Source organism: Pieris rapae, chromosome 11 (genome assembly GCF_905147795.1).
Source record: "Pieris rapae chromosome 11, ilPieRapa1.1, whole genome shotgun sequence".
Taxonomy (NCBI): Eukaryota; Metazoa; Arthropoda; class Insecta; order Lepidoptera; family Pieridae; genus Pieris; species Pieris rapae.
In genome coordinates, this window is record NC_059519.1 from 1,550,642 (window position 1) to 1,669,330 (window position 118,689).

The 118,689-nt window shown below is 33.4% G+C and overlaps 3 protein-coding genes across 4 annotated transcripts; 1 reads left to right on the top strand and 2 right to left on the bottom strand.

Moving 5' to 3' along the window:
* Positions 1-2,277: 2,277 nt before the first annotated feature.
* LOC110996898 lies at positions 2,278-5,868 on the bottom strand. The gene is made up of 3 exons (XM_022264793.2): positions 5,771-5,868; positions 5,015-5,234; positions 2,278-4,434 (listed from the first exon to the last, which is right to left on the bottom strand). The coding sequence occupies exons 1-3, from the start codon at positions 5,809-5,811 to the stop codon at positions 2,638-2,640; spliced, it is 2,058 nt and encodes a 685-aa protein (XP_022120485.2). The 5' UTR covers positions 5,812-5,868; the 3' UTR covers positions 2,278-2,637.
* Positions 5,869-9,735: 3,867 nt separating this feature from the next.
* Positions 9,736-98,783, bottom strand: LOC110996904 (slit homolog 1 protein). 2 transcript variants are annotated; one of them, XM_022264801.2, is made up of 11 exons: positions 98,632-98,783; positions 27,833-27,928; positions 24,245-24,425; positions 23,344-23,512; positions 22,651-22,760; positions 21,198-21,310; positions 19,995-20,131; positions 18,628-18,780; positions 17,527-17,707; positions 13,288-13,427; positions 9,736-11,945 (listed from the first exon to the last, which is right to left on the bottom strand). In XM_022264801.2, exons 3-11 carry the CDS (start codon positions 24,416-24,418, stop codon positions 11,686-11,688), a joined length of 1,437 nt encoding a protein of 478 aa, XP_022120493.2. In that variant the 5' UTR covers positions 24,419-24,425; positions 27,833-27,928; positions 98,632-98,783; the 3' UTR covers positions 9,736-11,685. The 2 variants fall into 2 exon arrangements, with proteins under 2 accessions (XP_022120493.2, XP_022120492.2); XM_022264800.2 differs by lacking the exon at positions 98,632-98,783 and adding an exon at positions 29,718-29,836.
* Positions 67,644-73,855, top strand: LOC123689546. Its single transcript, XM_045630003.1, has 2 exons — positions 67,644-68,746; positions 72,907-73,855. The coding sequence occupies exons 1-2, from the start codon at positions 67,975-67,977 to the stop codon at positions 73,692-73,694; spliced, it is 1,560 nt and encodes a 519-aa protein (XP_045485959.1). The 5' UTR covers positions 67,644-67,974; the 3' UTR covers positions 73,695-73,855.
* Positions 98,784-118,689: the final 19,906 nt, after the last annotated feature.

Consider the following 118,689-nt stretch of genomic DNA (forward strand, 5'->3'; position numbering starts at 1 on the left):
TAAAACCCCTGGATGGGGCACAGTGAGTCTTTGGGTCTTGAGGAGTACTTCATCTCGCACCAATTATTTCTACGCTTCCGCTTTCTTAGCCTTCTTTAATCACCTGCGTCGCTAGATCTGATGGCTTATCGGAATTTATCGGCAGCTCTCCGAAAGTGAGTAAATTATGACTAAAATGGTAAATATAAATCAGTCAAAAGTAAGTATTGTTTGACTGTTTCGGTAGTCATCAATCACCACGACTCCAATCAATCGATCTCAAATCATGAAAAAAATTGTCAACTAGGAACGAAATAGATATTTTGTACACTTTAATTAATATTGGGACTGATGAAGTTGAAATTGGCAGGGTTTCATTGATTTATCTTTTTTTGATTAATTTAGTATTGATTAAATTTGCGCCTACCCTGCAATCCATTTGCAGCTATACATTTATGGACTGACCGACTTTTAAATACGTTGTGTTCATTCCCTGAGGATTAATACTTAATTTCTTAGAACGTATATCAAAATTTTAAAATAGCCATGGTAGTGGTGATGTCTATGTTAGGTCTCTGACAGGTAACATACAATATTGTTTAATCTTATATAAAGCTAAACTATTGGGACTAGCCAATTATATAGACTCATGTGTCCGAAACTTTGATGAGTGGTCTACTTAAGTACATGAAATATCAAGGTCCTGCCCTTGGCCTTGTATGCTAATTATTGCACATGTATCGTCTATTATGTCATTAATTGCGTCTACCTTTTGGCACGCGGCTTCGTATCGTAGACAACCGAATGACCGACCTTTTATCTAATTGATTGTACAGGTGTTACATAATTAATTACGTACATAGTATATTTAAAACATGCGACAGCTAATTCGTTTTTTTTCTTTGTTCGAAATTTGAATTTATATAAATATATGTTATAGATGTTCTGTAGGGACAGTAATATGAATTATGCTCTTTCGTTACGTTCACTAACAGCATTAGGTGTTGCCAGTGCCGGTGCAGAGATCAAGCTAAAACACAACTATAATTGCTATAACAGTAATTTAAAATGGAAAATAAAGCGGCATTGGAAATATTCACGTCTGTAGCTGAGCATGATGTACAGCCTTGACTCGTACAACTATCAGACATAATTTTCAATTTTTAAAATGCTGGATCTTATTTCCAATTGTTGAAAGGTCGGCAACGCACTTACGAACCTTCTGGCAGTGTGAGCGTTCATTATCACTTATTAGCCATTGAATTTGATTAAAATTGTTAAACCTGTGCAAGAATACTAGTATTTTTCCCGATTATAATGATTTATGATTTTACTTAATTCTGAGATGACTACTTAGGTAATTAATATTCCTTTCTCCTTAATGTGATTTTACTTGCCGACCTATTTAGTACATATACCAACATGGAATTTTGCAATGCTACCCTGGAGTAGCATAGCAAAAATTTTCTGAAGTCTCTGGAGACTGTTCGGTTTCCCGGAATGAAAACTTTGAGGTTTTAGTGTTATTTTTCTCTTTATATAAACCTTTGACCTCAAGTAATAAGTTACTAAACTTCATGAAAAATTTAATAAAAAATAGGCCTTAATCGTAGAGGTCGTATAAATCGTAGAAAATTAAGGGTTGTTTTTAATTTTGTATGCTTTATCATAACAAAAATTAAACCAAACAAAAAACCATCTCTGAAAATTGGGAACACGGGACACGTCTTAACATAGGACAGGATAATTTTATATATTATATGATAGTTAAGATCAATTACCAGGAGAGCTGCCATTCAAAGTTGACCATTTATATACCATATATACCATAAGAGTTGAGAGTTATAATTAATGTATATGTGCGTAAAATTTGCGATGTCACATTTTCTTTTTTAGTTTTAAAACAAACAATATGCATTTGTATTTAGACCTTATAAATAAATTCGTACTACGCCCTTGATTCAGTAACTGTTAGTAAATTTAAATTTAGAAGCATTGCATTTGCGTCAATAATCAGTTAAAATTGTTCAATATGTTGATAACGAAATGAATAAATTATATTTTGATTCGAGATACGAACATCCAAATATAGAATATGAAATAGGATTCACTATGTGTGTGGTAGGCTTCCTACTACTTCATTGTCCCGTATAACTCGTAAGCTCTAAAACACAACTGTAAGCTACTAAATAAGTATTAATTAGCACTATTTAAAATTAGTACAACTTTATAAATAAATATAAAATACATTTATAAGAAAATATTTTTAAATTTTAATCAACAATAAAAAAACTATATTTTTAAAAATAATTTAATAAAACAATACAATTCTTAATTTGTAATTCCAATATACACGAAATAGAAACGTCAATGTGCCAAGAGATCTAATAGACCGATACTCAAACGCTTCAGAGCTACAGTTGCTTTTGATACAGCCATTAAAATAGATACATTTCTCAGACAATACTGTGTGTCAGAAACAACTGTACGAATCGATTCACTATGAGCACCGTAGTAGCCAAACGTCTTTAATGAGACCCGGGTAAACTATTTCTCGTATCTCTTAATACCATGATTTATGATAGCTCTGAACGGTGATCTGTAGACAAGTGATTTATGAATACATTTAGCTCAAAACAATTATTGTTTCCGTGCCATTTAATTTCTAACCGCGTCGTATGGCGTGTCGTAGATTTTTTCGTTTAGCGAGTAATATGGCAGCGAGTCATTAGTGAAAATGTTAGAGAAATGGTAGTCTGTAGGAGATTTATACGTTGATTTTAAAGATTGTTTCTTTCGCCATTGCGTTAATTGCTCATGGGTTGGTTGTAGTGCTGATATATAGCTCACTTCATTGCTACTGGAGCTGAAAGACTCGGATCTATCCAAATTCGATACACTTTGTGGATGCGATGTAACAAAAAAGATTTTCTTCCCTAAATTATCATCATTTGAGTGATCAAAGCTTCGTAAGGGTACTTTGGGAGGTAGAATTAATGCATTGATTTCTTTATGTTTGACAAACACAATTCGTTTGTTTCCTTTCAATAGATTTGGGTTGCGATGAATCAACGCATAAACGCAGATAGCGCCACAGATCAGGCATATAATCGACAGAATTGTAAAGCCAATAATCATGAATTTACTCTCTGAATATCCGTTCATATCACTTGATATAGGGAACTTATAGGAAACACACTGACTAGACTTAATAATGGAAGAACGCAGGTCAAAGAGGCAGAAAGTGTATTGCACACCATAACGCTCATCGAATATTTTTAAAACATCTGGAATGGAATTAATACAATACACGTCTTCTGGACAACTCGATTCAAACCAAAGTAGTCCTTGTTCTGGAGACAGATTCTTCGGTGACAACTCTACAATGGATAGTTGATTGCTGCGCACAGAAAATGTCAAACTTAACCAATCACTGTCTGGAGCCTCAGGCCATAAATTTGAACTTCTAGCTGTTGTCAGTTCTTCTATTTCTAATCTATTTAAACGACAACCATTATTATGTACATGAGAATCAACTCTAAATACTTGACATGTTGAGTTGTAGCACACGCCATTTATATGAAATGTACGTGTTTTGTTTTTTGATTCATGCTCGTCATCTTCATTGCCATCGCCCAGTTCTAAATCGGGCTGGGGCTTCGCATTTCTTTTACAATAATCGTTAAAATCTGAAAATGTATGACCTCTCAAAATTTCAGGATGACGACATATTGGATCCACAATTATAAGACCACTTGACGACAACTCTCTTATATCAGAGAAAGAACAATTGCAATACCACAAATTATCGTGTAAAGCTATTCTTGGTGTACGCGGGATCACTTTTCTAAACAATCCATCAGAAATGACGACCAAATAGTTGTCATTTAAATATATCTTCTGTATATGATCCAAAGGATCAAAAGTTCCCAATCCAAGATAGCTTATACGACAAGAATTTAAATGAAGTATCTTGCACATTCGTATCTGTGAAAAGCTGAACTTGTCCAGAATGCTGTAAAATGGATTCTGTGAAAAATCAACAACGCTAATCGCTCTAAGGTCCGCCGATCCAGTAAGATTTCTTGGATTCCACTCAAAGCCCGCTTTTATATCCAAGAATTCTAAAGTATCGTCAACAGCTTGCAATGCGTTCCTGGTTACATTTTTGAAAACGCAATCTTTGATGTATAGTTGTTTGAGGCCTGTCAATCCCATTAAAGTTTCGGGTTCCCAGCTCGATAACCCGACCTTTTCCAATATTAATGTATCCAATTTACTAGAGAAGTGCGTATTGAAAGCGCGGTGTGGGATGTGCTTCAGATTGCCGTCAATAATCGCTAGTTCATTAACATGTGAGCGTATTTTAGACAACCAATTCTGGGGTAGTGTGTTATTTGGAAAGTGTGGGCGTTGTAAGGTTAGTACTATTGTTGGGCAGATAGCGTTAGTTTGCTGGAACAAAGAATGATATTAATTACTTATTATATTAGATGTTTCTACTATGTATTTGTGTGTTGTTCCTACGAGAATGTAAGTGCGTGCTCCTATTTCACCATGCCTCCTGCTGATAGAGGACAAATCCTTGTTTTTAATTTATTTTATTATTTTTAATACTCAAGATGTCATATAGAACATGGTGTAATGGTTGCAGCACTTTACAAATGCCTATGTTCATCAATGCAGGATCGGATAACGCTGAATCTTAATTATATAATCATTCTTAAATTCGCGTCAGTAGTTCCTTTCCAATATTTTTTTTTGTAACAGGAGGGTTACTTGCAGGAGGCTCATCTGATGATAAATAATACTGCCGCCGATGGATACACTATGTCATAGAACTCGTAAGTGCGTCGCCGGCCTTTTAAGAATTGATACGCTTGAACGGCCCTAAGTCAAATCAGTTCGGATACTTCAGTGGCCAACTGGTTCCTCATAGCGGTGATGTATGTGTAGATAATACCATAAACACGGACGATAATATTAACAGTACTGTCTCGGTTACCATAGTAACCGTTATATAACGTTTACTCACCCACGCCGCCTCGATAATATCGTTCTCATATTTCTCATAATATGGTGTTTCAAAACAAACCACTCTACAGTTATGAATCCTGCATCTTGAAAGTTGTTCATACTTCGAAGGTCGTGCCTTTAAAGACATGAGCAGAATAAGTGTAAAACTCGATACAATGATAATTCCGAAAAATAATTGTACAATCCATCGAAGCCATCCTTTGCTACATGATGGATTTCTGGGGAGATGAAATAAATTTTAGATCGCTATTACTGGCAGGCGTATTTTTTTACTGGTGTGAATTAACATACAACTTATATATGAAAGCAAATATATGATATTAAGGGCCTGTTTAACATTGTATAGATAAAGTAACAATTAATAGCCATGCAACACATAAATTATTCGAAGGATCCGAAAAAGTTCCGAATAAGATACTTCGCGTTTCATGAGGAATAGCGCTATCTGACAGTCGTGAAACGCAATAATAGTGTTTATCCTACCAATAAGTAATAAATACCTTATTTGGAGCTTATCCGGACATTGTGAAACAGACCCTTAACATATTATAGTAATATTAATCTTATTAATATTTTTTCAACACTTTAGTTGTAAATATCGCGGATTGGATTGTAAGGATCCAATTTTTGTTAAGCTCATATATGGAGCAAACACACGGGGCCTCTTTCAGTTTTGATTTTTGTAAAGTTCATAGCCTCTTTCCAAAATAATCATTTCACCTACAATCGAACCATTATAAAAAATTGATCTCACCTCAAAGCCGTGAAAATAGTTTCCTTATATTTCTCGGTCATATCAAAACTTTGCACTGCCAACCACTAACTCGTAATAACGACAAATGTCAATATTACGAATAATCCATGTTTGATAAGCCCGATAATAGCCATCTATCAAGCTTAATGTTGTTTCAAGAGGAACAAATATGTTGATATGTCGGAATTTCATGGGCAAGTGTGAATGATTGCCTTTTATTAAATACAAAGGCTTATTTCATGTAGTAATAATAATCTTTGTTTATTTTTTCACAAAAACTTCATACATGATAAGTTACAACTAATTATTAATGTATGTAAATAATTGTTATTTTTCTTTTATAGAAACATTAATGTATTTTGTGTCTAATAAAGTTCTTTCTTTCTTTCTTTCTTTCTTTTGAGGGATAATTATTGTTTATGTGAGAAGCCTGCTAAAGGATACAGTACCTGTGTTACAGGTCATCAGGCCTCCATCACTTCGGATCGACAATAGATAATAAATAATAGAGAATAGACAATTATGGTTATAGTAGGTTGTAACGTTAACAAAATAAGAAAATATATACATTTTTCTACAATAGTATATTCATAAGGGGTATGTGTGTGTCTGTGTATGTGTGTGTACTGAATTATTGACGTAATAATCTTACACAATTATACTCTAAATAATTATTAACTAATATTTACATAAAATTTTGTGTCAACTTTATACTCAACTTTACAATAATTAGGAACAATACGTGCTTTGGAAGATCTCATTAAAAATCAGCAAAAGTAAAAGCTTCATTTAGCACTTCTTCTGGTTAAGAATCAAATTTCAGGTACATGGATATCCTCTTCCAAGTTGGGACACCCATCAGCGCTAAATTTTTAACTTTTGGATAAGCAAATAATGGAAACTTAATTTTCATTCAGCTCCTCGGACAGACTAATTATACTTATACCTTTTTTGTTAGGGTTTTTCTCTTTTGAACGGACGCGTAATAATTAATTATAAGCTTGTTAAATACATACAATTTTTATTGTTCATTTTTGCAGGTTCTGAATTTACATTTACCCGAGTAAAGAGGAAAATGGCAGAGAATTCCTCGTATTTATGTATTGTATTGTAAAGGATTGTTTGAACGGTCGTTGAGTTTGCAAATGTACGGTGAAGGAATGTGTAAGTTTGAAACAGAAAATCTGTCAAAAATTTATACTTTTTATCAAAGTATAATAATACATAACAACAAGTAGACCGTAAAACCATACCTGCATCAAAATTGTAGGTAAATAGACGAGCCATATTTACATTTAAGGGAACTTTACATTTGAATTTCAACGAAAGCTCTTGTAATATCAAAATGCATTTGCTTCATGTAAATGTGCGAACGTATGTTATTTATGTAAACACAGTGGTCCTAGATTTGGGTTTATATTAATGCTATTAGAAATATATTTTCAAAATATTGTAGTAACGTGAATACGTAAAATGCCTTTAACATAAATGCTAATAACATTTATTAACATAACTTTTACAAATTTAAAGAAAACACTTTTACAGAGATATAGGACTCTGTGAGTCAAAAACCTTTTATCGTTTAGTCGATATCAACTCCGGGGAAATAAATACAGATAATATAACTTTTTTACAGCTTTGATACTTTTTGACATTCAACACCTTTTTGTCTTCAGTCACCGTGACCACGCACGCTGTAAAGCACGCGAAATGGCTGAAAAAAAATTCAAATTATGTGAAATAATTATAAGTTTATATTTATACATAGCTTCAATCCGTTAAAAATTGTTTTCTTTAAATACTAATAACATAACCTTTTTTCGAGAATTTGTCAGATATAGTTAGCGATAGATTTTTTACTGTCTGTTACGACTGGATGGCACTCATAGTCATAAGTGATAAAGACTGCACGTGAAGGGGGGTTTTTCCGAGTCTCTTTTTCTTTTAAGGCATTTTTAAATTAGTTTGTGTATGTAATTTTGTTTCATACGTTGATGTAAACCTCATTTCAAGTAGATAAAGGAAGGGAAAAATATTCTTAATTGAAATTCTGTGTATTATATTCACTGATTTAGTTGTAAACATTTTAAAGTATCGCATGTCTAGCGGTTCATGTTTCATTTTATTGCCCGCCGCTGAGGGAACACGTAACCTCAAGATAGAGCAAAGATAAAGGCGTTTAAAACAGGTCAAGAATGAGTCAAAGAAAATCTTTTTAACATTTTTAGGCACTAATTGTTAAATCAATATCTGGACAATATTATCTTTATTTGTCAATCACTAAGTTAAAGGGATATTTTTGATCCTTCGTCTACTTTTTTATATTTATTGTATTGCAACAGTATTCAAATTTGTGTATTGAATATTAAAACACAACGCCACTCTTTTTAATCGCCAAGTTTTTCTTTTACATAACGTTTATGTACGTTATCATGTGTCATTTAAAAATACTTATTTATAAACAGAATTGTTGAGTTATTTTAAATAACAAACCATCCCTTTGTTACACTATTTATTTGTTGTTTGTGCAGATGCTATAAATATTTTTACAGACATCCTACAATTCCAGTAATTTTTCAAAGCGTACAGTTTTATTGCGCGTCTTGAGAAAATATATAATGTTACCATTGTCTGGAGAAATCTCGACGATAAAGCTAATACGATGTCTCTTGATCCCGTGGAAGCAATAAATCAAGTGTCGAATTCAACAACATTTTCAATTTATAGACCGAATTTCGAATAGGTCAAGGTTTTTTCTTTATATCCCATATTAGGACATGTTTTCTTTAGTATATGAGTAAAAATTTTCCTTCTGAATTCAAAATTTTTATTAATTTCATGGACATAGATCAGAGTAATACCTCATAAGAAATAAATTTACTTGGTAAAGGAATGGGGCAAACCCATAAATTTTCTCATATAAGTAGGTTACTAATACGCCAATGTTTTTTTATGATTTTACATAGACTGTGCTAACATTTACGTTAAGTCTGTACGAAAGAGGGTTGGTAAAAGTAAAAAAAAATATATCAGTGGCGCTACAACCTCTTTAGGTACTGGCTTCAGATTTCTGAATCTGTTTCATGATCATTTTTAAATCTAATAGGCAAGTAGGCGATCAGTCTCCAGTGCCTGACACACGGCGACTTTTTGGGTCTAAGACATATCGGTTTCCTCACGATGTTTTCCTTCACCGTTCGAGCAAATGTTAAATGAGCACATAGAAAGAAAGTCCATTGGTGCACGACCTCATACCTGAGGACGTAGGTTCGATACCTACGTCCTCAGGTATGAGGTCGTCAGTCGCACGCTGAAGCCACGAGTCTAATGCTTGATTCGTAAAGGTTAAATAGAAATTAAAATTTTCAAAGCACATTAAACATATACCCGATTCCATTCCGAGAAAATTATGTTCCAACGAGAAAAGCGGAAAATGATCCCGTAACGGAAACAATAAATCAAACGACGCGGTATTGCTGCGCTCCTATTAGTTTCTACATTTACCTTGTACCTGTAACATATTACTGTAATTGAAAGCTACTATTTCTGCTGTATATTTTGTTTTTTAAATGACAAATGGTCAAAACTATATAACCTGTAGACACTTAAAGACATAGTAACACGAATATAAATAGATATAAAAATAAATAAAAATATCTTTAACTTATTTGTTAAAAAATATTTTGATATATTAATTATTAGTAGTAGAATTTAGTATAGTAGTAATTTCACGTTCTTCTATTTCACCTTTGGCCTTAATGTTTTATATAGGAACTTTAAATTTCATAAAAAATTGCGTCTTGATATATACAAATATTTTCACTCCCAGGGATCCCAACTTCATATGTAGGAAAACAAAATAAAACACCATTTACCATATTTAAATTTTTATTGAAATCAAAGTTTATATTTTTACAGCGAAATATAAGAATTAGATTTATAACATAATAAATGTGACCATAAACCCTTCACAAAATATATATTTGAATACTGGGTTTTGTATTCGGTTCTTAAAATTTATTGCTCAAGGAACACACACATATAACACACATTTATATATTTAAGCGCTCACAACAATGATTAACAGTGAATATACGATAGACGACTAAATATATATAAATCTTACATCTAATTGATATGCAATTTAAGGTCCATTAGGAATTTGATGACTTACTTTAGCGCAATTTCAAATTTTGCTTTAAAACTAAATTACTCTAATTACACTGTTTTAAATAGTAAAACAATGTGATAGACTGATTTAATTTCTGAATAAGAGTGATTTCAGAGTACAATGCACCGGTGCATCGATTGAGAACGACGTCAAATTGTGCGCCTACGAACTTTTTAAGATTTGCAATCATTACAAATTGCTCTTACTAATTCATACGTACATGGGATGTGAAATAATATTTGAGTATTTTAACTTGCGTCAGATTAGGAGATTAATTTAACTTGACATATAGTCGACATCTCCTTATACAGATAAACACGACATTTAGATATCGAAAAACTGGAATTACGAATAAACATGCAAAATCGATTTACGAATTGATTACACTAATCAGGTTACTTTGACTCCGCTCTTGGTGCTACTGATTTAAAAGTGCGATATAATAAAATTCAATATATCTTAATGACTATATGTATAAACGCCTGTCAAAAGAATACAAATTCGGTATTCAATCTCGCGTCTGTCAGGCGTCATACACTTTTGTATAATTTCATTTGGAAATATTCGCTCGAGCTTTTGTGTTATATACTGAAAACGCTATATGATTTTTTCTACTCGAATCAACACTTGTATATCGAAATATTCATATAAATTTTTATCAGACTAGGGGATATGTTACGATTATCACGTGAAATTTTATTTAAATTTTGATTTTGACAAACGTCCGCAAACATCAGTGTCTTACTAAACTTTCATCGTTTGCAGTCACATTTATTACTATTCTATCATCTAGTTAATTATGCTTAGTGAAATAATACAAAAATAACTATGCAACTAATAAATTCAGGAACTGAAAACCTCAGCGATTGAGTGTCTTAAAGCTTAAACATAATAAGAAAATTAAATCACGCTGTAAATTTTCCGAAACTTTGGCGCAAGATTAGCGTGGTAACGAATAACTTTTATAAGCTACATAATTTTAACCTATCAACAGCAATAATTATAATTTACTCAGAATTATCTAACACTTACCTACAAATTTAATTCTAAGCTACATCAAGAACATGGGGCTCTTAAACATAATGAATAAACAAGAGGTAGCGCAATTTGAAGGTAAATATTTTAAATGTCTACCCACTTATTTATAAAAACTAAATTAGTAAAATTACAAAACAAATTAATGTTCTTGTCCTTGTCTTTCAAATTGTATTCACTCTGTGTCAATAGAAGACGCATTCAGTTGTAATCATCCGAGTTTAGTTTTTATAATTAAGAGGGTATGTCAAGATTCTTGAGCCCCTAGGGTACTTAGATATAATACGATATCGTAATAGTCAACATGGTAAATGCACAAAAGCTTACGATAAATTTATAAAGGAGTAAATGATAAAAAATACAAGAAGATTTATATTTGGAATTAATGTGACGAAAAACGCGACAGTTTAGCTCATGGCATCACAAATCTCCACATAACACCGATTTAGACAACCTCCTTAGTTGTTCACTACATAAGGCGTACAACACGCAGTAAAAATGTATCACTCGCAAAAACTTGCCATCATATCACAAGTTGCCATTCCAAAAGACTACAATATTCAGCCCAAAAATTGATATGTATATGTTTATTGCACACATTGATCACCTTTTGCGAAGTGCGCGTATCGGTCTATCCGGCCACAGCTAGGCCGATTTGGCACTTCGCGGGACCTAAATGAAAGGATTAGATTAGGGATAAATTGACTTACTAGAGACCTCTTGCAGCGAGAACGATGAAGTTGATTACAAAGATGGGACAAGTGTTCGAAGCGCTCGATGGCCCGTAACCTGGTTTTCGTTTGCAGTTCATTTTCTCGAGTGGCATTTTAGCGACGCTGTACTCTCGGTGCTCGTTAGCCATGGTGCAGACAGTTCGTTTTTTTTGCATCATTTCGTCGTCCCTGTCTCTGAGACCGGACAGCCAGGCCTCGTACCATGCAAGATCGCAGTCGCAAATTAGAGGGTTATCTGTAATCAATAAATTTATTAGGTTATTTGTCCATTGAAATGTTATAATTTGATCGCCAAACTGAATTTTTTTTAGAGCACTCAATTGTATGTATGAGACATGTAAGGGGATTCAATACAAGCTTAAATCCAAGTTTGTGGCAATGGCGACCTTGTCCCCCAGCCGCCATCTTGAAAAAAGGGGTGAATACACGATTTTGGCTATATATATCTCCTAAACTATGCATCGTACAAAAAAAACATGCAATTCACACATGGCAGAAGTGAAACCTTTAAAACAAAGTTTTATAATTAATAATATGTAAATTAGAATTTTTTCACTATCTAAATGTAGGATTAATATTTTCTTTAATTTTTTTCTTTAATTTGATAAAAACTAAAATAATGAAAATTTGAAATTCGATGAAATGAAAAAGCGACAGTTTAAAAAGACAGACACGTAAATTCATAACATTTAACGTGGGAGCAAATGAGAAGCATTATACAGTGTAAAGTTTATTTGTACTGTACTGTATGTACGTACAGGTAGTGGTACGCTTTAAAACATGTCTTGTATTGTATATATATGTACGAGTATTGTCTACTAAATCGATATATGTATAAAGAAATTGGGTGTCAACACAAAAAAACAAATTACAGCTGAAATCGTTCGCAATGAGAATAGAACAAATGCTTTTCGAAAATATTCGACGCTCTCGTATCGACACTCACTTTCCACTCGTGCATTTTCCATTTTTAAAATGCTGCTGAATAATTTAATCAAAGAAACTTTTCTTTGAATTTCGAACATTCTATTTCGTTTTGTCAACTCATTGCGGAAACGAATTGCGCTGAAACTTTCCATTTACTTATCGAAATTAAGTTTTGAATAAAGAATTAAAGCGTACAAAAAAGCAACTGTATAAATGAAAAAAAGGAGATTTATGGAGCTTATTTAGGATGATATTACTTATTTATTTATTCCAGTACATTATTATACCTCAACAATTACTACTAATTCGATAGAACGGCAAAATAATTACCACACCAATTATTCTACATAAAAAACCATTAAAAAACATAATATGGATATTCATATTAATTTTATAGTTTATTTATGGTAATGGTTTTATTTTAGCAATCTGTATAAGAATAATATATAAAGTAACTACGAAATAATAGATGTTTATATTTTTGGATCATCCACTACAAAACTTAAACAAAATATTACATTTCTTCAAGAGGAAGTTTGGTATCAATTTACCTTAAACCTTCACAACCAGAAAAATTAAATTAATTAAAATCACATTTACTTTAATTTGATTTATTCTATAATGTTAGGATAAATTAAATTATTACTAACCCATAATATCAACGACTCGCAGCGTATCCAGTATCGGCTCCATGATCTCTTCGGGGATGTGTTGCAGCTTATTATTTTGCAGATTCAGCGTCTCTAATGAATTGAGATTGTCGAAACCCATTGTTGGCAGTTGATGAACCCTGGTTCAATTTATATTTTATATTGAGTTAAATATGCCATAACGTATGAAATACTACATTAAATTCTGAAAATTCCAGTTGTTGAGTGATAAAATGATATTCCTTGTTATATAAAACTATTCAATATATTCTAAAGCCGACAACTAGGTTCTCAAAACCTAATCGAACCTATTTATCTTAAATGCAAATAAAGTCTTAAAGAACTATTCTAGCACCTATTATTCTATTCAGTAACTTGATACTAATACAATAGAAACATATTAATACAAAATTTAAACTAAGAACAAAACATTACAAATAAACAAAACAAGATCGTAATTTTTGCCGCGCACCACGAAGGTCCATAGGTATCATTTAATATCAGATGAGCCTCCTGTATGATGTTTTTAAAATAATAAATTCGGAGCTCTCCATACGAAAACGAGAACCAAAGACAAGAGAGAGAGTTACAGATCTTAGAGCTATATAATATACGTCGTGGTCAATTACTTCAGCACAAAGCATCGCCCATCGATTTGTGAGTGAACCATCCATTGTTGACAGGTATTTCAACGCCATCAAATCAAAAATAAGGAACATCGAGAGGATTAAATCATTTAGAGTTGAATCTGTATACGAAGCGAATTTGATTAACTGAACACTGCATTTGCGATTGCTTTATTTCCTGTCATGGTTGCCAAAAATATTTGATGGCATAAAATAGAAACTTCCTCGGTAACAATTGATGTTTAATATTATTATATAATAAACTATATAGCCAATGAATTAAAAACATAGTGTTTAAAAGATTAACTGTATGATTTTATGAAAGTGATATAAAACCAAGAAAATCAGTCCAGCCGTTCTGTAGTTATTCGAACAAAGCCGACTTTGTTTTCTACAAGTATTTTAAGATGAATTTACATGAGAAATTTGAATTGGACCCTCGATGCGAAAGCTGAGACAGATTTTTAAAAAAATTGACAAAGGCAAATGACACATTGACATCTGACAGACACAAACAATTGAAATTGGTGTTTAATTGCTCCAAAATTAAAATGCTCAAACTTTACGTTAATAAACAAGAATAACCCACTATAGAATAAAGAAAATTAATCCGCTAACCACTTTTCTGTTTACGTAATTAATAATTATGAAAAATGTTGGGAGCAATTAATATTCTGAACATGTTAGCAATTGCGCTTTTTAACGAAGAAAATCCAAATATTTACAAACAACAAAGCTGCTATAAACATGTATTAAAAAATTAAAAAATCATTAAGCAGCTTAATTTTATGCAAAGATTTATATGAATTTTATTAAAGCAATAAAAGCATAATGCAGATTAGCTACCCGTGCTTTATAATACACTTTCATCATGATTTCCTCTCCAGATTAAATTTGGTTTAATCTTAACGTTATCGACTGTTGTATAATACGTCTCAATTAACGAAGCTACCGTAGCCCCAACAGACAAAAGCCTTCCTCGGTGAATCACCACAAATTAATCTAACCCTGACGTTATCCTGGTTTCAATTAATACTTGCTTGAGATATTAATCATAGATAAAATTTAATTTGCTTTCAGCTTCACTACACACCACCACCGTTAGTAATAGTTTTATTTCGTTAGTAGTTAATATTTAGCTATGGTTTTTTTATTAGTCTTTCGCAAGCACCAGTTTTCAGAATTCTACCTATAATTTTAGAATATTGGGTACCTACTTATTAACGCCACCGCAGCAAAATATAACTATATATAATACAAATATATATTTTATGGTTAGCGTGGACAACCTAAACCTAAGTTATTGATGAATAAATATAAAATGAAATACTTTTTATAAAATCAAAACACTTTAGAAACCAAAAAAGTTTAGGTTAAGTTTAGGTTGTCCACACTTGCTAATTTATTTATTTATTTAGTAATCCTACAGCTAACATAAATTATATATAATTACAACCTGATACATTTTACTAGAAAAAAATTTAGAAAAGGGAACAAACAAACAAAAAAGTATAATATATAAATAGTATAATGAGTCAATTTTACCCGCGGTGGCTAAATATGTTAGGTGGTTAATACCTAAATACCGAATATTGATATTATAAATAAAATTAATTTATTTATTATCTTAACTTTTATTAAATTAGCGTAATAATATCAGTACCTAAATAACGTGAGTTTTGAAGCAAAACAAAACTGTGTGAACCACGAAAACAATTCATCTTCCAGACAGGAACTGGGTTAAAAGTATCATTAAGTAACATGGCGGAAGCGATGTTTGATCTTTAAGACAAAGTTACGTTAACTTTATAATCCACCTATATATATAGGTAATACATAAATTACATTTATTGTAGGTTACGTAATAATCAAAAAATATTTTGGATGCGTTTCTTCACTTATTTTTGATATTTATTGGTCTCTATCATAGGGTTGACACTAAACAAAAATCACTATAAGGCACAAAAATTGAGTTTAAAATTGACCTACTTGACAAGCTGACAAAATTTGCAAGTCGCCTTTATGACGCCGGTTACTTTGACTGTTGAAATCTTACACAAATAATATTGACTTTTATTTTAAAACAACAGTGTGGGGTCTACTGCTGGCAAGTTCACACAAGTTTATTGGGCTGTGCTCTGCTCCCATGGGTTTTATATACCCTTACAACAACAACGACCATGACCGATACTATAAATAATTCTAACATAATAACTAAACTTACAATATTATAACTAAAATATATTATTAAATATTGCCCTTAGGCAAGGTTCCGAAGATACTGGCAGCGTTCCCCCTTTGAATAGCTAGACAATTCTTTGTCCGAGGTAGCTGCCAGCTCTTCGGTCTCCAGTGATATCGATTAACCTTTTTGATATTTCCCTAAAAAGCCTTATAGCGCTAGGCCACAGACAGACAGGTCTCGACATTGAATGGGACAAAATCATGTTCGGAGAATAGACCCCTGTATTTGCAGGCTTTAGCTTTTTCAGCTGTATCACAAGCCAGCTCTGTTGTTGGTTCCATGAAGATGAGAAGGGGCCAGTGTGTCTGAACATGGAATCAAACTAATGCCGTCCGGTCTCTTGCCATCGTCTCTTGCATTTCCAGTCGGCTCAAGTAGACTTGGCACATTGACGGTGGCAAGGGACCGACGTTAAATATCATTGAGTGCGGCATGTCTCGAGAAGCGGCCACTTTTTTGGCATGACAGTCCGTGATGTTCTAGTTTCTCGACATCACTGCCACAAGGACATTTATGAGCAGAGGAGACAGGAACACTTAAGATACTTAAATTTAATTTACTTTTAACACAAATATGTTGCCAGCAGCGGTTTATTAAAGAGTAATGAATGTATAACATAATGAATGAATGAAATATTTTGTTAAAATTTAACGAAACTTGCACATTATATTTTTCTAATAATATTATGATGAATATAAATTATTTTACCATTAAAATCATATGTATAAAAAGCAAGCTTATTAATATTAATGACGCTCGACCCAAATTATTGTGAATGCTTCATTCGTTTTGAATAAATAATTAGAGTTAGCTTTACTCCATTATAAATATTGAAGTTTCGTATATTAAAAATGAAAATGATTCAGTCTATCTCACATATAAAAATGAGAATAATAAATACTGAATATTGCTAGAAAAATTCTAGTGTGAGATTTTTTTAAATATATATTTATGAATTATTTTAATTAAATAAAGAGCTACATGTTTGCTACGAAGTCAAAATATCGTAGCAAGTAATGCATAAATTCCTCTACGGACGCGTAGACTGTAGACGTCAATAACTACGAGTAAATTCTGTTCTAGATGTCAGCTATGATTATTAACACGGTACAGTACATGACTCAGGGTAAAATTAAAGTCATCGTCTACGTTTTTGTATTTAAATAATATGTCTATAAATAAGAACCTTAGGCTTAAAGTTCATTTACAAAATATATTAAAAAAACAAAAAAAAAACAAAAATATTTTTACTGTAGACAATTTTTGGGATTTTCCAACAAATTTATGTTTAACTTGCTTTCGTGTTAAATTTGTTTTTCTTATAAGTAATCAATATTATAATTAATAATTATGAATAAGGTTACTTACATATTCTTTTGCAAGTTAAGGAATGTGATCGAGTCGCCGTAGCCTGTAAATGCATCTTCACTGATGTAAGTGATGTTATTGGAGCGAAGATCCAAGTGGCGAAGACGGTGCAATGGCCGAAGTGCTTCCGACGGAATCTCATGGAGCCGATTGTCACCGAGACGTAGATATTGTAAGTTTTCTAGACAAAAATATATATATTTATTTCCAACAATTATTACTATTTTTTATCGTTGAGAGAAGGTAGAATCGATTCTTGGCTGTGCACCAATTGACTTCCTTTCCATGTGCGCATTAAAATTCGTTCGAACGGTGAGGAAATCGGTTTGCCTTAGACCCAAATTCCGACGGCGTGGGTCAGTGATTACCTGCTTGACAATTAGATCGAAAAATTATCGTAAAACAGATTTAAAAATCTGAGGCCCACACCTAAAAAGCTTGTAGCACCACTTTTCTCTTTATCAATATCGAGATGCTGTTGAACTATAATGACGTTAGTATATTGTCAATATTATATATTGGACCAAAATTTGGTTCGTAAAATTAGAAAAGCAAATGACTTATTCTTACTACACATTGTTTGCAGTGAAAAATTCTATCAACTCGGATTTAAAAGATTTTAACTGTAATGTTATATTTCTACTGTAAAATATTATTACTTAACTCAATACTTTTATAATAATTGGCAACTTCCTTATAAGAAATACTGATCACATCTAACAATACACCCCAATTACGATCGAGTTTTTTGAAAATTTGTAGCTTGAAGGGCGCTAGAGGGGTGTCATGGGGTTACTGCCACCCCATGGATTCTGGACGGAGACTCACTTATTTACAACTTATTTATTAATAAAGTATCACAGCTTTTCTGTATAAAAGCCACCTGAAGCGGTCATCAAAGATTGTGTCGCTTCCCAGATTTGTTTGAGAACTGTTACAGTTAGTTTGAGTTTTTTTTCAAGTTAACAGCACAATCTTGTGTTGTTAACATTTGGGTTTTTTAAACAATGTTTCTAACTATATATAGAGAAAAAAAACATAAATTTAAACTTTATCTTCTTGGCATCGGTTTTGGATTAGAATCTTTGGTACTTCTCTCACCTTCGAGTCCGACAAAGGCCTTTTCATCAATACGTTGAATCAAATTTCCTTCAAGTTCCAAAGAGTTCAGGAAGTTGAGATGTGAGAACACTTGGGCTGGTACCTCTCGTAACTGATTGTGGGCTAATCCTAGAGAATCTAGACTCCTCAGACCTGAATAAAAAATATACATTACCAGTTTTTTTTTAAATATATTTTTATTATATTATTTACTCATTATCAATTAGTATTATACCTTTACGCTTTAAGAGCAAAGCTTCATCAAGAAATTTAATATTCACTCGCTTATTATGTAAAGTTCGTATTTTATAGAAATTACTATATCCATTACAATAAATTATATATAATGTTCCGTAAATACGCCTTAAATATTATCAAACATTATTCACCTTTCATAATTACTCGTCATATAATTACGAAACGGTTTATAAATTTTATTACACTTACCAAGAGCTTAATTACCATAGTAACTAACATAGTAGCTAATTATGTTTTGAGTTAACAATTAACTTTGATTGTAAATGAGATAACCACGGCACAAAACATGCTATCAAAATAATTGGCACACAGCAACATTGCCAATTTTAGCACGCAATGTTTAAATTATGCCTCAAATATATCGTTTGTTACTTTAGGATATATATAGGGCCATGACTATACAATAAAAAAAATATACCTTTGATTTATAACCTCCTCTATTGGGTTTTTAGTGTTGGTTGAAAATAATTAAATCGTCGAGCTAATTAAATGTTATTCACAGTAAAAAACAACACTAATTTAAATATTACTTTTAGTACCTATAAATACCTAAACTTATATTTTGCATTATGAATTAAATAATGCTATGATTCCTACTGTTTCACTGATTTCATATGTACCAACCGGAACCAATTACAAGAAATAATTTAATTGCAAGTACGATTAAATTTGTTATTAATGACTGAAAAAGTAACACTCTTACAAATAAACCCTTTTTCATCGCATAGTAAACAAAATTTGATTGAAATATAAATAACAGTATTTTTATAAAGAGTAAAAGTATTGTGTAACTACATATTAATAATTAACAAATCAACAATTAATTCAAATAAAATGAGTTTTTTCTGTACATTTATATTTTTTTATTGAAAACTAAAACTACGTAAAGTAGACTTATGAAAATATTATACTAATATAGATTACAGCACCTTATGTCAGATTATAATTGAAGATTTCTTAGATTTTTTATCCATAAAAATTACTTTAAAATATTCTTTTTGTTTGAAATGTTCGGGAGTATTCTTTACGGCAACAACCGACCAACTCATAAATATGTTCTTTATAAATCGAACCATATATATCACGGTAACACAAAGAATGTACATTACCAGCGAAATCACCCTCCGAAATAGATGTAATCCGATTCTCTTGCATCTCGAGTTTCTTCAAATTTTCCAGTAATGCGAGAGCTTTCTGCGGAACCGCCGTAAGTTCATTCCCGCCCAAGTTCAGACGCTTTAGTTTCCTGGGAATCGTTTATCATATACGGTTTGTTTTAATTGTCTACAAACTAAACTCGTTATTTGTTCAGAGTTTAAGATGTTTTATGACTAAACAGTACAGTTTGTGGGGAAAGAGTACCGAAGTAGCGATAGCGCGAAGTAATTTAATTCTTATTTACTACATGTTATTTATTTACAACAATTGTATACTATTTATTTTATCATTGAGAGAAGTGTAAGCCCAGAGGCTTCAGCGTGCGAATCCCATCCCTGTGGTCGTAGATTCGATTCCCGACTCTGCACCAATGGACTTTCTTTCCATATGCGCATTTGAAATTCGTTCGGACGGTGAAGGAAAACATTGCGAGAAAATCGTTTGACTTAGACCCAAAATTCGACAGTGTGAGTGAGGCTACCTACTTGCCTATTAGATCGAAAGATGATCATGAAACAGATTCGAAAATCTGAGGCCCACACCTAACAAGGGTGTAGCGCCACATTTATTTTATTTTCTCTTTATCAGTATCGATATACTGTTGAACTATAATGACGTTAGTATGATGTCAACATAAAAAAGTTAAATAAGACTATTTTGATAACTTTAATGTTTATATAACTTGACAAAGCCTAATTTAAAACTAGGTATTTGTGTCACCAGCCTCAAAATAAAAGCCCCTCTATTAGGGCACACGGAAGGCAGGGCATAGGGCATTTAAAAACAAGTGTATTTGACTTTTCGTGTCAGGCAAAAATGTTTTCAAATTGTCGTTTCTGAGTTTCTAAACTCAACGACCACTACGTTGGATCTTGCGGATAGGATAGTCTGCTACAATTTTACTTACAAAAACATTTATACATTATCACACTATTGACAGTTAAGAGATAATCGTCTAAAGAGTCTATATCGTCGATACATAATTTTTCATATTATTACCCAAAGGAATCTTTTATTAGGATTCGATCGAAAAACATGAACCTTGAAGAGTACTGATCACTTTCTTGCGTGTCTAAACCGGCATAATTATGACAAAACCTGAAATTACATTGTAACTAATCAATTTCGATACTTATGAATAAATAATTACTTACTTTTCTAATCCTTTAAAAGCTTCGCCGTCAACAACAGAAATCTTGTTTTCGTAGAGGGTTAAAATTTCCAATGTATCCAGACCCAGGAAAGCTTTATTATGAACGGCGGTCACCTGCAAATGCGCTCATTGAAAATTGCTTTTGCTATTATTGAACGAACAACAATGAATACTGTTTTAAAAATGCCTAACGGGCAATTATTTAGGGGGGGGGGGGTATAAAGGGTTCTACTTTGCATGTATTTCGCATTTTCAAAGAGAATTTAATCAGATTTTTAGATTTAATTTTATATTGGATGAAGATAATATCGGATTTAATACTTATAATTATTTAAAAAGTTTAATACTAACACGAGTTTACAGTAGTTTATTTTTTAATATTTGAATATAGTTGTATATTTACTTTCATCTGCAATAGTAGGCAAAGTGTGATCTACATATAGCCTCTATAAATAGATTATCTATTTATCAATAAATTATACATCTCACCCATTTTTCTGTCTGAGATATAAAAAATATAATTATATTATATAATATCAACAATCTTTAGTAAGATATATACAATTTTGATGTCTCTTTAATTCTATATTATATTTGCATTTCGATTCAATTTATGGTGTTGCAAAAACAAAAAAACTAATCCAATAAAATAATTTTATAAAATATATATGTTTTAAGTTTTCAGTTATTGGGATGGTCAGCGAGAAGGAATCAGGATGAGTTAAAACATCAAAATTTAAAAAAATTCCGTTTATTCCTTCCAATTCCTCATCTTGAAAAATTGTTTGATTTATTTATTGTTTGATTGATAAATCCTGGCAACTTTTTCGTGTCACCAAATCAATCATTTGTCTATGAAGAAATATTCAAACGGAATTTACTTAAAACAAGATTAACTCGGAAAATAGAACTCCTTAGTGGCTTCACTCAATCTTAGAAGCCTGGCAGAAATGTTTTGTTGTAGTAAGGAATTGAGGAAACTGTTTGAGACACCTCATTCGCGGTACCACCTATTTCGTGTTGATATATTAAACTTTAAATTCTCTTCTGTAATTCAATATTTTTGTGTTTTTTTTTAAATATATATCTTCGTTATGTATATACTATTATAGATAAATGTATATTATTTCTGATTTTGTTAACGTTACAACCTACTGTAAACCGTAATTGTCTATTCTCTATTATTTATTATCTTTTGTCGATCCGAAGTGGTGGAGGCCTGATGACCTGTAACACAGGTGCTGTGCATTGGTGCGGTGCATTAATATGTATGTAAATAATTGTAAAATAAATAAAGATTATTATTATTATTATTAATATGATAAAAAAGAGGAAAGACGTAAATTTATATTTCTATATACGCACATTAAAAAGAGTATGTATTTTTTTATAATGCACAGTAGTTGTATAGTAGTTTATTATTCTCTTAGTAAATTCTATGTTACGTTAAATACCTTATTGTGATTCATATTCAGAATTAATAGATGGTTCAAATGAGTGAAGGACGAGGTCGGTATGGTCGCCAATCTATTCTGAGAAACATCCAGCTGTGTTAACTTGTTTCCTGAAATAATTAATATTCACTGAATGCAAATACTTTTAAAATATTTGTAACTAATTATTTAGGAATAAAATTCCTTAAATAGCTAAGGCTAAACAAAAACTTTTTTTATATAATTTTATGGCCTAGTAACGCGACCCTTGGAGAGCCAAGACCTATTTTCTACCACTATTCACGTGTCATTCTAACGTTCCACTTGTTATCTTAATCTTCCCCACGGTGTTTTTAATGTGTTTATATTATAATGTACTATATATAACACTTTGTTTTTGAGCAAATCATACAACTGGCGACGGGAGGGATCACTAACTTTTACAACACTTGCCAATAGTACGTAGTATATTAAAAATCAATATTTGGTTTTGGCATTTTAAAAATACATGGTTCATATCTGCTAAAATAAATTATTACAATATGACTTTAAACAATAGACTAATCTGTTCCTTTCCAATTAGCAAGAAGGCTGTTCTAAATTTAAAAATTTGTTTATTATCTTTTACTGGACCCGGATACAAGTTAGCCAAATCGTTTATTCCAAATTTAAACTCAACAACCATAGATATTTCTGAAAACAGAACAGGCTTACCAATAGAGCTCAGAGATGAATCTTCAATAACGGCCAGGGTACTGTTGTGAACAGTCAAATGTCGTATATCCAATCCGAGGAATATGTATGAGGGAAGTTTTGCCAAATTGTTATGACGAAGTTTCAGGTAAAATATTATCATTGGCTTCGAGCGCAGCGTATTCATCGCCTGAAACAGTGTTTTCATTTAGCCATTACGGTAATTATGATCATGTGCTGTTGTGCTGAATGTTTGTAATTAATAATTAAATGTCTCATATTGTCGGGTATGTACTCATGTTTATGTAACGTAACATAATATGTTACCCCTTAATGGGGCATGTGACAAACATATTAACATTAATCCAAAACATTTAAAGCCTTTCCTGACTTTTACCTTAAACAGATCCAGAAGAATAGTTTCTGTAATATATAATCTTAGTTTATTTATTGCACGTTTTTATTTTTAATTTCTGTTTATACAGCAGGGGGCAATCGAGCCCTGAACTTCACCTGATGTTAAGTGATATAGGACCCATGAATAGTCACATCAAAAGCCTCGCGTGTTGCTGGCCTTCATACAAAGAAATAAGAAATGCTATAGTCATAGTCATAATATCTTTATTCATTTAGGTAAACATGTACACTTATGAACGTCAAATTAAATTAATCGTAAATTTACATTTACCACCAGTTCGCAAGTCAAGGGCGTAGAGCGGGTAAGAAGAACTGGCAAGAAACTTTCCGCCACTCTTTTCAATCGCAATAACTATACTACATAGCAAGACTTTTAATTTTTACGCCAGGAACTATCCGAAATACCTACATCACGTATTACGGATGGTTTCTCAGATGTAGTTAAGGTGTAGGTAGTATGTAAGTATAGTTAGTTTCTGAGGTGCTTAAAGACGAATGGTCAAACCTTCTGGATGTGCTGCTGTTCAGTGAACTCGCAGAGGATATCCAGGCCATTCTTCTTGACCGAGCAGGTGCAAGGCGCGATCGCATTAGGCGCAGGACACTGTTGTGCGCCTTGTGGGTGCGCCGGTCGCGCTAGCAGTACCACGCAGCACCACACAACCCAGCGAGGCAGCATTCTGATCCTATAAAACACATTATTTAATATTCTAATCGGATTTTATATTATTTACGTAAATTATTTAATAACTCATAAATTTCATCTAATCTCATCTCATCTGCAAACACCCTTGTCAAAGTAAATATGTCACTAACTTTAAGCATCTAATGTCGCCTAATACAAAATCCTAGACTTGCTATAAAAATATTTTGCCCTATTTATTACGAAAATATTAGAATATCATTTGTTATAACGATAGACGTTGGTACCGCAAGAAATTCATTTTACTTGGCCATTTGTATTGTTAGTAGTTTTGATTTATTGCAAGGCAACACGGATGATTTTAATGACACAGGCGAAATAGGTGGATTTTCCAACCAAAACTCCACGAAAAATGTTTTACTAGTTCTCCGAACTAGTCGGTGGGCGTTCGTTAGTTCTATGATTTCACGTTGAAGTAGACTTGTGATACTAATATTGCGAATTTAACTGGGTACAAAATTATTTTTTTACACTTAAATAAAACATGTACCTACACAATTAAAAAGTATTATATTTGTTATTTAAACGTCGATAAACTAAACACGACTACTGATGGTCATATAGCCACAGATTACATAATTAAATTGTTAACGACATCAATTACATTTTGATACACAAAATAATCAAAGTGTTATACATATCTAATCAAAAGTCCCCGCCATCTCTTCTGTCAATAGATTCCGATGTTGTTTAAATTTTAAGATTTATTAAATCCCCTCTCAACGCTGAGATTGGTTTATCAGCAAATGCGCCGTCGACATAACAATAAGATAAAATTAAAATGTCGAACTTTTCAATCCTCTTTCAAACATTTATTAATACTGTTTTTAAAGAACACGGAGAAAACAGGCTGACCTGAGGTTAAGTGATAAGCCCATGGACACTCTGAATGCCCCAGGGCTCGACAGTGCGTTACCGGCCTTTTAAAAATTGGTACGCTTTCCTGAAGGACCCTAAGTCAACTTACTTTGGAAATACTTCAGCTGGCAGATGATTCCACGCACATGGTGCGTGGCAAAGACTTTGAAATCGTTCAGTTGTGGAAATCGTGTTTAAACTATTGATAGGCGTTTATTGGTAAGAGCACATGTATGTGTACATGATCTCGTATCATGTCACGAGCCAATACGCCATGGACTAGAGATTCTGTTATATATCATATATATTTTCCAAGAACTTAGCAAAGCCAGACTGACTTTAAAAAAAGATTACTATCGACTTTGAAAAAAGATTAGAAGCAAATTAAGAGTACTTTGTTCACTTAATTATGTTTCTAAGTAAGTGAAATTGTGAAACAAAAGACGTAAGACAAAATGTTGCAGTCAACTGTGATAGCTAGTCATAGTCAAGCCGAGAATGACGTACCTATCATGTCGCGTGTCCAATGCGTTTTGGACTAGTGAGGTTGTGATGTACCTATTTCTACGAAAAGAACAATAGTTTATACATTTTCACCACATTAAAGATTTTGTTACAATGAAGTAATTTAAGATTGCTTAAATGAACTTTAATATCATTGATAAGTAATGTAATATAAGCATAAATCTAATTGAAATTTGTCCAAAATATTGAATGAAAAAAACGTACGCATAAATTTATTTTAACGGAAATTGAATTGCGTTGAGAGACACGCGGAAACGTGCTCTAAATTTCAATATTTTTTATTACATTATCATATTGAGAGCGCCGATTTCTATGAAATAAATTTTACATTCTACTAACAAATTAAATTCTTAAAATTTTTCCATTTGTAGAATAATCTTTTTTGGCTGATTTAAGTATTTTATCTGCATACTTAAGTTGCAAACATTTTGAAAAATCAACGTCCCATAGCAACTTCTTCAACTTAGTTTTGATTATAAAACTTTATATATAAGATCCTCGACTCTGTTACTTCCAAAAGCATTGGTAATCATCACTGTTTGGTGTGGTTACTACGCAATCCCTTTGACATGTATAATAATATAGACTTGCGAGATTTATACTTTGATTATGTTCTGTTCCATATTCAAAAGCAAACAGGCAGTATGTTTTATTATTATAACAATACAACATCAAAACAAGTGAACAAACTAATTAGACCCAATAGTTCACCCTTGAATAATATAAGGATATGAATAGCTAACTGTTACCCGCATTCAAAATAGGATCTAAACATTCTCATAGGAATACAAAGCCATACGACATAAGTTTCGTTAAATGTATTCAAACGTAACTTTGACCCTAAATTTGCATAATACTAGTTTTAGACCCTGCAAAAAGCATCGATGTATTTACGCCAGAACGTTTTTATTAGCGAAATAGAGCGTGTATTGTTATCATAAGCACAATAATGAATAAATTTCTATAAAAACGTCTTTTGTATACATCAATGTGAATTTATTATTTAGTGAGGTTTCAAGAAGTCAAGTAATACAGTCGCGAGCTTTCTGATTGAGTGCGTGTCCATGGGTCCTTAATATCAGATGAGCTTTTGTGTGCTTTTAACCACCGCATATATTCTAAAAATGGATTAATAAAAGATTTTTATATCAATACCCAGTCATTTGGTAATGAAATAAGTGTTTAATGTATCATTAATGTCTTAAATTGGGGGGCAAATATTTAAATAATTATAAAAATTAAGTATCTAGTAAGTGTAGTTAGCAATGAAGTCATGTATGTATGTATGAAAATATGTTTTTTTTATAGAATAGGTGGCAAACGGGCAGGAGGCTCACCTGATGTTAAGTGATACCTCCGCTCATGGACACTCTCGATGCCAGAGGGCTCGCGAGTGCGTTTGTGCGAATTTGTACGCTCTTTTCTTGAAGATCCCTAAGTCGAATTGGTTCGGAAATACTTCAGTGGGCAGCTGGTTTTACAAAAATGCCTTGAAAAACGCGCAGTTGTAAAAATGAATGATGGAAATATGAATTGCATACAATTTACTTTCTGGTTAAAATTCCAAGGGAAACAATTATAAGTTGTCCGAATCGTCGACTTCGTTCCTTATTCGAAGTTCAAAACAGTATTACTTAGGCATTTAAGGATTGTTCTTATAATACAAATGAACCACGCCCCAGTTCTTTTAAATATAAAGTGCTTTAAATCCAATTTAGCCTCGCATTCCATAACTATATCTAAAAGTAACGTAACGATACCTTTAAATTATACTACGAAAGTAAAGGTTCTTTAGGGCTGCCAACACAAAAAAAATATATTTTTTATTATTATACTTTGAGATTTCAATATACTGATAGTTTGTTAACTTATCGTTACAACCAATTAAAAGTACCGACCGATTTTTCATTTATCCCAAATTACTTAAATTGGTCTCAAAATTATAATAACCTTGATACGATACAACTACAACCCTACTTAGAACACTAGCGCGATTTGCGTACGTACGTCGTTGTGTGCGTGTCAGGTCGGCGAGCGCGTTCGTAAGGGGTGCGCCACAGTCATGGGGCACTAGGTCATGTTAGACGAGATTCACCTTCCGCCCTGAAACAAATAATTAATATTGTGAAACATATTGACGGCTTTTCTTAGCTCTCTGCTATAGAGACACGAGAAAACACGAAAGCATTATGCTGAGGAGCAGAATGTTCCACATCGCTCATTCTACCAGAGACCACAGCAGCTAGTTTGCGCCTCAGTCGGGCAAATATTCGCAATCAATAAACGAAGAAGAGACAAATAAAATACGCATGATGTTAAATAAATTACAAAATATAAATAAACGAGATTTTTTTGTATAATGCTGAATGTTAGAAAAATGCTAATTGCTGACACGACACACCCGCCTTTTTTAACATCAGACGTATGTCTTGTCATTATTGACATGGCGGTAAACATGATTCAATATGGCGTCGAAGAGGTCGATTAATTATTTAAATTAGAGTTTTCGTTTCAGGTAATTTTCAATAATAAATAAATTGGGATCAAATATCCCGAGTCTGGCTTCGCCAACGACTCAATTATAATATGGCTTTATTGCCAAAATATGATATCTTGTATAAATAGGTTTTTCAATTAATTACCAAATTGTTATTACGTTTTTGTAGTAGTAAGTTATAATATGTATAGAGATAAGTATTATTGTCTAGATTTTAACTTTGTGGAAATGACATGCAATTGACAAAATCAGGAGTTTTAAAAATTCCTCAAATGAAATAAATTTATGTAGGAAAACTGTAAACATGCAAGTTCACTAGGGATGATTAGTCATTGCAGGCATTGCTTACTAGGAATTGATAAAAAATAATATTGTACCAATTTTAATCAAGCACAACGTATATAGCTGAGCCTCGAATCGGCTCTCAATATACGCTCGCCATTTTAGTATAATATGATTTTCTCGGTAAATGATTTTACGATAGCAATGAAAGGCATATAGGAATTCAGATAGGTTAATTTCCCATTTGGGGAAAATTCAACTGACATCTTCGGAGAAACTGAGAGTTGAAAGGCTTTTATTATGCTTCAGATCAACGACTCTGTATTAAATAAGCCAATATTTTAGCAATTTTCTCTTAAGGTTAAATATAAGAGGTTTGAAAGCGATAGATTTATGTTTTCTTACATTAAGATTTTTAGTTTGTGAAACCTGTGATGTGAAATTGTATCAAGTAAGGAGACTGACTTGTCTTAAAGTAGCAATTAAACATATGTGCCACTCTGTGCAAAAATGTGTTTAATCTGTGCTCTATTTGAGATAATCAAACTTTTTTTATAGTATTATGACAGGCAAGCCTTCAAGCTGAGAAAGGTACCGCATTTTTCGGACACCAACGATAACCAAACTGCTCTCACGTCAGCAGGAAAACACGACACTGTCTTGAACCAGAAGTGTAGGCGCGGCGCGTGTTACCTAACTATTACGCATTTACACACATTATTTTTAATTGCGAACCCTATTATATATTACTACCAAATATACATATGTTACACTGGGGACCAAAACTCCTACAAAGAAACACAGCCGGTCTGTCTATCAAAAAATGTTTGTGCATGGCTGTGGTACTCTAAGATAACTTTGCGTTCCATTAAAAGGAGAAGTAAGATCTGCTTTCAACATTGATAGTTTCAAACTAATATTTATGCTATCTTATGAATTGGATATCGCCTTGATGTCTAATCCATACCATTTACACATTTAATTACTTATTCGAAGGCTATTTTATTAATCCACTATTAATTTTTGGCCTTCAAACTAACTGTACACGTGACAGAATGGGCGAGGACTCACAAAGGATTTCTTATTTAAATTTTACAAAAAATATAGACTTACTTAAGTAGAATACAATCCAATTATCCCTTAGGCACTGAACTTGGCCATCACATTTAAAATGCGATCAGAACGTAATATGTACACTCCTACGCAGATGACGAGCTACTGCGGCCCCTTCATAATCAATTGATAGTTCATCTCCGTTTGGTTTGTATTGTGCGAACGTGTGATCATATAATGTACTCATATCACAGAGTCGCTGAACTCACTGTATCATATATATGCCGCTATAATTTAAGAGATTTTTTTTAACACGGGATATATTATGATACATGAATGGGTGCCCTCCGGTACTATGAGAGAAGAGGATTATTAAGAGAATATTTATTTATTTTCATATTATCGTCAGTAATTACTTATGTGATAGAAGTTAACCGATATGGATATATCTCACTTCTGACGTTATTTTAGTCTTCTACTGCTCAAAATTCGTAAGGTATCAAAGTTCTTTCCTTTAAGATAACTCCATAAAAAGGGAGAACTGGGTGACCACAATACGTCTCCAAAGCGGCTTATGATTTTTTTAAACAACGCGTTTAGTGTGTCCATCGAGACCCTAGCTGTGTGGCCTCTGACTCCATCTTGCTTATATTACACAAATATTCGATTTGCAAATACCGTTATTATAATATAAAAACAAAAAACCGTGTAAAAACAAAGGCACTATATAAATAAAAAGCTTTAAGAACAAGTTTCCTCATACAAATGTACAAACAACAATTCTATTTGATTCCCTGTCGAGATAAACATTGCATATAAAATTCATACCCATCCCAGCTGAACCTCAATGCTCATACAAAAACTATTTAAACGATTTTGTGTGAAGTGAAAATGATTTTCTTGTTTACTTTTAAATTTAGAACGTTTAAAAAGGATGGACTCAATTGTTTTAATTCAAACGTAGAACGAAGGCATTTATGGCATTTTTATAACTAGAGAATCGAGATGTACGTTATTATTATTATTATTATTATTGTTATATTATTGGATTAGGCTAAATTATTATACTAACGAAATACAGTAGTTTTAATAGGAATAATACAAAAATGTGATTTTCGTACGGCCAGTCACTTTCCGTGCAGCATCATCCATTGGCGTTGCGTAGAGATGTGTGGTCTCTCTGCATCTTCTACCGCATTAACCATGGAGAGTGTTCAGAGGAGTTGTTCAGACTAATACCTGCAGCTGAGTTTAATTATCGGACGTCAAGGCAGAATATAAAATACCATCCGTATCACCTTCACGTCCATCGTTCCACAACTGAGCGCTTTTAAAGCAATTTTTCCGCTCAACTACTATGTGGATATAGCAGCCCACTGAAGTATTTCCGAACCAATTCATCTTAGGGTTTTTCTAGAAAAGAGTGTCCAATTCTTGAAAGACAACGCACTAACTTCAGACGTGCTTCTTGCCCGTTTGCCACCTTAATATTAAAAAAACTGGCAACACATTTCTGCGTCTATCTTATTAATATATTTCTCTATTGTGTCGCATAGATTCGAAATAGACTATGCGTATTCAATACGAGGGGTTATATTGGGGTGTTAATGTGCGAGATATATATTATATAATACCGAAAAAGGGAAATGAACTAATATATTACCTATGAAAACAACTTTATTGTATAATAATGTCTGTTGAATGCTAAATCAAGTAGCTTAGCAAAGCTGCAAAGTTGTATTGGATAATTTTAGCGGTGAGGGTGTATCGATCGATCTACGTGAGACGCGGTCACATTCCCTAAAACAACCCAAGCTCTACCTGCCCTCATGCCCAATTGAAGGTAGAATTAACACTAATATTATTTTTTTAAATACATAAATAAATCGTTTATTACACTTGTACATTTAGATCGATTAATGCGTACAATCAGTCATATAAAAGTAGACATGAGAATGATATATTCATTGTCATAATCTATTTATTTCCTTTATTTACGGTAACTTAATACGAATACAATAAAATACTTATTGGTTGAAGAAGTGAATAAATGAATGAATCACCACAGATTTGTTTATATTTTATATTTTCCTTCTTTATCTGTCATATGCATATGTATATACATAGTGTGAAACTAGGGCAGTGATTTAGTTATAACAGTAAAATTATGATATTACAATAAACTATACTGTTAGTATGAGTATACCTACAGACGACTCATAATTTAAAAATTTCCTAAAGTCTCTTACAATGTTCAGTACATTGACGAACTATTAAACCAAATATACTTTAATGATTGTATGTACTACAACTTTTATTCAACTTAGCAAGATTAATAAGAAAATATAATTTCAAGATACCATTTTCTTGGGACGCTGTCACAAACGTTTTAAAGATAATCTCATAACATATTACCTTTTACTTGTGTAAAGGCAAAATGTAATAACATCACGACGTCTCGAGAATCTCGGTTGACTCGAAGTTACATTTGATACGTCTTTTAAAGAATTGCTGTAATGGTGACAGCCGCTCAGACATTTAAGTTTAAAAACTTTCAATAAATTCTAGAATAAAGGTTAAATATCAGTGACCATATTTATTTAATTTCAAGTTCTTGAGACGATGATGACAATAAGACGATTAAAGAATATTATTTTTACTTATATATTTATATCAGGACTTTTTGCCCCCTGTTCTATAAAAAAAAGGTATAGAGAAGACGGATCTCCACTTGCTACGGTCAACTTTATAGACAATTACGAGTACCAAGCATATTCGTCTGTTATGGTCTTCTTACTGACAAGTAAGAATACCCATAACAGTATCCAGTATCATTTCCAGTATCTCCTAGATTTGGTTCCGATACGTATAACAAGGCCTACCCAACCCGACTTCATCATCCATGGTTGCCTTGTATATCCTACTTTTTACACTGTTCTGTCATCCTTCCTCTTTGTATCTATGTCGCTTACGTCTTCTTTTAACTCACACTTATTTCTGTATGGAGAATATACCAGCAGTCTACTGTACCACTTAGATGGTATAAAAAGACAAGAACCGAGAGTATATGTTTAAACTTATTTTTGATAGTTATTTATTATTTAACTTTCACATCACATGTTTAATAAATGTCTGGAATGAATAACTATTATACTGTAATAAAATATAATTACATTTCAAACATGAATGCCTGATTCGCAAACGAAAATGTATTTTTCAATTTGCAACGTGATTTATGGATTTATCGGTCATAAAGTTTTCAGTATTTTTAATGTTGATTAAAATTATGTTAATATGAGTTAGTAACAGTTATTAAGAACTAATTAGTATTTTTATATTTATTTATTATGGGAATCTCAGTCTTCTTTAATTACCCTTTTAAAGGTTCTCGTTAGAATGTTACTGTTGCAATTTCTAAATCGCTGTAGCACGGACGCAGCCTTTTTCCGCCTGATCGCCTGGTAATCAAGCTAGAATGTTCGCGCAAGCATTCCTGATATGCTCGTACTACAGCGCCATTGGAAGTCCATTATTATAAATGCATTGTTATACGAAAACGTATATGGCATAAGATAGAGGATCTTGTGTATTAATTATTTTATTGCCACAGTTTACTGTTGTCCGTACTAACATAGTCTTAGTGTATAAGCAGTATGCTAAGTAAGCATTCTTAGTCCGCATACGTTGAAGCAACAATTTCACTAATGGCTGCAAAGCTTGTGTTACATATTAGTGAATTTAATGGCTGTTACATAATTTTACACATTCACACACATGCATACATTCAAGGTATTTCATTTATATTACATTAGTTACTGAAGAGCTGGTTGTTCGTAAGTAATTTATATTTACTTAAAAGAGGCCCACACATTTTTATTTGTGGCAAGCGAGCCAAAGGCTCATCTGATCTTAAGTGGCACAGACACTCACATTACCAGAGGGCTCGCAAGTGCGTTGCCGGTCTTTTTTAAATTGGTACACTTTTTTCTTGAACGTCGAATTGGTTCGCAAATAACCCCTGACCCTATGCCGTAATCCTAACTCTAAATATATATTCAAATAGCTGCCCCAACGAACTTTGTTTCTCGTTAATGCCTAGCCTACCTTTTTAGTACATACCAAGAACGTTTTGCTATGCTACCCCAGAGACTGTTCGGTTTTCCGGAATGAAAACGTTTTAGCGTTTTCTGTGATTTTTCAATTAACAAATAAAAAAAAGTTTGATCGTATAGGGTAGATGAGAATTAAGGGTTGTATATATTTTTGTATGTTGTACCATAATAAAATAAAAACTCAAATTTTGTATGAAAAAATAAAAATAGATACGATACAATAGATAGTAGCTGACCCTCAGATTTACGGAATATGCATAAACAAAATCATAAAAATCGGTCCAGCCGTTTCGGAGGAGTATAGAAACAAACATTGTGACACGAGAATTTTATACGTAATATTCTATTTTTCTTAAATATGGTATGGTACTCAAAATCATAAAGACGATTATAATATTTTGACATTAGTGTCATATTTCTAATACGACTGCTGTAAAAAGGTAGCGTATTTTTAGTCGAAAATTCAAAGCTTTCGCTATTATAAGCCGCCATTTCGCCTATAATTATCTTATTTACAAGTCTACGTAAAATTTCCCTTTAGTAAACCAAATTTTTGTACGCTTAATCTTTCCCTTTAGCGAAAGAGGTTTCACTTAGTCGGCTGTTCCTAAAACGTGTTATGAATCGTCAATTACAAAAAAACTAACTTCAGAAAATATGTATATTGTATGAAATTCTTTTTTTGTATCTTACACAGTTTTTTTCTGTTTAAAATAAAACTACATTTGTATAAAAAAATACACACCTTAATAAAATAACATAAAATAAAAATTCAAAATATGTTTATTATGGAAGATAATATACAGTTATCACTTATTCCATGTCATAAAATTTAAATCCCTACTCGTCGGCAAAGAAGAGAGAATGTGTAGGCCGAGAGAAAAAGCCGTAAAAAAAACTCTCGGTACTCTTTTAAAAAAGCAAATCATCAAACAGCAAAAAATATCGCAAATTAATTAGAAGTAGCTTGTCTAGCACAAGTCCCAGACTATCAACTAGATTATCGTAAACTTTATAGTAAGCCTTTTTACACAGCTTTTCTTTAATACATTTCTTAAATTTATTTAAAGGCAGAGATAAAAAAGCCTCTTGGATTTTATTAAAGAAGAGTATCCCTTGTCCCAAAAAAGAATTACTAACTTTAGATAGTCTAGTACGAGAAAATTACAGCCTGCGTTTGTTCCCAGTATTAACATTGTGTGTATGTTCTATTCTAGTAAACTTATAACTATTTTTGTATATATACATAATATTTTCATGAATACATTGCGGGGGAAAGGAAAGTATATTAATTCATGAGAATTTATCTGTCAGAGACCCCCTGCATTTTAAATTATAGATTGCACGAATAGCCCTCTTCTCTAATCAGTAATGTTCAGAGCATACAGAGATAGAATGGCCCATCAAGTTCTCAAATAACAATATTAAATTAGTGATTAAATATTGAGGTCATCTAGTTTCGAGAGTTGATATTTACAGAATAGGTTTACAAAAATTAACACACGATTTTTACGTTGATATAAATTTAACCGTTAGTCTGAAATTTTATATAACAGTGTAGTACTTTCCGAATCAATTCGGCTTAGAGTCCTTCAAGAAAAGAGCCAACCAATTCTTAAAAGGCCGGCAACGCACTCGCGAGCCCTCTGGCATTGATAGTGTCCATGGCACTATTTAGAATTAGTTATAAAAAGGTTTAGGTTTTGTAATATGCCCTGTGGCATCGAGAGTGTCCATGGGCGGCGGTAACATTTAACATTAGGTGAGCCTCTTGCCGTTTGCCCCCTGTTCTATAAAAATAAAGTACTTCCACAAATTAAGCGTGTGATTTAGATTTGTCGCATAGCAGTCATAGTTTGTCTCGTTTCTTATTCTTAAAACAATAAAAAAAATATATATTTTTTACGCATTTAAAATATAAACACGTGCTCATAAAGCGCTTTTCTGACGCCATTTTAATGATTTTGACAATTGACATACAGTTGTCACAGCTCGTCTCGTTTCGTCGTTTACAAAAATAAACACGCACTGTAATGTAACATTTCGTCATAATTTTTGCGTGTCACAACAGTTAAATATACAACCGCAAAGCGTTATTAAAACGAGATAACTCTGTTGTCGACTAGTTATAACTAAACTTATTCTAGTATGAAATCACTTAAACTGTGCATCCACTTTGCCGCTTTGTTAATAACTATCGGCCATTTGCCAATATGCTCGGCTAATAGTGTTATCATAACACGGTTAATATTGATCTTAATCACGTAATGAACTGTACCGGTTTCAGTATAATTAAGCGACTTTAATCATTTATACTGGATATTGATGAGTTTTTAGTCAAATGTGTCGTCATCGCTGTTTTTATTCGTTTATTAATTGCGCAAAAGGTCAATAGCACGACTTTTAATAATAATAAAATTTCTCGAATTTTACTTCAGTTTGCCTTCTGCTTATAAAAGGAAGCGAGGCAGGGGCTTCTTATGGTTTATTTTTTGCTCATGGCGTCACGAGACTGCAATATTTTTTTTCTGGGAGGTTTTAGGGTTCTAAAGAATGAGATAGTTCTTTTACGAAGAACTTTCATGTCTTCAAATTAATATATAACGTCGCGTAACCCCATAAAAAATATTGTATACGTTTCGTTACTATTAATGTTATAAGGAAAAACGTATAGATTCTTTATACGCCGGCAACACACTTGCGGTTGTGTGAGTGTGAGGGTGGCGGTATCCTGGTTCTATAATAAATGAAATTTTCCTTTCATGTCTAGCAAGATACTCAAGTTTTTAAATAAACTTACTAGTTTAAATTCTTTTAAGCAACACAAATACGTGGAATTGTATATTTAACTACTAACTTGTAAAATGTATAAATAGAGCTTCGGTTCTCAAATAAAAAGCTCCGAGTAGGAATTGCAAATGATATGTAGACACCGAATGTGAACATTGCATGTGTTATTTTCCGATACAGTTGTTTCATTAAAGCTTTAACAGTTTCAACCTTTGAATATATCCTTATAAATTCGTGTCTACGAATCTAAACCGATCCCCTTTTAGATGAACTCTTTGATTGTCATACGAGTATCTACAATCTGCGTCTACAAATCACAATGATGATGTCATACCCTGAAATAGTCCGGCCAGTCAATGGTTAACCTGGTTAGGAGTAATTTAGACCAGAGAAACAAAAGCACCTTCCTTCTTCCATAAGTATTTATATCTCGTATTTTTAAAATTATTAAGCTGAATACTTTTGCACTTATAAATAGATTAAGACGTCGTCTGGAGCTATTTGCGATTATTTATAAAAACATTGTTCATCTAAAAAGACAACATTTTTAGATGAACAATGTTTTTAAACCAAGCGGCAAATCATTCGTGACCCAATATAATAAAATTGTATTGTTGTTTGTCTTTTAATAAAAGACAAAACAATTCTAAGGCATTGAAGTAAAAACTGAACTAATTAAAACATTTAAATTTAGAACAAGAACAATAAAACGCAAGTGTATAAAAACTAATTTGTATTGCAAAAATTACGTAAAAAGTCTCGCGAAAACTGAGATCTCTTAAGGGGACCGTTATTAAATTTGATGTAGCGGCTGAAGTTTTAATTAGTGCGATATTTTCACTCAATCCCTGGGAAGTGTTAAATATTCACTTCGCGTACAGCTTCATTTCTCGGAAATAAAAATAAAAGTACCTACTGGGAACTCGGGAGATTGCTCTTGACATCAAATGTTAAATAAAAAACGCATTACGATATTGTTGGATGCTACAATGGTTTTGTATTCTATTTTTTAGAATATTATATACGTAATAAAGCTATTTTGATACATTAAGAGTTTTTGTGTCGCATAAATACAAAGGCTACATATGCTTAAAACCTTCAAAAATGACTTTACTAAGGTATAGCATTTAAAAAATAATAAAAATAAATAATATATACATACAATAGAAGCCAATATAGCTGAAGAAAATAAAAAACTATAATTTTTCAATCATAACCAAGTATTTCCTATGGATAGTTACAATGTCATAAAATGGGTATTTTAAACGCAAAACTTAAATATATGTAAAAAAAAGTAATTCACTTAAAAATAAAGTGTACGTTAAAATAACGAGCTAAGAAATTTTCATTTTAATATCAACATTAATCAAAGTTTGCTTAATAAAAGTAATTTAAAAATCTAAAACGGCTTCAACCTGTCAACCCATATCATGAATGCTAATGAAGCGATTTGGATGAGATTACCTGCTAATCATCATGACATAACTTTTGATTTTCCAAGACGCACAAACTGTTCGTACAAAATCTAGCACTCGTTCTCTAACAAGATTGTAATACTCAAATATTATTGCTACATACATACAGCTCTAACTAATCCTAATACTTATTTTAAGTTAATTAAAAGAACAGTAATCAAACAAACACAACTTGTATTTACGAACGTGCGATAATCTATTACAGAATAACTGAATTAACATACGCTTATTTATTCATGTTTTAGAAGGGATTTACTTTTCACTTTAATCCCTGAGGTAATGAATTGTATGAGCAATACTGTCAGGACTTTGATGAGTTTTGGGTTCGTTAGCGATTTTAAAATGAATTTATATCCGGTTTCCGAGTCGATACGTTAATCAAAATCCGAAGTTCGAATTTCAAAATACCCTTATTGTAATATTTGGCTCTGTGATTCAAGTCTTCGGTAACTTGAGTGTTCGGTTCGTATAGCCAATCACTTGTCCCAATTTAAAATTTATATTATGCAAGTTACAATCCAGATTTATTTATTCATGTTTACTACATCACGTGATACTATATCTACGGTGTATTTTACAAGCAGTATCTAAAATATACGACAATTTCGTAAAACTTACTAATATTTATATATTACAAAAAAATATTACCAGTAAAAACTGAAAAAAGAATTACCAGTAAAAGACCGGATTAGGTATGAAGGCAGGCAGGCACTTTCTTTAAAAATCGATCAGCCAATTATACTCAGCTCCGGATGAGTAATATTTTATCCGTTACAATCGCGAAGAATTCAAAAGAGAGATGCCTGAACTCCTAAATAAAAATCAAACTCCTAGTAAACATTTACAAAAATTAAATGTTATTTACAAAAAACATATTATTATTTACGGTCACCAGCTCCATTTGTACCGTATTAAATTTGACAACTATGATTTCCAATAAATGTTTTAGTTTGAAATGCCAAGGAATTAGTAAGACTTCTGGCACAGAGCTTAAACTGGTAATTAATATGTATATAATATATTTATAACAACCATAAGAAGATTATGTACAATTGTTAAGTATATATATATTATCCTTTATAAATTATCCGCTCTAACAAATTTTAATCTTACAAAAATCAACGAAGCAAAATGCCTGACACAAATTGTGATGCACACGAATCACTAATCTCTGCTCCAGTGATTTTAATTCACTTACTCGTTGAATGAACAACACGTCCGACGCTGGTTTAATTAAAAAAAGTCAAACAATTTCACTGCCAACAAAGTTAATTATGCGCCCTACGTCAGAAAACATTACGTCTAATTATCTCCCGTCCTCTACTGAGTGGCAGTGTGGTGCTTTGTTTTATACGCTAATGAAGGAATATTTTACAATCTAGGCTATGGTTTCGGGGTTAAGAAACATACACGGTTTCGTGTTAAATATGTGTTGTCCATATTATAACAAATTTATGCACTTTGCTACGAAATTTAATAACCACTAATAATGTTGCAATGAAAACCTTAATTAGCTTTTAGTGTTATAAATTATTTTCTAGTAGTTACCTTTCTAAATTCATCATTTATTTTATTGTCGAAACAACAGTTAGTGTTGTGCATGTGTAAAACGCGATATTAAACCGGCTTTATTAATGAAGTTGCTTACTAAAGTAAGCATACGTCCTGCCTTTTAAGCGATTGACCACCCCGCGGCAGGCCAAGCCGAGTTCCGAGTCTCGCAGGAGTCGTCCTTGGGCTAATCTCGGTAAAACGCTACGAGCTACGCTCGCCAAAGCTGTCAGAGCTAAGCTATAAGTCCCTTCAGGCCAACAGCGTATCATTCAAAAAAATATTTATGAAGAAGATTCTAAAAAATACAAAATAAGTGTCCCTCTCTTTGCTTATTACTAATAAAGTAGGTAAACTAGTGTGTGGTGTCTTTTCTTACGTTAGGTTATTATCGTATAACTTTAAAATTGTTAACTGTAGTCTATATTAGTATGAATGTGGATCAGCATCCACACCTATCTAACGCAGTGTTTTCCAACCATTTTTGTTTTACTAAAGGAAAAATTCGCAATAAAAAAATAATTTCTAACAGCGCAAACTATATTTCGCACATTCTTCACATAAGCATCAAATAATAAATAACAACAGTATTGTCATATTATATACGAAAGATCAGGTGAGAATGTGAAACGTTATACAACACGAAACGTTACGCTTGATTGTGATTGGTCAATATGACATAATAATATGACGTATCGTGTCACGTGACAACGCGTTTTAAACTACGGATGATGGCCAATCACATTTGACTGAAACGCACAAGACAAAACAATATTTTGGTTTTTTTTTAGAACAGGGGGCATACTATAGTTTTATATTCTCCCTTCCTTTATCCTATACTTTAGGAAGTAATATATAATTTATTTATTTAAGCAGATAATTATAAGTCATATGGTTATTATTGAGTTAGTTATAATAATAAAGACTTAATCAAGGGTTTCTTATCCTCGATTAATGACTTGATTCACTTCTTTCACTTCACTGATTTTACATAAACTGTATAACTTCAAAGTCAAACGAATAATGCTCGACCATCTCACTTAAGGCGGATGTTCAACGTCAATGTGTGAATCAGAAAGAGTAGAATGAGCAAATCCGCGCTTATGGCAATATTCTGAGGATTATATATTTAATAAAAATATTTAGAATTTAATTCAATAGATAATAAAAGCTAACACAATATTGTCCTAAATATTTTTTTTAAGCTTAAGATTTAAAGTATATTATGAAGACTGAATATTTTCTATTTACAAACGCTTTTCAACAAAATTAAATACTTTTACTAATAACTTTTCAACAAAAGAGCGTACCAATTCTTAAAAGGCCGGCAACGCACTCGCGAGCCCTCTGGCATTGAGAGTGTCCATGGACGGCGGTATCACTTAACATCAGGCGAGCCTCCTGCCCGTTTGCCCCCTGTCCTATAAAAAAAAATGTCGATTTTGTTCCTTTGGAGTTAAGGCTCTTGGGCCTTGGGGTTCAAGTGCACAGGCGCTTATCAAAGACCTAAGTTGGCGCCTGGTGATAGAACCGGTGACCCCAGGCTGGTGCTTACCTCAGCTTAACGAATAAGTATCGCAATAAAGTGAACAACTTTTTAAATTTGTTTCAACTTTATCTTAACAACTTTTAAATATTTACTTGTAGATTAAGAAAATTATATATACTGTATACTTGATTAATATGATATATCTTTTATCTGGATTAGGAAATATGATTAGTAAGTTTAATATAAAACCTCATATGTAAAAAAAATAAGAAACGTTATGAAAATAACAGATTCTGGCTGATTACATTGATTTTTATTTTGCGAGCCGCTTTATAGATATAGGATAGATATATATATATAGGACCGGAGGTTCTTGCAGGCCAAATCTGGGCTGTAAAGCCTGAATGAATAGTTTAAAATACACAACATATATACTATATATAATTTCATTTAACATTAATGTATTCATAAATGTATACATATTTTGCTACCAGTCAAGCGCAGCGACCACAGAAACTAAAGCAAACGTTGAACAGCCACGTTTAACTATTCCTTTTCGAAGTCCGGACCACGTACTCTACAATATCTACTGACGAAATTCTGTTTCTCACTAAACAGAATTGAAAGCTAGGCGTTGCATTATTAATAGTAACAAAGTAATTTATTAGACAAGGGAAAACAGATTTATAGTACAAAGTGTTATGTTTGCCGTATGATATTAAAAAAAACAAACAACTTTTGACACACACACACATTTTTATCGAATAATTGGTTGGTCTGGATACTAGGTCCAGAATCAAAAGCAGGATTTTCAGCTTTAGCTTTTGCATACAAGTGCGAAAAGTCAAAACAATTTTAAAATTATATGTTAAATTGTAAATAGTGACAGTTTACAATATCGGGAGATATATTGTGACGGTAATTACGTTCATTCGTTGATTTGTATTTAACAGAACAATGATTGTTGTTAAATAAATTGATATGATGGTTGTGTGATTTTATTCATACAATATAATCACTATTAATGTACTCTTTCGTCTCATTCATGATTCTGTCAACGTAAGTTTACGCTATGATAAAAACCGATGGATTATCATGTCACCTTGTTTCACACCTCCGTCAGTCTAACAGACTTAATTTTCAACTCGCTTCACTTATCTCAATAGTCGAAGACGCCAATCAAATAAAAAAAAATAAGTGAGGAAATAAGTGACGGAACTGCTAGTGATTATGGAAAGCCTTTTTAAGAATACGTCAGCAGGGCGTGCCTTTAACATGCCTGTAATCATATTATCCTACGTAATACACAGCCGAGAATCAAACAATCGACGGTTGAGGGACGGAAGCTCTCTCGAAAATGTTTTACGCCAGCCTTAAAGTTACAACCAAAACCTTATTGTCCGTACTCTGACAAATTATGGCGGAAACATAAAATGTACGTAACGACTTTTAGAAGTACCGTAATAAAACACGATACCTCATAAAAAATATGACACGGAAAAGATACATACGTCCCAAAACAAAGCATTTCCTTCGTAAACTTGCTAATGTAAATCTAATGTTGGGACTAGTGGCAAGAAAAGTTATTCGAACGAAGGAATCTTTTGGTAATTCGAATTAAGACCATTTTTAAGATGGAAGCAATCATTTTTTTATGCTAGAATCAATCGGCAATCAAGTATATCTTTCGTTGATAACTAAATTTACAAAAATTAAAAAAATTAAACATTATTTTATCAATTAAATCCTGCGTTATACCCGATATAATATAAGCTATAGAATAATTACAACTATGTTATGGTTATGTTTGAAATTAAGATAGTGAAACCCAAGGTGTGAAGAGAAAAATCCTAAATAATTAACAATAGAGAAAATTTATATACCACTACTTTATTGAACGTTCAGTTGTTAAAACATTTGTATGCCAATAGAACCATATATTTAAATTACTGTGTCGTTAATTAATAATAAAATATTCCACAATCAATCTGTGAAGCTGTTCAAAACATCGATTTATGTACATAATGTAATTCTCTTTATTTCCAATCCAATAATGCTCCAACCGAAACAAAATTATTAGGATACCAATATACTAGATACACTATACGATTTCATTAACCACAACACGAAAGCGTATTAAGTGCTAAGTGGTGAATGGTTCGGGAAAGTGCACTAGGCATTGTGAAACCTCCAGCTTTATCTAGTTAAAAGTACGGTTGACTGACCACGTCTATGTGGTGGCCGCTTTAGTTTGTTTAGTCGAAGTTTACGCTTAGTGTGATTTAAACTATCCTTCAAGGTAAAAATATCAAAGTGTGATACAGTGATACTGATTTGTTTTTAATTTATTTTAGTGTTCTTTATTACTCAAGATGTCATATGGAACATGGTGTAAAGGTTGCAGCTCCTTACAAACATTGTGTAAAAAAAACTTGGCGATTAAAAAGAGTGGCGGAGAGTTTATTGCCAGTTCTTCTCTTCCGTTCTACGCCCTTGCTTTGAGATTGAGAACTGGCAGTAAATGTAAAATTAGACTAATTTAATGTATATTTCTTTTTCATAAGTACATTATGTTATCTATATGAATAAATGATTTATGAATTTTGAATTTTGATACAAAGAGTATTAAAATTTAAGTTGTCTATAATTTATCCTGTATACTCTATGGTAATTGGCTTCTACCAGAGCTTCTTCTGGTTTTGTTTTTTTTATAGGGTAATCGGCCTCACATGAAGTGATAGCGCTAATCACCGACACGGTAAGGGACAGGGCCTTTTAAGAATTGGTACGCTATTTCCTTGAATGACCCTTAGTCGAATTGGTTCTGAAATACTTCACTAGGCATCCTACATGGTGGTGATGGTGCGGCAAAAACTAGCTGAAGAAACGCTCTGTTGTGGAACAGGTGATACGAATGGTTTTTGTATTCTGCCTTGGCGTCCGATGGTGATCCCAGGTGCAAGTTTATTTTAACATGACAGCTGTCGTTGAGTGATTTTAAAAATATTTGTATCACAAGTCTTTGTGGGGACGCCATTCGATTAAAATTTTTTGAAATATGTGAGAAAACGAAGCAATTTTAGAGGTCGTATAGGAATATTGATTCGATAATTTGTGTTAATAACAGAATAATTATTTCCTGAAACGTTTGTTATTATTATATCTGTATAATTATCAGTTAATTACATGGTTTATAGTTTTCGTAAATAGTAAATTCATTTTTGTTTGTCTCTTAAATATAGATAAAGTGTGTAATAACATTACTTATTTCTGTTTTTACTAAGAGCCTTAAATAACCATTAGATATTAATGAATATAGAATAATAAGAATAATATTCAAAGAGAATTCGGCAAATATAAGGCACTGTTAGTGAACCACGATTTTGAACTTAATTTATGTATACGTTATGTAATAAATTAACGTTTATATTAAAAAAGTTTAATCCAAAAGAATAAAATATATTAGAAAAATGATGCTAAGCGTAAAACTCGAAGACGTTTAAACCAATTCTAGTATTTTTTTAACAATTCTTTGAACTCCGGAGAGAAATATTGAAAAAATATAAAGAAAACACTTTTTTAACGGATTGAAGTTATGTAAGTATGTACTTATATATTGTAAACATAAGTTTACAATATATAAGTTAATAATAATAAAATTATTTAAACATAATTTGAAATTTATCCGACGTTTAAAGAAAACACTTTTTTAACTTCAATCCATTAAAAAAGTGTTTTCTTTAAATGTGTAAAACGTATGTTAATAAAGGACAATACTATATAAAAGGGTTTTATTTCGGAATGCGCAGTGTTGGCCTAGTGGATTCAGCGTGAGACACTCATCCTTGAGGTCGTAGGATCGATACCCGTCTGTTCACCAATGTACTTTCTATGTGCGCATTAACAGTTTGTGCACACTAACAACAGTGAAGACATCGTGAGGAAACCGGTTTGCCTTAGACCCAAAAAGTGGTCGTCGTGTGTCAGGCACACGAGGCAAAACCTTATTTTCCTTTAAATTGACACAAGCGAGCATACTCTATGGGGTAGCACAGCAAAATGTTGGTATATAGCTCCTTAAAAGCTCCTTAAATCATAATAAGGTGAAATGAAGTTTGCGGCATCTATTTTATACATAGTTAAGTTATCTAAAAATATAACATTTAAAATGATGAATTGTAGATAAAAAAATCACCTATTACTCTAAAGCTTATGGGTAAAATCGTACCGTTAATATATTTATTAAATGTAGAAAACAAACAATATACTAAAGAAAATCGTGGAAAAGATCGTAAAGGATCGAGAAATGTTGACGTTCCTATAAAATCAACAGGTGCTGCGTTGATATTTTTTACCTTTGCCCATAAATATTTTTCAGTAAAAATTGTACTATCGTAGGTACAAAGCAACCGGTGCTTCGATATTTTTATTTTTCGATTTAGGATGCGTAAGTATTTATTCATTCTCTCACTGACTCACTCATACACTCACTCACACATTTGCACCCACACACGTCACTGCAGGCAGGTTTATAATAGTTGGAAAATATATAACTTACTTTATATATATGTATATGAAATAATGTAATTGTATGGAATTTAAAATTAACTTTGTTTATGGAAGAGCTGGAAACCCTGACACAGGTATTTTTTTACTTAAAAGGGTTTCCAAATCTTACACATAGGGATGAAAATGTACTAAAGATGAATAAACACGTTATACATATTTTTTTTTTTTTAAGTTGAAAAAATTTGATTTGTAGTTCAGTAATGTATGTTATTTAATTGTAGTTAAAAAATGTGTCCAGTTTATGTTTCCACCACACTAACTTCTTTTCTAATTCAGATTATGTATACAATAAATATAATTAAGTTATCTCAGTATCCGCACTATTGTAATATTAAAGTCGTAATCACAATGGCGACCGCTATTGGGAGTTATAGAGAACATGCGCAAGAGTGTATTTTACCGAATTAAGAAAGGTTTGGGAAGTCCAAGCAAGAAGAATTGTTATATATTTGCTTATGAAACCAATCATTTAATTTTTCATTCTCTCGATTTGTATTGCACCAATTCTCATTGTACAAGTTCTCAAATGAATACCTCAGCTTAAACATAGTAGCCAATTTCGCCTGTAAGGTTGATGAAGACATGTATTACTTAACGCCCTAGTTAACTTGAATTCGCGGTTATGTACATTCAGATTTCAACGTTTAATATTCGCATTCAAAGGGTGAAAATGGTGCGAGAAATGTTTTACGAAGAATACGAGAAATTACAGAAAAGCTGAATTTGCGGTGTTTTGAGACTTAGGTACTAAAAAATCTACATATTTTTCCACTCAAAGGTGATGTAAAAAATTTTAATCGATTCAAACTCCTTATTACGAACTCAAACTCAAATTAACTTTATTCAACTAACCAAGTACACTTATAAACGTCAACAGAAAAGATGCTAAATTGATTCTATATTTACATTTACTACTAGTTTGCAAGTCAAGGGCATATAGGAAACTCTCCGGCACTCTTTTTAATCGCTAAGATTTGTCAACGAATTTGTTTACAAGGCGGAGCAAATATATGTGTCGATTAACAACATGCGATCTATGTGGTACTGGGATTATGGAAAAGTATTTCATAAACTGACTCTAACTCCGTCAATAAGTGGTAGAAAATACATCATAGGTCAGTACTTCTGCCAAACCACGTGACTTTATCTATACAATCTATACTATATTTATACAATATATAATAATTTATAGACTTTATATATACTATACTTACGAGTCTCGACAAAAGTGAAAGATCTCTATCTCTATCAACTACTAACAACTGTTTATAAACTCGTTGTATCTCCTCCTTTATCATCATCTAACCTATAATAAATTTTCAATATAAAGATAAAAATACAGAAAAATATAGCAATAGTACCATCCTCATCTCGAAGAAGTTCAGCCCTTTTTTTACTTCGTTTTTGATAATATTAGAAGTCTGAAGAAGATAATAATATTGACTTGGGATAAATATATTCCATCGCATGGAAGCACGATGAAACTCACACGTTATAGATATTGTATTAGATTAGATTGTTTAGTGCGATTGCCAAGTTTATTAATATTTATTTAAAGATGATATGGTTAGTATAAGATTTTGTTAGGTTAGCTAATGACTTAATTACTGAAGACAAAAGGTCTCTTAAATAGGAACTGAATAAATTAACCAACTTGAACATTGATATTAAAACTTTTTAAGAGCTGTTCCGAGACTTGTTTTTTTTATAAGTTACGTTTTTGATGGCATAAACATGTACAAAAATGATATTAAATCATTTATTTATTTATTATTTATTTATTTATTTATTTTCCAGTAAATATATATATATAGTTATCATGCTTGGTCACTTGTCCTTACGCAAATTATTTTTGTCTAAGGCCCCAGTTAATTATTGTTGCGAACCATGATCCCCTAGATCATCGTTCGCAACAGTTGAATACCATTTATATTATTTTCTTCTGTTCTTCGTTAACATGCTGCTTTCTTCACGTTTTATAAACGAACATGTGTTATGATGTCCATAGAGTGAGGAAAAGCACACATATAACTTGCCAGAAGGCTTGTAACTGCTTTTCTAGCCTTTTAAGAATTAGGAAGGTCCCTCAATTGTATTGGTTCGGAAATAATTCAGAGGCCATCTGGTTATACAACGCTTACCTGTAGAACGACTTCGATACAAATGTTTTTGTATTTTGTCTTGACGTCCGATGATGAAAGTCAGCTGCAGGTATTAGTCCGAACAACTTCTATAAATACTCTCCATGGTAAATGCGGAAGAAGATACAGGCACTCATATCAAGCTGTATTAATGCTTAGATTTAGGTTGTTTGTACTATTTTTAAGTTTTAATTTAATACCTTGATGATCTTTTGATTTATTATATTATAATTTTACTATATTTCTGAATGAAATAAAAACATCCTGATACAAATACAAATAAATTTTATATTTTAGACAACTCTGTGTAATTGATACAAGTATTACAGGAATTGTGTATCACGTAAGCAGAAATTTTAACCTCATTACCTCAATACACATGTCGCTCGTTAACGATTGTATCGTGTTCAGAATCAGTAATGATGTGATGTATGTAATTTGTATTCTCATGGGGCCGCATTAATTCTGCTTTAAATCCAGGCCTTTGGACCAAATATAAACAGTATCTTTTACAGATTTAAAAATAGGCTTAATCGAGGTATGCTCACTTCATTTCGTACTTGGGTCACACAAACAAGTGCCGACTAGAACCAAAAGAAGCTCATCGTGCTAACAACACCGTAGTTAAGAGATCGCGTAAACTGGTCTCCTTCTACCTGTAGTCTATAAATCGTATAGATTCGGGCAGCCTATTCCACAAATTAATGGCGAAGAAACTAAACGAATTGCCTAAGACGGATAAGCTGTGTGATGAATGTTTCAAAAAGCATCTATTAGAAGATTACATATAAGGACCTGAGAATCATATATTTCCTATATTTAATGATCACAATGATGCGAGGACAGTTTTAATTTATTTTTATCGGTTTCAAAATAATTTACTAAAATGTGTATCTTAAATAACTAATACTAACTATAAGTTTCCTGGGATATACAAATCATAACATAAGATCTACAGCCAGAAGTCTTCACAGGTATCGCCTACGTAACCCAATATCATGTGTGGGTATCACCTACCTTTACTGTGACCTTGAACAAAATAATCCCGCTTCATAAATATAAGCCGGCAATTCCCAAGCCTAAAATGTACACCCAATTTAGGCAAATTTTCATCCATCATAAATTTTTAATACAACAATCTGGACTGAACACAATAGGAAGGCGGTTTTCACGACCGTCAAAGCTTATAAAAGATATATTTCAAAGTCTTCCTTCAGTGTAATAAATACTAAAGCAGCTACAACACAAAAGTATATGATACATACAGAATTATTAATATTCAATTCTTATCGTAACTTAATGCTAATACAATAGAAATCTTATTAATATAAAATTAAACTAAAAATGATTTTTAAACAAATAAGAAAATATAAAACCTAAACCTTTTTTACTAATAATTATAAATAAAAAAAAAAATCTTGTGAATTTTTTATTAATAATTATTTGTAACACACTCGAAACGAATAGATTACATTTCCTAGTCAAGCTCGTATATCAGAAATTATTTAATACTCTAAGTGAGAGTTTAAATAAAATTTAAAGCTCTCTACAGCCATTTGCATTTAAGCCTTCTAGACAAGAGCGTGGGTTTTTTTTATTGATAAAAAAGTTTGCCAACGCATGGCACACTGTAACGTAGCTAAAAAAAGAAAATCACTAAATACAATTTTAAATGTGACAAGCACTTATAGGCAAACATGACATACACGAAGAGATCCAAAATTAAACAAATCAAAACAACTATTTAAAAAAAACACTGGTAAAAAAATTAACTTAAGAAACCAAACAAAAAAGTAAGACCTGCATAAATAAAACCTTATCGTTATATTATTAAGATAACCGTTTAAGTCCTCCAAACCAATACTTGAATCTCGCGCAAATGTTATGTTAAGATCTTTATTTATTTATTTTATTAAAGTATTCCTACACCTCAATAAACAATATTCAAATAATTATTTTATACACAGAAGCCAAAACGGAATGCACATTCAAATATAATAAAGCACAGTTTTACAAAGCACAAATTCATACTAAATAATGAAATTATAAGTTCCGATTAGGCAGAATACTAAATATCACCCATGTCACCTCGATGTCCGTTCCCTAAATGAGCGTTTCTGGAGGCAGTTTTTACCCCACACGACCTGGGCAGCTCATTGAAGCATTTCTGCACCAATTTGATAAAAGTGTTTACCAATTCTTAAATAGCCGACAACACATTTGCAAGCAGTGTAATGGGTTGCTTACCATTTCACTCTGTTACATAAAAAAAACTTTGTTCGTATCGAGAAAACTAGAATCATACTAAGCACTATAATTTACTTCAGATGAAGTCTTCGCAAATGGGATGTAAATGATTGTCCTTATTTACATATTATGTCAAGGATAAATTAGACCCTCCGATAAGCGAGTCCACAGACTCATTGCTTAGCCCATCCCTTCGTCGCCTTGACGCCCCAGATATCTATTGAATATTTTGTCTATATAATTTAATGTTAGCGAAAATAATCGTCATATTAAATGAAAATTTATTTAGTCATGTCGGTAAATGTGTATGTATGTATGAAGGTAAAAGAAAAAAGGAAGGTCTAGGTTTTTATTTAACTATTTCAAGGATATATTAATACAAAGATTAAAAAGAGGACATACTGTTAGAAATAAAGTTAAAAACTCGACCTATTGATTGCTTATTATCAAATTAGAAAAGTCATATTTCTTTTTTAGAAAAGAACTAACGCGGAAAAACAAAATTAAGTATCTACTGAGTAACATGACATCCAAATCTAATGGTGCAGGGGCACGTTTTCCCGGACAAAAATAGTAATCTAATGAACTGGCTCAAAAGAACAAAGAAATAAGAGAAGAGCAATAATGTGTGAGATTAAAGGCTTTCCCCCGTACGAGGGCCGAATAATAAAATAATAAAATCTTCTACCGTATTTGCCATGCAGAGTGTTCAGAGGACTTGTTCAGATATCTGCAGCTGAGTTTCATCATCAGACAAAATACGAAATTCTACCCGTATGACGTCCGCCGTTCCACAACTGTTTTTAAGGCAGTTTTTGCCACGCATCACCCCTATGTGGAACCAGCTGCCCACTAAGTATTTCCGAACCAATTTAACAAGAAAAGATCGAATAAATTCTTAAAAGACCGGCAAAGAACCTGGACCTGGCATTAACAGTCCATATGCAGAGGTATCAATTAAGCCACTGCCAATTTGCCTAAAAAAAATTGTATGCTACATGTGCATAAAGGCGAAATGTTTTAAAAAACAGCAACAAAACTCTAGGATACCTATTACCTATTCGGGCCTGAGCGTTGCCAATATAAATATTCGTATATGCGCACGCTATTTTCGCAGAAGCGTCATCGCCACCATCTTAATGGCTGTACTTTATTTTTACGAGACAATAAGGCTGTGTAATCGTCCTGTGACTACGTAACCCATGTATTTTCCTTAATTTTCCGCCCATGTTATTTACTTTTGACGTTTATTAATATTATTCATGTTATAATTTCAAAATGTTTATTGGAACATACTTTTATCAAAAATAAACGATTAACTTAATCACAGTGACAATTTTTTTTAACGATTATTACTAGTGGTTACATTATTTATGCTCCGATGAGGCTTTCAAGTGTTCTTCAATCATCAGCGTCTCCAAACTCCTTTTTAGAAATATCGATTTTTATTATCGATTTAATAATGTAATAAATAATAAAGTTATATAACATATATAGATTTATTATACAGATTTAAAATGCGGCCAAAGACCGCAGTAATGTTATTAAAAGCTTTTCACCTCTCAGCTTTGATATTCCATCAAGATACGGAATAGATTTTACCAAAGCAAAATTCGGTAAAGGGTAATGTAATTACTTGTTCATTAGATGCTGAAATTAAAAACTGTTCATTAGGTTTATATAGGATAGATATTAATTACTTATAATACATATATTTCTATCTTATATATAATAATGTGGAGATATATAAAAACTAAACCTATAAACAACATTTTTATGTGAAACTGTAAAAACGAAAATATCTACGCTTTAAAAGCACACTTCAAAAGTACTCAAAATATCCATTTCACACCGACGGAAAATTTTATGACACAAGCTGCATCGCGTTCTATTTTAGTTATCTAAAATTCTATCTCAGGAAATACTGTATAGAATTCAATATAAACGGAAGGTTGAAAGGAATAACTAGGAACGTATAAACATTTTCACGTACATTTATTAATATATAAATAAAATTTATAATATATGTGGCCAAGCCCACAACTCGACGGGCTTAAACAATTTGAGTATTTGTTTAACCTAAAGGCCATTATGGAGAGAATAATTTTACGAAAATACTCTAAAAACAGTTTTAATTCCGGAAACGCGAACAATGTCTATGAGGTAGAAAAAAAAATGTTCCTTATGTTGGTATGTAGCTGTCGCAGCCAACTAGATTAATTAGCCGTTTAATGAACAGGCTAGCCTTTTAACTAAACGTCGCTGTTTAACTAGTGGCCTGAAAGATATTCAGTCGTAGCGTTTATTAAAACATTTAATAAACTGGCTGGCAAATGCTTATTTGCATTCGTATACTATCATTATTTGGCAGAAGAAAATAAGACGAAACAAAAAAAAAATATTTTAAAATTATATTGCTTGAGTGAAATTCTCATTATTATTGTCACTATACTCTTCCATTGTACTTGTACGAGCTTTAGGACGAATCCTAGGGGTAGAAGACGGGGAGTTAATAGGAGAAGATATGCCCAACTCCTACCTCCTATGTAGTGTACAGTGCACCGAAGGTTTTTGAGAGTAATATGCCGTTGAGGTCCCGGTAGAGGGCGATAGCGACCCCGGAGCCTCTTTAACGCGGCTTTGTAGGAATTTGTCGAGGTGTTTTTAGTGGATATTGTTCACCCAGTCTCTGAATAGCAACCCCTGCAAATTTTTAGGGCAGGGTATGAGTAAATGCATTTCTACCTCGAATATTAAAAAAAAGGCAAGTTATGAGACGTATCAATCCAAGCCATTTAACTATGTAGCTGTTTGATCAACTGGCTGAACATCGTTTAGGCCGCTATTAAATTTTAAAAAATCAGTGGCGCTATAACCTGGGCGTCAGATTTCTGTGTATGATACATTATCCTTTGTAAATCTAATAGGCAAGTGATCAGAGTCCAGTGCCTGACACACGCCGTCGAATTTTAAGAGAGTCCATTGGTGCACAGCCGGAAATCGAACCTACGTCCTCAGGGATGCCAATGTAGCTCACATGTTATAAAAAAAGAAAACATTAAACATATACGTAGTATTTAGAGAGTTTATTAAATATCACATTTCACGGAATCCGTGTCCCGTTTCGTTATAATCTAATTTCGTTGTGGGATTTCTATCTTTTGGTTTATTAGTTTAGTGTACACAGTATACTAGTAGGGGATACCTTAGAAAATATTTTCTTAAAATACGTTTAAGGAAGAAGTTTTCAATTCAAAGTTGTTTCATCAAATAACATTTGCACCATGTAAAGATGTCCCAATTCTATAAATAGATTTGTACATTATATTTTTTATAAAAAATATATTGTTCCAATTAACGATAGCAATCCTCCTGACAATAAAATACTTTTAATTGCTTCGTTATTGTAAATGAATTTATTTATTTTCAGTAAAAAACAATATCAATAATAATTCTTCTCAAACTTTCCACAATTAGCGTATAATTATAAAAAACCCAAAGCAAATTATCTCTCTCTTGACTCAGTTATTTCAGGCCACGTCAAATTTGGCTCTTGCTTCGGATACAACTGAGCATCACCATAATTTCCTTTTTCCTTGGATATTTTTCTAAACCTAGGTTATATGTCAATGGATGGCTTTTGAAGTGTCCGAAAAACTTTGCTGACACCCAAACCTAGTGCGATTTAGTTGGCACAGACAGATTTTGCATTAGGTTTTTGGCATTCACTTATCACGTCTCCTCCTTGCCGAGCCTCGGACGCCAATAGCAGAAGAAGTGTTTTACCACTATTGCACAGTCCCCGCGCAAATATCCTCAATGCCCCCTTTAAAAAAGTTCACCATCACGAAGACTACGAGGTCAATGTCAAAAAGCAATGCACCGACAACGAATTGGTCAAGTTCAACCAGGACTATAAAAAAATGTATATCATTTGTATTACCTTCTCATAACAGTTGTTCTTTTAGGACTTGTTGCTTCATCTATATTCTATCTAATTGCAATTTTAAACCTTTTGTTGGGCTGAAGTTTCCATCTAAATTTTATGCCATCAATATTTTTATCATACAGTAGACAAGAATTAATTTGATGGACACTGTGAGTATTGGAACGGTAGTAAAAAAACTTTGTCAGCGTAGCGTTGATTACTACTTATTTATTTTTTTATTTATAGCCTTATATCAGAATACAAAATATATACATTATAGCTATTGTTTTTCTTAATCTACGATAACTGATTCTGTGTGCCCACGGGCAAAGGCCTCCCCCATTTTTATTAGTGTTAAAATTTAAATTTGAAATGACATGACAATCTTCGAATGATCTGGCACTATTGGTAACTATATAGTCGATCTCATTTTTACTATCGATGAATTACTCATGATTACTACAATTTTTTTATAAATTAAATATTTAAATGTCCGTTTGTTTCTTAAAAGCAACGACTATTTATGGATAGCTTATGTTCTTATTTAAAAAGAAGGACGTCGAAGAACTGCTTATATAATAACTACTTTTTAATTTAATAAAGACAGAAATGGTGTCAATGGTTTCAGATTCTATTCAAATGCTTGTAGTTCCAGTTTGTAGCTGACATTCTGATAAGCCTATGTCTAGATAACGTTTTGCTTTAAAACTTAAACAAGTAGGTTTCAGTCCTATTATAGAAATAAAGCTTTGCATTTCTACTTTTCCCCTATTTAATTTAAAAATGCATCAAACATATATACATATTTGAATTAGTAACTGTCCCCGCGAACTTCGACTCACCGATATATGATGTTTTTATTAAGACGGCCGAAGATTTAGTAGCTACATAAGATATTTAAAACTTTACTAAACTACCTTTTATAGCACACTTATAAATCCCATAAAACTGTACTAAAAACCTTAGTAAAATTAAGTTTTGTTCGATTTTCTAATTCATGTTACACACAGTTAACTTAATTTAAATAGTTATGGGTACATCTATTTTCACATATTATAGATACGTTAAATAGATTATGCAATTATAGGATGTTAGCGTTTTCAGCTGAAAGCAACTGTCTCCATTCGTTTCTATTTCTTGCAACTTGCATTTCCAAGCTATTTCCTGTCGCAATAATTCTAAATTTAAAACCTATTTTAAAGTTAGAATTACGCCATGTTGTATACAAAATAAATCCCGGAAATGGATAGAGTTGCCATAATAATTATTTCCGGTTCACCGAACAATAAATCCAAATTAAGTGGGCCTGACATTTATTTTCGTTGCCCTTACCTTTAACGGCTTTTCTCGTTAGTTTGTAATTTAGTATTCGTGCCGTTAATATTGTTTTGTACTGCGATTAACGTTACTTTAAATCTGTATGTTAAGTATTAAAGAAAAAAAAACACATTTGAAATGCAATTGCAACGTTTACTCTGAGTTGTGTAACCTAATATTATTTATGTTACGTATAAATATTTTATTTATTAATTGAAATCGCAAACCATATGTTAGCAACCATCGCACACTTGAAGCCAAAATGAGCCCTTTAATTCCCACATACACATAACAATCTCCTTTCCGATAACGTCCAATACCTTCTATTCTAGACTACACTTATATTCTTTATAGGTAACAGAAGTATCGCTCAGATCGAAGAACCCTTAAATAAGTCATGTTGTTTTTTGTTAATGCAGGGTTGCCACCCCTAATTTTATATTAAGCTTATGTTTTAACGATTAAACCCAACTGACACTCAGCTTCAAACAAAGAGTTTTATTTATTTCAACATGCCTCTATGGAACTTAACTGTCATGTGGCAAATACTTGCAAAAGTTTTACAAGAGAAATTTTCACAATCGACCAAGTTTCAAGTGTACGGGACGTACTTTGATGTTTGATAAAGTTGTACAGTTTGATGGCTGCATTTCTAATCGACTTTGAGAGCTCCTTTATTTGATATCCGGGCTGAATTTAATTATCTAAGCTTAAACTAAACTACCTTTGATTTTACGAGCTATATTTATCACAAATAAATACTGTGTTCAATATACGTCCAACTTTTATGATTTGATTTTATGCTAAGTCCCATAGCTTCATTAAAAACCATAATGTTATTTTTTTTTAATTCATGTTGGGGTAATTAATCTTTAATCCAATATATTATATAAGACAATTAGTAGGTCAGTCCTTTTGTAATTGTATTTGGAATTTAAATTATTAACTATTATTATTATTTTCGTTTCTTTAGAACTTCGCGGACCAATTAAAAATGTTTAAAGGATTATAAATTTATTATTTATCTTTATGTAGACTGTAAGAATACGTAAAGTCACATATCTCGAACACGTTTTGTGTTATCATCGATATGTTTTATTGCAGCATTTTATGAGGAAAATTCGGAGATACGGGTTGGGGAAAGTACGGGAGTGGACCGGCATCACATCCACCCAGGAGTTTTGAAGACTAGCGCAAGATACTCGAACATTCAAGTTGAAAACAGCCAACCGTTGGAAGTACAGTGGTACCAAAAGTAAAGAGAAATTTACAACTGTAATAGGGAAATTTCCTATTCTAAGTTGGTTTTAACACGATAACTACTATAGAAATAGTTTCAGGGGAAACTTTGCCAATGGAGAATTTAGGAAATATAACAATGGCATAAATTTAACGGGTAGATTAAGAAAATTAAAATTTTTAAAATTTTGTGACATATTCCATGTACTATGTAAAAAAAATCTGTGGCGCTACAACCTCTTTAGATCTTGGCCTCAGATGTAATACTTAGAAGAATTTACAGGGTTATCTTACACATTACATACATATGTACTTAAAAGGAATAAACACATTTTTTTTATTTTCAGCCAAATTAAGTTTTTCTCTAATCGCAATCCTTTTGGTCTCATACGAAGCTGTATGTAGGTAAAGACAATGTAATGACACCTACAACCTTCGAATTCAAACAGTTTAATGACGTCATACCCTGAATCGAGCAAACAAATGTGGCCTTCGAACCGGCAGTCATTGGCCAGTCACTTTACGAAACGCCCTAAATCCTGTAACACGTAAGATGCAGTATCCAGATCAGACTAGAACGTTTGCTATTAAACAATCTTGTAGGTGAATTTAATCCTGTACCAAAACTTAGTAAAGCTTAAATTCACTGAAGCTTTTAACATATAATTCACAAGAGAAGCATTAGCGAAAGGTAGCTTTTATTATGTTATTAAAGTTGCGTGTGACTAAGTACACAGTTCTTATCTTTGCGTTTAAAATAGTTTCATGAAAATTATATGCTATAAAGTTTTAAGTTTATTACTCCTATTAACCGGTGTTATTAAAAACTATCATAAGCTATATCAACATAAATCTTGTTTTATTACGGTTTATGAAAGCCAGTGGAGCTTCAAACGAATTGTATTTAATTCTGTAGGGTATTTTATATGAATATTATGAAACAATTCATATTTATTCAAGGTGGAAATACATTTACGCACCCGGGGGATACAGATACAGCCTGTATGAGGGAATTGCCTCATTCCATGCTCTCTGTTGCCAGCCTTTTAAGAATTTGGTACGCTTTTTTCTGGAATACAATTGGTAACCTAGTTTTTTTTACACACTAGTGGTGCGGGGCAAACACTACCTTAAAAGACGCTAAGTTCTGGATATAAGGACGCCGAGGTGATACGGGTGATATTTTATATTCTACCTCGAACAACTTCTCTGAACACTCTCCATGGTAAAGGCCATAAAATATTCTCAAGGTCCATGATTTTAGTGTTCCATTTATATATTATTATTTAATATTTGAGCCAATGCATAAATATTATATTATTATAACAACTCAAACATGTTTTAGTGCTTATCAATTGTTAAATCTTTTATCATTCGAAATGAATTGCGAGACATATACGGATATAAATCCCTGTAACACAATTAACGTGAACACTGAACATACATACGAAATTGTACGAGATTTATCAGCGGCCCTCGTCTCAGTAAATTACGGCCTGAGTAATTATCGCATTCTGGAATATTCTTTTGGAAAAGAGCACGCCGGTTGCTTATGTGTTGTGTGACAGCGAACGCAACGGCTTTGGTTATATATATTTATAATAAATAAAATAAAAAAAGCCTTTTATTTCTTACAGCAGAACAAGTAGTTGAATCAATAAATTTCACTTACATACTAGTGTTAGTTTTGTAAGTAATTTGTATCCTAAAGTTATTTAAATTAGTGTGTTAATTTTTCCTACTTTTAAATTAATATATATATATATATTTACTAATCAAATATATAACGGCCATAGTAAAATGATTTAAATATTCTGCGCTAAAAAAGGAAAATATAAAGTTTTTTCCAACCGTTTAACAATTATTATGAAATATGTTTTAAATATAATAACACATTCAAATAATTACGACTATGTTACTTTTAAAACCCACCTGGAGCTGTATGAAATCACAAGACATAATCTCTTTCCTCGAGCTTAAATGGAAATATCTAAGCTTCTACGACATTAAGTCGTCTTTATAATCCCGCTCGGACTACACTATTGCGTTTGTAACAAGATTATACTTTGCACGTTAACAGTATTAACAAGATACGTCAAATACTATCTCTGACTATCGTTTACTTTATGTAACTTATTTTTTTTTATAGAACAGGAGGCACACAGGCAAAAAAATCCGCCCATGGACACTCTCAATGCCAGATAGCTGGATGGATAGGAAAAATTGATACCGCCTTCTCTATAAGTACCCTAAGTCGAATTGGTTTGGATTCTGTGGGCAGTTACCCACATAGTTGTCAAAAACTGCCTTTCAAAACACTCAGTTATGGAACGACGTACATCTAGGTGATACGGATGGAATTCGGTATTCTGTCTCGACGTCCGATGATGAAACTCAGCTGCAGGTATTAATCCGAATAGAATCTATTACGTTAACCCACAGAATTACTTACCACTTTTATATTAAGTTTTCCAATTCTTGCTCTTCATTGCACAAGCGGGTTGTTAATAACATTGAATATTAGTTTTATGCATTAATTTATCACTATACACGCACATCGCTCTTGTATTTTTGGCCATCACCATATCCATAGTTGCTCATACTTTGAAGTCGATTATCCTTTTCATTTAATTTTTTCTTGTTTAATGTAGTTTTATCTCTTTGTTTATGTTATGATTGCCATATTTATTTATCATGTACGTTGGAAGCTTTTCTATATAAATAAATAATATAACTGAACTCATTTATTTCTAAGTCTAATTCAAGTTTCAGAACCTTCTAACAGTTTGTGAATTCCTCTTTGTTTTGGTAGTCGGAACGTGGGCGGAATACTGAAAAGATCAACAAATGAACAGCTAGCGAATCCTCATCTAAAAACAATAAAATGTCATGTTTCAGAAATAGCTTTGGTAATCGAATTCGTTCTGTTATATCACCTGCGCCCTAAAGATCACAATGCAAACTTTGAATTTTGGCTTTGAATTCTAAATGGGAATGATTTGCATTGTTTGTTGATTGTTGGTGACTTCAGCGTGCGACTCTCATCCCTGAGGTCGTAGGTTAGAACCCTAGTTATGCACCAATGGACTTTCTATGTGCACATTTAACATTCGGTCGAATGTTGAAGGAAAACATAGTAAGGAAACCGGCTTGCCTTAGACCAAAAAAAGTCTAGAGCGTACGTCATGCACGACGATCACCTACTTACCTATGAATATGAAACAGATTCAGAAATCTGAGGCTAGACCTAAAAAGCTGGAAACTCAAAAGCTAACTACCATTTTGTTGAACGAGCTGCCCACTGAAGTATTTCACCAATTCGACTTAGGGTCCATCAAGAAAAGTGCGTACGGATTCTTAAAAGGCCGGCAACACACTCGCGAGCCCGATGCCGAGCCGAGATGTCAGATCATCAGGTGAGCCTCCTGCCCGTTTGCCCCCTGTTCTATATAAAAAAGTTTGGGTTCGCTGACAATATTATCGTATCCTTCTATTGGGCCTATCTTTTACTTAAGGTTGTCTGACAGTCTCGTCCGGCGTGTCTGACATCATCGTCATTTAATTCATATCCGAATACAGGTACACATCGTGTATTCTAATGAGAATTCGCGTCAAGAACAGATTCCTTGTATCGGCTATCAATAAAGCGTCAATGTTTTAATTGGTTTATGACGTTTTACGTGCAATTTTAATAAAAATAAAATAAATAAAATCATTTATTTCAGACCAATTAATAAGTCCATATGTTGTTAGTATAGTAAAACTTATAACTATGTTAGTAAAATTATTAAAGATATTTAATTAATTAATGGTTATAATGTAATAGTGTAAATGTCACTGGTCTTATTATAAACGTTAATTATTTATATATATTAAACATCCTGATAGACAAAAAAACGGTGTCCAGTTTCTGTTTCCACCACGCCAACTTCTTTTCTATTTAAAATTACGTATACACTAAATATATAATAAATAAAATAAATAATCAACAGCCAAGCCTCTTTACCAACCAATACTTTTGACATTGCGCTTCGAAAACAAGACAAAGAAATACAACTTAATTGTCAGTAAAAAGCTGTGGTGAAGACGCCTCGAGACTTTTAAAAAGCTGCCAACTCATTATACATTGAGTTGTTTACGAACTTTCGTTAGGAGTGTTCTACTCGTATTGTATGTGCTTTATGTCACTTAGGTAAAAATATAACATATATTTCTTTCTTAGATCTTTCATTGTGTGTGTTTCACTAATATAATGTATGTGGTTTAATAGCAAACAATAGTTTAATTAGTACGTACGACCAATTTTTTATCTTGGGCACAAAAAAGGTTTTAGCGTTCGGTCCTACTTCTATCAGCCGCCAATGACTCCGACTACCACGGGTTTTTGTGTTGCTGGCCTTTAAGATCTAAATAATTCATTCAACCTTATTTTTGCCTTAGGCCCATACCCCTACTCCCCTACCTTAGGGTAGATACTTACCATAGAGTATCCCAAAATATCGACTTCAAATATATAGATTTAACTCAACAAGTCATATCCAGGCTGTTACTTTTGCCGGGATTCGAATTTACAATCTGTGTTATCGTAATAAACTGTTTCGGATATATAAAGTGTGTTTGTGAGTATTGCATTTTATATTTGTTACTGATATCTCTCAAAACAAAGAAGCATTGTTTCCAGGTTGAATAATATTATCCCTGAAGATCGTTCAAGACAAAGGATTATTATCATTTCTAGAAAGTTTCGTTTCCCTGAGGAAAAATAAACGTCTGGTATAGCGAAGGCGTCTAATAAATGTTGCATACAATTTGAGATATAACAACTCCACCGGAATAAGCTCATTAATCAGAATAATAGCTAGTTTAGAGTGCAATTTCATAGTCTGTGTACTGTTTCAAGCGAATTTAACACGCACATAAACAGACATCGCGAGGAAACCGGCATGTTTTAGTGTACTTAGCGCTAAGTATAATACATTCTTTAGACAAAAGTCCAAAGTAATGTAATACAAAAAAAATACTTATATTTCAACTGTGTAATGACTAAATCCAGATTTCGTTTGTTCACACATGAAAAATTCATGGATATATGACATCATAAAAATTCAAAAATTCAAGATCCTTCGAAAAAAACTTTTGAAGTCCTTGTAAAGTTATTAGATTTCTTGATTTGATACCTAGCTGTTTCTTTAGTTTAAATATTTAAGTAATTTCTTTATTCAATATAATTCTTTATAATCTTCTTAATCAATTATCAAGACTCAGAAATGTCAAAATCACACAACAATAACGATCCATTTTGTTTGACGTTGTTAGGTTATAGATATAATCAAATTCAAATTTTAAATCATTAATCAATTTAGGTAACACAATGTTACCTAAATTGTGACTTATGAACGCCAATAAAGTAATACACATTAAATGCTTCTAATTTTACATTTACTGCCAGTTCTCAAATCAAGGCCTGTTCTGTTTCTACCACACTGAAGGGTAGAGAAGAACTGGCAATAAACTCTTCGCCACTCTTTTTAATCGCCATGTTTTTTGTTTTACATTATGTTTGTAAAAAAATGCACCATGCTCCACCATGACATCTTTAAGTTTAATTACTAACACAATAAAAAAAATTCAAAATAAAGATTTGTTCTCTATTAGCAGTAGGCATGGTAAAATAGGCATGTTATATGACATTTAAGCGAGTATCCTTAAAATGTGACACCAGGGCATCAACTTTGTGCATGGACCAAATACGAGGGAGACGAGCATACATCATGAATGTCATGAAAGTTGATGTAGCAAGATAGATATGTCAGCAAGTGGATCGGTGCCTATCCCTTCGGGAAAAAGGCATACACATAACATTGTCTAGTTTATACTTTCACCACACCCTTTTGATCTTTTAACTGTCTATACAATAAACAAACCGTATGTCATCTATAAAAACCCCGAAATACGAAATCGGAATGAATCAAACCAATCGACGACATCAATCACCAATCCTTACTTGGCGCGAGGGTGGTGGAGGCATAAATTATAAATGTTGACAAAAATATTTGGCCTTTCTTCCTTTGATATTTCCACGATATTTCGAAATAGATCACATTACGCAAACAATTCAAAATATCCCTTACGAAATACATTACTGAAGTACTCTAGCAGATTTGGATGAAATATTAATGTGATATGCCATTCAAGCGGTCGTATACAAACGGGGTCTTACGCGAGCGAGATATTTGGGATTAAAACTATATTTTGCTTATAAATGCGAGGCCGTGGAATTGTCTGTTGGAAGCCAATTAATGTGTTTTGCTATGTGCGAATAAAACTTTGTTAATTACAAAAACGTTGTGAAATTGATATACAAAGCTATTAAGAGATCACGACCAAAGCAATAAGAAAGTAATTGAAAGGCGTGAATGTATGTAAATCTATGGTTCTATCATGATGTTCGCTACAACCTTTTTAGGTCCTGGCCTCAGATTTCGGAATCTGTTCAGTGCCTGACACACGTCGTCGACTTTTTTTTGAGGTCTAAGACATGTCGGTTTCCTCACGATGTTTTCCTTCGAGCAAATGTTGGATGCGCCTATAGAAAGAAAGTGTCCATTGGTGCACAGCCCGGGATCGAACCTACGACCTCAGGTATGAGAGTCGCACGCTGAAGCCACTACTGCCAATACTGCTGGCTTAGTTAGCCAGGACTTTTCCCACAATGGACCAAATAAAAGTCTAAGTACGGAATCTTAGTCCATTAAGCATTAACCATTCAATTATGTTATTATTCTCGTATACTTATAAATCTGGATTAATTTACTGGCTGTATTATTTACTTAGGTAACTATTAATGAAGTAAATGTGTCGGAACCCTATTGGGAGTCACGGCAACATAAAATGAAACTCAATATTTAGAACTCCATACAGTCCGCTCGCATCTATATAGTCTCCATGTATGTTGGCAAAGTTTGAAACACTTCTAGCGGAAGATAAATTCTCCATAGTAACTGGTAAAATGGAGCAAAACTTTTACAAAGCGAATCGATTCCAAAGTTTTGATTAGCAGAAATAGCCACCTATATAGAAGTTCTATTTTAAAGCATTATGCAATAATGTCGGTAAATAAATGATATATTACATAAGGATTCTGCTAAACTAGCTAGGCCCAGTTTGTGCAGTGTGTCCCTCTTACTTTAAAATCGATTTTCGTAAGGTTTTGTAACTTTAATTGTTTTGTTTAATACTCGTATTATCTCTTCGTCTATGTCATGTTTGCCTGTAAGCGTTTGCCTCAATAAACATTGTATTGTGGGTATTTTACCAATGTGTACTGTACGCTGCTTTTGTGCCTTTTGGTATGCCGTGAGCGTTAGATAAATAAACAAATAAATAAAATAATATCACATTACATATTTAATTTTATTTGTGTAATCTTCCTTACAATAAAAAATACCGGTACTTCCGTATTAACGCCATCGCGGCAAAAATTTAATTATTCGCGTGGATAACCTAAGCATTATTGATGATTTTTATGAATCATTTTTAATAAAATCAAAACAAATGAGAAGCCAAAAGGCTTTAGGTTAGGTTAGTTTTAGGTTGTCTACACATGATTATCATTAAATTTTTCCCGCGGTGGCGTTAATACGTTAGTACCCATATACCATAAATTACATATCTTTTTGGCAGGTTTCCCAATGCTAATTTGTCATCTTGAGTCACTGTGATGCATATAGCAACAGGGACACATCCGCTGTAGTTTATTGTGACAGCGCTCGCTTTGATCAAAAGGGGTAAAAAAGTAACTAGCTAAATTTAAGAAAACACCTAGACGACGCATGAGTCTTCACATGAACTACGTTCTCTAAAATGTGTTTATCATACTTAAGATTATTTTTTTATATCAGCTGAGAAGAACTGATTCTAATTCCTACAAACTAGTTTTGCAGTTCTAGATATAGTCCAGAGAGCATTTTATTTCAAACTTGTAAGTATTGGGAAAAGATTTTTCGAAGAAGCTTAACACTCTTAGCACACTTCGAGTATCAACGTTACTGCTGATGTACACTGTCCTATAAAATCGTCCTTGTCATAAACTTTTAGAATAATGATTCACATCTCCCGTTGTGTTTCTCAGAATTGATCTTATAATTGTGAAGATGATACAAAGAAATTTTCTAATATTCTCAGACCTCTATTTGGGTTGCTACCTTTATTTTGCAAATACCGTACTGTAAAGTACTTTGCATAGTATCAAAGTAGACTGCAATTTATTTTTCTTTATTATTACATTTAGATATGTTTCATTGCTTTTCGAAATAAATTAGTCTCTCGTATAAACAATTGCAGACTGTATTCGCAATCTATATTTAAACCTGAAATAACGAACAATACTTTGTTATAAAATATAGGTGGCAACCCTATCCTCTACATCTAAAATATTCAGTTAAACGTTCTCTTCTTTTTTTACTGTAAAGATTGCTTATTTTTTATTAATAAAAAATTAACGACCTGACCGATTTCCCTCTCAGCTTCACAACGTAGGTAAACCACGAAATCCACTGAATAATGCAAATTGATTGAGGCTTTTACCCCTTCCCATCATTTATATGTTACAATATATATATTGTATTATTCTTTACCGCGACCTTTTAGGTTACAACATGATGATTAAAATAAAAGTACCTACTGAAGTATTTCCGAACCAATTCGACTTAGGGTCCTTCAAGAAAAGAGCGTACCAATTCTTCAAAGGCCGGCAACGCACTTGCGAGCCCTCAGGCATTGAGTGTCCATGGGCGGCAGTATCACTTAACATCACGTGAGCCTCCTGCCCGTTTGCCCCCTGTTCTATAAAAAAAATTGGCGCTATAAGGTTTTTTTTAGGTCTGCGCCTCGGATTTCCGTATTTGTTTCATGATCATTAGTTAATCTAATAGGCAAATAGGTAATACGATAATAAAGGGGTTGATCATAGAGGCGTGACAAATAAGGATTGTATGTATTTTTGTATGCTGTATAATAGAAAAGTAAAAACTATTTTTTTGCCTCAAAATAAAAAATAAAATTTTGTGGTGGACAACCCTTAACATGACCTTTAACCCTATAAACCCTTAACAAGCATGAAATATTGATGTTGTCCGATTCACAAACATAACCGATATGCACACAAAATTTCACGAAAATCAGTCAAGCCATTTCGGAGGAGTTTAATTACAAACACCGTGACACGAGAATTTTATCCATTGTATAGGTGATTATGATGTCTAAATTTGCGATGTACGCAATTATAATAGAATACTGTTTTATCAATTCCTTTTTAAATCATTTATTTATTACAACATAAACATTCTTCACAGTTAATACTAATACGACAGCACTACATACTAATTAATAGTATGCACGCCGATAATTCTACAAATATGACTAATAATATAACGATCAGCTATTGTGAACTCAACTACAGAACAATATGTGCAATATTTGCTTCATATATTATGTCTTATCAAAATAAATTTTACTTCGTTACCATGGTTACGGGGTTTTCCTCATGGTTACCATGGCAACACGCGAGCTTCACAGTAACAAGTATCAAAATCAATAGTGGATTTAGACTCCCGCTATCACGTAGGTAAAGCCTACTTTCGCATTCCTAATACCGGTGAGTTTTTTTGGAAAACAATGTAACGTTTAATATCTTATCTATAGAGGAAGTCGGATTAACAATGTCATATTGACAAGGATTAATTCCCCAACGGAGACATGGAAAGTTTCCTGATTTATTTCTTCGTTTCTAGATATCGAACAACAAAAGGAGCTAGCGATAATTTATTTAACAGTTTCTTGAAAAATTCTTGATTCCTTGATATTACCTTTAAGCCTTTCATTTTTTTCCTTCGCCGTACGAGCACACACCAATAAAAAATCAATGGTAGACAGCCATGAATCTTAAACACAACCATTTGGTTTTCAAGGTTAGCAATTACGACTCGTATTTTGGTTATAGAAACCAGCCTAATTCCGGCCTTCACAACGTACTCCTTTATGTAAGCACGTATTAATACGCTCAGGAAAAGAATTACAACTGGGGTTCAAACCCACGCAACCATAGTAGATACCTGTTACGGACAACGAACAATGCATATTAGAAAGCTGGTAAACGAAGCTGCCAGCCAGATGTTATTCTACGAAACGGTTGGCGGCTACGCAGGTATCAAAAGGGACGGTCGGCCCCTTTTACCAGCGTGTAGTTTTAAGGCTTAGTTTTAAGTTATTATTTGTATACCAGATAGATTTACGCAGCCGTGCCGGACGGACGTTAGTCATAAGCTTGCTTCGCTTTATAATTGTGTTTTACCATCACTAACGTTCGATCAATATACGGAACAATTACTACTCCATTTCGAGTTTCATTTCCACTATAGCGGCGGTGCTTCAGATCGAGGCGCCGTACGCTTATAGTTTTGGTCCTTCGAGAAGCCGGATAACCAGAAGAAATATACTCAACGCATCGACGCCGAGAAGAAGGAAGATTTTACCTGCGATCCCAGGAAGATTTTCATCGGCAGTACTACCTGCGATCCCAGGAGTACGTGCAGAGGGTTGACTTCATTGCCTGTACAAAGTGACTCACCGCATCGACGCACTGCTGTCGTGGGTCGCCGACGGAAAGCATTATCCACCAGTTCATCGAAGCGAAGAATACAATCGACTTCAAAATGAACACAAGGAGCCGACAAGCGAGGAGGGCAGATGAAATCGATGAAGATGTACGGACAGAGAACGTGCCGTTACAATCACCATCGAAAGTCCTAGAACGTGGACTAGCTGATGTTACACACGACAGGGAGTCAGTTCAGACCTCTAGAAATAAGATGAGGTCAAAGGCATCCCGTGTAAAGCAAATTGAATACGAAGCCCAAGAACGCTTAGTCGCATTGAAAAAAGAATATATAAGGAAACAGTTCGAATTAAAGATGCAGGAGATGGAACAAGAGATGGAGCTTGAAATAAAATTGTTAAATGAGCGATTCGCCATTGACTTAAGCAGAGCCGACGAAGAGAGAATCGTCAAATGCTTGCCAGAACAGCGGAACGGAAACAAGTCCGCTGCTATGGTAGATAGATGGCTAAGAAGTCATAGCGAGGTGAATAATCTATCTCAAGGTGATAGACAAGAAGACACAGCGCTCCCAGAACGCGTGGAGACATTGAAACACAATGTGTGTCGGGAAATAGAGCGTCCCATATCACCTATCGAAGAGGTCTCCGTACCGAAAACGACATCCCAAGATCAAGGGATAGAACGGCTTATCGGAGCCTTTGAAAAAATAGTTACAGACAAACCCCCTGTACGACATGCTCAAGATCTGACGCAGTTTAACGGAAATGTCTGCGACTGGATTTACTTTAAAGTTGCTTATGAAGACTCCACGAATCTCTACAAATACTCTAAAGCAGAAAACATGGCAAGATTACGCACATGTCTTACGGGAGCCGCTAAAGGAACAGTGGCCGCATTATTGAGTACTGCTTGCGATCCCGAGCTTATTATGAATGCACTAGATCAGTGTTATGGCCGACCGGAGATTATAATTGATAAAGCGCTGGAAGAAATAAATAGATTACCCAGACCGGGATATACAGCTGTTGAAATAAACCAGTGTGCAATAAAAGTGCCAAACATCGCATGGCTATTGAAAAGTGTAAACGATCGTAGCTATACGAGTAACGGAGCCTTAGTCCAAGAAATAGTGTCTAAACGGAAGCTGCACTATCAGACTAGATGGACAGACTACGGTAAGGCTAATAGTAATGAGAAAGAACCAATTCTCACTACGCTCTCAAAATACCTCTTAGAAGAAACGAGCTTACAACTCACTTTCAACTATAGCCAAAGAATTAGCGCGGATAATTTGCGCTACAACAATGTGGTTAAGTTACCACTCCAAGAAATGATCGGCGAAGTTAAACCACAATTATTAATTGGAGCAGACAATTGGCATCTCATCGTTTCAAGAAAATTATACTGTGGGAAGAATAATGAACCGTTTGTATCTTTAACACGATTAGGCTGGATTTATCATGGAACAGCGCCTAAACGAAGTTTAAAGAAACACAATGAACGTATCTTGCACTGCATGAAAAAGGCGGCAGAAAGCGACGTTTACAAAGAGCTATTGTCTCATGAGCATTTAGAGGCAATTTTAAAACAAAGTCTTGCAACAGATGCCTTAGGTATTGTTAAATGAAACGAGTATTTTATTTAATCATTGTGTTAATTATATTTTAATGTTAACCAGACAATGGCGAAAAAGGAAGTAAGCTTAATTATATTACACAGAGCAAATCATAGATACCAGATATAACATAGACAATAAATAATGTATTCTATAATAATTGCTGAAGGCACCAAATTTACATTCCATAGACTAACACTCCTACTAAATTTGAGCCTTCTATTAAAGCTTACAAATGAAAACCAAACATTAAATAGCTTAGTTATAAAACTTTATATAAACATAACTTGAGCAACACAGTAATATGATAGCTTTACATTTTTGGTTTCTCAATCACACCAAGTTTCTCTCTGAAATATTGAAATTTTACTTTACATAGAGCTTTTGTAAATATATCAGCTAACTGACTATTAGTACTAACATATTTCAAATCTATCAATTTTTGTGCGTATTTTTCTTTTACAAAGTTATACTTAATATCAATATGTTTACATCGTTTATGAAAATCATTATTCTTGATCAAACAAATAGCACTTTGATTATCTATATGAAGATTAATACAACTCTGTTTATATTCGTTAATATCAAGCATTAACTGCCGAACCCAGAGAGCTTCTTTTGTAGCACAGCAGGATGCCATAAACTCTGCCTCAGTGGTAGACAGAGCGACGGTTGATTGTCGTTGAGTGCTCCACGTCACTGCTGCTCCATTTTTCATGAAGATGTAACCAGTGATAGACCTTCTGGTGTCAGGATCATTGGCATAGTCGGCATCAGAGTAACATTCAAGTATGTTACTTTGAGTTGATCTGAAACAGAGTCCAAAATGTTTTGTTTCTTTTAAATACTTAAAAATACGCTTTACCGCATTCCAATGCATCTGATCATAATTATTGAGGAAGCGAGCAACTGTTGACACTGCATACATGATGTCAGGTCTGCTCACTATTGCAGCAAATATGAGAGAACCCACAGCTTCTCTGTAAGGAATGTGTTTGTTTTTGCTATCAGACTCAGTGCTTTTTACCAAAGTAACATGCGGATCAGCAGGAATGCTATTAGTATTGGTATCACACATGTTAAATCTTTTCAGCATCTCTTCAATGTATGTACTTTGATGCACAAATATATAATCATCACATCTTTCTATATGCATTCCTATAAAATGTAATGATTTACAAATCTTTACATCAAATTCTTTCTTTAAGTCATTTATTACTTGAGTAAGAGCAGAGGCATCTGTAGACAGTAATAATCCATCGTCCACATACAGTAATAAATATATTTTAATGCCATTGATGCAGCCCACATAAACACATCTGTCAGCATGACTGTTCTTAAAACCATATTTCTTTAAAACATTATCAAATTTAGCATTCCAACACCTAGGTGATTGTTTTAAGCCATACAAAGATTTCTTGAGCTTGCATACAATATCTTTTTGAACAGTAAGGCCCTCTGGCGGCGTCATGTAAATCTGTTCTTTCAACTCACCATATAAAAATGCAGTTTTAATATCAAATTGTATCATTGACATTTTCTGTTCTGCAGCAACAGATAAAAGTAAGCGAATTGAGTCATACCTGACAGTTGGTGCAAATGTCTCAGTATAGTCAATACCGCTTTTCTGTGTGAATCCTTTAGCGCATAGCCTTGCTTTGTACCTTAGTCCTACAGTTTCATCCTTTATACGAAACACCCATTTACATCCTATAACTCTAGCTTCAGGTGGCTGTTCTACTAACTGCCATGTACCATTATCACTATGTGCTTTCAGCTCTTCTTCAATCGACTTCATCCACAAGTTAGAGTCTTTTGATGACAATGCTTCTGCATATGTTTGTGGTGTGACAGAGAGTGGTACATTACTTGAGCATAGGTATGTCTTAGGTTCTGTGTTCTTTTTAATTTTATTTCGAGGACGAAGTGTAATATTAGAACTCTGAGGATACTTCACTGACATCTCCGGTACATACTCAGAGTCATCAGAACCATCGCTGTGATCCACGGGTGTATGAGACGACAAATCTGTGGTGTTATCTTCACGGTTTGAAAAACTTTCAATTACATGATCTGATTCTTTATTTTCTGATTCTGACAATGAGAGAGGAACCACATTTCTTGTTATACTATTCTCTAGAAAATTACATTTCTACTTTTTATGATATTTTTTGTTTTGGAATCTAATAATCTATATCCTTTACTATTTTTACAATAACCAACAAAAATAAGTTTCTGTGATTTAGAGTCCCATTTCTTAATTTTCTCTTTAGGTATTTGAGCCATTGCATAACAACCAAATATTTTCATGTGACTTACATCAGGTTTCCTTCCACTCCACATCTCCTCAGGTGTTTTATAATTTAGTGCTCGTGTAGGTGAACGGTTCACTATGTATGCTGCTGTCATTATTGCTTTAGCCCACAAGTTTTTCTTGCATTTCCAAGTGACTTCACTTCCATGGGCCCGCATACGTCGGAGTGAACAAGTTCTAGCAATTTTGTTGCTCGGAAACCTTCACTTTTGAATGGCAAGCTTGTTTGTTTACCTTCTATACAGGAAATACAGGTCACATTACTGCTCAGGGACATTTGCACACCTTCAGCACAGGTGTCCAGCTTCTTCAGGTCAATGTAGTTCAAATGACCCATACGCTGATGCCATAAGTAGAAATCATCATTTTCTGTTGAAGCAGATATGTATGCTGGAATACTATGTGTATTTAGCCTGTACATATTATTTATCATTTTAGCAGCTGCAACTTGCTTGTTTGTTTTATTCAAAATTTTACAACCTTGTTTGTCAAATTGTACTTGACAGCCACTATTTATTATCTGACTGACAGAGAGAAGATTCGTAGCCAACTCAGGAATATAGAGAACATTCTGTACCTTGATAGTTTCCAACTTACCTTGTGTATTGACAACATTAATATTTACCTTTCCACAGGCCTTCACAACTAGCTTCTTGTCATTAGCTACTCTTATTGTGGAAATTGGAGGTGTAATTTCATCGTAAATCAAGTTACGATTCATTGTCATATGCATTGATGCTCCAGAATCAATATACCAATTATTGTCGTTGTTTATTGTTGCAGATAGCACAGCAACATACCCAGAATCTGTGTTCTCCTTAGACTTCTGTTCCTTTTTCTTACTTCGGCAATATTTGCTTATATGCCCATATTGATTGCACACATAGCACCTTGGACCTTTACTTGTTTTGTTTTTATCTTGAGCTTGTTTGACAAACTGATTTCCCTTACTTTTGACATACAATGCACTAGACTCAGAGCTTTTCACTTCTTGCAGAAGCTTAGTCTTCACAGAATCAGCTGTAATTGTCACACCAGAGCTTTCAAGTGCCATGATCATTGGTTGATACATTTCTGGTAAACCGGCAAGTAATAAAGTCCCAAGCCATTCATCATCGACTTCAAAACCAATGTTTCTTAACTTGTGAGCAGTGGTCATGATCTTGTTAACATAATCTTCAATGTTCAGACAATTTTCAAGTGTTGTATTGATCAGATGTCTCAACAGACCAACTCGGCGTGTCAAACCTTTGTCATCGAAAGCTTTGGCTAAATTATTCCAAACTTCTTTAGCTGTTTTGGCTTCTTGTATATGTACATAGTTGATGGGATGTACTAATAAGATAATTTTCGACTTCGCTTTTGTGTTAAGTTTGGGATCAATTGCTTCATTGTCTTTCGCGGTGACACAACTCCATAATTCCTCATGTTCGAGGTAGGTTTGCACTGCAAATCTCCACGTAGGATAGTTTTCTCTTCCAGTCAGCTTTTCAATCAGTGCCATCGTATTATTTGAAGACATTTTTTGCTGATGAAGAAAATTGAAAAACGCGTGGCGAGTTTTGAGGTTATACTGAACTCAATTTCGTACTTTTCACTTTAACTATTTTGTTTTTAAATAAAATCAGGTGGTCTGGGCCCATAACCTGTTAAATGAAACGAGTATTTTATTTAATCATTGTGTTAATTATATTTTAATGTTAACCAGACAATGGCGAAAAAGGAAGTAAGCTTAATTATATTACACAGAGCAAATCATAGATACCAGATATAACATAGACAATAAATAATGTATTCTATAATAATTGCTGAAGGCACCAAATTTACATTCCATAGACTAACAGGTATAAATAATAAAAAATGGTTAACAAGCGCCGACGCACGTGCAGTTCAATTGTTCAATAGAACAATAGAAAAACGAGAATGGCGTTACTACCTGGGTTTGCCATGGAAGACAGGGTGGGACGAAGAAATTCCTACTGACCACGCTACTGTGTTTAAACAGTGGTTGTGTCAGTTAGAAAGTGTAAAAATACTGAGGATGCCTAGATGGTATAATTACACGAGGGGAGCTGAGTTACAATTGCATGTGTTTTACGACGCATCTGAACAAGCAAAGGCGAGAGTGGCATATTGGCGAATTGGAACCGATGTAATTGACGTCAGACTCATAGCGAAAGCATGGGTGGCACCTATTAAGCCACAGAATATACCGCGGCTAAAGCAGGCAGCCCTAATCGGAGCGAGATTAGCCGTGGCCATTACAGAAGGCCACAGAATTAAACCAAACAAGATTGTTCTTTGGACGGATTCAACGACGATGTTACAGTGGATCAGAATTGTAACGAAAACGCATAAAGGGCCTGATGGAGAAACCCGATCAGTAGAACTGGAATTGAAACATCATAAGCTGAGACGACTGGTATGCGCATCGTTGTCCTACCTACGGAAAGCTTCACATCATAGGAAGGTTTCGCTGAGGGGAGACTGTTACGGACAACGAACAATGCATATTAGAAAGCTGGTAAACGAAGCTGCCAGCCAGATGTTATTCTACGAAACGGTTGGCGGCTACGCAGGTATCAAAAGGGACGGTCGGCCCCTTTTACCAGCGTGTAGTTTTAAGGCTTAGTTTTAAGTTATTATTTGTATACCAGATAGATTTACGCAGCCGTGCCGGACGGACGTTAGTCATAAGCTTGCTTCGCTTTATAATTGTGTTTTACCATCACTAACGTTCGATCAATATACGGAACAATTACTACTCCATTTCGAGTTTCATTTCCACTATAGCGGCGGTGCTTCAGATCGAGGCGCCGTACGCTTATAATACCTATCTACCTATTTATAAGATATATTCGTAAAAACGAAGCAAGGAAATTACCAATTTCATTAATTAAACCCCACTTTTGCATGCAATTTGGATGAGATTTACTGTAACTCTTTAAAAATAGTTCGTTGAAGGCGTCAATTGAAATAAAAAGGACAAGAATAAACGTTTTATTCGAACGAACCAGTTAAACCCATAAAATGGAAATCTGTCACAAAGCAAATTGAATTCTGACAAGCATCAATTGTATTTACAATTCCTCTTTGTCTACCTTTAGTAACAGTATCCTTGCAATAACGACATACAAGAATCATAATGAAAACCAAGCTATGTACTGGGATATTATTTATTTATTTATTTTATAAACTGGTTCAAAAAATAATGCGTCGTTTAAGTGCTAATATTAGCTCTTTCATTCGATTCTGAAACATATATCTAATACATACATATCATAGAAAATATTTGTCATCAAACAGAGTAACTAAAAGGCATTTATCTTTGACACTTACTGTCAACCTGTCTGTTCTGTCAAGTCAAACGACAACATATATAACACAAAGAGAGCCGATTTTATTCACGTCGCATTTGTAACATCCCAAACCTTCGCATTTGTAAATCCCAACTTAATTGGCATTGCATACAACAGCTTATAGATACAAGAAGTTACAGACTAGTGATTTCACTCTGGCGCATTACACAAAGTATTGTAAACGTAAACTCAGTGACAATGACAAGAATACCAAATGTCACTTAATTGCTTGAAGTTCGTATGGGAGCGGTCCACGAACCTAATTACCGGCGAATACTGTAATTACCTCTTTGTCCAACTTGTTCATTGTTATTATCAGGAAATCTGAGTGACAAATGTATAATGGTGTCCTATTATTATTATCTGTATTTGTTCCGTAGTTAAATGAAATGAATTAAATTCATTTGCACTTTTAATAATCATCTCTATTTTTGTGTTAAAAAAAAATTTTCTTTACCAGTTTTTAAAGTTTTAAATTTAGAATAAATTTTAATGATTAGTAATAATAACAACCATCATTTATTTCACCCTACTGAAACCCTTTGACCCAAATCTTATCCTACCTCACCCATTCACCTAAATAAATCTAAATGAGGCAGTGTTGAAGTGAATCCACTAAACCTGTCAATTGAATTTTTAATCCGATACAGGATTGATTTAGACGCGTTCATGAAAGCGCATACCATGTTTTCTGTGCATACAAGTCGTTATTGCTACGAGACCCCCCTCTCCATATATACGAAATTAGATTATTTATGTATTCAATATATTTAAGATTAAATTTTAAAGTTAACTTTAAAATACCGTAAAATTAATTCAATTGAATCAGTCACACAGACATTACTGTTTTAGTTTAAGTATACAATTGTCTCTATCTGTTAAAATGTGTAAATGTTGTGATTTACTTATTTTGTAGAATAATGAACTTCCCTTGATGGTGCCTTGTGAACTAAAGCTTTAAGCATTGGCTGTACAGAAAAAAAGGTACCCCGGCCCATAACAAATGTAATCTGTGGAAATGGACGATAAAACCGATAAAATATTTTTTTTAAATATGTTGATAGTTTTTGGTAAATATAAATCTCTACAGTCTACACTTTTAAATGGTACTTAGACATAACTTTTTTTTAACATTTCATTCGTAAAATATCTACTGATGAATTAGTTTAGTTTTATGTGAGAAAAGACACAGAAATAGGAATATACAACAAATTCAATTCTTTCCAAATATGTATTTTCAATTTTGGTAAATAGGATGCTAAAATATTTATAAATTTAAAAAACTACTGATTGTGAATTAAATTATTCCAATATCATACGCAAACACGCATTTATACCTACTCATCTTATCTTTGTCAAAATAATACAATTACGTTAAAAAATAACAGCAGGTAAAGCTTGTTTTGGTCAGCCATTTTTGTTTAGAAACTATCGGCGGAACTGTTTGAGCTTGCGGTGTATGTGCAGCTCTGACAGCTTAATTGTGAAATGGACATGCACTAACTTAACAGTTTCCAGGTAACATGAGTTCGCGCCGAATAAATTAGTCACTAGTGAAATTCCTCTTCAATGTTTTCATATGTATACGTATAAGAATAAATACATTTTGATTTGATTTGATGATCATACATGCACCATCCGTCGTTCCATTCTGTTGATACAATTCTACGTAATTTTCATAGAATTTTGAATTGAAATTTTTATTTGAAAAAACATGCATGGTTCATTATCTCCATATCATTTTAGTTTCCGAAAAAAATATGGACTAAGATACATATAATACTCGCGTGCAACGAGTATAAGTATAAACTAACTAGATAGTTTTAAATATCTAATTCCAAGAATGAGTTCGTATTGATACTTTATTGTTAGATTACAAAATTGGGTCTTTTTTAAAATGCTGATAACATCTTTAATTGTGTCATTACAAATTTTTAAAATTCTCAATAATCAGTACGGAGATTCGCTATTATGGAACTAAAAATTACAAAAATATAATTTACGTTTCACTCAGCAGTAAACCCGAGGCTCTAGAGGTACTTTTACAAAATCGCTTAGCCACGATGCCTTCAGCACTACAACTTACAAGAATACAAGTTATGTTTTAATTTAAGAGGAGTTAGACTCTTGAACTTTCAACTGAAGCAAATTTAATTTAATTTCTATTGAAATTCGTGATTTCAATGTCAAGGTAAATTGAATTGAATTATCAATGTTTGCAGTGCTTACTAAACCTTACCAACTATGAATCTGCGTTTAGCAATAAGACCTCCCATTTACACCAATTATCTGAATTTATTTTATTTTATATTATCATTGTTTTTATTATTATTATTATTACAAGTAACGTTGTTTTAGCAGGTTTTAGAGCCCCTGAACTAAGTCGAGTTGGATGTTATTAAGACGATACATATAACGGTATATATATATGTAAGGTTGTAGCACTACTAGCTTATCTGAATGTAATATTTACATAGACAATAGAAAAACATCTTTTTTTAAGTTACAGGAGGCAGATGGGCAGGAGGCTCACCTGATGTAGAGCCGCCGCCCATGGACACCCGCACTACCAGAAGGCTCGCAATTACGCTGCCGGTACGGTTAAGTATCGGTACGCTTTCGTCTTGAAAGGAGGACCTTTTGAGTAACTATCATAATAATACTAACACAACTATCAATACTTCTCTAAAATATAAATAATAAAATAAAAGGAAAATATAAAGCAATATCTAAAATGACTCAACAGTGTAAAATCGTTTTCGCATCGCGCCGTTTCGTAAATTTCAATCTGTCTCCAAAATGGAACCTGATTCGAACTATCTATTACTGCAGCGTCTCTGATATTATATATTAGTTTGCTTGTGGGAATTTAAGATTATTTATTTAGTTTCAAATTGTTTTTTTGTTATTTATACGAGTAGTATAAAGAAAAATAGTGTCTTCATAATGCGCCAAAATATATTTTTCTATTACGCAAACAAAATTACGTGGATAAATACCAAAGACAGTTAAAGTACACAAGACATGTAAAAGATGCCTACATATGAATAATAGCCCATAGAAAATTAATAGAATACAAAAAAGTTCGATAAATATCTAATTTCGATAACTAAATAATCTTAATTCCTCCTTAAGTATTAACAGTTAAAAAAATAAGTAAAATCGTTGTTTCTAAATTAAGCGTAAAATGTCGATTGATTTGTGGAACATTTCTTTCTTTGTCGACCCTTTGGAATATTTCGTGTATAAATACGAAACGATAACAACCCTCTTAGTAAAAGAAAATAATTGTTTAGGATTGCAAATACTGCTAACTAACGCGCTGCTAACTGCTAACTAACGCGCTGTATTTTTTCATTAAAGTGTAAAAATAGCTATTTAAATAATAATATCTTTTTTGAAACTCCATTTGAACCGCTTTGCGGGTTTGAAGGTTCTTTATGATTAAGAAAATCTATAAAGATCCGTCGATTTTGGATGTGTTGACGGTGTTAAGAGCTTTGGATTAGTCGCTTCGGGGCCAGATGTTTAGAGCCTATAGCTCGTTTGCTCACACAGACGCTTCAGCAGGGAGGCTGGAGTGAATGCGTCCAAAATAAGGGCTGACGAATCCCTGCAAGGATTGTACCAGACGTCCTCCAGATTTACAAACCAAGGCGAATTAAATGGCCCTTGCTGTTCCAAGGCAATAAGTGGCATCAGAGGAGCGTGATTTCAACGGCTTTTTTTCATTCTTGAGATTGTAGGTTGGAACCCCACCTAAGTAGGTATTAATGGTTTTGAATTTTTAACGGCGTATGTCCAGGTTGGGTACCTGACTGTTAGAAAAAAAAACAAATGCTCACGAAACAGAAGCCCAGACCTAAAAGGTTGTAACTTCGTGGGTATACCTAGATGAAGATGCCCGAAGTTCGTTTGAAAGTCGTTAACTGAAAGAATATATGGAATTTTCCACGCTCGATTCCAAGATATTAGATACTAACTGTATTGAATTGCCGCTTACCAATAAACGTATGAATATAAGTAGGTCCTAGATTCTGTTGGACAAGTGAATCACTCTAATACAAATGTAACTATCACGTAATTAATTTTGACCAAACGTATTAAAACGTCTTGTTTTACATGAAGGCTGTGTGTTACGTAGCATGCTACGGAGCACGTAGAGGATAGTCGTAGCCTTTTTATGTAATCATATCAGTCACATGTTTTTCCTAAGCATATTTTCCAAAACATGCTCTGTGGTCAAGGTACAACTATATTTACCCGAAAAATAACGCGTTTAAAACGACTTCTGCATTATATCTTCTGTATTAGTCATCTTATTTTGAAAAGAACGAACTAAATGAAGAAACGATAGAAACTCTACAGAATTTTAGTAGATTATCTTAAAAAGGGCATAACTCATTATTAACTCTCTTATATTATTAATTAATAATATTACTCATATTAATTAATTGTAGTTATTCGTTTTATAGCGTAAATTTTATAACAGAAACATGTATTAAAAGCATAATATATTGCAGTAAACAACTACGAACAATTTTAATCCCGTAATAATGTAAAGCTGTCGTCAGCACAATTCTGAATTATCAGAGCTTCGGAGTTGTGCTTAGTCTGTGAATAAAAATAATACTGGATTTCATTGATTATACAATGAGATTTTTGTTTAACATTTCCATGCACCAGAGTCGCAGTTGGCACTAAACCTTTTTTATAATTATAATTTAACATTGATTCGGACAATCTAGAATATAGAACTGATAAAAAGCAGTTAGTAAAAATTTTACTTAAGATACACGTTATATATATGTCTTATTATACATAAAAAATATCTAATAACTAACCTTAAAAGTTAATAATTAAAAAATATTATTAATTTAATAATATTATTATGTAATAAGAGAAGACGATGTATTTTATATTTCAATGGCAACACCATGCAATCACGCATCTTACAGATTGTAAATTGACAATATGTCAAAGTCAATTTGTCGTCTTCGTATGGATCGTTGAGTTCAGTTGCTCTCTGATTGGCGTCTGACCTTTATGACTAATATTTATAGATTCGAATCTGCGACATATATATTAAAAAGCAGCGAAGTAATAGCATGTGAAAATGTCATATCACAAATCATAAATGATTAACATAAAACATAAGGAACGGATTATATGAACTACTATTGACTTTTATATAAGACTAGCAATCCCCCTTTCGCGAATGTAAAGCCGTAAAGAGAGAGATAGACGTGGACCAGACAAGCTCTAACAATTTTCTCTAGAATACAATTACCTACCCATCATTAAGACATCGTTCGTACGAACGTCGCTCCCGGTGAAGAGTCGAGATATAAAATGACTATAGCAGCTGAAACCAGCGCTCTTGCCCCGACATAAATATTCATAGAGAGATAGAGTTGTGTAAATTAATAAGCAATACATGTTTATAAAAGTACTCAAATATTTGTGTACTGTACAAAAATATGTGGGTCTTGTCAGCCGATTTAGTTAAATGAAACTATAAAACTTTACGACACTACCTATTTATTTTCTCTGTCATGTCAAGTAAGATTACCAGTTTCGTTGAGTAATACATGCCAGACAATGCGGTTCAGCGATAAACTTTCGGGTTAAGGAGAAATTGTGAAACTTTTATATTCCCAAGCACGGAATTACCACAACCGACACTATCCTTGCTCGTGACCAGACTCTACAAATCTAACTGCGATCTGTTCCAGCCGCCATTTTGAATTTATGATGACATCACACCGTAACAGTCTCAGACTATTTTTAAAAACTTTTCGAATTTCCAGAATTCGAATTTTAAATCAGTGTGTTTTTTCATAACTGATGAGTTTTATTACGCATTTTACTAAAAGAGCTATCCAAATCATATATCTTTTTGTTATTGTGTTACTAAGAGCAGTGTGTCTAGTGGCTTCAGTGCGTGAATCTTATCCTTAAAGTCCTCAGTTCAGATCCCGGCTATGCACCAATGGATTTTCAATCTATATGCGCACTAAGCACTCGCTCGTACACGAAAGAAAACTTGACCGCGTGTGTCAGACTCGGAAGTTTTATTTAAAAGGTTGTAGCACCACTGATTTTTTACTATAGTATTTGCCTCACTTAACATTTAATTATACCCAATGAAGACATAACCATACAATTTAATTCCTTCAAAATGTTATGGAAGTAAACGCTTTAAGTAAAGCAATCAAAGATCACATTCCGCCCAACATATTTTGTTTTTATAGAACAGGGGGCAATCAGGCAGAAGATTCACCTGATTTTGAGTGATACCGCCGCCCATGGACACTCTCAATGCCAGAGGGCGTTTCGCGTGCATTGCCGGCGTTATAAGAATCAGTAGTGACAATTTTTGGAATTTAAAAGACTAAAACGTTAATATAAATTATATATCGAAATTATTAATACCATATCATCAAGGTATAAAAGAGAGGTTTAAATATGTACTGAAAGGAAAATGGTTGACTGACTATGACTGATTTCAGATCAGTTATTAAATATTTAATGTTATATAATAATAATCATTAATACCATATCATCAAGGTATAAAAGAGAGATTTAAATATGTACTGAAAAGGAAAGTGGTTGACTGACTATGACTGATTTCAGATCAGGTATGTTTTATCTTTTAGGAATAAATATATTGCTATATCGTAATTAAAATTAGTTGTAATTTTTTCACGAAACAAACTATCAAGATAGAAAAATAAAATGGTTGTATTTTTCAATTGCAAAGGCTAAATAACGGAGCAAATAAATTAAGAATACTGAGGTAAAAAGAACCGACGGTCGATCAACGAATTCCTGGAACACAATTTATTTTTCCAATTTATTCAAACGACTACTTAAACATCTCCAATGTATTAAATGTTTTCGTTGTATTTCAAGTCGTTTTCCGTAAGCCGCAGACGTAGGAATATAAAGCAGTTATATAAAGTAATAAATAATTTATGTCTTGTATTGAATTATGTAAAAAATGACTCGAACACAAAAAATAACAACTTGTGTACTAATAGAACGTAGTATATGAAATTTTAAACCTAACAACTTAATATTAAAATTTAAAACTTTAACAAAGATAAGAAGTCACGAAATAAGAAATAATACAAAAGATATTGATGCACTATCCCATTGTAAAAACGCCGAAACATATGTGAATAACCAGGGAAGAAAAGAGAGGTCGCTCTCTTGCACGGTGGGTACTAAAAAGTAGTTAGTAGAGAAGCTTGGAAGAAAAATGCTCAAGATAGAGAGAGATGGAATCATTTTGAGTAGGCCTATACTTTAAAGAGGTCCTTGGAACAAAATATAATTATTTCTGAACAAAATTTTAAGTGTATCTTTTGTTACGATAGACGAATGCTTCATGGAATAAATGAGGCTTAATTATTTTTGAATTCGTGATCATCTATGTAAAACGAAAGCTTGTCTGTATTTGTATTCGAACAATAATGATTTGAGTTACAAGATATTAAAAACAATATCGCGAAAACATCTTTGCCAAAACCAGTGCTTATTGAGCCACATAATATATCCTGCAGGGTTCATTCCCCGACGAAACAAAAATTAGTCTTCTTGAAAAAAATACTCGTTAAGATATTTTAAGAGATAGGAACAAAAATACTGAATGTACATTGAAAGGCCGGCAACGCACTCGCGAGCCCTCTGGCATTGAGAGTGTCCATGGGGAGCTGTATCACTTACATCAGATGAGCCTACTGCCCGTTTGCCTTTCCTGAAAAAAATAAACGCTAAATACATGAAATGGTCCGAAAAATCTCTCAAATATCGTTCAAGCTACATATTTCAAAACATACCCATCCCCTCCCTTGGGAAGTGAGTAGGTCACGACATACCCTCACTGATGAATGGGTGAAATATTATCAATAATAAAACTGTGCTTTATGTTTCTGTTTATATGTGTATTCCGTTTTGGCTTTTGTGTGTAATGTAATTGTTTGGATATTGTTTAATGATTAGCTGTAGGAATACTTAAATAAATAAAATAAAATAAAATAAATAAAAACAGGTAATGCAATCATAGATTTGTTTAACTTCATTTTGCTAAACAATTAAATTACATAATATACAATATATATGGCAAAAGCAATATGAGCCCACACCGAGCATACATACAACCACGTACCACTTAGTTAAATGTGTTGAATACTTTTTATTTGTTTGTTCCCTTTTCTTAATCATTGAACCTTTTCGTAGTAAAACGTATGATGGAATACCCATCTTTGGCGATTCAGTGTATTTGTTTGTAATTATATATTATAATTTATGTTAGCTGTAGGATTACGAAATAAATAAATATATTAATCGTTAAGCCCCGTCAAAGGCCTTTTCTCGCTTGATATCTTGATTTTCGTGAACTAAAAGGAAATTGTACCTGATTATATCTTGATCAAGATTTTCCCATTTCTTTCATCATGTAGTCGTCGGCCCAAACTCTGCTAAATATTATTAACTTTTACCACACAAACTAGCTCTATTAAAATACGAAATATGGGCGTATCACAAGGATGCATAGAAAAAAACAAAAATCATATATTTATATATATCTAATTTTACATTTACTGCCAGTTCTCAAATCAAGGGAAGAGAAGAACTGGCAATAAACTCTCCGCTACTCTTTTTAATCGCCAAGTTTCTTTTTACACAATGTTTGTAAGGAGCTGCAACCATTACACCATGTTCCATATGACATATTGAGTAATAAAGAATAAGAAAATAAATTAAAAACAAAGATTTGTCCTCTATCAGCAGGAGGCATGGTGAAATAGGAGCACGCACTTACATACTCGTGAGAACAACACGCAAATACGTAGTATAAACAACTAATATCGAAAACACATAATCGTGGTTATAATGACACTTTATCACAACTTCTCTACCAAAAAGAATATAAAAACTTTCTGTAACATGCTCTTGGGATATCTCGGTCACGTCACACAATCATTTATGTAAGGTCAAAATATATTATCAATAAAATCAGGCAGTCCAATCATGGAACCCTTTCTTTTGTAGAATAAAAATACCCCTTTCACGCTTGGCCGAATTATTCACTGTAACGCACAAATTTTGATAAATGATTTTTGCCGAAATAAACTTGGTTTTAGATCGTTTCATTTATGCCGATGTTATTTGACAAACTTAAATGTTATCTTATTGCTGAGATTGCACTTGAACATTGACCAACACCGCTGGCGTGGCTAGTCCATACTAAATCAATCAATCAAGCAATCAAAAATCATTTATTCATATAGATAACACTAGCAGACTCGGCCAAGCGTTGTTGTGGCTAAGTTTTTATTACATATAAAAAAAGAAATAAAGAAAGGTAGATAGCTTATGTGAAACATTGTTAATTTTAACACAGCGCCATCTGTTAGAATTGTATCAAATAATTTGCAATTAATCCTTTCTCTTAAGTTGGACCAGACTGCTCACGGTGTGCCAATTTAATTTAAAATCGGTTAAGTTGTTTAGGAGTCCATCGTGGACAAACATCGTGACAGGAGATTTATATATACATATTAAGATAATATAAATTTATGAATGTCAAAAAAAAGAATTATAAATTAAATGATTCTAATTTTAAATTTACTGCCAGTTCTCAAATCAAGGGCGTAGAACGGAAGAGAAGAACTGGCAATAAACTCTCCGCCACTCTTTTTTATCGCCAAATTTTTTTTTACATGTTTGTAAGGAGCTGCAACCATTACACCATGTTCCATATGACATCTTGAGTATAGTAATAACTAATAGCTGAAGAAGCGATACACAAACAGTTCTAAAGAATAATATTATGTATATGTGAATAGGTGTATTTACTATATTATTTTGTAACAATAAATCAGATTTGAATTTGGCTCTGTCTTATTCATTTCTCGCTTCCCGTCAAAGCTCAGCCTCCAGCCATTAATTATCGTGGTGAACCTGGCCGACAGCTTTGAGTTAATCACACCACCTTGAACTTTTGATCCTACCCGTAGGCCTTGTCTGTAAACTTAGGCCTATTGCAGGCCTGGTGCAGACATCCCGTGTAAGAATACAACTGTAGGGCTTAGAGAACTGTTATTAAGTTCTTAGTTCTCACTCTCACACATATTTAGTTACTTCGTATAGCTTGCTAAGACATACACTACATACTAATACCTATTGATTACATATAAATTTGAACACACATTTCATAGTCCACTGGCTGTACACTTATTAATTTCGTATTTGACTCATTTTAGACAATAATTCGGTAAATTTTGTATTAGTTTAGGGCTACCGAGATTGTAGTTGAGCAGAAGGGTTCATGTGGTTTGAAACTAAAATATGACGATTTTCAGTAATAACTTTTGTAAGAAGACAGACACAGATATATAAGAAAGTTAAATATATAACATATTTTGTCAAAGTATGAAATAGGAAGTCACGCTACTCGTCTCTACTCTTGACATTTCGGCTCGACCTTTGTATTACGTTTAACAATGAACAATGCTCTACCGAAAAGTTCAATAACATTCATCGTTCAAAGACAATTATGTCAATATAAATAATAACTAAGCAACGCTCTATTATCCATCTTTATACACCATGAACCAAGTACTGTGTTTGTTGCTATGGTTACGGTATAATTTCTAAAAAATGGTAACCATGGCAACAAACAGTTATTCAGACACCCGTTTTGACATTAGATTACTTTCATATTTCTTTACCAACAACTCGCTGTTCAGACTAGTGGCTGACGGAGAGTTTAATTCCAATATATATTTATTATTCCGATTTAGTCACGTTTTTTTTGTACATGTAAATGTTAATATAGAAACAAAAAACCATAGATGCATAACTATAGAGCTCATATAACGTATCTGCCACTCCGGGTGGGAGCCCAGATGTTACAGGGAAACCTACATGATAAAGAAACAGCCACTAGAAACTTCAATAAAATGAATAGCGGAGGAATGTGAAATTTAAATTTTAAAATCACCCAGATCCGATACCGTGGGTGGCGAAACCTCGCCCAATCAAATTAATTTTCTTAACTGTATAGTAAAATATATTCATGAATTTAACATAAAAAAATCAGAAAATGTATCAACACATTAGTTTATTAAATTGATATTAAACAATACAGCACTTACGTTATGTGTGCGTTAGAATATTCATAAACACACATATTTTACGAAGCTATATTTATGGATATTGCAGCTCTGTACTGGCAGCATTGTACTGAAATTATTACTTAAATGATATATATGTCGTCCTGGTATATGAGTACTACTAATACTAAAAGAAACTTAACAAAATAAAATATATTTTAGTAGCAGTTTTCAGTTTCTGCTAACCACAACTGCGAAAGAAGACCTAGACTACAGTAAATTATGTTATGGAGTTTAAATTCGTGAATGGATTTATGTATACATTGTTTATAAGGGCTTTTATGTGTTAATATGTATGTATATTAAGCTAATATTAGTAATTGTTAGAATATTTTGAATAATGTTAATATATATATATATATATATATATATATATATATAGACTAGACACGTGGTGAAATGATAAATCTTGTCTTTGAAAGAAAACGGAATCAACAACATGGCTTATGACTCGGAAGTGTTGTGTTATCCCGCAATCGAATTGGTTCGAAAATACTTCAGTAGGCAGTTGGTTCTACATAGTGGTGGCCCGCGACAAAAATCGCCTTACGAAATGCTCAGTAAAAAAAAGTTGTGGAACTACGGACGTCGAGGTTATAGGGATGGTATTTTGTATTATGCCTTGACGTCCGATGATGAAAAATGAACACTTTTAGCCTACCATCCAACTAAAATGATTCATTAGTTAATGAAAAAAAATTAAAGAATATTTTTAAATGTGCTTTGTTTCATTACAATTTTGACTGAAATTATCGTTTCATAAAAAATATTTCTTTGTTCTCTGAACTTTACGAAAATATAAAGGTTTATCGAAGTGTGAAATACGATTTCCTTTTTAAAATTAGACATTTAGTATTCAGTGAGCTCATCAGACGTTTACTTCCAGAGGTCAGTGACGTAAAACAACAGGTAAATCGGCTTATTCTGAGTTTCTTTGATTATTATCAGACCACACTTTTCCCTTTTGCTCCAGGCTATTTTATTAAAGCACGTTAACAAGTTACGGAAAGCATTTCCCATTTTCTTCGAAAAATTATTCAACGGATTATTTCTATGCATATAGCATTAACATTTTCTTAAAAAAATAATTTAATAGTTAGTGATAGCCCTCGATTTATTTATTTTTATAAGGACTTTAAAATATACGCCGATGAGTTAAAAAAAATATTCTAATGTCGGGGCTTGCCTTGAAATTTTTTTCTACGGGGTTTGTTGATACTTACAAAATTTTGTTAATGATTTTAAGAAGAATATAGCATATAGGTATAGTATTTATAAGCTTATAGTTTAAAATTGAGGTCTTTTAAACGAAATAGTAATGGAATATAGAGTATAGATATATATTTCGCATTTATTTATACTAGGCAAGTAGGTGATTTTCTGTAGCTAACACACACCACCGACATTTTTGGTTGGGATCCTGCATTTAGACGGAAATTCCAATGATGCACTGGCGGGGATCGAACCTGCAACGCGATGTACGAAGCTGAAAGTTGCCCGTTGGAACCACTAGGTCACCACTAGTATTAGTGTTGGAATTTTTTTTTTGAGACAAAAAGAAATATAGAAAATCGTGTGGAATCGTGGGGCACCTGGTGGTAGTTAAGGTAAAAAAATTCAATTTATACCTATTAAATATAACTATTAAAACTAGCTAACAGACAATATGCCATTTACACTGAAGTGGCATCATTAAACAAAGGTTGAGCGTTGAATTACTCCACTCGGCCGTTGCGCAGTTAGCGGGATTATTACACTTGCACTAACATAAACACTAGTTTAGCTCTAAAACTAGGGTGACCATACGTTAAATATCGTTGACAATTTTTAAATTTTTATTTTTATGGAATGATTCTCTTCCGTTCTACGCCCTTGATTTCAGAACTGGCAGTAAATCTAAAATAAGAAGCACTCCATGTATATTTCTTTTATGACGTTCATAAGTGTATATATATATGAATATTTTTTTTATTGAATCAATTAATGAAATCTCGTTACAAATGATAATAAGTGGTATAGTTGAAATCAGTTAGTAAATAATAAAAACCTTGGCAAATTTCCATTGGGCTTCGAATTGCTTGCGAGTTTTCCCGTCCTCAGACCTCAAGAGTATTCTCACTGGACAGAAATTTTGCGCTGATGAAGAGGCAATCGCCGAAACTGTAATCTATTTTTTTCTAAAATAAATTACACCATAAAAATGGTATTGAAAAACCACCGCTTATGACCGCTATAATCGTTGTATCGATCTTTTAATAATTGAATATTAAGTTATCGAATCAAATTGTACAAAAAAAGGCTTTTTTCTATGTTAAACTTCAAAGTTTTCAGATCACCTTTATTCGGTTTTTCTTCAGTTATTGCACTATATTAACAAACAAAAGGCTTGGTTGTTAATCGAACAGACGATATACACTAGTGGCAACCCTATTTTGTGTGTGAGTGTGAGTGCGGCGTGGTCAACTCAAACAGACCTGGGATCGTACAGTTGCAGATGAGGCAAAGAGAGCCGGACAGTCTTGGAGCGAGGTAAAATATGAGACCCAAAATCCACGCAATAGAGTCTTATCGTGGACGCCCTCTTGAACATAAAGTCAAAGTAAGTCAATTTGCCGATTCCCCTTAATAATTATTGAATTTCAACGCCGCTAATTGGCCATCAATCTAGATAACGACCAGACCATCAGACCTCACACACTATAAGCTATTTTCAGTCACTGCATTGTCATTGGTACTCGTTAGGGAAAGCTTTCGTGACAATAAAAAAATTTAGTCACTGCACTTTATATAGGGTAAATATTATAATACTTATTGATTGGTTAGCCAATCACCCACCACGACACTCGCAGATATACTAAGGCCCGCACGGTATAGTACGTTTAATCGTGTTCGTTTGATAACACCCGTGCAGTAACCTAAGTAACCTCGGTGCGGCTTTGTATACCGGTGGGGTTTGACTTCGTACTCGTTTGTCAAGACGGCTCGTCGTAACGCTGGTACCGCCTCGACCCACGCACCCCTGCTAGTGCGTAATTGAAGGTGTTGTCTTGAAATGAAACTGCGGCTTGTTCTTGTTTCTTGCTTCGCCGATTATTCGTGGATCACAGCTCGTTGTCGCGGGATAAAGGAAAGAGCCCGAGTCTCTACGCGCGTCTGCACCGTGTCAAGTCTGAACCGAGACTGCGCGTGTGCACCGTGTCAAGTCTGAACCGCTACTGCCACTGTCTGAACTGAGACTGCCCGCGCCGAGCTTAAGTACTCCACGAGTATACCGCGACGAGAGCTACGCTTATATACATTTGCGCCGGTATACCGCGTCGAGAGCTGTGACCCTTTTATTCGGCGAAGTATTCTATTTATTTATTTAATATATTTACATTCATAAATGAACCATATTTCTCACTTAAATCTGTATACATATTTTGTCTAACTTATAACTCTTAACACTCGCACATAATTTCTATCTATAGAGTTACAATTTTCAAACCTAACTTATAATATATTTATATTTCTATTTATGAGTCGCCAACATTCTCCCCCTCGTGCGCAGCACCGTCGTTTCTGCACGGCGACTCCGCAGGCACCAAGATCAGGATCCTCGACGATGGTCTTCGTAACACTCCCCCTTTGGTTGTGACGTCCACGATTCTGGTTATTCCGTCGGGCCCGGGGTATGTAGTTTCGATGATTCCCCTCGGCCAAGTGCATCGTGGTAGCGTTCGTTTTACGATAAAAACCACGTCGCCTGGTTGCAGCTGCTCGCCTTTCTGTAGTCTAGTCGTTTTCCTGGGCAGTAGTTTTGGCAAGTACTCCCGTAGCAATCCCTTCCGAAAGTGATCAGAGAGTCGTTGGACGGACTTCAAATCTTTTCTGCCCACCAGCTTTGCATCAGGAAAATGTAGTATGCGCGCAGCTCCACTGGATCGTTCAATGAGAATGTAGTTTGGTTTTAGCGTCTCCTTTTTCGAATTGTCAGCTAGGTTCGTTGTTAGTCTAGAATTGTCTATGTGTTCTGTCCCCAACAAGGTTGTCTGCAGTTCAAGTCTCGGCGTAGATATTGATTTCCGAGACTTTACTCTCGACTTGGCATCAACGAGGTTTTCTAAGTATTTTCCATTACCTCCAGTTGCGGCTGCATACGCTGTTTTACTCGCGTCTGCGACAGTATGCAGCTCCCCCTTAGTGCAGAATAGTGACATACATTGCGGCAGCCGATTGTCGTTTATTCTACCGATATGCTCTAGATAGCTTTTCCGAGCTTCGGCGTCGTCTTCAACGACTCTCACTCTTTTGTTCGACGCCCATCCTCGTAACTCAAAGTGCGCTTTCATGTGGATCAAGCTCACTGGCTGTATAACTCGTTGGTAATCGTCGACACAGTGAAAACTTTGCAAATAGTCATCCATATAGCGATATTGCGCTATTGCTTGCGCTGCTTCTGGATATTTATGTACGAAGGCCTTTGCATTTTTGTTTTTTATATAAATCGTGGCACAAGTTGACGCAGATCCTAAAATCACTGATAACATTCTGTTATCCTTCACTAGCGCTTTCTTGTCTTTTTGCCAAAGGAACCTGAGATTGTTTCTGTCTTCTTCACACATATTCACTCGCGGTAACATTTCTTTTTTATCGGCCGCTATCGATACGAGTTCTTGACGTACTCGCCGTGACACTCGTAATATTGACTGTAGACCGGTCCTGAAGTCCGGTCCGCACAACAGAATGTCGTTGAGGCTGACTCTGTTGTGATTGGCTGCACCGTCGAAGACAATTCTTATCTTTTTCTTCACTGGGAAGTGAGGCAGGTACCACTTTTTGTTCGATGTGCAGTCGGCTGTTACTTCTTCAGCGTAGTTTCTTTTCAACAGATCTATTTGCGTGCTATATTCATTTTTAAACTTAGCGTCCTCACGCAGTTTTTTCTCTATTCCTTGATATCTGTTGAAGGCCGCTGAGAAATTATTTGGAAGTTGTACGTCTTTCCTTTTCCACAACAGTCCGACGTCGTATCTGTCATCTTCCAATTGTTGACTATTTCTTTCCAATATTTCTATTGTGCGCTGTTTTATATCGGTTGAAGGCTTCTTCGGCTGAACCCCCAAAGACTCAATATTAACATGTTCTCTCACCGGCTGATTTATTTTGTCTTCGATGACTCTTGCATGTGCACATGTGTTTACATAATTGATCGGAGACACACCGTTGCTATCGTAGCCATGGATAACCCATCCTAACTTTGTTCTTGATGCCACCGGCTGCCCTGGCTTTCCGCGTCGTATTTGTAATGAGACAATATATTCCCAATTGTCTTGGCCAATGAGCAGCTTCGGCGCCTCAGCTTCGTAGCATACGTCTTGCAGTAAACCCCGCAAGTGCTGACACTTCTTAAGTCGTGTTTTATCGATAAGTTGTGGGGTTAATTTCAGCTCTTTGATAGTCCTTGCCCGCTTAAGTGTGCTCTTCTCGCATTGTCTTATCCCTTTCACTTTGATATCTACAATCATAGATTCGTGATTTTTCATTTGTCCTCCACCGATAGTTTCTATATTTAAGGTTTCGCGAGGACCCTTAATGCCGATGCTAGCAGCCACATTTTCGTCGAGCAGTGTCACCGTTGAGCCTTCATCTAGCAGCGCCAGTACTTGTTTGCTCCCAGTCGGTCCGTAGATCTCCACCTTAAGCATCTTTAAAATAGCTTTCGGTGTTCTAATTGTATGGACCGTCGCTGTCTCGGTCGCTGCCTCTTCATGACATTGTTCGCTCTCCGATGTCACATGTAATAAGCTATGATGCCATCTTCGACACAACTTGCACGGTGGTCTTCGACATGTTTCTTTCCGATGCTTTCCAACGAGGCACTTGAAGCAAACCTTAAGCCTCTTAACCATTTCCCATCTATCGTTAACTGCTGCATTCAAAAATCTTTGGCAGTCTTTGAGCTTATGGTTGCCTTCACAAACTGGGCACTTGATTTCTTCTGGTCTACTCTTTTCAACAATATTAAAAGTAGCTTGCTTCACCGGTCTTCGTATCGTAGCGCTCGGTCGTACACTTTTGCTCTCTTCGAGTATCGCGAATGCGCCGCATTTATCTGCTTCTGAATTGAGGAAGTTGCTTATTGTTTGAATATCTGAGAACGATTCATCTCCCCTCGCAGCCGTGTAGTCGTACCATCTGAACCTCAGAATCGCAGGCATCTTCTCTATGATAATTTTCACAATTTCCGGTGAGTACAGGTATTGCGGTTTCTTCAATCCTTTTATGGCGGCCACACTGTTGTTTATTCGGCTTGCGAAAACGCATATGTCGCTGGGATTTTCCGTAGTTCTGTGAAGCGCTTTTAATTTCTCAAGTTCGGCTAACACCAATGCGTCGGGTCTACCAAATCTTCGGCGTAAAGCGTTAATAACTTCTTCTGGCTTCGCTTCTGAGTACAAGAGGCTCTTAATACTCTCTCTCGCCGTGCCTTTAATCGCCTTACGTAGCCGCGCCATGTTCTGAACGTCCGATAACATGGGAGATGTATCTTCGTATACAACTCGGAACGCCGTCCATTCGGAGCTGTCCCCTTCAAATATTGGCAGCTCTTGAATGTATTTCGGTTGCGGCGCTACATGGTTCGTCATGACTTCCTTTATTGCGTCGGCTATTGCTCGAATGTCGCTCTTTGTTTCTATTTCTTCTGGCTTTTGTGCCGATGAGCGTATCCAGTTTGCTACCTTTTCTTCATGGTCATAGTTGACGTCTTCTATAACGGAGTCTTCCTCTTCCGTTTCCGCTTCTAATCGTAATCTGGCCAGGTGTGCTGCAGCCTGCGCTTCCCGCAGTTCGCAGCGAGCCAACTCTTCTCTGGCCTCGGCTAGTCTTCTTGAGCTGGCTTTTGATACGGTTCTCGATGCGGCCCGCCGGGTATAACCCGCTGGTATCAGAGTCAATGCTTGCTCTGATTGGCTGGCTGCGCTCGTCGACGCGGACTGCTCGATCGTTATCTCTTCGCCTGTAGTCCGGACTTCGGACGTAGTGGCGGAGGTAACAGTCAACGTCGATTCCCCTCGCTGCATTCCATTCTGTGATCTTGTGACTGTCATTTTCTTCTCGCAATATTCACTTCTTGATGACAACCGTTGCAGGATCCGGCTTTCGAAGGACCACTATTGAATGGTTAGCCAATCACCCACCACGACACTCGCAGATATACTAAGGCCCGCACGGTATAGTACGTTTAATCGTGTTCGTTTGATAACACCCGTGCAGTAACCTAAGTAACCTCGGTGCGGCTTTGTATACCGGTGGGGTTTGACTTCGTACTCGTTTGTCAAGACGGCTCGTCGTAACGCTGGTACCGCCTCGACCCACGCACCCCTGCTAGTGCGTAATTGAAGGTGTTGTCTTGAAATGAAACTGCGGCTTGTTCTTGTTTCTTGCTTCGCCGATTATTCGTGGATCACAGCTCGTTGTCGCGGGATAAAGGAAAGAGCCCGAGTCTCTACGCGCGTCTGCACCGTGTCAAGTCTGAACCGAGACTGCGCGTGTGCACCGTGTCAAGTCTGAACCGCTACTGCCACTGTCTGAACTGAGACTGCCCGCGCCGAGCTTAAGTACTCCACGAGTATACCGCGACGAGAGCTACGCTTATATACATTTGCGCCGGTATACCGCGTCGAGAGCTGTGACCCTTTTATTCGGCGAAGTATTCTATTTATTTATTTAATATATTTACATTCATAAATGAACCATATTTCTCACTTAAATCTGTATACATATTTTGTCTAACTTATAACTCTTAACACTCGCACATAATTTCTATCTATAGAGTTACAATTTTCAAACCTAACTTATAATATATTTATATTTCTATTTATGAGTCGCCAACAATACTGATATCACTAATTAATACAATTAAAAAAAGTATCAATTGGGCCATCTTATCTCTTAAAAATTTTGTTTTACGATATATCTAAACAATTTATTTATTTCAGAAATACACACATTATCTTTACAGCCTATGCCAATACGACAAAAAAGTGGCTCGAGGCATTTCGGTCGAGTTTGGTTTTTGTCCAAACTCTACCGGGACACGAGAATTGAATACAGAATAGCAGATGAAATCACACGGATGAACATTATATTTTTAATATTTGGGGAAAAATAGCCTTAGGGTCTGTGATATTTCTTTTATCCAAACGAGTGTGTTAGGCACAATCTGATCTCCTGCCTGCCTATAAAACACGATCCAACCGCCAATCTAACGTGTCAATTGTATTGTGTATTTGTATTGTATTGTATCTTATAGTGACTGGTCGGACTTGTATTCGTATATGATTTTGAATAAAGGTTTCCTAGTGATTGATGAGTGATTTTTTTTTAATTCTCTTGAGATTTTGTTTATAAAAGAGGCTGTCTATTAGGCGTGTATTATTATATAGTTATTTACAAATAGACTTTAATATGACAGACTCAGTGGCTATTCCGTAGACATGTTCTCCACCCTTTCATATAAATAGTGGCGTCCACGTTCTTAGTAATGACATAACTTAATTATAAACGTAAAAATAAACTTAATATTTTTAATTACGAGAGAACATACACACACCATAGTTTGTAATATGAAACAATTCCTATGCTGGAAAACAAATCTTAAACATCCGTATATGTACGTACCATGTAAATAAGTTAACCTGTAAACTCGACCACATATTCGGTATCGAAAATGAGATACGAACCGGGATTATCAAGATACATCACCACTAGTACCACAGACAGCAGACTTCTACAAAAAGCAATATTACACAATTACAATATTGAAACCAAACATTATATCAATCAATTTTAGTAAAAGCAAATTCTCATTTATATTAATAGGACAGCGACCTAAAAACTACCCACGTCTGAAAGGTTTCGTTCAGCATTGCAATCCCTAATGCATACTAAACATTTTACCCAAAGAAAATTGTTTTTAGTTTTCCGCCTTCGCACCTAATGCTATCGTATTCAAAAATTAGTGTTTGTGTCGCGTGGATTGAATTTATATTCTAATCCTTATCTAAAAAAAGAAATGTTTTTATTCTAGCTTTAAACCTCATATAAAAGAAAACAAGTCAAGGCAATTGACTCGAACAAGTAATGACACCAATACATAAGACCCATAAATCGAGGTACAGAATGCTGTTCACTTACTTGTCTATTAAGAAAAATTATGAGAGTGTCTATGGGCGGCGTTATCCCTTAACATCAGGTGCGCCTCCTGCCCGTTTGCGCCCTGTTCTATAAAAACCCACACAAAGGATTAGTATGGGGTTATAACAATGTTTTTTTCTTAAATAGGTTATGTGTTTTTGTCATAGAATAAACGTAATATACTACTAAAATGAAATAATAATAATCAGAAAACATACACAATTATTATAAACTATGTGTATATGTAACAGTCAGTATGTTAAACTATTAGAATCAGAAAATAGCTTCAAACTTTGTGGTTGAATTGGGTAATTATTCAGTATTTCGTGTCTACCCCACTACTAACCTAACATCTAGTTCTCCTGTGAACAGGCTATCTCATATATATAAAAGAAAATATTGATATATTTTACAACTATCTTCCTACTTACAGTAACTTTGTGTGTGAGTTTTGTTATGCTCTTAATTATATTTAAGGTCATATTTTTTTTGTTTTTTTTTATTTTGTGGTAGGGTTGATTATTTTGCCCTTGCTAGCTTGCTTGTGTTGTAATATAATAAATAATGGACACTTAATCCTATTATAATGCTTTAATAATCTCTTCAACAAGAATATGTTTGATATATATATAAATATGTTTAATTAATCTTTACTTTCAGTTAGTCCACAAATTGTAGCAGACTTCTATCTCCCCTAAGAAAGTCTAACTACTTATGGCAATCTTCCAGTCTTCAAGTCTCCATTTACAACTCCCAACATTTAATATGACACTGTTCTCTACTAATAAAATATATTGCTTGAATAGACATCTCGATGCTGATTATAGGCCTTATTTTGTTGTAATTTTTTATTTTAATTACGATTATAAGTGCATCAAGAAAAGTTTTCTTTAGCAATATACGTCTTATGAAAGTAAGTGACGGACGTTAAATTAGATTATTACATGCTTAAAGTTACTTAATATTAATAATAACTTCTTATGTATATTATAAATTCTGAAATAACAAATTATTCAATGATTATATAGGTAGGACCGAATCATTTTAATTCACTATACGGTCTGGTAATATACTATATTTAGTACGGTTTGTACTAATACAAGTGGTGCCTGAAATAGAAACGATAAGGAAAATTATGTGATATGATCACATAATTCGTATGGAGAATTAAATAGATTCGGTCGTTCCTATATATTCATTGAATAATTTGTTATTTCAGAATATATTATAATATACATAAGAATTTATATATAGATACATTAGAATATACGGTTAATATTTTTATAGTTAATTACGTAAAAATGTCAGGTGCATGGTGTTATGGTTGCAGCTCGTTACAAACATTTTGTTAAACAAAAAACTTTGCGACTAACAAGAGAGACGGAGATTTTATCGCAAGTTCTTGATGTTCGTTCTACGCCCTATATTTGAGAACTGGCAGTAATTGTAATACTAGGAGCATTTAATATGTATTTATTTAACTTTCATAAGTGTAAATTGTGTTACCTAAATTGATAAATAATTTTGAAATAATTACCGTGTCAGCATTGTAACGTCAATGCATGCACATGCAACGATCACTTAGAATTTGATTAATAAAATATAGATGTAATTTTAATCTCATTTGCACTTTGATATCATAACCATAAATCAAACATTGACCTTCTTCAAGACAAGATTTCGAAGTGAGAAATAAGAAAATAAACAAATATTTACCAAGTTAAAAAACAAAGTTTCTGAATGAAAATGATAATTTCGAAAAGAACATCTTAAAAGTTTAGATCGTCGACGTCGCGAAAGCGAGACAATTCGTTCTTACATTTTATTTCTTATTTTCTTCGTTATTAATTTGAAATACATTCTATATTGGTTTTAATGATTTAGTTCAGAGCCTTAATAAGATTTTCTCTATCTACTAAGCTTAGAGAATTTCTGTTGTGAATAGAAAATGGCCGGCAACACACTTGCGAGCCCTCTGGTATTGAGAGTGTCCATGAGCGGCGGATGGACATAACATCAGATGAGCCTCTTGCCCGTTTGCCCCTGTTCTATGAAAAAAAATGAACTAAGAAATTTCAAAGAATCTAATTCTTTTCTAAATTATGAGATTGAAACTGGTACGATTGCTATTGTGTGTATCGGCGGTGTATATTTTTGTTTTCTTTTAACTATATATTTTACTTGATTTACGAGGCTATAACGAAATAGACTATCCGTATAATAACTACTATGACTGGTATGTTAGTTAATAATTAATAAGTAAAAAATAGCCTATATTCAAGTAATGTATAGTATATAAACATTACATTAAGTTTATGTTATTATACTAATTATTACACGACCTTCGACGAAGTGAGGCTACTCCAAATTCTTCCATTTGTGACTCACCTCCGATATTTTCCAATATTTTCTTCAAAATTATTAAATATGTTATTTATAAAACCAAATGTATCTGTTGATAAAATAATCAAGTTAACGCATTTACATGCTTTATAAAAACTTAAAGGAATAAAAAACCGAGCGATAAAATCCTCACGAACATTAAAAGAACTTTGAACAAAATAGCGATCTTTTTAATCTGGCGCAGCCATAACAGAAGTTAAACCGATTAACTTCTGCATAGAGATATGGTTATCCCGCATAATTTATCCTTGTTTCGACAATGTTCGCAATAATGGTCACGTAATGTACGCAATCAAAGTTTTAACGAACTGGAATCTCGGTGGAGTAGAATTATGGATTGCGATGTCTGTACTAAACGCCTCACAGCTGGACAGGCATACTGATTACGAAGTTCGTCATAGTATTTTAACGCAAATTATGCTCTTCGTTGCACTTCAACAAGTCTTAATTTATATAATTCATTTTATGGGTAACAACGCTTTTTATGAGAATGTACATAGAGTGGTAGCATGGCTATAATATATGCATATAGTTTTATGAGGTTTTTTAGCTGTCTTCAAGACTGAAACTTTGTTTATTGGTGGCTAACTCTATACCCTCGAAGGCACTCTGTGTTACCCAACTAGCTTAATCTACATCAAAATTGTATAATTAAAACTTTTAATTAACTTGAGAAAGCTTTTTTACTCAAATCGGTGATTTTAACGTTACTGTGAGGCTTACAATAAGGCTCTAAAAGTTAGAAGTATACAAGTCTAAATTCAAAATGGCGGACGAACGTCGACTTTTTGAAAAACTTTCCGCCCTTAAACGGGTATTTTGATAGTGGCCTTCGAATAAATCCAATAAAAATTCCGAGTGGGAACGACAATTGGCTATCGGATATATTCTAGAAAAGTCAGGTTTATTTGGTTCTACTACGAAGTAAAATCGTTTAAGTAAGCTTTCACGGCACTTAGGGGAAAGATTAGGAATATAAATTGCTAATATATTATATACGTAACGTAGAAGCATTTACTATGTCTTCTATATTTATATGTTGTATAACAAAGTGCTTAAGACAGCAAAGACAAACAGTTCTCTAAACAAACAAATTCCTGTTATTAAAAAATAAACAAGTTGTATCATTGCTACATTTTTTGTAATTATTATTTCTACAATTGATATTTTATTTTTATTGTATAGCAATACAAACATAATATTAAGTGCGTTTAAGTTTTCATGTATCAATTCGTTAGTCGTGAACTAATTGGATAATTCTAGGTCTGTACTAATTTTTTCACACATTGGCTCAGATTATAATCGCGGAGCGAAACGTACCAGCGGGAAAATTGAAGGCGATAGGCGATGAAAAACGCAATTTTCCTTAAAATAACAAAGAAGCTGAAGTCTCGCTGGCGGACCTTTTGAAGCTTAACGTAACAAAAGAAAGTGAACTCACCAAATTATCGATGTTAATCTGCTCCTTTTACAAATAAATTCGAATATGGCGGGAAATTTAAAAATGGAAACGCACAGTATTTAAAAAAGCATTTTCACATAGGTTTCCACGATAGTATTGCGGATTGAGGAGCAAAGGCGTTCACCCGCCGCTGAAACGCGAACAAGTCTGACTGTTGCGCACCCCCTGTCCCCTTACCCCTTACCCTCGCAAGCCCTCACCCCACAGCCTTCGTTTAGTCCTCGCGCCCTTTGTGACACTAAAATTGCACAAAAAATCGCTACAGTTGACCCCCTTTCAGCTATTTGCGATGGCCACTTACGTTGCATCTTAAACATTACTTTTCTACAATTTAAAGATAATAAACATGATCATTGGTTCATTAAAACATACATTCGTATTACAGCCTGCATTTGTTTTATTTCCACATTATTTGAATTCTTAGAATTTTTAAGCTTTTTAAAAATTCGAAAGCTTCATTATCCACGAGTAATATAGGCTATATTTAATTTTGAACAAAAATAGGGTTCCGTAAGATTTTAGGGTTTTTCGGACACAAGGTGTAAAAAATCAACCAAAAAAGTTACTTATTTAGCGTACCCTGCCTAAACTATTAAACATAGAAACATAAAATGTTCTAAGTAATTGTAGATCTCATAAATATCTACAAAAAAGTCCGCGACACACTATACCTATCTATGTCGAGTGAGGCACAATAGCCATAAATGATATACATGGCACAACGACGTTTGCCAGTTCAGCTAGTAATTTAAATGTTATGTGTAACGTCCAACCTTTTTAATAAATAAGAATAAACAAAACATTACGCCGTTACTAGATACCCATAATTGTGTGTCATAGCGTAATAAAGTTTATTCCTGTATTCTCTAAACTGTACGTATTATTATTAGTAAAGAAACGTGCGTCGTTTTAGTATGCTCAGTCTGTTCTCTGATAAGCAAAAAGCCTGGGTTTTTTTAGAACAGGGGGCAAACGTGCAGGCATTTAACCCTAGAAAGATAGACTTTGAAGAGATATTTGCGAGATAAAATCTCTAATTTGTTGCCAATTAAAGTGCCTGTTACATCCGAAGACTATAGCAATGAGCCAGTAGCAAAAAAAAAGGATTTATTGTTCTTTTTGCCCTTCTAAAAAAAGGAGAAAGGCAAATGCGTCCTGCAAAAAATGTAAAAAAGTTATATGTCGTGAGCATAATACTGATGTATTATAATACTGATATGTGCCAAAGCTGTTTGTAACTTACTTTTATGTAAATGTATGTTCCTAAATAATAAGAAAAGCTTACTGTTGATTTTCTACTTAAAATGAGTCAGATTATTAGAATAAAAAATAAGCTTTCATTAGGAAGAGTAAGTGTTATACTATTTTATTGACTTATAGAAGACGTTTAAAGTTTTGTTTATTTTTTAAATACAAATAAAGAAGTTTAACAAATTATCGGCATTATTAATTAATTTAATATATGAGTATATATAATAACATAGAATTCATTAAAATAAACTATTAAACCTAAACCTACAACTAATTCAAATTCATGCGTAAATTTTACGCATGATTATCTTTTCCGTATTACAAAATATGATTATCTTTCTAGGGTTAAATAATTGGTACGCTCTTTCCTTGAAGTCGAATTCGTTCGGAAATACTTCATGGGGCTACTGGTTCCACAAAGTCGTGATGCGTGGCATAAACTGCCTTGAAAAACGCGAAAATGTGGAACGGCGGATGTTGACGTGATACGGGTGGAATTTCGTATTCTACCTCGACATCCGATGATAAAACTCAGCTGCAGGTATTAATCCGAACAACTCCTCTGTAAACTCTCCATGGTAAATACGGTAGAAGATGCAGAGTGACCCCACATCTCTACGCAACGCCAAAGGATCGCTCAGATAGGGTTTGTTGGATACAAATATCTTCAACACTTCATATTCTGTTTGTGAGCTATATTCACGCCGTTTAAGTAGGCACCATAACTCTATTATAAATATAGTTCCGCATGAAATGAGAGGAGGCTGTTGAGAGTCTCCCGAGGTCTAAATGAAATTGATACGTTTTTCCCGGAAAAGGGACGAGAAAATAGGAACCCAAAGTTATTAATTCATAACAAAGCCCTTGTACTCTAATTAAATTTTGTAATTAACATAACGGGAAAGACCTAATAACTTGTATTAGAGTAATCACTTTGACAGGCTGAAGAACTTAAAAGTTCTTTAGGACTTTCTTAATGTAAAATTTGGATTAATGTTGTAATTGTATTGGCTTTTTTATGTAAACGGGGTAAACGGGCAGTAGGCTCATCTGATGTTAAGTAATGCCGCCGCCCATAGATACATTAACAGAAGGCTCGCAAGTGCGTTGCTGGCCTTAAGGACGTTTAGTTTAAGAGTAAGATTTTACAAGTCAGTAAGTCACGTGCACAGCCTGAGATCGAACCTACGAACTCAGGGATGAGAGTCGCCGAAGCCCTCTTAAGTGTGTTTATAGGAATTATAGATGAAGAAAACAAACCATTAAAAAAATTATGCATATATTTATAACACCTAAAGTAAATCTCTTCATAACATACAATACATAAAATTGGTATCCCTCTTTCAAAAAATAATTAGTGATTCCAACAGTATAGAAACGCCCTTCTCCCTTTGACCCTATAGGATATAATAATATGAAATTAATTGATCCATCTTTTGAACTTTGCTTTAATCTCTAATTTAAGAGCTATAAGTGCCTGATGTGGAAACTTTTGATTTGATAATTCCATAGAGTTGCATTCAAGAACGACACAGCGATAATAGCGGACAATTCATTAAATTCGGACATTTGGATTCGAAACTATTTGTCTTTAGCCTCAAAATAAGCTTCAGTTTCGGCATTACCTCTTCATCATCATCGATGTCATCATTCATATATCGATAATCGCAAATTAAATATGTAATTAGACTACGCTTGATCGTGTAATAATAATAATAGACTATTAATTCAAATATTTTTACATTTAAACACGTTTCTATTTCAATCATTTTTTATATATTTTATTCTTTTAATCATCTGTGAGCCCTTTTGTGGCAAAGGCCTCCTCCAAATCCGGCCATCCCTCTCTGCACTCTCTGCCATATACCTGCTGTTTGTAAAATTTGGTCTATCTACATTCTATGTTGTCTTCCTCTTTGTCCTGTTGTGTTGTTTTGTTTGTTAGAACTGTTTTGCTCCACTTTTCTCTTACTCTTGCGATGTGCCCCGTTCATTTCCAGTAGTTTATTTATTATTATTGTAATGTCATGTCTTGTTATGACAACTCGCGGGAATAACATGGGGTAGAGTGGCCATAGAAAGGCCAGAATGGAAAGGATTGGAGGAGGCCTTTGCCATCTGGCAAACGGACTCACAAAAGTTGAGGAAAAGAGCAATCTACGAAAGAAAAGTAATAAAAAATATTTAAAAAATATTATGTCGGAAAAAAAAGCTATTATATATTATATACTTACTATCATTATAACGTCTGTTACCTTAGTTGTTTTTCTTGAAGCTATATTCTTTATTTCTCGATTCTTTTCTTTCCATACATCGATATTTGACGCACAGCTTAAGATCCATATATGTATATATCGGCGCAAATTTATATATTGTTACGAAAAATATTAATAATGTTTGGGATTCATATTTTATGATAGTCTGTAGTAATTTTATATTCTTTATTATTTATGTTACAGCAATGGCGTGTTAGTGTCAGCTGCCACTGTCATTATCATTTAATGACATCGAAGTCAAATCTCTTTAAAACCGTTAATATGACTAGTTCATTTAACTTGTCAATGTTGCTAGATCTTATAATAAATCACTATTCAATGATCGATAATAATTATGACTCCATAGTCATAATTATTATTATGGAAAGTTATTTATCATAATTTTAAATAATAATAATAATAATAATAATAATTAAAGTAATCTTTGACACTCGTTCCTACGACTCTGTTTGACTCTGTGGTCTATTCGGGTTCGGTCGTGGAACGAGTACCCGAAATGTTACGAAGCTTGTTTATTACAAATTCTGGTTGTTATAAATACAGGAACTGATTGGTACGAGCCTCAGTTCGATTGAGCGGTCGAACCAAGCAGAAGCCTTTAAAGTGTAGACTCTAATGTCGAAATTAAATGGCAGATGCCAACAAACTAATCTATGACACCAGTATTACTGACGTCATTATCTTCAATAATTTAATGACAGCTTTAATTAATCTGGATTCGTTATTTACAGGCGCTTCGCGCCGACAGCAGCGGCGGGATCACACATCTCCAAGAGACTTCGGGAGAGCTGATCCATACGTAAGTGACGTGTAGAGTTTCGGTACTCGATTGACGTGCCGAAATGGCGCAACTACACTTCGGACCAAGCGAGCCGTTACGCAGAGTATGCTACAATGGCACGGACGTTTTTTTAAGAGGATTCTACCATATGCTACCGACGCCGACGCCGAGGTAATGGTTGCGGTGATCACAGGTATTTACCCTGAGTTTTTTCGATCTGAGTAACTGAGAACTACCTCCGATTCACTAAATAAATTCTTATCAGTTCTTATAATATTTCGTAGGCGTAAAATCGAAAGTAGAGTAAATATAATGATATAACAAAGATCCCGTGTTATGGTATCTTCAAAATATCAATTCGTTCGTTTCACTTTCTTAAACCGGGTCGTTTGTCGTTGTCGTGTTACCGGGACTGCAAAGTGAGAAATCCGTCTAAGCATAACGTTATTTCGTCATAATTCAGTAACAATAATACCGGTTTTCATGGCACAGTTTATTAAATGAGATTTCTGCCGTTGTGTGGGTCATCTAGAGTAAAATTGCTACTACCGTCAAAATGACGAATGTAACTCGCTAAATTAAACTATTAAGTATTGTTCATTTATTAAACTTACTACAACAAAATATGTAATTAATTGTTCAAAGAAAGGTATAAGACTTTTTAAAACTATTAAAATTGTCAATTAATTCGAGAAAGTCGTAATAAGATATGAATTTTATGAATCGAGAAAAAGAACGGGACGGACCAACTTTGCGTTGATTTTTGCGTGTTGAATTCAAGTGCGGTTAGAGATATTAGCGGACCAAATTTAGAGATTAGGCAGAGCCCGATATTACAGATGCTTAGATATAACATCTGGCTTTCACGGAATTCCCTAATCAGATGACACTATTAAAAAAAAACAGCTTTTGTGTTTTAATATTTACGGTAAATTTATGTGTTTTTACTTTTCGTCATCGCTGAAAGTGAAAAGAGCATTTTATATCGGTCATTATAAACATTCGCTAATATTTTGCACATATGGCAAAGTAAAATCCAAATCAAAGTTGTAAATATAAATTTGAACATTCAAATATTTGGAGACGTTAACTGCTCATAAAAAAAAAAATTAAATTTGATTTGAGTGGTTTAGTTACTAATTCTTTTTGGGAAAAGGGATTCTCTTCTTTAATATAAAATCCCAGATGCTCTTGTATCTCTGTCTTTTAATAAATTTGGGAAATGTATTAAAAAGAGGAGCTGTGTAAAAAGGCTTACTATAAAGTCAGCGATTGTCTAGTTGATGAAAGGGCCTAGGACTAGTGCTGGGCAGGCTACTTCTGATTAATTTGCTATGAGCGTTGTAATATTGTTTGATGACTTATTTTATTTAAAAAAAAAAAGTACCAAGAATTTTTTACGTCGGCTTTTTCTCTCGGCCTACACCCTGTCTTCTTTGCCAATGAGTAGGGATGCCTACAAGTTCGAATTTAATGACGTGGAAAAAGTGATACCTTGACGATCTTATGTTCCAAAATAAACGTATTTAATTTTAATTTTATTCATAGTTGTCATGACAAATATCAACTTTGTATGAATACTCAATCCAAAACGCTTTCTCTTCAGCTCAGTTACATTCTACACATCAAAATGCAGTGATTTTTGTCTACCGTACGTTGCGTATTCGTTCTACCCACTTTTCGTTGTTATTCTATTTTGTTGGGTTTGGCCCATTACTAAAAACTAAGTGTGCATTTTATATCAACCATCATAAGCGAAACATTCCATACGTTACAGATATGAGTAATTAAGATTTGAATTTAAGTTGTAAATGTAACTGTAAAAGTAATTGTAAAATTAAACCTAATATTTTTGACGAACATCAGGTGCATGAATGTAATTTGATGTGAATAACTAATGTGATAATAGTGTGATGACAAAAAAAATATCATGTATTTTTGTGATACCATTTTACTGTGGGTTTTAATTTTTAATATTTATTTTTTAAAAAAGAACGGGTATCGGTATATTCTGTCATTAGACTGCTTTTGAGAAGAACTGCTTTATAATTCTTAGTCTAGATGTCAGCAGGCCGAGGCGGTTTACATGTTATGGTTGGTTGAGTAACTGATTGAAGCAATTCTTTGAACGCCATGAGTTTATACTTCAGTCGAATTGACCGTATCGGCGGAAGATTTGTTGGAGAGTTTTATGTGAGGAGGCCTCGACCTCTTCTACTGACGTTATTGGATCTAGGTAATTGCATTGAATTACTGAATAACTAATCTAATTAAAGGTAATAATTATTCTATGTATATGCATTGACATGTTTATGAAAAAAAAAATGTGTTTTACCTATCCAATATCCTTCCTAAAACGCTGGCTGGCCACCATGCGTATCCTTGATCCTGGTCTTGTTGGCTGAACCCAGGATGGGTGATGCCTTGTGTGGGCTAGATCTCGTAATGAGTGATGCCTTATGTGTGGGCTAGATCTCGTAATGAGTGATGCCTTGTGTGTGGGCTAGATCTCGTAATGAGTGATGCCTTGTGTGTGGGCTAGATCTCGTAATGAGTGATGCCTTGTGTGTGGGCTAGATCTCGTAATGAGTGATGCCTTGTGTGTGGGCTAGATCTCGTAATGAGTGATGCCTTGTGTGTGGGCTAGATCTCGTAATGAGTGATGCCTTGTGTTTTCCTATCCAATATCCTTCCTAAAACGCTGGCTGGCCACCATGCGTATCCTTGATCCTGGTCTTGTTGGCTGAACCCAGGATGGGTGATGCCTTGTGTGGGCTAGATCTCGTCATGAGTGATGCCTTGTTTAAAGTTGTTGCAATGTAAAGCAGCGCAAGGGACGCGCTGGAGTCAGTATGGCCGTATCGGCGCAAATTTATATATTGTTACGAAAAATATTAATAATGTTTGGGATTCATATTTTATGATAGTCTGTAGTAATTTTATATTCTTTATTATTTATGTTACAGCAATGGCGTGTTAGTGTCAGCTGCCACTGTCATTATCATTTAATGACATCGAAGTCAAATCTCTTTAAAACCGTTAATATGACTAGTTCATTTAACTTGTCAATGTTGCTAGATCTTATAATAAATCACTATTCAATGATCGATAATAATTATGACTCCATAGTCATAATTATTATTATGGAAAGTTATTTATCATAATTTTAAATAATAATAATAATAATAATAATAATTAAAGTAATCTTTGACACTCGTTCCTACGACTCTGTTTGACTCTGTGGTCTATTCGGGTTCGGTCGTGGAACGAGTACCCGAAATGTTACGAAGCTTGTTTATTACAAATTCTGGTTGTTATAAATACAGGAACTGATTGGTACGAGCCTCAGTTCGATTGAGCGGTCGAACCAAGCAGAAGCCTTTAAAGTGTAGACTCTAATGTCGAAATTAAATGGCAGATGCCAACAAACTAATCTATGACACCAGTATTACTGACGTCATTATCTTCAATAATTTAATGACAGCTTTAATTAATCTGGATTCGTTATTTACAGGCGCTTCGCGCCGACATATACTACTACACAAGTATTAAAGATTTTTAATAACCATGCATGGTTGGTCGGGCAGTTTTTATTAAATATGTGGTGCGTGTGTTAACAAAGCAAAAAATTGCAGCTACAATTCCAAGTAAACGGCGACATTAATATAAAGTTGACCAAGGAAAGGCCTTTTAGTCTATTACTTCTTAGCATAGCACCTTTCCATGCGATATCAACATTACCAGTTTATAGCGAATCTCTTTTCAATTTGTAATTAGTTGAGTATAAAATTGTTTTGCGATTTGGTGTTTTGAATGCCCAGATTAAACAATATAGGTACTATATTACGTAATTGGGCCCCTATACCAAGCGAAAACAATATTTTGCCTTTTAAACAATGAAACATATCCCTATCGTGTTGATCATAAGGCTATATTAATATTACAAAATAAGTACTTAAACGACATGAGTCAATACGTAATAAATTTTATATCAATATGTTCGTACAGTTTAAAATATGTTCCCTTTTGTTGTGATGTTGCTGGGCAACCAAGGTGTTAATATTTATCTGATGAAGAATTTGAAAGATATAGGCGCGAACCTATAATTATAATGATATCCTAATTATTTAAGACCAGCCTAGGAGTTCATCTCTGTATTCCCAAGCAGGCGCTTGATTGGAACCCGCAAGGAAAGCGAAAGCGTGGCCGTCCCAAGCAAACCTGGCGTCGTACAGTAGCAGACGAGGCAAAGAGAGACTTGGAGCGAGGTGAAATACGAGGCTCAAGACCGAACGCGATGGAGACTCACTGTGGACGCCCTCTGCCCCGCAGGTTATAGGACATTAAATTAACTAACTAGGAGTTCATCTCTCAAACGAATTCTTTGCGATTATAACGTATTAAACAGTAATCACCAATAGCTGGATCTGGATTTATCTTAACGAATTTAAAAGAAATTATGGTTAAGTGCCTATCTCATACCTAAGTCCGCTATTTTTCTGGTAATTATGAAATATAGCTTATATATTATGAAAATATAGCTTATAGCTTATATAGAACGATATACGAGGTAAACTTCAATAAATAAATAAATACCATTTACAAGTTGACTAACTAAACTTGTTCTACTCATATTCTTTGCTTACACTCATATTGAACGATCCTCTTATGTGACATCACATCTTCATCATTATAAAAGCTATAGCTATGCTGTGTACAGATGTAATTGGATTTCAGGTTTTCAAATGTTGTTTAGTGTGTAATAACTGTATACAATACTGTATACTTATGAATCTGTTTTCTCTTTCTGTATCAAAATGTAAAAAATAAAATAAATAAATATAATTAACTTTTAGACTCTGATTTTTTTTAAGTAGTAGTTTTAAATTCTTAGTATTATTTGTTGCTTTTAAATGTCAAATTTCAGTTTTTTAATTTTATTCTTTTGTTTTTTTATTAATGTATCTTTGTATTTTAATGCGCTTGCTTGTTTTCTGTTTTTTATACATAAATTGTTTAACTATGTAATCTGTTTTGGCATTCTGTATTGTCTTAGTATTTTGTATTATAATATGTATAAGTATAAGCTGTTAGATTACTTATAATTAAATATAAAAAATAAAACTTTAATAACGTTAGTAGTACGTAACATTTGTTCACAAAACTGGAAAAAGTTCTAATATTAATTAGTTCGAGGAATAAGATAATTTTCCGTAGCGTAATACTTAGTTTTTATTACAGCGTAGTCCGACAAAGAATGGTATTATTAAAATAAGGATTTTAAAACAAAGCCGAGCTTTATTGGATGAAAGCGTAATGTGCTTTAGTTGGTGAAGCTTTTAACCAAATGGAATCTATTATTGAAAAAAGTTTAGTGCATTTCCACAAATACTCTTAACTAATTAAAAATATAATGCCAATCCCTTTCCACTGTTTTTTAATGAGTAGATTTTTTTTAATTTTCTTGTCTCATCTGCTTACGCTAGATTTAACCATTAAATTGGATTCAGTATGAATTTATACAACAATAAAAACAATTAAAAATTGTGACTGGATTATAGACACTAATCAATTAATAAATAAAACAAAAAAATCGTTTCGTCTTTTGTTTTAAATTTACCCTTATTTAATGTTGTTCCGGATATATTAAATTTTTCTAATACAACAAATATAATCAATATAATGTTTAGTATAGCTACAAATAAAGCGTACTTCCACAGTCCCGTACCTTTAACACCATAAATAATAGAATAGTGTGAGATTCCCTTGATACACAAATATATGCGACATGTGTTATCTGTAGCTCTACAATTTATTTTTAATCTACAAAATCAATAGTTCTCAAATGTTTTGGCGCTGCTCCAAATGTCACGCTCAAATTATTAACAGGTGGTTAATATCGTTTAACTAAAATTATTTTATAATTCAGATTTCAGCTTAACGGAATTCATTTATTCACGATTTATACAGAGTCATTAGTTCCATGATTATATACGTATTAACTGCCATAGCATTTTAGATTAAGAGAACAACTTTTTCTGTGCTTTATTTCCTTTTTTAATTTGACAACGATCAGCTCAAATAATTACTGTATTATAAGGAATGATAATGAAAAATATAATTGACAAAATAAACAACAAGAATTTATGGGACAAAACAGTTTGCTGACGTTACATATAAAACAACTAAAATAAAAATGGGCTAGACATAGAAAAAGAAATGGGTAATTAAAAGGTGGGTCGATAGAGAGATGGAAATGGCTGGAAAAACCTGGACTATCCCCACAGGCCGGCGATAGCGACTGCATACGCTCGCAGGCCTGCATTTGTGCATTTTACTTCCTTCATAAAAAAAAAGATTGGTATATAATAAGAAAAATCGAGGACTATACGGGAGGCTTTTGCGCATAGGCACTCAGAATCGGTTATCATAGATTAAGAAACTCAATACCTTTAATGTATATTCTATAGTTATGACATTAGGCTATAAATAAGGACAGGAATGCAATTGAGTTAAATTAAGCTAAAAAGGAAAAAGTTAATCTATTTCATATTTACTAGAATTTTTAACTATACAGTTTTTCATAATTTTCGTATATTTTTATTTCATTAGCAGGTGGCTCACATAATGTTAAATGATACCAACCATGTACACTCGCACTGCCAGAAGGTTCGCAAGCCCGCTGCCGGCCTTTTAATAATTGGTACACTCTTTTCTTCAATGACCCTAAGTCGAATTAATTCGGAAATACTTCAGTGGGCAGCTAGTTCCATATAGTGATGCACTCAGCTGTGAAACGACTTGTATTTTCTTTTCTGCCTTGAAGTCCGGCTACTATTAGTAGATACGTTACAAGTAAATTGTTACTTATCTCACAAAATTGTTTATACTATCCTTACACACACATATCATTTTCACACCTATATTTTATTTCAGGTCGCATTAACTTCCAAAAACCCGTAACAAAACGTAAATAACGCAAAAATTGGTTAAATTGAATCAAAAAGGTGTTCATTGAAATGTTTACATCGGTAACATGAAAAATATCTTTTCATACAAATTGTACAAGCATTGCGTGAGAAGGGTCCTTCTCGTGTTATTATTATGACAAGCACTCTGACATATTATAGAAATGTTTCTTAAGACTCTGTACGTCAAGGCGGAAATGAATAGACGACCGGAAATGATTTTTGAATACAGTTCCCTGTTCACCGAATGAAATTATTAATTACATGATGCCTACAGGTTCGAATTTAATGACGTGGAATAAGTGATACCTTGATTATCTTCTGTTCCAAAATAAACGTATTTTTTCATTTTTATTTTACACGCAACTTCTTCACAGGGTCTTTCAAATCCTTAAAAAATCTTTACCTAAGTACAGATATTAATGTTCGTTTGGTTAAGTAAAACATTTTGATGAATGTACCCACAATTCGGTTGCGTACGACGTGTACCTACAGAAGTCATCAATGAAACAACTACTTGAAAGCACTACTACAGAAATAGAACTACAGTACCAGTACAAGAATATATAAAGATCATAGATGTTCTTACTAAACTGAAACATATTTTTCAGCTTTTTTAAATGAATAACTTTAGTAATTAAAGTAAAAATAAAATCAGAGGTCAGCTCACACTACAGTTAATTAAAAACGACTCATGCACGCTTTAATTAAAATATGAATAAAATCCTTATTATTTTTAATTTCTACTAGACTACGACTACGTTAAGACTACGTTAATAAAGTTCTTTTTATTAAACTTAGAATGAAACTCAATGAAAACGCGCTAGTAAACTTAAGTAGAGTTTAATTTAGAAATGTTATATAACATCTGAAACTCTGTACTACATTATGTATACTTGTTTAAGAATTTAAATAACTTTAACTGTGAGTTGTGACACAGAAATGTTTATATTGGTTCTATTCCGTTGGTGTTTTTTTAACAACTGGACTGTCTTCCTGGTTTTCTACAGCCCGCTATGGAGAAAAATGATGAGAGTGAATTTTTACGATGCGCGCACACCAACACCTAAATTCTACATCGTAAAGTTAGGTCTGTCTAGGTGGCATCGATATCGATAACTATGTTCAAGTTGTATATGTATTCTAGTATTTTTATATTTAGAACACGTGTTTCGTAACAGTACAATTAAACAGTGTGAATAAATAAGCATTATTGAAATAAAACCTTTTTGATTAATTTTAATATCTATCGTTAATCACTACTGCATTTTAGTTATCTTTTTTAAATACGCCAAAGATGTATTACTTTTAACACGTGTACATAAGTACACACAGTTTTTTTTTTATAAACGTAGTCTTAACCACTGAATGGCTGACTTTTCTTTAATTGGCATTTCACCCTCTTGTACGCCTTTTTCATTCACGAAAAAGGTCACAATCGGGCAGAGAAGGTGGATCATTTACGTGTCTATTAAGAAATGAAACGAGCGAGAAACTGATACGGAAATCTAAAGCCAAGATCAAGGGTTTAGTGCCACTGTTAAGGTTGAATTAACATATATAAAAATGAACAAAGTTGATATATAATCTTATATAGAACAAAAGATACCATTTTTAATTGCTATAATCAAAAACAGTTAAAGTCACTGCTATAATTCACTCACACTGTGATCGGAAACTGTGATCCCAATAAAACAAATTGCATTTAGTTCTACTTTTACGGTCCATTTGCTTTCACGTTAAGTAATGGAAAGTTAGTAAGTGGGTCGCTCGAGAGGCCCTAGACACAAGTGAAGCTGGCACTATGTTTTTTACCCTTCATGTCTGCAAATATTGTCGTAAAATTTACGTGAGCTAGGACGTTTTTTTTACTACCAGCTATATACGGCATCGCTTTACAATTTTCTATTCGAAAAATATCAAGAACAAAATTCTTAGAATGAAATGGAAACCTTCGTAATAACGCCTTTACGAAGGCGTATTATATAACAAAAATATTCAAATCTATGAAAAATGAAGCACCGCGAGTATTATAAGTAATAATGGTACATAAGACAACGTGGGAATAATCAAAGCTTAAATAAGAGTGCGATTTATTTTAAAAGCTTTGTATATAAAAGAATGCGCTGACATTCAAATCAAATCAAATCAAAAATCATTTAGGTAACATTTATAGGTAACATAATTTACACTTATGAACGTCAAAAAAAGAAAGACAGAAGAAATATACATTAAATACATTGATAATTAATGTAAATGAAATTTTAAATTTTTGTCTCATTACACAGAAAACATTTCATCGGTTTTATCTTGAGCAAGTATCTTGTTTTATTTTTATTAGAAAAACTTTATGTTCTTAAGGGAAGATATAGTTTTCCCGCAATACTTTATAATTTATTTAAATCCAGAATATTACAATTCCGGAAATAGTCTCAGTTTTAAACAGTATGTTTTGAAAGACGTTTCTAGTCTTGACATTTCGTGTAAACTAACATTAAATAATTATTTGATTTTATTTTCAATTGACACACACACAACATATACAACAAGTTTTCTTCGTGAAATAAATAGTGTAATAATTGACTACCTTAAAATTTCCTCAACTAATTAGTTTATAGTTTATTTTTACCAATTGACTTAATCATTCAGTACTATATGTAAAGATTTTATTTACTGACGTAAAAAGTTCATATTTATTACGTAAGTTAGTTATAAGATGTAAATTTTTCTCCATACCTACTTAAAAAAGTTAGTAATATATTTCCTTATTTTAAAAAGGCTTAAAGGGCATAATCAATTTGTTTCAAATAGTAATCAAATCTTTACCACCATAGTTAAGACAAATAATTTACCGCCTCCTTCCGCAAATTACGGGATTGCGTGTTCAGTTGACTGGTTCATCCATTTCTGGTGATTATTATTCCTTTGAAGTGTGGAGACCATACTGCAATAATCATTAAGGCACTGGGATGTTCTCAATTCTGCCGTCAAGTTTTCTATGTGTTTTTTACCATTTGTTCCTATGGATAAGTAAGAAAATATCGAGAAGATTACGCCTCTTGACAATATATTTAATTTTTTATTGCTTTTCATAATAATGAAAAATTAAAAAATAATGAGAAGTAATTTGTTTTTCTTTTAAAGAACAAGATTCATTTTAAGTGTGTGTGTTGTGGTTATAAGTGGACTTGGCTCATTACGTTGAGGAGCAAACGTGTTCCGTTCGTAATAATATTTTCTAAAATAAAATATTTTTTTATATAATAAAATAATATATTATTAATTAGCAACCCGATTGAATAAATCGTACCGATAAACATGCATGTACTTCCTACTTTCTACATCCAAAATACTTAATAGAAGTAATTATTCTTACGTGTCTTTTATTACCGCTGGCGCTGCAACCTTTTCATGTTTCATAATTTGTCAATATACCCGTAATAGGCAAGTAGGTGAAGAGCTTACGATGTTTTCCTTCACCGTTCGAGTGAATGTTAAATGCGCAAATAAACAGAAAATCCATTAGTACACAGCCGGATTGAACCTACCACCTCAAGGATGACAGTCGAAGCCACTACTCATATTATAAAATTTATTCACATATATCACACATAAAAACATTCATTATATTAACAAAAGTACTACAACTGAACTGAAATTAATTTTAGATATATAAGTGGATCATTTCATCCAATCACATATGCTGCAATCAACGCCAACATGAAAACGCTATTCGCGCAATCCAAATTCTGTTTACGTATCTAATCAAAATCTCAATCACCTACCTATTTGATCACAGTGAAATTGTGTTAGCCTATTATCCGATACAGTATATTACGCAAGTTTTAATACAGACGAGTGTGGCAAGACAATGGTACTGGTGTGTTACTATTTAACTATAAATTGTTTTTTGTTCGATTTAATAATAATATAAAATTAATAACAAAATTGATCTAACGCTAGGCAATATCCGTTTAGCTGAACACTTTAAATCTACAATGAGTACTTATTAGTACTATTTTAACAAAACGAAATAAGTGATTTAATAAATATTAAATTGTAAACCAGATGGGACTTAGAGTTAGCCTACTATGTACTGAATCTAGGGGTGGGTAGTATACCCCTAGAAGTCGGTTTTTGTTCCTACGGGATATGTGCGACGGCGACGGCCAAGGTCCAGAAACAGTCTGTTTTACAGAACCCCGTTATGATATACGTTGCGCCTACTGACATCGACATATTAATATGGTAATAATAATGTTTATTTCTCACAAAACTTCATACATTCTGGACAAAACTTGTGTGAAAGGGCGCACTTTGCTACGCTTATTTTCGTTGAGGTGTAGGTCATAATTAAGAAGCTAGTGTTTGCGTAGTATTGTGGCAAGAATGAAGATTATTTGTTCGCAGAGTGAATTCATAGTAGCGATATTGTTTATATTATGTGTTTGATATGGGTTCCCAAATCTTAGATATTGTAATGCATCTTACTTACATCTAGTCACGTACATATAGACATTTTTTTTAAATTTCGAATTGTACACAAATCCACAGATATTAGATTGGTTATATAATGCCCAATTACGTCTTATAAGGAACATTAGACACAAACTTTGGAAAGCTTCGGAAAGATCTAATTTAGACCTAAATAAGAAAAACTACCTCCATTGTGAATTCCATCTTTCTGCGCTTTTATATATGTATATCGCAACTGATGTATACATGGGAAACGATTGATAGGGTAGGTAAAGAAAATTCTAAACGCTAGATAAAATATATAATGGTAACAAGCCACGTTCTTGAAGATTTATATGCCACCCGACCTATGAGGAACATTTATAGGCAAAATTTTATGTATAAAATTTCGATTTACGTGGTAATCGTGAATTTATACCGTGAAAACATTTAGGTTTGTAATAATAATATATTTAATGAAGCAATAAGATATACTAAACAATGAAAATAAATCGTCTCATATAAAACAAATTGTAGGATTATTATTTTATTTATTTAGCATAACTTACAGTAACGAAATAAAAAACTAATTACCTGTACATAAGTTAAGAATTTGATTTGATTATTTAATTCGCCTTCAAGAGCGGTACATATTTCAATACCATTTTTATAATACGATTTGTCTTTAGTCTCAAACTACTTTCGGAGAGATCTCTCTCCTCTCTTAGGGTCTGAGAACAGAAAATATTCGCTAGGATCCAAATCTAGAGAACACTTGTAAAAACAAAAGAAGAAGAAATACTCTAAACCATCGTGTAAAAAATATGAGAAATGCGATTAAATTAATAAATTAAGTAAATCAGTCTTAGATGCAATGATTGTTATATCTAGTAGATACGTTTAATACAATCTCGACCTATATAATAATAATTAAAATAGATTTTCTATGTTGTATATTATGTTTGATATCTGCTTTCTGGCTTCATTCTCGAATCCCAATCCCAATCTGTATTTGAATGACAACTATGTTAAAATATATAAATTACGCGTCACGTTTTTTATCCGTTATGGACTCCTAAATTACTTGACCGATTAATCAAATTCGTACACCGTGTGCAGTTTGATATAACTTAAAAGAAAGAATAGCTAAATATATAACATGTATAGTAATAATTCTACTATACGTGTGTATGTCACTGAAATCCCTTTAAACGGCTGGAGTCATTTCGGTGGAGCCCTGGATGGTTCAGATTCACAAATCAGCTCCGCAGATGCAATCGTTACTTCCATACTTTGTTGAATATCCAAATCGCTTGAAATATCGTGCAGGACAACGTCTGTCGGATCCGGTAGTTTTCTTATATAATATCGTCTTATTTTTGTTTGAATAAGGAATGGTCGAAAAAGCTTTAAATATGGTATTATTGTGATGGATTTGTATTCATTTCTTTATCTATTGTTTTATTTGTTTATATATTTTTACGAACCAATCTTTTTAATAATATGCCTTGTTTCTTAAGGCTGATTATTATTAAAACTTGTTCAAATTCACATTCAAATATTATTTATTCATGTTGGTAACATAATGTACACTTATGAACGTCAAAAAGGAATATACATTGTTTGCTTCTCAAATCAAGTGCGTAGAACAGAAGAGAAGAAGTTTCTCTTTTTAATGTCGGGTTCAAATCCCCGAATGAATAAATAAAAATATATACATGGCACTACAACATTTTTAAGTGTGTTTCATGATGATTTGTCAATCTAATGGGCAAGTGGGTCATTAGTCTCCTGTTCCTGACACATGCCGTCGACCCTTTGAGTCCAAGCCAAGTCGGTTTTCTCATGATATCTTCCTTCACTGTTCGAGTGAATGTTAACTGTAGAAATTCCATTTGTGCACAGCCGGGAATCGAACCGACGACCTCAGGGTTGAGAGTCTCACGCTGAAACTACTCCCAAGTGCTCTCTCCTAAGTTCAACAGTAGTCTACATCCCCAATTAAACCACACGAATGCGTTTTTGACAGCAAATTTATTATAATTTAAGCTGTTTTAGAGGAGAAAACGTATATTTTACTAAAGAATTATTATGTAATCATTATTCTTAAAAGGCCGGCAACGCACTCGCGAGCCCTCCGGCATTGAGAGTTTCCATGGGCGGCCGTATCACATAACATCAGGTGAGCCTCCTGCCCGTTTGCGTTTGTTCTATAAAAAAAATGTATATGAATTATAATATAAGGAATTATTTTCCTCGCAATATAATCCCCTGATAACATCTTGTTAAGAAGAGCTTTGATAAATTATAGGAACTAGTTCAAAACGAACTACAAAGAGAATTCTACGTTCAAAGGCGTGTAATAAGGAGTCTAAGGTGTAATCAAAATAACTGAAAATTTCATAGAACCAAACCCAACAGCTTTGTCGCGTTATATTGTTTGCCTGTTCACAAAACAATGGAATGTACCTCGAGAGGTGTGAGACTTCATAATGAATTCATTCTTCGAGACTGCTAACGGGAAATGTCGTGAGGTAAGGATGTCATCATAAATTTTTGTTATTCTAGCGCGACGCAAGTTTCTTATCTAGAATACTTATAAATAATAAATATAAATCAGTGGCGCTATAACCTCTTTAGGTCTTGGCCTCAAATTTCTGAATATGTTTCATTATCATTTTTAAATCTAATAGGCAAGTAGGTGATCTGCCTCCAGTGCCTGACACACGTCGTCGACTTTTTGGGTCTAACATGTCGGTTTCCTCACGATGTTTTCCTTCACCGTTCGAGCAAATGTTAAATGCGCACATAGAAAGAAAGTCCATTGGTGCACAGCCGGGGATCGAACCTACGACCTCAGGTATGAAAGTCGCACCCTGAAGCTACTAGGCCAACACTGCTCTAGAATACTTAGACAAGGAATAATTTTGCGTCATTCCATTGAAAGAATTTTCAAGAAGAAAGAAGTCAATTCATCCTGGAGATTCCAAGGAATAAAAAACTCACAAACTTTGAATCTACATTTAGGATTGTAGGTGAAATAGGGGTGTATCAGTACACTATATTAGTGGTTTAAAAGATATATTATACAAGTTTTTTGTTAATTATGTTGATGCCCAACAACATAATAAACAAAAAACACAAAGGCACAAACCTAATTATAGGTAATCTTCTAGTGATTGATCTCGTATGAGAGTTGAATACGTTATGTTTTTACAAATTAGTAACCCCGTAGAAATCTATTATATAATATATATTTGAGGATGCTTTTTTATAAATTCATGATATTTCAAGCGATTATGATCTTGAAAAAAGTATATCTAATATCTAAAGTTAGCTCAAAATGAACACGGTGCGCAAATATGATTGAAATCGGTTAAGCAGTTTTGGAGGCCATAGCCGGCAAACAATTCGCATAAGAAAATTTCTAGTGTCTATGGCTTTTATTATTATAATTACATTGTCATATTGTACATATTACTGGAGGCAACCGGGCAGGATGCTCTGTAAGAAGTTATTCTTACAAAATAATTAGGAAATATATAAGAACACGAAAGTGTAATTCATTTTGTGAAAAATATAGTTTAGCTTGTTTATTTATATCTTTTATTTATTTAATAATATGGTTTTATTAGAAATACTAGAATAGAGTGGAATATTTTCTACACTGTTCAATTAAAATGGCATTTTGAAGGCTCGTAAAACAGATATTATTTATCTCATACTTTTTTTATTTTGTAAAACTATTTATTATATTTAAAAACTATTTTTAAATCGCTGGCAACTGTTTGTAATCGCAGAATTGCTCATCGTTTTACGATAGGTGTTCAAAATACGAAGTCTACGTTTGTAAGGCAATTGGGAAAACTATTTTTTTATGTAACTTAAGAGCGCATCAATAAATAAAAAGCCGGCAACACACTTGCGAGCATCTGCAATGTAAGTGTGTATAGGTGATACACACTCACGATACGGGCTCACTTAACAAGTGAGCCCGTTTGCCTCATATTATTTTAAAAAATAAAACTTAATACTTAAAATGTCTTATAAACCATGTATATATCCAATATATAAATAGAACAATAAACTAAAAATAAATAGTTTTAAAAAATAATAAAAAATAATAAAATAATTAATAAAAACTTGTTATATCAGACTATGCCATCAATGCCACATAGTAAAAATCTAATCCGAACATCTAAGTATGTTTTGCTTGGTTGACCGTTCGAGTTTATTATGTCTACCCACATTTTTGTTGCTGTTTTGTTTTGTAATTTTATATACGTACATCTGTGCGCTCTAATTA

Coding starts and splice junctions, on each gene's coding strand:
- LOC110996904 (XM_022264801.2), bottom strand. CDS start 24,418: ATGCTGCCTCGCTGGGTTGTGTGGTGCTGCGTGGTACTGCTAGCGCGA. Junction 22,761..23,343: donor TTCATCTCTGAGCTCTATTG/GTAAGCCTGTTC, acceptor TAATTATTTCAG/GAAACAAGTTAACACAGCTG. Junction 11,946..13,287: donor GCGAGTCGTTGATATTATGG/GTTAGTAATAAT, acceptor TATTGATTACAG/ATAACCCTCTAATTTGCGAC.
- LOC123689546 (XM_045630003.1), top strand. CDS start 67,975: ATGGCAAGATTACGCACATGTCTTACGGGAGCCGCTAAAGGAACAGTG. Junction 68,747..72,906: donor TCTTGCAACAGATGCCTTAG/GTATTGTTAAAT, acceptor ATAGACTAACAG/GTATAAATAATAAAAAATGG.
- LOC110996898 (XM_022264793.2), bottom strand. CDS start 5,811: ATGACCGAGAAATATAAGGAAACTATTTTCACGGCTTTGAG. Junction 5,235..5,770: donor ACTATTTTCACGGCTTTGAG/GTGAGATCAATT, acceptor TCATCTCCCCAG/AAATCCATCATGTAGCAAAG. Junction 4,435..5,014: donor ATATTATCGAGGCGGCGTGG/GTGAGTAAACGT, acceptor TCTTTGTTCCAG/CAAACTAACGCTATCTGCCC.